This window comes from Alosa pseudoharengus, unplaced genomic scaffold, assembly GCF_046254945.1.
Source record: "Alosa pseudoharengus isolate Yale_2024_CS ecotype anadromous, Long Island Sound unplaced genomic scaffold, YU_APseudo_1.1 YU_APseudo_1.1_scf_6, whole genome shotgun sequence".
NCBI classification, from domain to species: Eukaryota; Metazoa; Chordata; class Actinopteri; order Clupeiformes; family Clupeidae; genus Alosa; species Alosa pseudoharengus.
The window spans coordinates 17,832,005-17,976,183 of record NW_027468848.1 but is presented as its reverse complement, the minus strand read 5'-3'; the positions used below and the strand labels follow the sequence as shown (position 1 = coordinate 17,976,183).

Sequence of the window (144,179 nt, the reverse complement as noted above, 5' to 3'; positions counted from 1 at the left end):
GAGGTTGACGGGAGAAAACTTTCATGATAGGCTATAGGTAAACCCAAGTTTTTGAAGATATTTTGAAGGTATTTTTTATGGCCTAGCGCACTTATGATTTGATTTGCGTATAGAGCCTTGCTATAGAATGCTACATGGCCATGAATTTGGCTATGAAAACAATGCCCAAACTATTTTACCACAGAACAAACTCAGAGAATTCGGAGAACAAAGTACGTCACAGGACTCAAGGCATACAGATTAACCTTAAAAAATAGTTTTGTTCGGCAGATCGCTCACTATGCATTTGTCTAAGTCTGCTACATGTTCCCCTTAATTAAGTCGACACATGTCGCCCTTCCTGCAGTTATGCTGGCATGGCTTTGTTGACCTGTTCAATAATTGAAAGGAAACTGGAGAATGGACCACCAGACTATGTTAAGCAACCGGTTGTTCCTCCTGAAAGTATGTCCTCATGGATTTCAAGTCGGTTTTCTAAATAACAGGCCTCTTTGATTTCCTTTCTCTGTCACAATCAGACTCGGTTTTCACTCTACAAGCGTAGAAGCGGTCGGCGCGGCGCGTAAAAGCGCACCTGGAATGTCGACCCACGTTTTTCCAAGGATGCGACGTCTGTTAGTTGGACGCGCAGATAAAAATGAAATGTTCAAAGTAAGCCAAAATCCACTGGTTTGCTTAATTATCTAGTCTTTGTAGTTTAAGGACATTTACATGTAGATTAAGTTTCTGTTACTTGCAATTAAGAAATTAATAAAATAAAGTGAACTGAAAATGCGTCTTCAGCGTAGTGACGTTTGATGTAACTGTGGTTAACAGCTTTAAATAAATAATGTGTGTAGTATAGTCAGCATAACATGTGTCTGTAATTGAGATCTACAGGGCCCACTATAGGATATTGTGAAAACGCCATGGTCTTGTTTTCGTTTGTTTGTTTTACAGTGTATTACTGATGTCTACAGACTATTAATTCGATCTAGAGAGTGGGGGGGGGTTTACCGTTTTTGCAGTTAGGTCTTACAAATCAAGAAAAAGCTCAGTGTTGTGATATACAGTACAACTCAGTTGTTTATCAAATTAAGGACTTCCTATCAAAGGGTCTCAAATTACTTGAATAAATTCTTAATGATAAGCTGGTCATTAATTTTGTATTAGCATTGAAATGTTAATGAAACTGATGTGCCAACTCTGTAATGAAAAAATGTTAGGGTGGCATGAAATTGAATTCTCGGACTCAGATAATGACTGATCATTCTGTATGTGAAAGGACTGTTCCATCTCTTCATCAGGGCTAAAGTAAAACAGACCATCCAGAATTGCCCTGTATAGGGTAGGGTCGCCAGGAAATGTTCCTATGCATTTACCACAAACAGGGTAGGATTCTAATCCTTCCATCAGTGAAGCGAAAACAAGGAGCTGCTGCCAAATCTGTTTGCTTGGGAAGAGAATCCAATCTGGAGACACCCGACACCCACTTGGGCCAGAGTAAATTTGAGAATACTTTGCATTGAGATGACAGTCACCTTACACTCACTCACCTCATGTGCATGGATTTGGTAATAAAGTGGAGTGTGAAACTGAGAGGTGGTCGCACGTTGAGCCAGGAAATCAAGCTCATGCCCACTCTGATTTCATTTGTTGTTATAAGAGTCTCAGCTTTGTCTTAAACATGGAATGTACATTTCAGGGGAAATGGTCTATTTAGTCTATGCTATTAAACTAAATGATTGTGTGGTATTCTTCTATATGAAAAATACACAATTATAAGAGTGATTGCCTCATTTCTTTGTCATTATCAACACAGCCTTGACTATGTTTACCTTGCAGCAAAATAAATGCAGTGCAAGACAATTCAGACAGATGTGTCTATTTATACCCTTTTAGCCTTATGCTAACCTGAAGAGTAATTTCCCCCAGTGATGCAGTAATAGCCGTGGACTAAGCTAGAGTTACTTATTTGCGATCTACTGATGTCGTTTGTTTGGGTTTGTCGCTGGGACTTGTGGTGCACCAGACCATGATGATAAAGAGATAAGAAAGAGTTTAAAGGACTTCATATAGCTCTATGAAAGTCACATTGGGCCATTTGGTCCAAGTGCATGTAACAGGACCATCTATTTTCCCTGCCAAAGATAGTAAGCCAGACATTTCCATTCCTCTGGGCCAACTTGTGTGTCTATCAGCTTTTGGCCACAGTCTCTGCTTCAAATGGCACTTCAGCCCAAAGAACATCCAGCCCAGCAGTTGCATTGCACATTTGGTTGCAAAAACAACAAAATCAAGTCCACTTCTCCTTCACCCTTATTATCCATAAACAAAAACAGAATTTATAAACAGAGATTCTTTAACATCCATTATATCCATTTCCTGCTTGCTCTTGTCGGTCAGTGTTGTAAATGAGTGTGTCTTGGTCATTAGGGTGCTGGTCGATGTGGGAGGCCTGGTAGGTACCCAGGCATACCAGGTCCTCTTGGGACTGAAGGTCTGTCCATGCATCTATGGGGATAAGGAGGTCTACAATGGTTCTTTGTGGTGTGTCCGTTCTCTATCTGGTTAGTTGTACCATTACTGTCGTTCAGTCTTCTGTCACCTGAGAGAACATTCCAGAGTAGAAGGAAGGGAGTGTGAGAAATTGTTTTACTTCACTTTTCTTGATTCCTGCTTGAACATGTGTCAAGAGTTGGCAAATATTTTGAATTTCTATATCTATCTAAAATGATTGCATGATTATGTCATTTTTGTACATTCTTTTTGTATAAAAAATGTACAATCAACTATATTTATTATGTAATTTTAAACATGCCTTCGCTAATACTTCACTACATGACTCCTAGGTTGTTTGAGTGGGATCCTGTCCTACACAGTTTAGTGTAGATGGTAGATCCATAGGCTACTGTACCTCGGTTTGAAGCGTTGTTGTTGCTTTGTGACTGCTGTTCTTGTAGAGTATTTCTGGCCTCCTCCAGGTCAGTCGCTGCCTTTAGAGCAGCCCTCTTATTCTTCTTTTTATTTTCTTCATTTTGCTTTGTTAAAATAAACAAACACATGCACACACACACACACACACACACACACACACACACACACACACACACACACACACACACACACACACAAATACACACTTTGAATATTTATACCTATTATTTATACTGTTTCACACTATGTTTCTTCTGAGTGTGTGTTGTTGAGAGCGATTTTCTTAAATAAATTGCAGTAATGTGATCATGAAATGTTACTGTAACATTCAGCTTTTTATCATGATATTGCATGGCCTTACTGCCACCTAGAGGACAATATTAGTTACTACATGTAATGTAAATATGACATTAGAGCTATAATCTGGTTACAGTATATGTCTCAAGATGTTAAAAAATAGAAAGGGTGCATATATCGAAAAGAACTTACTGTTTGAAGTTTCTTTTTAAGATCCAGGTTGGATTGTTTGTATGTCTTTGATATGGAGTGAAGATAGTATATTGCTAATCTAAAGAAAATAAAGAGTTATTTATTTAACACTTCACACTTTTGCATGCCTACTGAAAGTTTCCTAGTCCATAACAACATAAGACATGCATGGCTGTCTCTTGTTATGACAATGTTAGAAGTTTCATATAGTATAGTAACTGCACATATACTAAAGTTAAAGTTTTAAAGTTTTTTAGTAAAGTTTAAGACAGTCTAATGCCCCAAGGCAATGTCCACTTACATCATAAGCAGAAGGAATGGAAGGACTAGGCCAGGATTGGACACATAGCTGAATACCATCCCAAACCATGCTGGAAAATCATTCTCCAGGGTCTCCTGGATTACGTCAAACATTCGACTTTTCCCACTGCAATGCCCATGCGGGAACAGGAAGTATATATGCTCACTTTAACACCCATGTAAACTCATTTTGGGCAGAGTAGAATTTGTTTTGCATTTTATTTGGATAGGACTGTGAAGCATGACAGGAAGCAAGTGGGAGAGAGAGATGGGGTGGGATCGGGAAATGACCGCAGGTCGGACTCCAACCTGGGTCCCCGTGGGCATTTGGATGCAAGAATTGTACAGACACTGTGGCCAATGTGTCCTCTTAATCAGTAGTTTTAGATGTTCTGGACTAAAAATATTTGCTGAAAATTAGGTGTTATGTAACATCTACACCGCTTTCACAGGTTCTTCAGATATTCTCATTCTAAAGATAGAAATACTCAGAGGATTCAGAGGGAAGAGGAGGGGGAGAGGGGAGTCTATCTGAATAGGTATATTTAGACACACACACACACACACACACACACACACACACACACACAAGCACACACATACACACACACACACAAAATATATATATATATGGTTATGGTTATGGTTATGGATTTGGCAGACGCCTTTGTCCAAAGCGAGATATAAAAATAGACATAGACACATTTAACCAGCAGAGATAATACAGTATGAGTATATCTCTCACACACACACACAGATACCCACACACACACATACACAGTATATATATAAACAGCATCTCCCGTCTCCTTCACCTGAAGGGTCCACAGTCGAAAGAGGGGGGTATGGAGACGATGGTGTAGATGGCGGGCAGGGTGGAGAGGAAGAGGATGACCAGCAGCATGGCCATGTAGAAGTTGTTGGAGCCCGAGGCCTTGAAGACGCGCTCCTGGGGGACGTTGCAGCACATGACTGCCCAGCACTGCAGGTACATGGAGACGTGCAGGCGCAGCACGTTCATCGCTGGCAGACAGGGGGCGTAAAATGCTCCCATCCTTAGAAGCAAAGGACACACAGGGTTTGGGAGAGGGAGAGAGAGAGAGAGAGAGAGAGAGAGAGAGAGCGAGAGAGAGAGAGATTGGGGAGTACAATATAGAAAGAGGGAAAGGGAAACCGAGAGATTATAAGGGACTCTGTAGCCGTGTATACACAACAAATACCAAATGCTCTATCATCTTTACAAATGACAATAAAACAACTTTTATTTTATATTTATTCTTATAAAACGTATACACAAGAAAGCACACACACTTTCAAACATTCTTATTTCAGAAGCCAGCGCCTTACCAGATCATTCCCTGATTAAAGATTAACCCCAGGACATTTCCGCTGACATCAAACTCTGAATAGGAGGGCTTAACATGGGAGGAAAGGAGTGCCAAAAAAACATTTACTCAGTGTTGGCCTGATGCATTGTTTCACACAGTCAAATATCACAAGAACGCCGTGGCGTGATCCCCATGGTGGGGTGAGGGAACTCACAAAGCCATACTCCAGGTCCCAGCACCAGCAGTAGTTGAGGAAGCGCACGATAAACGCCCTGAGGAAATCCCCGATCAGCAGGGTCACGTACGTCGTCATGGTGTCAGAAATGATGAGGCGTACAAACTCCTGGCCAGAAAGCAGAGGAGGCCAGCATTACTCATAACCAAGCTCACGCCAAGCCGCCGTCTTAAAGGGGAACCACTACTGGCTCACTTCTGCTACATGTACCAACCCTACAGAGGATGGGGACAATGGCCTAAAATAGCACAATCGTACGTCATGCGTAGGGTGGCCTCATATCCTTCTTTTGGTTGAAATAAGCTTACTTCAAGTTCTTCTATGTGTGAGTTTGTGTGAGTGAGTGTGTGTGTGTGTGTGTGTGTGTGTGTGTGTGTGTGTGTGTGTGTGTGTGTGTGTGTGTGTGTGTGTGTGTGTGTGTAAAGTTGTGGGTTCAATTGCGGCCTACCACCGTTTTGCCCTCGAGCAAGGCACTTCACCCTGAGTTGCTCTGGGGACAATAATAATAAGTGGGATAAGGGTCCTTGTAATATAAATGACATACATTAGTCGCTTGGGATAAAAGCATCTGCTAAATAAAAAAATGTAAATGTGAAAAGTAATATATGTCAACGTGTGTAGACCCACTGAAGATCACTATGACATGATTAACTATGATTACCATATACAGAGCCGGACAGTAACGGAGTACATTTACTTGAGTACAGTACTTGAGTACAATTTTGATGGATCTGTACTTTACCCGAGTATCATTTTTGGGGAGTACTCATGACTTTACTCAAGTACATTTGAGAGGCAAATATTGTACTCTTTACTCCACTACATTTCTATCCATAACCGTGAGTACCCGTTACTTCTTCTAAAAAAAAAATAATAAAAAAAAAAATTAAAAAAAATCTCGGAAACCCTCAATTTGTTGTTTCCCTCTCAAACGTGATTAGATTGTACAGGCACCACTGATTGGGACAGCCTATCAGCAATCGCCTTCAGCTTTCCGCCAAAGTCAACTCCATGGTCAGATTTAGATAAGAGATGAAACAATGGATTAAGACGCAGCAGGTCCATCCCGGGAATAGGCCAACCTGTGGCCCCACCTCGCCAGACTATTTCAATTTTCTGAACAAGTTAATGATAGTGTTCGTATTAGTATTTTGTATTTGAAATACGTATTTTATATACATGTATTAGAAATACTGCCCGTCCCTGGCAAGTGGCAACATGGTAAAAAGATGAAAATGACTTGATTTTACTTTCAATTCCTCTCCAAGGTATTAACATTAAAATTTTTCATAACTCCATGTAGGACCTTTCTGTACATAAATGTAAGCACTGTGGCAGTAGTAATCCAATATTTAGAAAATGTACTCTTGTACTCTTGATACTCAAGTATTTTTAAAAACAAGTACTTCAGTACTTTTACTTAAGTAGACATCTGACTGTCGGACTTTTACTTGTACTTGAGTAACATTTAGCAAAGGGTATCTGTACTTTTACTCAAGTAATGAAGTTGTGTACTCTGTCCACCTCTGACCATATATGACTAGACATCCTTACCTGTCCCACCATAGTCTCCCAACAAGGTCCTCTGGGGACATCAGCTGGGTCAACAGTGATAACAGGAGTGGTGTTGTTCTCTCCCAGGGTCCCGTTGTACAGGCTGGCCTGCCACAACGTCATGTTGGCTATTATGACCTCCTCCTCTTTCCTCTAATAATGAAATCCCATCATGGAAAAAACAAAACACTTTATTTGTGTCATTGGTGTCAATGTTGATGTGTTCGATGTGCTTCTCTTCAAAATGTGGACTTTTCCAGATTGTTTTCATTATGAGATTAAGATAAAGCGTCATAAGATTACTTTTTTTATACTCGGCACGTTTCCAAGGTTGCCAATTAATGTGGAAGGTGCTATATACTGTATGTACCACATTCAGATTTGAATAGAGGTAACTATTACCATCCTTTAGTGTGCTTATGAAGACAAATCCACCCATGGTCCAGCATTCAGGGGCACCATAAGGCAGGGGAAAGCTAAGGCCATTCCATGCTATGCTTACTGTATGTTTCAGGAACATTCGAGTGACCTGTTTGGATTGCCCCTCAAAGATATGATATGCTAAGTAATATGTGTCCTCCTTCATAGCAACAACAAAGACTGTTTTATTGTCGAATTGTGTTTTCATTTCATCTATGAATGCTCTTACACATATAAGGATGAAAAGCAGAAGTGTCAGTAGATTTGTGGGTAACAAACACGTCTTTTCAGTAATAAAGCACATGGGCTGTTCTATTCCTGGCGTGTAGCCTGACTCACTTTGAGGTTGATCTCATCCATGAGGGCGATGATGAAGGTGTAGAGGTTGCCCAGGAACAGGGCGAAGATGCGCCCCAGCTGCCACTGGAGGGCGATGCGGGGGTGGTAATTCTCCAGAGAGCTGATCACGTCGAACAGCATGGGACAGAACATCCCCAGCAGAGACATCACCATGTTCACCTGAACCATGAGGACACACACACACACACACAGACACACACACACACACACACACACACACACACACACACACACACACACACACACACACACACACACACACACACACACACACACACACACACACACACACACATTCTAGTTTAGGTGTAGGTTTAGTGTAAGTTGAGGTTTTATATATACACATGTACATATGAAATACATTTATTTAAAGGTATTTCTTAGTTAAAATGACATATATCTATGAATCTTTTTACATTTCATACAGTGTCCATCAGTCTGTTTTCATGTTATTTGTTGATCTTGTTATCTACTAAATATTAAATATTATTTTGTTCTACTTACACTAGAACAGTTTTCCTTCTTGCCTGACCCTCTCCAAATCATTACACTGGCACCAGCCTACTCTTCACTGACAAATAAACCGTTAATGATAGAATACCCAGACCAATCATTGTCAGATTTCTACGACTAAAGGACAAGATGGCTGTTCTGGACAAAACCAAACATCTAAAGGGAACAGGCATCTACATCAATGAGGATTTTACTGAGGCCATCCGACTAAAGAGGAAAGAACTTCTCCCAGCCATGAGGGCAGCAAGGGAGAGGGGGGATATTACATATCTGAGATATGACAAACTGATTGTCCATCCACCTTCACAAAAACAACAAGGACAGTCAAGCAGCCAGTGTCCGGTTCATTAGTTTCCACTATATGTCTTCTCACACTTTCTATGGACAATAACAAATCTGAATTTGTTGATCCTTTTGAATCAGTTACAGTTGACTGTTATTGTTCGGATGTTGATCCGGACACTCACTTTTTTTCTTCTTTTGATATATCTAAACTATGTAGCTTTTTAAGTGAAGCAGAATTTAACAGCATATGTGACTCTGCTACTTCTGATACATTCTCTACTTTTCATTTGAATATAAGAAGTCTTTCTAGGAATTATGATAAATTCATTCATTATTTGTCACAAATCAAACATGAATTCTCTGTGATTGCGTTATCAGAAACCTGGCTTACAGAGGATTCAAAGGAAATATTCAAATTGCCAAATTACAACTCGTAGGTTACCTACAGAGTTTCATGATAGTGATAGGTCTCTCAAGAATCCTTTGGATATAGCTGAAAAATGTAATATTTCACTTTTTGTCAATATTGGGCAGGAATTGGCAAATAAAATCTCTGATTGCAACGGGAGTCCCTTGGACTTTATTAAAAAGATATATCAAAGGATTTCTTCTTTTAAGCCTCCTGACCTTGAGGAAATAAGTGAAATAATTGATTAGCTAACAACTTCATCAGCGGGTTGGTATTCCAACTTTTCTTGTCAAGGAGGTGAAACAAATAATATTACAACCACTTGTCCACATTTTCTCTTTGTCCCTGAAAACAGGCATTGTGCCTCAGGACTTAAAGATTGCCAAGGTTATTCCTTTGTATAAAACAGATGATCCATGTTGCTTTAATAACTATAGACCAATATCAATTTTGCCTTGTTTCTCAAAAGTACTGGAAAAACTGATTTACAGGAGGATTATCCTACATTTAGATTCTAATGAAATTCTGTATAAACACCAATATGGTTTTCGCAAAAATCATTCAACTTATATGGCACTTCTTCACTTGATAGACAAGGTTACCTTGGCTCAAACGAAAAATGAATACATTTGTAGTATTTTTTATAGACTTTTCAAAGGCATTTCATACTGTTAATCATTCTATTTTATTTTATTGGAAAAACTGCATAAACATGGCTTTCATGATCTTACATATAAGTGGCTAATTAATTATTTATCTGATCGAAAACAGTTTGTCTGTGTAAAGGGTTGCAATTCCAACATGGCTGGATTACCCTGTGGTGTTCCACAGGGTTCTATCCTGGGACCTTGATTATTTCTTATTTATATTAATGATTTGGCCAATGTTTCTAACCTTTTTTTCTCCTATTATGTTTGCAGATGACACTACCTTGATTCTTTCACATTCAAATTTCAATGTTCTAATGAAAGAGGCAAATGCTGGCTTATCTGCATATGCCACTTGGTTCAAATTAAATAAACTATCTTTAAATATTAAAACATCTAATTTCATTATTTTTGGAGGTAAAAAACTATACCCTAATGACATATTTAAGATTAAAATTGAGTCTACAGAGATACCGTAAGTTTCATCAACCAGATTCTTAGGTGTTATTGTTAATGAAACCTTAAAATGGAAGGATCAAGTAGACTGGGTTAGCAAAAAAGTAAATAAATCAATTGGGATAATTATGAGGGTTAGTCATCTTGTCTCCAGAAATTGCCTCCTCACTCTTTATTATAGTTTAATTTACCCATACCTTTCATACTGTAATTTAGTGTGGGCAAGTACTTTTCCTTCCACCATTCACAAATTACTGGTCCTTCAAAAAAACTGTTCTGAATGGAGTACTGCATCTACTCCTTTATTTAAAGAACTGACAATCCTTACTGTTAATGATATTAATGTACTTCAAACCTGTGTTTTTATTTATGAAATATATAATGGAAAGATTCCTGAGCAATTTAAGTGCTATTTTAAAACTAATTCACAGGTTCACTCATATGTAACGAGGCAAGCTAATGATTTTCACCCCCCTCAACTTAGAACATGTCAAGCTCAATTTTCCATACGTTATAGGGGTGCTAAAATATGGACTGGCCTGGAATTATTTTACTACTAATCATTTTAAAAGATGCCTAAAGGCTAACTTAATCGCTGGTCTATAGCTGGTTCTCCTGAAGATTTCTGTCATAGTAGTTTGTTCTACTGTAGTGCTTACACTGTTTGTTCATTTTTTTATTTATTATTTTTTTCCCTTTTTCTTTTATATTTCTTTAAATTTATATTGTTTTAATACTTTTGTTGTGGCTCTTGTTGTTATGTTACTTTTTTAGGTGGAGGCCTCATATAAGCCAGTCTGGGCTTACTGCCTCTTCCTGCACTGATTTCTTTTCTTTGTTTCTTCTTTGACTCTGTCTTTTTAGAAGTGCTAAATACATAAATAAAAAAATAAAAAATAATACATCCTACTTCATTTCTTTCCCACCAGCCGTAGTTCTCCAGCCCTGCAAAGGCAAACTTCTGAGACCTCCTGACCACAAAGAAGATCAGATATCCACTTCCTGCCAAGCAGCAGAGCACCAGGAAGTTGGCCAAGACCCTGAGGAAGCGGGTGAGGTGGATGTTGTCATCTTTCCTGTTCTCTTGCTCCTCCACAATGGCTTCCTGAGAACACAAGAACATGTAGTGGAGCAGACTCACTCGCTCACTCATGGCAACACACAGACACGAGACAGACAACACCCACTCTACAGTCTCTGTCTCATACTGCTCGATAGCTCCACATCAAGGGTTATGGTGCTGTGGGACTTCTCTGGTTGTTTGGAATAACACTCACCTTGAAGCTGGTTGTGATGGAGGCAAACTTGTTGTCTGCGGTTTCAGGGTTCCCAATGAGGTAGTCCCAGCTGGTGAACATCTTCCAGCTGAAGTTGAAACTGGTGTCATCTCCGCCTCCTTGCTCATTGGCGTTGCGGGCCATCCTGGTGGAGTCGAGTAAGGAGTGCAGAGGACAGTGCTTGACGAGGCCCATTCCCAATTGGATTGAGAGGGGCCTTACTTACGTAAATGACGTAGACAGTCCAAAACTGCCTCATGTGCAGGTTATTTTTTGGCATAAAGGAATTTAATGTTAATGACTTGACAACATTTCTCAATGGGTTGTTTTAGTGGGTAACAAATAAGCAATGAAAGAACATATAGCGTTAAGCCGTTAGCGTTAAGCCGGTCACACCCCTGGGTGCACAAGTTCATTTACTATTTAGACAACGTGGACAACACTGGATGGGAATATGAAAACTGTGTTGGTCACTAGCAAAGACACGTTGCATTTCGCCTAGCGTTGCAATGCAGCGGGCATAAGATAGGGGCCTATGTGTCTCATGTCAGCAGAGCAGCCACTCACTTCCGAATGACCACCATGTAGCTGTAGGCCACTGTGCCGACCCCAACCAGGAAGTAAGAGAGAGGCATGCGGAACTTCAGCCAGCCAACAGTCCGCTGGTTGTTGTAGTAGCCATAGAAAAGCACTGAGTACTTAGCAAACCCCTGAAGGACAGGAAAGGACCATTTCAAAAACATTATGTGTGTGTGTGTGTGTGTGTGTGTGGCCACATGCATACACACATCTGTGTCTGTTTATAAATGCATGTATGACTTTGTTTGTGTGTGTGTGTGTGTGTGTGTGTGTGTGTGTGTGTGTGTGTGTGTGTGTCAGCAGCAGAATACACAAACCCCAAAATCCCACAAGATGGCAAAGTCCATGGCACTTGTTTCATCCGCTCTGGGAACAGTCTTCCTCGGAATGCTCCCATAAGGCCTCCCCATCAGTGCCTGGACATGGAGAACGTAGTGATTTTTCATTTTCATTTAATCATCATCAACCGTTTTTTTTATTCAGGGAGAAATTGACTGAGCATCCATCGCTTTTACAGCAATGCCCTGAGTTACAAAACATACAACAACAATAATCAAAATAACAAAACAAGAACAATAAAAAGATACAAAAGGCAAATAATAATAATAGCAATAATAATAATAATAATCATAATAATAGAATAACATAATAATAATAATGATAATAATAATAATAATAATAATAATAATAATAAATAGAAAGAAAAGAAGAAGGGGAGTATGCATAAATAGTAATAATAATGATATAAAAGCAGTATATTAATGGCAACTGGACACAAATTACGGTGTCTGCAGTCGTACCTCTGGAACCATGACCAGGCCGAACGTGAGTCCAAAGAGAATCATGTTGATCCCATACATCCACCTGAGAAAGATGAAGTAGCTCGCAACAGAGGACCCAAAATGACCTGTAGCAAAACCAGAGCATTAAGATGCAAGTATCACAGGGACACATTGCATCCTCATTTTCAAATGATCTAATTTAGTCACTGGCACAAAAAGTGAATGAATGCTGTCAAGCAATCATTAGCATCATGTAAGCCTGAGGTGAACTCTTACTTTCTATGTCTTTGATCTTCATTTCCCATGGGATGCACGCTGTCTTGAAGTTCTCAAAGTCGCGCAGGAACTTCATCCATTTCTGACATGCAAAAGAGAGAGAATACATGCTGGAACTACAAACACAAATGGTATTCTGACACGTAGATAATAATGAATTGGAGTAATACGTTTGGCTTTGTTTCTCGTTACTAACATGGGTGTTGTCTCTGCTTGCCGTATTGCTCACATTGCTTATACATCACCTTTTGCATCATGACTTTGTAGGCATACAGCTTTCTACCCCTTCCTCTCCCAAGAGCACCCTCATATTTCTCCACAAACTCCTGAGATTCTCTAAAAAACAAACATACACATACACATACACATACAAGTACAAGTACACACAGAAGCACACACACACACACAGATAGGGACAGAGAGAGAGAGAAGAGAGAATGAAAGATAGAGAGAGAGAGAGAGATCTCTAAAATATTAATAATATGTGACAAGGATGGCAAGGTCACACAAGGTCAGTACCACGCCCTGTCAGCATTTTCTGCTGGAAAACACTATTAAGCTTGATGACTACTCACTACTCATTCAAGTGCAGGTATTTCTAAAGCATTTATTTTGATCAGTACATGAGTGGCCTCAGTACTTGAGTGTTTGTAGTTTCTTCATCATGGGCCAGGGCTTTCCTCTGAGCGTGGTGATGAGCTTCTTCCTCTCATCCACCGCCTCTTTCAGCTTCTCCAGCTCCTCAGGAGTCAGCACCCCCACCACCATTTTCTCTTCCTCCTCCTCCTCCCCAGCTAGTTCCTCCACCTCAGAGGATTCAGAACTGTTGTATAAAAATGGATGTGTAAAAAACAACGCATGGCATCATTGGAATTTATTTGATTGTTATACGTATTTTCAAAACACACACAATTAACACAACACCATTCTCAAGTAGCGTAGCACAGCACCTCGGATCTTTTGTAACACAACACAATTCAGTCAAAATTATACATGGCTGAAGTCCTCACAGACTAGCCTCTACTCTTCTTCATATTGTGTCCTGAACTGAAATCTTGACACTGTGTTACTAGAGTGGTATTTATTGTTGACTGTTGAAGGGCTTGCGTTTTGTGTAGGAATCTTCTCAGTAGAAGTTCAAATAACACTCATGTTCTATTTTCAACTGTCGATAAGTTAACAACCCCCCCCCCCCCTCACAATTAGCGCCAGAACTTCTCTCAACTAATAAATGCAATGAGTTCTCATCTTTATTTAAAGGTAAAATTGACAAAATCAGACTCAACATATCTGCTCAATTACTAATTCAACATCCGGAACTTCCAGCTACAGGGAAACTTGATGTCAGAGTTCAGCTTGATAGACCACGACACACTTGACAAAACCATGATGGGGTTGATTGTCACATTGTGTCAGAGTGTCTTTGATGGTTAATTGCTCCCTGTTACAATACATTCTAAAAGTAAAAATTAGACACATTTAAAGCCAAGACCCCAAGCTTTCATTTCATGTAGGAATTACTGCTAAAAGAGGTCTCCCCTAGTCTTTAATCAACTAACCACCTTCCTAACATCAAATGGGTATTTTGATTACTTTCAGTCGGGTTTTCGGGCAAATCACAGCACTGAAACAGCTCTCATCAAGGTTTTCAATGACATACGCCTCAATACAGATTCAGGTAAAACATCAGTCCTTACACTGGACCTTAGTGCAGCATTTGACACAATATTTTATTACACAGACTAGAACACTGAGTTGGATTTACAGGCATAGTTATCAACTGGCTGAAATCATGTCTACAAGAAAGGAGTTTCTTTGTTGCCATTGGAAACTGTACATCAACACCAATGTCTTTGACCTGTGGTGTTCCCCAGGGGTCGATCTTGGGACCACTATTATTCAACCACTATATGTTCCCACTTGGACAAATCATCCAAAATAATTTGATTTCATATCATAGCTATGCAGATGACACACAAATTTACTTAGCTCTGTCACCAAACGACTATGGTCCCCTTAAGTCTCTGTGTCAGTGTATAGAACAAATCAACACCTGGATGTCTCAACATTTTCTTCAGCTGAACAAAGAAAAAACTGAAGTAATTATATTTGGTAAAAAGGAGGAAAGACTTAGGGTTGCCACTGTCCTTGACACTAAAGGGTTGAAAGCAAAGGATACTGTTAAAAATCTTGGTGTATTAATTGACAGTGATCTAAATTTCAACAGCCACATGAAAGTGATAACTAAATCAGCTTTTTACCACCTCAAAAATATTGCCAAACTTTGAGGGCTGATGTCAAAAGATGATTTAGAAAAACTCATTCATGCATTTATCTCCAGCAGGGTTGATTACTGCAATGGAGTTTTCACAGGCCTTCCTAAAAAGACTATCAAACAGCTTCAGGTGATACAAAATGCAGCAGCTAGGGTTCTTACAAAAACTAAAAGAACTGACCACATTACTCCAAGTCCCTGCACTGGCTTCCAGTAAGTCACAGAATTGACTTTAAAGCACTACTGCTTGTTTATAAATCACTAAATGGAGCAGGACCTAAATACCTCTCAGACATGCTTCAGCAGTACACACCCTCCAGACCTCTCAGGTCTCAGGAGAATAACCTGTTATTAGACCTGCTGTTAGAACCAAACATGGTGAAGCAGCTTTTAGCTGCTATGCGGCTTAGCTCTGGAACCAACTTTCGGATGACATTAAAAAGGCCCCAAACGTAGTGAGAGTATTGGATTCAGAACTTATTATTTTGATATATATGTGATTTAGGTCCTGATGCCTCTAAATCGGTTGATAATCTGAAAAGGTGGTACCCCAATGGAATTATCCCAACCTGAAATTATATAGACGAGTTTCTGGATAGTTAACGGGATGGACCAAATATATTCTTTTTCATTTACTGTATTTGTTATTGTACACCAATCATGTGTACCTATTTTTCATGATTTATGAAGAAATCAGTTAAATCATATAGTCATGTATCTGCTTATTTGGATCTGACTAACTTTGATGAAACAATTGTTTCAAAAATATAATCATTTAGTGGCACTATTTGATGAAATGTTTCAGCCATAAAGGCTGAAAAAGGAGGACTGAGAGAAAGTGGATTAGAACATTATGTCCAATATTCCAATATGTGGTTTAATATTCTGCATTTCTCATTAGTAGGTCACTTTGATACTAAAAGTATGATTCAATGTAATGACTGTATGATATCTGTACTGTCCCTGTGTATATCTCTGTGTGACTGTATTTAGAGATCAGCAGGAATATTATGACTTTGCAGTGTTTCACTGTTCTGCATGGCTGCGTCAGTAGCTATCTGTTCCGGATTGCCAGGTTGCCACTAATCAGAGTCTGATTCAGTGTAGTCCACGTGAGATGGGATGACCAACGCCATCTCCCGTCAGCCTGGAAGGATACTTAAACTCTAACGATTTCTTTGTCTAGTTAGAGCAGCTGATGGATCTTTAGGTGAAGTCATGCTGTCTATCCCTTGATGCACATCATTGTAAATAAACTCTGTTCCTAATTTTTCATACTATTGGTCTGACTGGGTCTCTATTAAATCTATGGTATCAAAATTACCATCAGTAGCCAGTTTTAAATCTAGACTTAAGACCAAACTGTTCTCAGATGCTTTCTGCTAACTGCACTGAGTTATAATTTCTGAATCTGTCTTGAAAATTATTCTACCTTGTGTCTTTTATTTTGTCTTTTTAATAATTCTCTATTTTTAAATGATTTTACACCGTGTGTTTTCTGGTTTCTTTTTATTATGATCTTTACCTTTTGAATTATTCTTTGACTATATTGCCCTTCTATGCTTTTATTTGTTATTATTGTTTGGTTTTGTTTATGTAAAGCACATTGAATGACCTCTGTGTATGAAATGTGCTATTTAAATAAACTTCCTAGTAAGACTTGACTAGGAAGGTCTTTATGGATGCCAGGTACAACATGTGACACGTTTGTGACTGCTGCCATGCCAACTGTGCCTTATTGTGTCTTGCATCATATTGTGTGATGTTAAATAGGCTTGGTTATCACCTAACACAAGGACTTCTCTCCAGTGAATATCTGGGAGGAAAAACTAGTCATTGGGTATAGGTGAAACTAAAATACTGAGAGATTGAGCCTGAACTGCAAGCAACTAATATAGGCATATGTTTGTGTCATAGTGGAGGCATATTTTTAAATGTGTGTTATGACCTAAACCTATTCACCCATACCTGGTTTCTACTTTCTTTCTTTTTTTCTTCCCTTTGTCTGTCTTTTGTGGTTCGTCTTCCTGTTTCTTCTTACTGGCAGTTATTTCTTCGTCTGTTTTAGACGGTCTTTGTCTCTTGTGATTCTTGTTCTCCTCCTCTTTCTCTTCTTTAAGCTTTTTTGCTTTTCCATTCCTCCCATTCTTTCTTTGTCTTGGGATATCGTTGTCCACCTCTTCGCCGTCTTCCTCTATTCCCGTCTTTTCTTCCTCTTTATCTTTATGTCGCCTGGCCTTCCTTCTCCGGCGCTCTTTCTCAGATTGCTCCTGAGTGTAAATCCTTGATGTGCCTGTACTCCCTCCTTTCTTTGGTTTTCTTTTGTTTTCTCTTTCTCCCTTCTCCCTTTTCCCTCTCTTTCTCTTTGCCTGTCGGTCTGTGTCCTCATTGTAGTCTGTATTGTAGTCTTCATTCTCTATACCCCCCAAAAAATGCGAACAACAGATAAAACTGAAGTAATTATATTTGGTAAAAAGGAGGAAAGACTTAGGGTTGCCACTGTCCTTGACACTAAAGGGTTGAAAGCAAAGGATACTGTTAAAAATCAAGGTGTATTAATTGACAGTGATCTAAATTTCAACAGCCACATGAAAGTGATAACTAAATCAGCTTTTTACCACCTCAAAAATATTGCCAAACTTTGAGGGCTGATGTCAAAAGATGATTTAGAAAAACTCATTCATGCATTTATCTCCAGCAGGGTTGATTACTGCATTACTGCATAGTCTTCATTCTCTATACCCCCCAAAAAATGCATTACTCATAGATTTTCACATAATAACATCCATACATTTTTATGCACTGCTATATGTTTATTAGAAAAAGGATAATCTCCTTGGAAATAACATTTATGTCACGTTGAATTGACAGTCCATATTTCTCTGTCTTTCTCTTTTTTGAGCGTTAGTCTTTATCTTTACTTCCTATCATTAGATCCCCTAATTGAACATATTTCTTTCCAAATTTCTTGCTTTCAACTCTACCTTCTTCAGCGGTTACTGTGTGGGTGTGACTATCATGAGAGACATATTACAATGGTAGTCATTTAGCCAGTTGGTACAACATGAAGGACATCCCAAGCATGACCAGAGTCTTACCTGCATGCACCTCAATGCTGACTGCAATTGCACAGAAAAAAAAAAGACTGATACGTGAAAAAAATACAAATATCACAATCTTCTTTTGGTTTGCTTTGGCCACCATGCGTAAATGACTCAGCCCGTGTCATTCTGCTGCATTTGTAACCGAATCTGTATGTGATACATGGGCCATTACACATGCAATAATGTTTTCACAAAGGGCACAAAGGAAGCTTTGATGAGATATCGCCCCATGTAAGGCCACACAAAGACGTTTGGGGGAGGGAGGGTAAAAGGCCAGAGGTCAAGACAGTATTAATGGCCTTTTAACGCACAACGTAAACGTTCTACAAGTGGTGCATATGTCAGTGAATGTCAACTATGGTCCCCAAGTGTTTGTACAAATGTACCTGTAAACATGTTAATATGAGTGTTATAACTGATTATTAAATATTAAACCTGTTACAATTTCATCACTCTTATTGACTCACAAACCCTCCATCAGTCTCTTGACATGAGAAAAACACAGACACATCAGCCAATTACCTCTAGTAGTTAAACCACCATTAAGTAACATAAACATCACTAACAACAACACAGAAACAACTCAGAAAGTGATGGAAGATCTAGTTGTTGCCTCACCATCACTCTCGGAGGCGACGAGCTTGTCCCGAGGCATCCTCCTGCAGTCCAGCGGCTCTGTGGGTCACGTCGCCAGCACCAACCCTGGACTGACCCGTGCCTGCCCAGTGATGAGCCTCGCGCATGAGGAGTTCACTTTTTAAGCTGCCATTCAGCAACAGCCCACAGGAACAATAACGGCCCCGAAACTCTAGAACCACTCAATTTCTCTACCTTTAATTATTCAGCACAGTTATGACTCTCTCCCCCCTATTTTAAGGAGAGGGGGGGTCAACAGGGACTTGGCCCAAAAAAAAGGGGGGGGGGGGGGTTGATGATGTACTTGGATGAGAGGTGCTATGATATTAATCAAGCAATCGAACAAAGTTTGCCATACGCTCCTTTAATTTCCCAGTATACCACACTCATCATGCTACCAGAAACCTTTCAGTGCAATTAGTAGTAATCTAATGTTGCAGTGGTGGCTGGAGTGTTGCTAATGGTGGCACATTGGTATCAAGCATGCTTTAGTTCAGTCATGAGACATGATAATAAGTCATGATAATAAGTAGGGATGAGGTTTTTGGGAAATCACGAGTGAATAACCAGATCTAGCTTCAGCCATCACAATAAAAAATGTAATACATGGCATATAACATGGGATCACATTAATGGAACTCTTTTCAAATTCTCTTCAAATAGAGTTGCTGCTTCTTGGTCCGTCTAAACAATGTGAATACAGTTCAGGTAAATGCATATAAATAAACTTAACTTGATAACAACAATATATTTATATAATATGGTGGAAACTGATAAATGAATGCCAAATGAAACAGGGGTTAGATTGAGATGAGATAGACGATTTATTACAGTAAACCATTTCTTGTCAACAACTCACAGGGCAGTTTAAGTAACACGTCTGGTAAGCTAACTTTTGACCACCAGGGGGCGACATGTCCAATGGATTATGTGCTTGGCAGCCAGCAGGCAGGGAGGAGACCCTCAGTGGCCAAACGAAAGCCCACTAGAGGCCCTGAGCTGTCAGGCCAGAGGATTTACACGCTGTGATCTCTCAGCAATCAGGAGGACCTGAGTCCATTAGTCCTCTGGGCTGAAACGTGCTGACGTTGGATCAGTGCGGCCCGCAGTCTGTGTGTGTGTGTGTGTGTGTGTGAGAGAGAGAGAATATATGCAGTGTGTGGGCCTGCTTGAAAGGCAAGCATGCACTTGCACATGCTTGTGTGTGTGTGGCCACATGCATACATGTGCACACATCTGTGTCTGTTTATAAATGCACGTATGTGTTTTTCTATATGTCTACGTAGGTGTATGTGTGTGTATGTGTGTAGCTATGGATTGTTCTCCTTTTCTAAAGTTAGCCAAAGCGTTTGGGGATTCCATCTGCAGAGAGGTGAGAGAGGCCATCAATGCAACCTGAAACCATCCAGTGCCCCCAGTTCCTGCAACCACTCCTTATACACGCACAACACACACACACACACACGTGCGCGCACACACACACACACACACACTTGGCAAAATACACTGCAGTGCTCAATATAGTCATGTGGACAAGGCAGCATAATGTTTTGCACGTCTTTCAGTCTGCAGGTAGCAACATACAGGACTAACCTAAAAGACCTGCCATACTGTCTATTACACAAGATGAAAAGAAAAATTAGGAGACGGTTTTAAACAGGATAATTTATTTAAAATGGTTGATCTGGTGTAAATAAAAAATATCTTCAAAATATCAACTGATTAGGCACCATTACAACATGCATGCAATAATAATGCTCTTTGAATATCGCACTTAGATGACTGCATTGAAAAAAAAATTCCCATACATAAATACTAAAAAAACTAAATCACGCCTACTAGTTGTCATCTTTTCACCTTTTCTCCGTGCAGCTACAGCCGTCCACAAACAAGCAATGGCCTCTTGTTCTTTCACACTATGATTCCCACTGACACAGCATTGAGTCACCAAGCTATTGTCTGTGCTGCTATAGTCTGTCTACCTCCAATGGCTGCCAACCCCAAGAGCGACATTCATGGAGAAAAATAACATGAAATCCTACTGTGTTACTCCTCAGCACACCTGGGCACAGATGAACAGAGGCCTTGCAGATGAGGTGTGTGTGTGTATCCTCCCCCACCCCACCCCACCCCCAACCATGTAACACTCCACACAATCTGTGCCGACTCCTCAGGCGCCTGGGACTTGCAGTACATGTTTGTCCTGTGGGCAATGAGGTAAGTGTATGTTTACAGTCTGTTTACAGTCAGAGATTGATGATCTAGGGCTCTCATGTGTCACCTTCATGTGAGCGGCTTGTCAGCTCAACCAAAAAGTGTGCTTTACTACGGGGAGCACAGCTGACTTGGTGGAACTATACATGTGTGAACATGACCAAAGGCACACAGGCGGGCTCTCCGAGTATTGGAAACATTGTTGAAATTATTCAACGAGCTAACTACAGAAAAAGAGAGAGAGAGTTCCAGTTACAATTTACCTACTTGAGCAGTGCATGGTCTGTAAATCATGCAAATTACGGAGTCTCGAAGGTCAATTGATATCCCTGGTCATAGTGTTTGTTCTTCTTTCTGTCTTGCTCTGATTATAAGTGGGTAAATGGGTCACATAAGCTATATTTACCGGCTTCTTTATATTTGAGGTCACGAGATCACCGTATACACAACAACAGATACTTGGCCAGCCTCAGCAAGAACAACTGCTTCCGAAAGAGCCTGAAGAAATGATCCATGTTTGATCAAAACACATCCAAGTGGGAAGGGTTTGTCTTATCTGAATGAGAGATTGAGAAAGAGACCATGTGTTTGTTGTGAGGATGTCTCTACTGGTCAACAGTTTTGCCAACTGTCATTTGAGTCAGGTGATTCCCGTAACTGCACAATACACACAGGAGCGTTCCTTTTCTGAAGTGCAACCATCTTCACCAAACAGGTAAATAGCCAGGGGGCATGCCAGCCATTTCACATGGGTAGGTCAAATGAAACAGGAGACAGGAGAGGAGAGAAAGAAGGGACAAGGCTCAGATAGCTCCATATGACACAAGGTTTTCATGAACCACTCATGAAAATCAAGACTTTTTTGTCATGGTCATATAGGGAACTAAAGGTCTACTGCTGAATCGAAACAATTTGAATTAGCAAAATTGTTTCAGGTCCTTTTTGGGTGTGTCCCATACTTGTGTAGATCTTAGTATTTACAGACATTAACATAAAGGAGCCATTGTATCTCTTCACACAGGTATCAATGGGGTATGTGTTTTGACCACACATAACAGCAGGAGAACTGTAAGCCTAGAGAGCAGGCTGAAACTAGTTCAAATAGGTCTGTTTTTCACCCTTTTCCACCCCCCCCCCCTTTCCGTACAATAACGACACAGCTTCCCTGCGTTCTCCAAGGAGCGCTTTGGGGCTCCGCACTCATGTTACAGCATCTCTGTGGAATCCCATAGCACGGTGGTGCCTCCATGAGGAGGAGCAGCTCTGGAGCAACATTGTGCGGCACAGCGGCACATGCATGGCCCACCTTGGTGGAAAACAAGGGGAATTCCACAAGGCACAAATAAATGCAGTTCAGCACCATCCAAACATACCAGACCTAAAACTGTTTCAAATTGTAACTGCATTTATAAACTACAAATAACTTTGGCTTGTTGTTGTTGCTTTGTTTGGTTTCAGAAGATCACATACAAATTAGCTCCACTGTCCACAAAAAAATACTTATCAAGAATAAAGTAGTATCAGTCAGGGCTATGGATAGTCAAGCCAAATCAACATGCATACTCACAAACTACCGTGAATGTCCAGAAACTAGTCATGAAGACTGAAAGAGGCTGAAGATTGAAAGAGATTTACACTATGTGAGTTTCACCCTGTTTGACCTGAAAACCTGTGTTGACTGCAACAGATGTGCTCAACGAAATTATAAAACAAATTCAGATATTGTCGAGTAGAGGTAGCCTATACAAAATTCAAACAAAGAGGTATAAGGTCTCTGTTATGACTGTCACAGGTCGTGAATTACAACAGTGTATGTTTCTCCCAAAGAAAGCCTTTGGCTACTTGACCACTCCACCCCCAACAACTACATGGTAACCAATCAGGACACGTGTACTGAGCAGTGGCGTTCTCGACCACGCCTCTTACTAAAGAAGGAAACAAACAGTGAGACTGAAGATAGGACAGGGAGAAAGGGTTCATGCGAATAAATCCTCGTCGCCCAGGACCGAGAGAACAAGGAGAGGAGAATCCCTATTTACAAGCAAATTTCCTCGCATTTGAAAAAGCCTAATTCCAGCTTTTGTATATATAGTTGAAATTGACGGGTGAGTTCACATATCAGTGTTTTTTCTCTCTCTCGATGAAATGGCTAGCTTGTTTTTGTCATAATAATACATTCTATTGACGTCTATGGAAGAGGAGAACCGAGACAGATTAATTCAGTTAACGTTAGCTGACTGAGGATATTGTTATCGAGAAGCGACGATTGCCTGCTAGGTCATGTCTGTAAAGAAACATAAATGTAGTCTCTAGCTGTAAATAATGTTAAATTGGTGTGTTTTGTCAATTGTTCGTGTTTGTGACTAACGTTAGCTCGATAATATTAATAGCTCGCGACCTTTTGTTGAATGCAGCATCTGCCTAGCCAAGTCATCAGGCGGACGGGTGGGTCCTGGTAAACAAAGTCTCTCAAGTTGTCACCACCTCTAGAAAGATCACAAGCCCTCGAACGTGACTAGCCACGGGAAGCGCAAAGCACGGGACGTACCCAAGCGGTCGCGTGTTTAGTAAGTTGGATTGCCGTGAAAGGCAAATCTGCTGTTCTTAAAACACTCAGTAATTTACCAGGTCTGTCTTATTATGTAACGTTAACCCAAGCTCTGTATTTAACGTCACCATTGCGTTCAACAAGCAACAATCAAAGCACAATTTCAATAAATCCTCGGTAAAATAAGGACAAATGTTCCCAAACGTAACTAATCTAGCAGACTGAAATAAAATGAATGTGTAACGTTACGGTAACGTTATGGCGTTAACGTTACAGAGGTTTGCTGTCGCAAGAAGCTAACGTTAACCATTTAACCTTTGGCGAGGTAGCTTTGCTAACGTTGTCCAGCGAAATGAGAGACTAATGTGTAATGTTGGTATCGAGCTAAGTGAGTTGGCAAAACATCCCCCAGTGTAACGCCTTTCAAGAGTTTGCTCTTGCTAGGTAGCCTACCTAACCATTCTGGACAGACCCTTTCAAGAGAGTTCCATTCTCAGTATCATAGTTGGCCCCACAAGACTTCCTTTTTAACATTCCATATGTTATCTTAATGCAGAGGAAGTAGATTGGGGCCCAAATAGAACGTTCAAGCATTGTTTTTGTTTTTATTGTTGAAAGGGTCTATAGCTAACGGTAGTTAGCATTCTTAGCAGATGGATGGATCACGTCAGTCCACCCTTAGGTTTAACCAGCTAACTTAGCCAGCTTTACCTGACACAGCCTACATAGCATAGTGTTACACCCACCTATTAACGTCGATGCATTTTAACGAAATGTTTCAGACAGCAAAACACTTGCTCTCTAGCTATAACGTTACTATCAGGATTATTTGGCTAAAGTTAGCTATCAAATGTTACCCGCATTAACTTTAGCTTGCAAGGTTCTCCCATCCATTCTACTTGAAGAGAAATAAATCTGTTGTCTGCACTATTGTCAATACAACCACGACGAGACGTTCAGAAAAAGGACAATTATTGAAAAACATGTTTGAACAGCTCCTCGCGTTCACCGCTAAATAACGTTATGTCAACATTTACATGCACTTGCCATGCCATGTAGCCTGTATTTCCATCGAGTCCACGTTAACTGGAAATATCGCAGTTTGTTTGTGGCTGGACGTAGAACCTATATTGCTAGGCCCAAGCGGTGCTTGCCTTGGCCATCAACGTTAAATGGGTAGGAGAGAGTCAGAATCTTGTGTTTGTACTCCACGGACCATGTCACACTGCCTGAGTCACCAATGCAGCTGTTGTTGACTGGGCCTTGTTTCCCCCCCCCAGATCGACGTAGTTCTATTTACCTCAGCGATGGCTCAAGAGACGAATCAGAGTCCCATACTGTGTACCACCGGCTGTGGTTTCTACGGCAACCCTAGGACCAATGGCATGTGCTCGGTTTGTTACAAGGAGAACATAAACCGACAGCAAAACAGCGACCGCATGAGCCCCATGAGTCCCTTAGGTAAGTACCTTTCTTGCTGCAGAATCAATGCAGTCGTTCATTCTGTCTGTCTCTAGCTTTCCCAAAGCCATGTCACTTGCGTTAATCTGGCTTGAGGAAATCAGAAAATGTTTACCCTTGAAAGACCTCTTACTTCATTAGGCTATATTTCTTTTGTAGAATGAATGAGTTTCTGCATGAAAGTCCTGATCGGTTTATTTATCTCTGTGATTAAATCAGGTCATTCATCTCAGGGTCGTTATCAGGTCCCAGTGATTGTGTGTGATGTGTGTCTGTGTGTGTGTGAGAGTGTGAGAGAGAGAAAGAGAGCGAGAGTGAGAGAGGAGGTGTTTGTGTGAGCGAGAGAGAAAGAGAGAGAGAGTGTGAGGAGAGTGAGAAAGTGTGTGTGAGAGAGATATGCCTCCTTCCTTTACATCCTTCCATCTCAACTTGTGCTGTGCTAACAAGGGAATCAGTGGCTGACAATCTCTTTGCTTCATCTCAGGTGCTGCTGGTAGCCCGGCAGCAGAGGCCATCCAGAGACTAGAAGCCAGCTTAAGCAAAGCCGCTGAACCTCCAGCCGTGCCCAACACAGACACCACCAGAGAGTAAGAGCACCCCCACCCAGCCACTGTCTGTACATTAACTAGTTGAATTACCTGTGCAAAGCACAGATTAGTTTAAGTTAACCTGTCATTTTGTGATATGACTGCATTAAGTTGAATATTTATGGTTTTCAGAGATGACGGTGGAACAGGGTATCAGAATTGGCCCACTGTTCTAATATGGAGTCCTGCTGTGCCTGATCTAGTTTTCTCTGTCCCTCCCTCTCCCCCGTCTCTCCATCTCTGTGTCCTGCTCTGCCCTATTTTGGTCTGTGTAGAACCGTCCCAGCAGCCTCTTTGCCTGTGACACAGCAGATGACTGAAATGAGCATCTCCAGAGAAGAGAAGGTCACGTCGCCAAAATCGGAAGTTGCAGAGCCAGGTAATTTGAGTCTTTTCCACATGTACAGAAATCAATTTGATCAGGCGTGGTCACCAGGAGGTGACTGCTCCTGTGTAGATCAATTTTTATGTATTAATGATTGCTTAATAAAGATAATGGACACATGGCTTTACCACGGCTCTACTCTGTGTTCAGTTTAATAAAACCAAATGCTACGTTTCTAAATAATGATCCAGATATTGACAAACACCCTGTGAAGTAATTCTGCATTGTATATAATGTAAAAAGGTGGTTAGTGAGTGTGTACTTACACAACCTGAACCCTGGTCTGGGCCAATGAAAGGGCTGTATTGTTATACTGTACATTGCCAAATCTATGTGCTATTCAAAGAACGGAGCTAATCTACCGGTTCTAGGCTATGGCAGGTAGGCCTTATCATCTATTCTCAAAAGTGTTTCCTTCCAAACACACCATCCCCATTTGCATATAACCTAGCTGTTCATGTGAAGTGACATAACCTCTGTGACCATCCACCACCAACAACCACAGTTCTTAAGTGTATGTACAATATGTGTATACTAAAATAATATTTTTATATTCATATATGACAAGAACAAGATTGCCCTGCCCTTGTAGGCCAGACACTTTTGAGGTTTGTTGTTATTTTGGGACCTCTCTGTTTCCTCTCTCTGCCCTGTCTGTCTGTGTATGTTTTGTCTCCGGCATTAGGCAGACATTAAGATTAAGCTCCTCTAAAATAGGCCGCTTTTAAATCACATCAAGGTGCACGTTGTCAGTGTGGGTCCTGGCCAAAACAGCTCGGCTTCAGGCTACTGCACTCTTAAATCCCCGCCACTGACCGAGCGTCCAGCGAACCTGGACACCTCCAGTGGCCTTGGCTCATCCCTCAAAGCAACGGGCTCTACTCTGGCTTCTCACTCCCAGTTTCATAACACATGGCCACACACACACACCACACCACCCCACCCCACCCCACACAGACAAGGGCTAGAGAGTGCATTTCATTTGCTTAGTCGGTGTGACAGTTATTTTTTTTTCTCTTTAACAAATGCAAATGTGCCCCCCTCCCTCTCCCTTTCTCACTGCAGTTGTCACCCAGCCGAGCTCCTCCTCCAGCCTTGCCCTTGCCCAGGCCTGTGACGAGACCAAGGCCCCTGAGCTGCCCAAGCCCAAGAAGAACAGATGCTTCATGTGTCGCAAGCGGGTGGGACTAACAGGTGAGCCCTGGATGGTTTGTCTGGATGATTGGTTGGCCCCAGACATTTTTCTTTCTGTCTATCCCTGTCCTCATACCACATGCCTCATTGTTTTTGCTCTGCTGCCTTAAGGTTTTGACTGCCGGTGTGGGAACCTGTTTTGCGGGCTCCATCGATACTCCGACATCCACAACTGCACATATGACTACAAGGCGGAGGCTGCTGCCAAGATCCGCAAGGAGAACCCCGTGGTCGTGGCAGACAAGATCCAGAGAATATAAGCTCTCCCCCGCCTGGGAGAATGTTGGGAACTTTGATCTGAACACTGGCGCTGGAGTGGCTAATAGACAATTCGTTTTTTTTCTGAGAGCGAAAGAAAACTTTTTTTTTGTTTTGAGAGAATGGTGCACGTGCAGCGATCTTAATTGTCTCTTGTTTGTTTTTTTGTTTATGTTTGTTGTTGTTGTTTTCTGAAGGGGGGGAGGGTGTTTCCTTTTTTTTTGTTTCATCCTCTTCCTCTCCTCCCTTTATGTGTTTGTTTGAATAGGTTGTTGCTTTTTTCTCCCTTTTAAACCATAGTCATTATTTCTGTACGTCTTGCATATCTGGCCAGGACACTTTTCAGGGAAGATGGAAAAAGTGTTGCCCCTTCTCGACGATCCCCATCTCGATTGACAGGTTCGAAGGAGTCTGAGAATGCTGTGTGCCAAAAATGTAGACATTTACTGGGTGGACCAGGATGCAGCCTCGCCCCAGCACCTCTCCTCCGATCCTCCGTTATTTTAGCCTGAGTGCTCCGGGGCAGCATCCTCTGTGCCGAGTTTCAGTCCATTGGTTAGACGAGCGTCATTTGATTATGAAAGCCAGTGAGAGGCCATCTTGTATCGCCGAGCGAGCGAGGTGTGAAAAACGCCTGAATGTGAACCTGTTCTCTCCTTTTCTCCAGGAAAACACATCTCTCTCTTTCCCCTGTCAGGCAGGTCAGTGGACAAAAGCTCCCGTGTCTGCCAGTTAAGTGCTTAGTGGCGCCTGTCCATATTTAATCAAGCTATCGCCGGTTGGCTTTCCTGATGAGCTCCCGCCTCAACCTCGTCTGCCTGTTGGAGAGCGAGTCGAGGCTCTGTATAGACTAATGATCGAAACTGTCACCTGAAGGGCCATGCTATTGAATTGAGGAACATGCTGTCAGAAAAAAAGAGCAGATTTTTCTGTGAAGATGCTGATCTAGGACCCATCTTATTTGAGAAATGTTCAGTTGAAGCCCAGGAATGTGTGAAGAACTGGGGGTCATTGACAATAATCTTCATCTTAATTGTGAGTAAATGTATTTGTCATAGTTTTTTTTCTTTCTTTGAGAGTGAGTATTACACATATTTTGAATATGTGAGCAGGTACGGTATGTAACCATGGTGTGCGTGTGTATGAGTGTTCGTTTTTTATAAAACTCTTCTCCATATCTTGACTCAAGCTGAATTAACCTGGAATAGGCTTGCCATTTTGGTTTGTTTGTTTGTTCACTAAGAAACACAATAGAAAAAGAATTGTATCGCTACAGTAGTTCTTCCACTATGGACTTTTGGGCTGTTTCTTGGTCTCTTTGTGTTCCACCATCCCTTACCATACCTCTGGTAGATTTGTGTGCGTAATGTACATAAACAAACCTCACTGTTGGTTTTCTTTTACTTATTTAGGACTGGCTTCAAAAGAAAAGAATTGTATGTATCCGTTTTGAGTTTTACTTTCACCTGTTAGGTATATGCAAATTTGTACAAAGGAAAAAAAAACAACTTACCATGTTCATATTTATGTAATACATATAATCGTGTTATCTGGCATTAAGGTAAACATAGTATCCTGTAAATAAACTGATGTACAGAGATGTCACAGAGTCTGACCTGGTGGTATTATTGTGCGCAGGAGGCGAGACGTATTCCAAGTGCATGGGTTAGTGGCAAACCTGAGTAAGGTAACTCGGTGGTAAGCCTCCTAAAAAAGGTGAGCCCTATGGCTTCATTCTCCTAGAAAAACAAAGCTATAGAGCTCTTCTTTTAGGAGATTTACGGCTTACTTTAGGGTAATGCACCGAGGTTTGTAAACTAAACCATGCAGTGGAAATGCCCTTCTCTGGTGTGAGTCCTGAGTGACTTTAGATGCAGAGAGTGCTGCTGTCCCACCTGTCACTTGCATCAGCACGTGTGTGTGTGTGTGATGAAGAGTGCTGGTGACCCACCTGTCATGCGTATCAGACGCTTGTGTGTGTGAGACAGACTGTGTTGCTGTGGCAGCTGCTCTTGATGTCGCTAGCTGCGACCCTCAGAATGGATTAAGGGGGTGTGAACCAACCTTCCTACACCACCACCCCCACCTAACACACACACACACACCTCTCTTTGTGTGTAAGCGTGGAGAAGGGAGCAACAGGGACAAAGTGACGCTGACCTGGGAACAGCTGTAGAGGTGTCTGCGTCGGCCGGCCCCTGAGGAGTGAGGACAGGTGCTGCTGCCGCTGCAGTCTGACAGACCCAGAGCCTTCCCTTCCCCTCTACCCACCCTCAACTCTCCCAACACTTCCTGCCCAGCTCACGCATGCAGACAGCGGCCACTGAGCCATGGAGCTGCTGCTACTGCTGTGGCTATTCTTCCCCAGCCTCGCCGGCCAGCCGTCGGCTCTGAGGCCGTCTGTGTCTGGGCTCGATCATCCGCAGCGTGTTTTTCTCTCTCTCTCTCTCTCTCTCTCTCTCTCTCTCTCTCTCTCTCTCTCTCTCTCTCTCTCTCTCTCTCTCTCTCTCTCTCTCTCAGTTGAGTGCTTAGAGGCAGGGGATAGAGTGTTAGTGCATGTGCTTGTGTGTGTTGGAGGGGGGGCTAACGCCAGGCTCTGCCTATGACATCACAGTGACGGCCTATGACAGATGTTGTGGGCAGATGAATGGGCCTCAGTCCGCTCAGGGAGGGGACGAGGGAGGTCACGAACGAACAGTGGGGAGGTAAGCTTAGGGGAAAGCCAGATGCAGTTATCACATGATTTCATATGGCTGAAGACTGGCAAGCAGGTCTTTTAATTGGTTCTTCTGCCATAACCACAGCCTCAGAAAATGAATTATGGGGGACATGTGCAATTATAAAGATGTAGGAATGGAAAACAGAGAGGCTAAAGGACACCAAGACAGTTGAGTGCAGACTGCCAGTTTAAGTGAAGCACAGAGTGCAAAGTAATATCAGTTTAGAGACACTTAAAAATGGCTGCTGGTTTTAAGTGTAAAATTCAGATCAATATTTAGTGTAGTGGTTCGTGCATGGGTTTTGGGTACACTGTGAAAGCCTTACAGTATCCACTTATATTTGTGTTGGATTTACGTATATATTTAACTCCTATTTTCTTTGATTTGTATGTATATCTATAGCTGTCTACACTCACCTTTAAGGCAAGGGCTGAGGAGGGATTCCTGCGTGAGTGTGTGGTGCAGAGCATGTCTGGGGAAAGGGAGAATGAGAGACCGGGAGAGCAGAGAGTTCATGCAGTAGTCTGGGTTAATGGTGGTGATGGTGGAGGGCCAACCCTGAGCACCAGATGACGTGTTTGTTGGTCTCCACCTGAATGACACAGTGCGTGCACACACACACACACACACACACACACACACACACACTTAAGTGTAACTTACTCATTCTGCACTCTCATGTTTTACAGAGGGAGAGCCAACAACACACACCCACCCACACTCACGCTTACTCACCCCTCTTCCTGGACTCTCTAACACACACACACATACACACACACACACATACACTGTCTCTCCCTCTCCCTCCCTCTCTCTGACTGTTGTATACCTGAAACTACGATAAGCTGTAGCTTTCACAGCAGGTGTATTTAAAGGTCCTGTGTCACTGAGAGAAGATGAGCTGGAGTTGGAAGAGTAAGACTCTGTTAGGCGACGTGTTTGAGTTCAGTGGAGGAGGAGGAGGAGGAGGAGGTTGCTATCGGCGGGCGATATGAGCTCAGAGGCATTTGAGGAGAGGGTGAGGTGGTGACGCCAGTGGGTGGCAGTGTGCACAGTGGAGGCCATTGAGCCCTCCAGATTAGATGAGGACAGGATTACAGGAGATTTGGGTAGTTCATTGAGTAGTTGACGCATACGCAGAGAGAGGGAGAAAGAGAGAGAGATAGAGAGAGCTGTCTGCTCTTTGGGCTGTCCTGGATTAAGAAGTCTCCTCCCACATTCATCTGTTTTAACACTACTTGTTTTGAGAGGCACAGGCATTTTCCTCTGGTTGCTTTCTGCTGCCTCATGTTGGCCTGTAACCTATTTAATGAACTCTATATTTGTCATTTGCCAATCCAATATGGGAGTATAATGAAGCTGTGATGTTTGTGTGTGAGAATGTTTCTGAGAATGCTTGGTGAAGTCTAGTCAAGGACCCTTCAGCCAGACTAATCTCGCTTGGGCTGAGTCAGCGCTTCAGTGACTCAAACGTGCGAGGAAAAAAAAAAAACTCACACACACACACACACACACGGAAGGGGAGGGGAGGAAAGAGGCAGAAAGAAGGAGAAAGGTCCGTGTGACGCCACCGTCTGCTCCATGCCGGCCCCGCCTGGTTCACACACTGTCTCCACCCCCCTGCCCGCCCACTCACATGGTCTCAACTCATGCCCTGTTCTGTGGTGTCTCATTCTTTCGTCCTCTCTCTCACCCCCCCCCCCCCCGCCCCGCCCCCCGGCTTCCCAGTGCACCCCTCCCCACGCTATCTAGCTGTTGCACACTCCTCTGCTTATTTTGACACATTGTGTCTCCCGTACGGAAATTATGAATACACAGGCATTTTGCAATAAGGTATGTGCAAGAGGGCGAGCAACTCTTTGACAGATGGTGAAGTGACGTGTGTGTGGGATGTTATCTATTCAGTGACACCTACGACACCTCTTGAACAACCTCACAAGAATGTAAAGTAGACTGATGAAATCTGAGGTGGAAAAACAGCAAGACATTCTTTTTTTTCTATTTTTCCTGGAAACATGGTTGTAAATATTTCTGAACGGTTTACTAGTGTCAAAACTGGATGTTTTCTATGGTTTGAGAGAGAGAGAGAATTGCAGAGAGAGAGAGAGTTGGGGTAAGAGGGGGGATAGAGAAAGAGAGAGAGAGAATGGGTGAGGTTGTGTGGTTTAGCGTGAGTGTCTAATGTTCAGCTGGTAATTGCAGCAGATCATGCTTGGATGAAGAGAATTGTTTGTTTCTTCGTCAAAGCCACTCAGCAGGCCATCTTGGCCATGAGCACAGTCCCCGATTATTCCAACTGGACAAGGGTGAGGGCAACCAATCTGCACAAACAACAGCTCTCACACCAAAGCATTCACACATGTCACAAGATGCCACAACAAAAACAGAGAAAAACTACAATGAAATAAGATGAGGGAAAATCCATTGCTTCATCTGGATAGTTTTTGTCAAGGGTGAACTTTAACATACTTGCACCATCCATGTTTCATCAGTTGTCTTTCTTCCCAGTGTGGTTTATTTGAGGGATCATTAATGAATGTATGTTCATATCAGTTACTAATGTCCTAATTTACCCTTATTTATTATTTTCATGATGGATTCTTACTGCGTCAAACAACAGTGTACAGTTTGACAATGCACTACCTCCCTCTTGTGGTTATTATAGCTTATTACACTACATGAGGTCACTCCTTAAAAAAAAAAAAAAAAAAGGTTTCTTTCTGAGTCATTCTTACTTTGTTGGCCATGCTTCCACATTTTGCATTTGTGTAATGATTACAGAGCCAGACTGGGTGCCAGATGGCTGTGGCCGGGCAGAGAGGGCCAGTCTTAGGCATGTCACCCACAGATGGGGCAGGTGAGACAGACAGCACTCAAGCGTGGAGAATTGGGTCAGAAATAAACACTGAGAAAGGGGTCCACATGCTGGGGGATTGGCAGACTGGTTTTATAATGTGCAGTCACATTCATTATCTCGCAATGCCCACATAAGTGTCACCCACTCTGGATCTTTATAGACTACATTATCTTTTTGTTTCAGCCCCATGGCCTTCTTAAGAATAATTTTGTATTCTTTCTTTTTTTTATCTGAAGGCCGCAGAAACATCATTAATAAAATTAAATAGTCTACTATATAGTCTACATAAGGAGCCAGGAAGTGCTTTTCTATTATTTCCTTCACCGGTGACAGGCATGTTGCGGACAGTTATTGATGTGAGTTCCTCTTTGTTTATACAGCATCACAAAAACAACAATAAAATGAGTTTACACTTCTGTTTAATTGAAAGGTACTGGTGCATTGTCCCAACACTGACACAGTAAAACAGTTTTAAGGTAACAGAAGTAGTATTAGCCTATTTGGTTTTCCATTTTCAGTCATATCAAATAAAAAATATGTGTTTTAAAGCTATTATTTATAAAGCAATTAATTAAAATATTAAACACATGGAAACAAAACACATTAAAAAATAAGAATGCCACATAGAAAAATATTGCATTATAACGATACAGCAAAAAGCACAATTTCTGAAAATGTGACATGTTATTTAAAACATGTGCACCATATCGGCATGAAATAATTTATGATCTTTTTAAATCAACCTGAGTACACAAAAGATAAAGGGTGAGCATCAACATGACTTATAAAGGGAACTGGAGATGTCCAGCTCTTGTTTGTCTCTATTCAGATATTGCAGTACCGTACTTTCCTAACTATTTCCCAACATACTTTCAACTTACAACTACTTTCCCAAATTTCCCAACTACAGTATTAGCCAAGGTTTATAGATTGATGTTGCAAAATATCTTCAGTTATGAGGTTAACACATGGAGGCCATTAATATGGTATTAATATGGTTTCGTTACGGCATGCTTCCCTTCACATTAATAATGTTAACAGCTGTAGGTAATGTTTCTTTAATATGAACCACTCAAAGTACAAGACCTTACAGTCACCGCTTGGAGTGTTACAAGATCTTTACTGGCTTCACTCTGAACATTTTCAAAATATTTCCTGTAATTGATTTCCTGTTTGATGTAACAAAACAGACACAGCTAAGGCCACTTCCGAAAACAGATAAAGTGCAGCTCCATTATTATGAAGCTTTGTCTGCAAATGGAACAACCCTCCTGCCAGCCACATACACTTCACGAATGTTGCGATCGTCACCTGTCAGTGTTAAAAAAACACTTAGTTTTAGCATTAACAAAAGGACAAAGAGAGATAATAATAAGTGGTCAAGGAGACCTCAAAAGGAGCACAAAGAGCAGATTATTACACTTCATTATACAACAGTTAGGTCCGGTCGAGATATTTATTAATTTTTGATTGGACTTTTTACTGCTAGCAGAGCCTGTCTACTTATTAGACATTCTCTACTGCTAGTAATCACTTCGCGAATGATACATTGTAACTGTTAAAACTACACCAACATTCCATTCATTTATAAAAAGTGTCAGCTCCTGATGCAAAGGCCATATCTACGTACCTACGGCCGAATTACAGCCGTGGCAATATTGTTGCACATTCCCACTCGTGTCATATTGCTTAATTAACAGTTTTATTTGATTTGATTTGATTTGAATTTATTTCAAATGTGCCAGATGGAAACATATGTGCCATCAATTGGCAGAAAAAATAAATAAATAAAATGATCTATTTTTAAACACATTTGAAAGTGAGTAGGAAGAAGTGAACACCTATTTACTCCCCCCCCCATCATTAAATCCTACATCTAAAAAGTACCTGTTTCCTTTCGTTAAATTAAACATGAATTAAGACAATTTATACCTATATAAATAATATGATCAAAGTTGTCCACTTGGAAGCACAAAACATATTTCCTAACGAAGTACATATATACAGTACATAAAATATATTGTATACCTACATAATGACGTAAGTACATACGTCCAAATACACATGCATTCATATGTACATTATACACGTATACACAGCCACATCACCACCACCATTTATCATGGGAGTGGCATCATGCCACTGTAGCAACACCACTACCCCAGATTATCAGCCACAAAATGTGAGGTGCACAGATATGACTGGAGAGTTAGTATATCTGGGCACTAGCTGACTTGAAGTCGGCAAACCAGTTTCCTGTTCATTGCCATCGCTGTCAACAAGCACCTGAAGAGGAGTAAATGTGTGCTCACTGAAAATCCATCTCTCCTTATTTTGTGCAGCCTCTGCATGTAGGCTGGCATTTTTAGGAAAAAGTGGAAGCTAAAATAGTGAACTATAATAACGACTGAACAGAGTGGCACAGCAGTGTCCTTTAGAGCCACCCACAGACATTAAGACTCGTGTACATTGTATTTCTTACGTTTTGGTATAACTAAAGCACTCATCTTCAGGTGCTTGTTGACAGCCATGTCAACTACCAGGAAACTGGTTTGCTAACTTCAAGTAAGCTAGTGCACAGAGCCCTTATAGGGCAGGTGGGAGGTTTAATAATAATAAATACACTCACCTAGATTCAGGAACTTCTCCAGAAGGACCTTTTGAAATCACAAAGATTGCAAACATTACTCACAAATACAACAAAAACACACGAAGCACTGATTTCATGTCAAATGTTGAAAGTTGGTTTGTAAGCACATGTATGTAAATTTCAGTACAGAGACATATAAGGGCCTGTATAGTTGCAGAAACACCAAAATATGTAGCCTAGGTTACAAACTTAGCATGCCTCTGCATTGATATTCCTGAGCTGTCAAAGAGACTACAGAACCATCACCACACGTTTCCGCTAATTAAGCTACTATGACAGGTAAGGAGGTAGCCTGTTAGTGCTTAGTTGCTGTTCAAATGCCTACTAGCGCTGTGAATCAAAACACTCCAAGAAAAGGCATAGCCTATGTAACATGTTTAAATTGGTTTGGTCATTTTGTTTTAAAATCAAAGCATTGGTTGTCACCAGTTTAGCACATATCGGATCAAACTCAACCTAACCCTACATGTGAGAAGCATCTCCGCACTTAAACTCATTAAGTCATACTTGAGAGCAATGATGGATGACAGGTTGAACAGCTTGGGAGTTCTAAGTGTGGAAGATAAATAAACACGCTTTTTCACCTCAAACGCAAGTAGGGTAATATGGGGACTCAGGTCCTGTCTATGATGACACTCACAGACACTTGGTCTGGTTTTGGTCAAAAAGTCAACTGAAATTGAACACCTGAAAGTGAAAATAGTGTCTAAGGTATTATCCGGATCTTACCTTAGTAGGCTCTGGACCACAGATGTCCATTGGCCCCTCAGGCACACATACATTCACCAACAGGGCGTCAAAGTCCTTCCCCACCTCAAAGTTCCCCGTCTCAGAGTCCAGTGACAGGGCTGGAGACAAAAAGAGAAAAGGTCAGACTGTGAGGTCCTTATCTCTCTTATTCCTTGACTTGAGGACATTTGTGGATGGAAAACATAATCGCACCAAAGTTAACTCAGTTAATGGCTAAGCCATCACTCAAATGACTCCGCTGGTGAAATCAATTGGAAAATCTATGGAGTTTTCAAACAGGGTAGCTTGCTACAGTGCTGCTAATGTACAGCTAACAACATTATGTTTAACAGCAACTGCAGATACTCATGTAGAAAAGGTCTGTAAAATAGCCCTGCTTGCAGTTTAGGCCATCATTTCATTTCAGTATTATGCAAGCTCTTTTCCACAGATCAATCGTCTGTTATCGATCTGCAAGTAGTATTATACCCTGAACAAGGAACGCATGCCACTACATGTGGCCATTTTTAAGCTGTCCATTTAGGACACTTTAATTGAAGGAGTGCCTTGGAGTGGAGACTTTTCTTCTGTCCTTTTTTCTTTTGACTGTTTTAGCTTGACACCAAAGAGCACAAAACTAAAACAAACAGTTCAGACTAAAATGTTTTAGGGTTGAGCACGCTGACAACTTATCATCTCAAACAGATTTGCAAGCATTGCGCATGAAAGCTGCGACTGCAATGCCCTTAACAGAGCTTTTCCATATGGGCAAGATCGCTACAAATATCTTCAGTCAACTGATTTTTAGACAGTCCGGACAGAGTGTTTTTGAGGTCATGAGTGCAATAAAAAAGGATCAATGCACACTGACAGGAGCACCTGAAGGTTTCTCATCTCAGTTGCAGAATAAACAGACATAACACCATGGTGTATGCTTACACTGTAGTCATTAGCCACATTCTCTAACAAGAAATACTTATCTTGCTGTACCAGTTTACTGAGACCAATGAGACTAACCACTGAGAATTCATCTGTAGATCACACCACTGTGCTTTCTGTTTTATTTCCACAAATCATCATAATGAATAAAGAGAAAAACAGTGTCCGAATACTGTAGCTGCCTTACCTTGGCTTCCTCCTAGCGTGGCCAGTCTGAAGACCTCCTCGAAGGTCAAGGTCTGGTGGCTGGGATTTTGGATGGTGAGAGCTTTAGATGTCATCAGCGTTCTCCGAATAGCATTAAGAATAGAGGGTGAGTAGCCCCCACCCACATCTGTACAGATTTAAATATGCAGTGCTGCTTATTTGAATTATAATCACTGGGCTATAAAAACGGCGATGATGTTGCTGAAATAGCCCCTCCCAATTTGAATGTTGTGTGCTTGGTTTTGACTATGGGACTTCCCCTGAATGGTAGGACAGGCAGGGATACGAGTATCTTTAATTTCCATAAATGTTGAACACTGGTTAATCAAGTAAGTCTTCAACCAAGATTGCACATGGTAAAACAAAGGTAATACATTAGTTTATACGGAACTTGAGTAGTATTACAACAGGTAAACATAATCGTTACGAAAAAATAGAGAACTTGAAATTTTACACTTTAAAAAATCTTACTCTACCTGTGCCCAGTCCGACTTTTACTTTATGGTTAAGAGCATTGCGAACATCCAGCATACCACTGCAGAGCCTATGAGACAGAAAGACAAAGAAAGAAAACAAAAGCTTAACTCAAGACACGTTCAATGTTATTATGATTATTAAAGACAAAGCGATGGACCACCATGGCAAAAGAGAGAGAAGCAATTGAGAAAGAGGACACTCACGAGATGTTGCTGTTGGGACAGTGGGAGATGGAGGCTCCAGTGTCATGGAACACCTGAAGCTCTGCATCGGACAGGTAGCAGCCATGAGCCATCACAGTCTTTAAAACAAACAAACAAACATCAGTGGTGAACTGTACAGGCAAGGCAAATTACGGGTTTGGGCATCACTAACAAATACCGATGCACTGGCCATTCCCTCACAATAACAGACACTCAACTACAGTAACAGACACTTCATTATCTTCCCTTTGTAAAGGAACATTATGGAGTTTTGGTCTGAACATAGTAAGCTGTCTAAAAGCACACAATACTAAACAGTGCATAGCCTGGACGGCTAGTGGGAATAACAGGTGTGTGATACGATGTCCTTCACATGGCAAAACGTGTTACTTTACTGAATGAATGATGAAATAATTTCCTCATTTCATTAAATGTCACCATTCTGAGGAAAGATCTAGATGTTCCACTTTATTGATTACTTAAGTCACTAACTGAGCTCTCACAACCTTGCAGTCATGACATTTTGAATCTTCAGCTATCCTTGCAGGCAAGACATTTTGAATCTTCAGCTATCCTTATTCTTCTTTAACAACAGCAACAACTAGAAAAGCAATTCCAAGGAATTACACAAGGGGATGCAATTTGCTGGCTAGGGTGTTGGTGGGGCTATTGAGCTTGCTTCTAGCTGGTTGGTAGGGTAATTGTGATACCTGCAAAGGTGCTTTTGGAGTAACCAAATTTGAATCTTGTGTGACAAGGCGTTCTTGACATATCACACTCAAGGTGTTTTTAAACTTGACATTTGACCTTCAACCTCCAACATCAACTAACGTAATCTTTGAGTCCATACAAACACTCGTACCAAGTTTGAAGCATGTACGTCAAGCCATTCTGGAGCTACAATGCTGAATGCATGAGATATGGCTGGGACTTTTGACACACAGGAAACACTTCCGGATGTGTAGTTCAGGGAGAGCCAGATTGTATGCTTAGAAGCTGAGACTAGGGTTGGGTATCGTTTGGGTTTTATTATTTAAATTTTCTGAACAAGTTAATGATAGTTTTCATTTCAAGTGTTTCAATTACAAAATAGTATTTTGTATTTGAAATATGTATTTTAAATACATGTATTAGAATTACTGCCCATCCCTGGCAACATGGTAAAAAGATGAAAATGACTTGATTTTACTTCCAATTCATTTTACATTCTCCAAGGTATTAACATTAACATTTTTCATAACTCCATGTAGGACGTTTCTGTACATAAATGTAAGCACTGTGGCAGTAGTAATGTAATATTTAGAACATGTAGGCTACTCTTGTACTCTTGATACTTTTAAATTACATTCTTGATTTTAAAAACAAGTACTTCAGTACTTTTACTTAAGTAGACATCTGACTGTTGTACTTTTACTTGTAGCCTACTTGAGTAAAATTTAGCAAAGGGTATCTGTACTTTTACTCAAGTAATGAAACTGTGTACTCTGTCCGCCTCTGCCCACTGCTAGATTTTGACAGGAGCTCGCGATATCGCTTTAAAGTAAGCTACTTGGGCTCACGCAAGCTGTCAAACACTGTCCACTCGCCTATGTGGTGCACCCCTCTGATTTATACATCCAGTGTTATCATAGCTAACTGTATCTGGATGTGTTGCTATCAGAGCAAGACGTTAGAGATGGCGCATGACATGCAGTGATGTCTCGTATAAAAAAATAAAATAAAAAAACGCTATTTAAGCACCGAAATGAGGCACCGAAATCCACGTTGTTATTCTATGCAGTTACTACCGTTTGCGTCGGCACCGGTGCCATATTAGAACCGTGTTTCGGTGCCCAACCCTAGCTGAGACAGACATCCCTCACAGGTGACACCTGTGCCAGTGTTCTGATAAGCCTGGGAACTGCTCTGAAAACTACTTAACGAGCGCAGCTGGCTCTATTATGACATCACAGGCCTCCATTCAAGTCTATGGGAGAAAAATACACGTTTAATTACAAATATCTCAAAAAGTATAAACTTCTCAAAAATGAAAAATAGGATAGGACGGTAAAGCCTGGGAAGATCTACGGAACGGTGTTTCAACCAAGTTTGTACGTTAAGCAGTTCAGGCTGAATAGCGCACGCAAAAAGTAAAAAGAAGAAGAAGAAGAAGAAGAAGAAGAAGCCACCAGATTTCAATAGAGGGGATGCATCCCCTCTAACAACAACAACAAAGCAACAATCACATCAGCTTTTTCACATCGGCTGAGTATCAGCTGTAATAAATCATTAACTAGTGTAAAAAGTGTTCAAAAACTCAGCTATGATTTCACTTCATCACAAAATGGTCAACGCTGATATCTCCAAGTCCGAAGAGGTGTATAAATGATCAACCTGTACTAAAGTAAACATATGATCTGGAAAGGGGCTAGAGCAGTGTTTCTCAAACTTTTTCAGACCAAGGACCACTTAACCAATAAATAGAAACTTCATGGACTACCTAGCTAAAAAATAAAAAAAACAGTAGACCTACTTCAACAGTATATTACACAATAGACATACTCACTGAACAACCTTGCTTATTATCTTGGCACCTTGCTTATTGTGTCAGGACTCATATGATTTAAACTGGCATAGCTTACACAGTGTTGCAGAACTGTTTGGATTTACATACAAGTTGGTTCAATATTGCAAACAACTCATCTATATTATATTTTACCACGTCTGCCCGCGGACCACTTGGTATAGCTTGCGGACCACCAGTGGTCCCCGGACCACACTTTGAGAAACACTGGGCTAGAGTAAACCTACAGTCGGGCTAGCTCACATGCCTCACAACCTAGAACAACAAACCAAGCATAAGGTAGTTACACTGACATCACCAGCAGACTTCAAACCTTGGACTTAATGCACTATGGTCATGTTAAACCAACAGAAATGTTTTAACAGCAAAAATTCAGTTTCACTAGGTCTGAGTTGTACTCTATCTAGGATCTAGGATAAAATGACCATTCTTTGCCCACTACATTGAGCCTTTATACCCACATTGTATCGGCTTCAATAGAATATGATCCACTAAAGCCACCTACACACATACCCTGTAATCACTAAGGTCAGTTTACAGAGCGATGAATGGGACGTAGATTTCAGGTGACACTGAGGCCCTGATCTTATGTACACAGAAATATCTGTGTAAACAGTGTGTAAACAGAACAATGTAAAACAGAAACTCTGTGCCTTGCTGCATATTCCGTGGAATGTAATGGTATCTTCTGTTATAATAATATAATACATGGTAATAAGATATCAACAAACAGCGACATAATGCAGAGCAGTAGTTCTACTCCACTTTGAAAAAATACTCTTGTGCACGTAGCAGGTTGGGAAGTGGCTAACATCAACGTGAAAGTAATACATTACAAAGGCAAACAAAAAGGGAAGATTGCTTTTGACATGAAGTATAATGAAGAAAGCTGGTGCTCTGAAAACTGATTCTGTTCTATCTGAAAGTTTCTCTTATTGACACATTTAACTGCAATTTGGATACGGCTACTTTTAAATGACGGACATTTTTCACCACAAAACAAACGTGCTGTTTCCATACATATGCCGGAATACTTAATCAATTGCTATTAACAGTCCTCCCGCACTTTTCCCTTGACCTTCCCATAAATGCATATGCATGCTTTCATCCATGCCTGTTTGTACATAGAATGCCATGTTTTAATGTGCAAATAATGTCAGAAAAATGTCTTTGTACATGAGGGCCTAAAAGTCTTAAAGCTGGGACTGAGCGCTGACACACTGCGACAGTTAGGCCGTCTAATTGCGAGACGTGGCGTAATAAACGATTACGAACGAGAACGAAAGAGTGGACCACACCTTCGCTCCCCAAACCTACCTTATCAGTGAGAAGGTTGTGTTTTAGGTAAACATCAGTGTAGGACTTCAAATCTGGGAACAGCTTCTTCACCATCTCACACTCCTCCTTGTTCTCACTGATGTGGCTCTGTGAAGAGCAGCTTAATTCAGTAAATGTGCATATATCTTCCTGACGTTACAGAATTTATGGTGTTCTTGCCAGTATTAAGCACCTCCTGATCCATGCATACATGAGGACTACAAAAAGTCAATTGATGTCAAAATAAAAGTAAAGATACATTCAGGCTCAGATTGATTTATAGTAAATGAAAGGCTACGCATTTCAGTATAAGTATAAGTATATATACTCTTTTGATCCCGTGAGGGAAATTTGGTTTCTGTATTTATCCCAATCCGTGAATTAGTGAAACACACACAGCACACAGTGAGGTGAAGCACACACTAATACCGGCACAGTGAGCTGCCTGCTTCAACAGCGGCACTCGGGGAGCAGTGAGGGGTTCGGTGCCTTGCTCAAGGGCACTTCAGCCTTGGCCCACTGGTCGGGGCTCGAACCGGCAACCCTCCGGTTACAAGTCCAGAGTGCTAACCAGTGGGCCACGGATCTGTGCCAAAACGTAATGGGTTTGTCTTCCTGGTCCATGATACAATTGTAATAGCAACAGAAAGAGTACAAGACATTTGACTGTGACTATTTGCTGTCTTTTTCTTTCATTGATGATACAGGCTTAGATGCACTTCATTCTCTTGGGCTTGGAATGGTATATGTGAGAGTCTGGGACTATCTGCCCCTCACCTGGATGTGAAGGTCGTTGTTCTTAGCGATGTCCCCCAATTCACGAAGAAGACCAGAAGAGCAGGATATGGCAAAGCGAGGGGTCACAATAGGTCTAACATGGGGATACTGTAAAAAAAAAAAAAAACAATTATGTGTGTCCGTGCTGAACAAAATGTACCCCATTCTTCCATATATTGATTCTCAAGCACTAAGAGAAAGTGGAATAGATCATTAGGTCCAATATTCCAATATGTGGTTTAATATTCTGCATTTCTCATTAGTAGGTCACTTTGACAATAAAAGTATGCTCCTACTTCATGACCCTGTGATATCTGTCCCAACCATGGATAATGTTTTAAAATGTTGCCAAATTTAAGCCTATGTTAGGCTATTTAAGGCAGCCTACACATCTATTCATTTTAATGCAGATGATTATAATCTTGGACTTTACCTTCTTTTCCATGAGCTTCTGGATGAAACTGAAAAAAGAAAACTGATTATCATATAGCATACAGTTCACTTTAGTAATTATTACCTTCACCAAGGAATATTTTCCAACAGATTTTGTAGATTATTGAGGAGACGTTACAGCATTTATGGTAGTATTAAGCACCTCCTGATCCATGCATACATGAGGACTACAAAAAGTCAATTGATGTTAAAATAAAAGTAAAGATACGTTCAGGCTCAGATTGAATTATAGTAAATGAAAGGCTACGCATTTCAGTATAAGTATAAGTATATATACTCTTTTGATCCCGTGAGGGAAAGTTGGTCTCTATATTTATCCCAATCCGTGAATTAGTAAAACACACAGTGAGGTGAAGCACACACTAATACCGGCACAGTGAGCTGCCTGCTTCAACAGCGGCACTCGGGGAGCAGTGAGGGGTTCGGTGCCTTGCTCAAGGGCACTTCAGCCTTGAACCGGCAACCTCCGGTTACAAGTCCAGAGTGCTAACCAGTGGGCCACGGCTGCCCCACGTGTGGGATCTGTGCCAAAATGTAATGGGTTTGTCTTTGGCCCATGTCACACGTTTCTAGCAATTAAAAAAAAAAAAGGTAAAATCTACTCATGAACATTTGGCCAATAGTTGTTCCGTAATCCTACTAACAAACAAAACAAATAACCAACCGACAAACAGACGGGTGAAAACATAACTGTGTTTACTGTTAATTAACTATGACTGTGACTTGGATCGTAATAAAACGATTATATTTTCATGACTACATCAGAATATGAATATGTAATTGCATTGAATACATATTTCTTATTACATTTTGAACATCATGTAGGCTAAGACACCACTTAGAGTCATTTAGGCGTCCTGCGTGTTGAATCAGTACCACGATTTAATGGTATGGTCCTTGACCTATATACTGCTAAAAAAAACAACCAAGCACCAAAGAGACAGGGTTGAAGTGTGCTTTTCTGGTTTAGCCTGTCACTCTGAGTCTGCAAGTGAGTCTGAAGACAGGAAAAACATAACGTGCTGTCAGAACCAGAGGTCCAATTACTATAGCAACGTTTAAGAATATAGACAGATTCTTTATGACTGCTTTAACTGCATTTGATCACTGATTGACTTTTACTGTAAAGTTCACAACGACAAATGCCTTTGAGTAACAATTTAAAATAAACTTGGGCAGTTCTCTCTGAATTAATTACCGTTTTGTCTCCCCACTGGACTCCTCTGTTTTCTCCTTGTAATCATTAACGGCATCGTTACGGTCCATACACACCTTGCCAACCAGTGCTCTCTGCCCAAGTTTATCTTAGAACACACACACACACACACACACACACAGAGAGAGAAAGAGAGAGAGAGAGAGAGAGACTCAGTAATGTTACTGAAGCTGCCAATTCTTATTCAAGTCATCAGTCAATTTTTAGCCTGTTGTGAAAATGGTATATTACCACACACACAGCCCAGCCCATGCCCTCATTCTGTCACGGAACCTGAGAACTTTAAGCCCTGATGAATGCATATGTCATCAGTGTACAGACTTGGTGACCGGATGGACCGGAATAGGACTGGTGTGAGTTGAGAACATTTTTACCAGATCACTAATTAAAGCTCTAGAGTTGGTTCTGACCAACACATTTGATTTAAGCACAAGTGTGTGTGTGTGTGTGTGTGTGTGTGTGTGTGTGTGTGTGTGTGTGTGTGTGTGTGTGTGTGTGTGTGTGTGTGTGTATGAACACATTGTAACTGCACAAGTGTTTGGGTGATTGAGTGTGGGTGCGGCTGTATTCTTTAACACATCATGTCCATGCATTGTGTGGACTCCCTTCTATAACTCACTTGCAATTTCACCGAGCAGTAGAGATGCATCGGTGTGTATGGTGGCAAAGTAGCAGGCTGTTGTGGTACCATTTCTGAGAGTTCTTCTCTAGGAACCAAATACACAAAACAAATGTAAATAGCAATAACCGAAAGAAAGAAATGTATGCAAGCTACCCAAAAAGGCTAGAACAAAGAGCAACTATACATAACCTTTAAGGCCAGTTCATTTGGAAGTAGATTTATGAGGGTGGAAGTTCAGATTGCATCATCCATACTGACACTGTTCCAAGAATGAAGGACTACTGATACTATTGACTACTAGATTCTGAACAAATGCCATTGGAAAGTCAATGTTCAGGCTTGACATTTTAAAAAAAAAAGAACATGCTGCATCTTTAAACTACACAGTCAATCTAAAAGAAGCCAAAACAGTTTCTGCCGTCACCCCCTATATAACCTACCACAACTTTGTTGTAGACCTTGTCTGCAAACTTCAGGTCTTTATACTGGGACTCCACAGGGAATGTGTATGTATTGAGCCATTGCAGAAGAGGCAGGTCCAGAGCAGTGCCTGAGTAGCTGTACTGTGATGCATGGATGTGTGAATCCACCAGTCCTGGCATGATGAACTCACTATCCAAAGAAATGGTCACAATAAATCATCAGGCAGTGATATTACAAGAAATTACTTATTAGTTCATATAGGGAAACTCTGAGTGACGCTGCTAATTGGTCGTGACGTTAACCAATCAGTCTCTCGTTTCTATTGCCGGGGTATTTTATATATCCACGGTCCTATGTCACCGGTCCGAGGCTCACGGCAGCGCTAAATTGATCCTTCCTCCTCCCCAGCTCCACCTGTCTCCCCCGCTCCACCTGATCTGCGGATAGGGGGGTCTTTTTGATTCCGATCTGTACTTGCTATAGCTATGTTCTCACGCAGTAGCATTCTTCACCGAAATTTTTATTACTCATGCAGCTTCGTTTATGCAGCACTGCAGTAGCGTCTTGAGCAGATATAGGCCTCCGTGACTAAGCATAGGCTGCTACTTTGTACTCAATACATGCATCCTCTGTGAGTTTCTCGTATGAAATAAATAAGATATCAAACATGACATCTTCTACCAGAAAACACGTTAGAAGAACAATTGGACTTACTGCGGCTCCAGCTGTCTAACATCTTTGTCTAGAAATCCCCATTTGTCTGAAAGGCTTTTCACATCTTCACCCTTTTCAATGAAGACAATCTGATAGAAAGGGAAAACAATGCGTAGTAGTTCAAGTTTAACTGAAAAAGTGCTACATATAGTGAAAAACGGAATTATTTGTATTATTAAGTGTAAACAGATTTAAGTCACATGCATTGTTTAAGTTTTAGTCGAATGGTTAACAGACGGGTTTCCTTTAAGTGTACCAGAATGATATATTATCTCACAAAATTAGGCTATATTTAATTTGTGACATCGTTATGTTGTTAAAGCTCTGAGAATATTCGATGAGTGAATAAAAGCATGTTTCAAACATATTTTCTCGAAATTGCAAACCTTTCCCTTCTTGTCCACTCCTAAAACAGTATTATCCAGTACTTCAAGAGGATCTTCGAGGGTTGAGTGCACAAATGTTCCTCTGAAGACGTGCGCAACGCACACGGTGGTTTCCTTAGATGGCTCCATAACTGTAAAGTGATGCACTTTTCTATGCGCAGTGAGTTGCCGACTTTATACCTGACGGTCTTATGACTCTTCCGGTGGGCGGTGTGGATTACGCAATTATTACCGCGCATAAACACAGACTGCACCTGCTGATTCTAACGGGATTTGAGAAGTGGTAGTGTGTCCCAGGAGAGAATTGGCGAGCTTCACATCATGGTTCGTCATGGAGACGCTCGTTGACTACAGCAGGCGCTACCAGAGAGGTATTACGCAGTCCTCGAAAACTTGGCTAGCCTGCTTACTGCTGAGAGAAAAAGCCAGAGAAAATATAAGCCTTCACCAAATTCAGAGTTGTGCTTCTGGAGCTGATTGTGATCTTCACGCGATGTTTTTTTTTCTGTGATAGGCTATATGCCAATTCAGTGCTACAGCCTACTTTTCAGAGTTGTTTGGTTTGAGTAGAATAATAGGCTCCAAGTTAAACGAGTTAAGTGTTTTCAAAAGTTTTCCTGTATTCTTGTTTTGCACCGTAAAGAAAATGACTTGGAGCCCTGGAGGCGTCATTGCAGGATTATTTTTTTCTATATCGTGAGACTCTGCGCTGTACTGAGGTGTAGCCCAACCCAACCCCCCCCCCCCACACACACACACACACACACACACACATTCACACCCCACCCTAGTCATGAGAAAGATGCAATAGTCCATTGTGTAGCCTACACATAGCAAACGTTAGTACATCTAAATTGATGATAAACTTTCGGTTTTAGTGTCATCCACATCCACTTGCAGAAAATAATACACGTATACAATCAATTTTATTTATAAAGTGACACATAACTGAATTACTTGATTTTATCATGTACATTGGTTGCACATGAATTACATGTCCGTTTACAAAATTGATTCATGCTGTGATAACCCAATTTGATCAAGTAATTTCAGTGAAATTGATTAAGTTAAGTTTATGAAGTATTTATGTAATTTCAACGTCATTGTGTTATACAGGTGGCATTGAAAGTAAGCATTCAGATGTAGCCTACTTTGCAACATCAATGTAAAAGGTAGATAGAGTTTGAATTAGTGTTGACGATGTGTCGGTTAATTAACCCGGTTCGTGTCACTGAGCCGGGAGAATCGAGTGCCAAACGTCAATAAACCGACTCAGTGTTCCTAACATCATTCGTTTTCAGCGAAACACTGGCTTGATTGGCTGTGCTCAGTGTTCTCATCTTCTGCTACTCTTTCGTCTTATTGCACATTAGAGCCTCTACTGGAGTGGTAGTATAATCAATCAAACTATGATGAGCCTGTACAGCTCTGGGCCTCGTAACCGTGGCTGCCAAACGAGTCAAACAGTTCGCTAGGTTCTCCGGGCTTCGTAACCGTGGCTGCCACACGAGTCAAACAGTTAGCGGCAAGTTCCAGTAGGTCTAATCAACTGATCACATAGGCCTTTCTAGTGCATAAACTAGATGATTATGTTCATGGAAATTTATATTGATGGGAAAGTATTACATCACATACAAATACACATAGGCCTAATGTTATCTTGGTAGTTACGTTAAATAAAGGCTTAGAAGTGAATGACTGTAGGCTGCAGGCTGTCACAAGGAGACTGAGACCGAATGTAACCGTACAACCGCTCTGTAGGCCTACCCTTTATCATGTCTTGGTTCTCGGCAAGTTTGATTCATTAACCAGCCTTGTTAGTGCATCGTAGATGATTCATGGCAATTCACCGATTATCGATTATGGGGAAGTACATCTCATACTGTTATCTTAAAGTTATAAAGTTAAATGTTAGAGAAGTGAATGTTGCTGGCTTCATAGTAGCCTAGTCATGAAGAGACCATGCCACGCTACTGAACGAGACCGTAACCGAGGGTGAGTCTAATGTTATCAAACGGTCTAGGTTCTCGGCACGTTTTAGTAGGTTCTCGGCAAGTTTTAGGTATTAATCAAGCCTTATTCTATTACATCATAGATGATTGTGTTCATGGCAATTCTCACATTATCGATGGGGAAGTACATCACAAAGCCCACAAATACACTCCATGTTATCTTTGTACTTATAAAGTTAAATGTTAGAGAAGTGAATGTTGCAGGCGTAGGTTCACGAAGCGACCGCGCGCCAGGCTACTGAACGAGACCTTAAAGGAACCGTATGTAGGATTTTGGCCAAAACTGGTACTACAATCACTTTCAAAATACTGTAGAGCGGTGTACACCGCAGATGTGGTATCTAGAGCAGAGCTGGCAACCCAGATGCCGAAACATTACTGACTTTGTGATTACTAGATAGGTGGAAGGTGACGGATCAGGCTAAAACACAAATATGTATCAGTTGAGGGCTGCAACTTTTTTAAATACGATATCCTGGCCGGACTACTGTTGTCAGTGATATAAGTATTTGAAATTAGCATGATTTCCTAATGTCTAGTGACAAATCAGGGCCATTTTATGATTAATTGAATTACAATATCTTACATACGGTTCCTTTAACCTGAGTCTCAAACGAGTGTCTAGGTTATCGCAAGTTTGAGTTATCAACCGATCGCAGAAATCTTTATTTTTAGTGCATCTTAGATGATTGTGTAGCATACATAGAAATTCATAGGCTACATTACCGATGGATATCACATACAAATAAACGTCATGTTATCTTGGTAGTTATGTGAAGTGAAATGTTTGTTAGGTAGACTGTCAATAGGGGGTCATCCTTCCCCAGGTCCTATGTTCCCCGGGTCCTATGTTCCCCACTCAGGGTTAGGGTTAGGGTTATGGTTAGGGTTTTAAAAAAGGGTCCTATGTTCCCCGGTCTCATACAAAGCGGGGAACATAGGACCCAGGGAACATAGGTACGCTCCCCTAGGTTCTCGGTAAGTTGAGTTATCAACTGATCCCAAAAGCCTTTATGTTTCGTGCATCTTAGAATTGTTCATGGAAATTCATAGGCTACATTACAAAGGGGTAAGTATTATGCTATATCACATAGGCTACTGTTATCTTGGTCTTAAATGCGCTATACAAATAAAACTGACTTGACTTGGCTACTGAACAAGACCAAATGTAACCGTGCCCACTGCAGTGCCAAAGTCAAAGTCAGCTTTATTGTCAATTTCTTCACATGTTCCAGACATACAATGAGTCTAGTGTCGGTCAATATGAGTGTAGGCCTATGTCAGCTAATTTCAGAGACACGGAGAGCAGGACATTTGTAGCTCGAGGCTACATGTCTTGGAGCGACTATGGCGGGGGAAGTAACGCGTGATATATATACCCCCCCCCCCTCCCACCGGGTGCGCGAACCGGTGACCGAATCTATTAACTCGGTAGGCCAACCAACGACCGTCCGGTTGAACCGACTTGCGTTAAAGGGTCGGTTGTCCCAACACTACTTTAAATGTGTTGTGACAGTATTAAGAAACATTTTTTGAAGTTGAAACCAGCTGTGATGAAACCACTGCAGTTTGTGCATGCTCGATATCTAACACATTCAGTGGGAACAAAGCATGGTTCATCTCAAAGTAGCCTATAACATAAGATACAATTCGGCTCCAAATTCTACTGGTCTCTAAGCATAACTCTCTTTAAGAAACTCATGTGAAAACGTTTGGCAACACTGTTAGCTGCATGAATATCAGTGTTTTTGCAAAGGCTCGTGGGAACACAATGAAATGGTGACACCAAGGCATCCCATGTGTTCATTTGCCTAACTTGTTAGGTGCTTCACGTTGATCTGACATGACTCTGTTGGATGAATTCATTGCTGTAGCAAAATATGTCAGTTTAACGTAATAACATTGTGTTCGAACGAAAAGCACAAGTTATTTTCCCCCCAGTATATATGCCTACCTTACTTGATTCAATTAGAAAGAGTGGATTACTCAATCGGAATGACTATTTGAACACAATAAGGATGTATATATGTAATATGGCTTGATAAATTGGGAAGCCCTAACTTTTCATTTTTTACAGTGTGACAGACCATAAAGCAAAACCCAAGGCCATAGGGAAAAGGGGAAAAAAAACTCTTTAACAGTAAGAAACAAAGCTGAGCTGTATGGAGTGGAGGGGGATCTCACAGCCCTCGTCTTGTAAAATGCGCTACTACATGCTAAACAAACATAATTTTTAAAAGTGATAGTTCGGAGTGAATTTCATCCTAGGGTCATTTGTACGATGACCGCGAGCCAAACACACCTCCAGAAGCTTTTTTCCCTTGGTCGAGTTAGCGCTATCAGTCTATAGGGAAAAATGCTTCTAGGGGTGTGTCGTCATCATGCAAATGACCCTAGGGTGAAATTCACTCCAAACCATCACTTTAAGTGACTCACTTTTACTTCCCCTTGCCATAACTAGTTATGGGAAGTGAAGGTGAGTCACTTGTAAAAAAGAGACCAGTGGTGAGATGCCCTCACTGGGTGGCCATAAAATGAAGTGAAAAAAAAAAAAACGTAACAAGGCCAGCATTTATTAATTTTAACAATGATAAAAAGTATTACAAATTACGCACGTAGGAATATAAGATGATTTTTTGCCATGCGCTCCTCTTCTACTAAACCTTGCGCCCAGGGTGTGTGGTAATTAGCAAAGCATCACTGTAAAAAAGAATAAGTCAGGGGTGTCCAATTTATCAAACCATATTATGTTACACTTACTTAAAACAGTCTAGTTTTGAATGAAACACAACCATATTGTGTTCAAATAGTCATTCCAATTGAGTAATCAATTTGTCTAATTGAATCACGTAAGGTTAGCATATATACTGGAGGAAAAATGAAAAGAGGGTTCGTCACAGTTATTAAACCCTAAAACATGAAATTAAGCAAACTCGTGTTATTCTTTCAAACACAATGATATTACATTGAACTGACATTTTGCCACAGCAATGAATTTATCCAACAGAATCATGTGAGATCAATGTGAAGCACCTACGTACTGAACCAGTATGGCAAATTAACTCAGAGGATGCCTTGGTGTCACCGTTTCATTGTGTTCCCATGAGCCTTTGCACAAACACTGAGATAATCACGCAGCTAACAGTGTTGGCAAGTTTTCACACAAGTTTTCTTAAAGAAGATTATGCTTATAGACCAGTACAATTTGGTGCAGAGTTGTATCTTATATTATGCGTTGAGATGAAACATGCTTTGTTCCAACCATGAGTGCGTTAAATATTGAGCATGCATAAAGTAGTGCTGTCATGATGATACAAGCTTTTGATCTTAATTAATGTTTCTGAATACCGGCACAACATAATTAGCATGTTTCATTTTAAGACTTCATCTTGAAGTCTTGAACATCAAAGTTATCTTCCCTCAACATGGATGTTGCAATATTAAGTGCATTTGAATGCCTACTCTTAGTACATGCCACCTAGCACAATCACTTTGAAATAACATATTTGATGTATTGCCAAATATTCTCCGCACTCAGTCTAAGCAATCTAATGGGCGAACTAGTGAAAAAGAAATTGGATGCAAACCAAGTTTCAAAAGATTACAGTGCAGAAAGATTCCCAAATAGCATTGCACAACTACTTATTACCGAATAGCACTTTTCTTTCTATGGGGGAATTTCCATAAAGGGAATTTTGGCCTTTATCATGGAACTATCTTAATCATTTGCCCTAATCCAGAAATTTGTATTCGCTGTTGGCAGATTGGTACAACAGTACAATTCTGATCAAGAGGGGGGGATAAGGGTGTAGTATATAGGGGTAACCTCCAACAGAAACATGCGTTTCCTCCATTCATTTTGCTTTGGTAATCCCACTTCCTCTGGCTGAGTTCCTCTCAGGATCACAAGAAAGGGTATTCCTGGCTGGGCATTTAGACTGAAATAGCTGAATGACCTCATTGCTTGCGTCTGTAGACTACCATCATATGCTAGTGCATAGTGTTTAAGAGCTTATAGGCAACTGTTGGCTAATGGAGAGAAAAATGACAGAAGTCAAACAAACATCAGGTGCCAAGTTGTTAAGGAGGAAACCCGGAGATTTGGTCCTCACGCCCACACATGGAGAGCTTGGCCGACCATAGAGGGATACTGCACATCACTCTGCATCAAAGATTCTAGAACAGAGCTCTGTTCTAGAATCTTTGCTCTGCATGTTACTTGACAATCCTCATGACTTTGGTGGTGAATGCATCACAGGTCAAGAAGCACATGTGCAATGTGATATGCGAGATGTGCAAAATAACACATGCAAATTTGGAAACTTTAGAGAAGTCTTTTTTGATAGATACTTTATTCATGATTCATGACCATGATAAAGTGCTGTGGTAAAGTGTGTGCAATGGTTGTAGTGCAAAAGTGGACAGTGCAGGGATTGAACAGTGCAATAACTTTGCTTGTTATTACATATTAACTATGACTTTGAAAATGCAAAAATGTAAACATAATAGAATTGCTTAACAAACAAGAAACAGAATATACTTTAAGAACAATACAGTATATAACAGGGAATAAGTTATAAGGTGTAGATGTTATGACCCCAGTCTAGATTGTGTAGAAGGGATAATATAGCCTGTAAAACAGTCAGGTAGACTGCAGACAAAGTGATATGATGGTAGGGGCTGAGAGAGACAGGCTCATACTAAAAAGTCCATTTCTCCCTTCCCCTTTTGGGGCTTTGAAAAGTTGGATGGCCCTGGGGACAAAGAACCTCCTCAACCTGTCTGTTGAGCATGACAGTGACAGAAGTCTGCCACTGAGCATGCTCCTTTGTTTATTGAGCGTGCTGTGTAAAGGGTGGCGGTCATGTATGATCGCCAGCATCCTGCTCACAGTCCGTTTCTCTGCAGTTGTTGTGAGTGACTCCAGCTCAATGCCAACAACAAAGTCAGCTTTCCTTATCAGCCTGTTCAGTCGCCCAGCGTCCCTCTTCTTAATGCTGCCTTCCCAGCACACCACACAATAAAAGAGGACACTGGCCATGACAGACTGGTAAAAAAGAGGAGCTTACTGCGGCCATTGAATGACCGCAGCCTCCTCAGGAAGTAAAGCTGACTACCCTTTCCGATACAGTGCATCTGTGTTGGCCAGCAGTTATTTGTCCATGTGTATCCTCAGGTACTTATATGTGCTAACCACCTCCACATTGACCCCTTCAATGGAGACTGACAGCATAGGTAGCTTAGATCTCCTGAAATCCACCACCATTAGCAACATAAGGTGTGGTCTGGTGCATGATCCAAAAATCGCTACACCCTCTAAAAATCATTACGCACTGACCAAGAGAAACCTGGTCTATAGCGAAAGGCGCATATAAAGCACACCTGAAGATGCACTGTCACGAGATGTAAGCAGCAACTCAAAAGATTCCAGTTTCAAAAGATTACAGTGCAGAAAGATTCCCAAATAGCATTCCACAACTACTTATCACCGAATAGCACTTTTCTTTCTATGGGGGAATTTCCATAAAGGGAATTTTAACCTTTATCATGGAACTATCTTAATCATTTGCCCTAATCCAGAAATTTGTATTCGCTGTTGGCAGATTGGTACAACAGTACAATTCTGATCAAGGGGGGGGGGGGGGTAAGGGTGTAGTATATAGGGGTAACCTTTATACATTTAGTGATTCCAACAGAAACATGCGTTTCCTCTATTCATTTTGCTTTGGTAATCCCACTTCCTCTCAGGATCACAAGAAAGGGTATATTCCTGGCTGGCATTTAGACTGAAATAGCTGAATGACCTCATTGCTTGCGTCTGTAGACTACCATCATATGATAGTGCATGCATAGTGATTGAGAGCTTATAGGCAACTGTTGACTAATGGAGAGAAAAACTAGATGTACCGCAGAGCGGTACAAAATATGACCGCCGCCCAGTCCAGCACATTTTTTCCACAAAAATAAATCACGCTGAAAAGCCTATATGATTCTAACTGTCTCACTAAATTGCATTATCCACACTCAATTCTCACTGGTATCTGCTAGACAACAAGTACCAAAACATGATTAGTTCATAGATTTCACATGTAAAATTCATTTTATACAACCCCACCCCCATCTTGCCTGTTCATAATTCTGAGAAATTCTTGAATTGTGTGCATGTGTGCGTGTACACGTTTATGTTTATGTGTGTGTGTGTGTGTGTGTGTGTGTGTGTGTGTGTGTGTTTGTGTGTTTGCCTGCGTATGTGTGTTTGTGCATGTGCATGCATGCATACATATGTCTACCGTGTGAGTATGTGTCATACGTATGATTACTGTGAATGTATGTGTGTGCGTGTGTATCTGTTTATGCACATGTGTGCACATGGAATGGGTTAACATGACCCAAGGAGGCAAACATACGGAAAAAATTGGTCATCCTAGGCCCCTACGGTTCTCAAGATATTCACAGAAAACTGTGTCTGCCCTACCCTCCTTTCAGGGGGTCCAGTACAGCGGGGGGGCTACAGATCAAAGCGAAAAACGATGGTTCCATGCTATCCATGTGGGGTTACATGCCCACCAAGTTTCATGTACCCCGGTCTTTCAGTGTCCCGGGAACTTGGCATGCATTCAGAGGGTGTCATAATGATCCTACACTTTCAATTTCGTGCAGTTTTGACCATGTCAGCCAGAGATATTGTGATGAAAACACCTAATTTTTGGCTTTTTAATTTTTAACTAGGTGGCGCTATACATGAAATAAGTGGTAATGGGATGGGTTGACATGCCCCCTTAAGACCAACATACAAAAAAAGGTGGACCTCCTAGGCCCTACGGTTCTCGAGATATTCACAGAAAACTGTCTCCGGCCACCTACAGGCCAGTTGGTGTATACTAACATAAATTAATTTATTTTGTGGCGCCCCATGAATGGAATTCCATGAAACTTGGCGTGCATTCAGAGGATGTCATAATGATCCTACACTTCCAATTTCGTGCAGTTTTGACTATGTTAGGTCACAGATACCTGCGATTACAACACCTCATTTTTACTTTTTTGTGTTTAACTAGGTGGCGCTATACATGAAATGAGTGGTTATGGAATGGGTTGACATGGCCCCTTGAGATCAACATACAAAAAAAAAAGGTCCTCCTAAACCTTACGGTTCTCGAGATATTCACAGAAAACTGTGTCTGCCCTACCCTCCTTTCGGGGGTGCAGTCCAGCGGGGGGGCTACAGATCAAAACGAAAAACGATGGTTCCATGCTATCCATATGGGGTTACATGCCCACCAAGTTTCGTCTACCCCGGTCTTTCAGTGTCAGCTTCGCTGCGCTTCGCTGCGCGGCGGTCATAATGACAGAAGTCAAACAAACATCAGGTGCCAAGTTGTTAAGGAGGAGATTTGGTCCTCACGCCCACACATTGGCCGACCATAGAGGGATACTGCACATCACTCTGCATGTTACTTCTTACACCACTGACAATCCTCATGACTTTGGTGGTGATGAGTTGTTGTGAGTGACTCCATCCTAATGCCAACAACAAAGCCAGCTTTCTTTACCAGCCTGTTCAGTCGCCCAGCGTCCCTCTTCTTAATGCTGCCTCCCCAGCACACCACAGCATAAAAGAGGACACTGGCCATGACAGACTGGTAAAACAGAGGAGCTTACTGCAGACATTGAATGACCGCAGCCTCCTCAGGAAGTAAAGCCGACCCTTTCCAATACAGTATATCTGTGTTGGCTGACCAGTCCAGTTTTTTGTCCATGTGTATCCCCAGGTACTTACATGTGGTGACCACCTTTACATTGACCCCTTCAATGGAGACTAGCAGCATAGGTGGCTTAGATCTCCTGAAATCCACCACCATCTCCTTGGTCTTTGTTGCATTTAACTGCAGATGGTTGTTTCATATTTCATTTCAGTAGGGAGTTCATTCCAGAGTAGGACTGCCCTGTTGCTAAAAGCTGTGTCACCACGTTTTATTCAGACCAGGAGTTTATTTAACAAGTGCCTCTCCTGTGATCTAAGAGGTCTCGGTGGTACATAGGGTTGTAGCATGTCAAGTAAGTATTTTGGTCCCAAACCATTCAGAGATTTATAAAAAGTAGCAGAACTTTAAAATCAATTCTATACATAACAGGGAGCAAGTGCCGGGATTTAAGTATAAGGGTAATGTGATCTGTTCTACTGGTTTTGGTCAGAACCCTTGCAGCAGCATTTTGTACCACCTCTAGCTGCTTAATTGTCTTCTTGGGAAGGCCAGTGAACAGGTCATTGAAATAGTCGACTGGAGATGAAGGCATGAATAAGTTTTTTTTAAATAATGTTGTGTCTGAGCTTGAATTTTTTTTTCAGATGGTAGAAAGCTGATTTAGTTATTGCCTTCATGTGGCTATTGAAGTTAAGATCACAGTCAATTACTTGATATTATATCTATGGAACTCTCAACAGCCCGTATACATGGGGCCAGATCACAAACTCTAATGAGGTGGAACCATGCTTTTGAGGAAGTCAAAACCTTCTTTAAAATAATTTTTTTTTTTTACTGGAAAATATGTTATTTTCTGTCTTTATAATTGTATATCAATGTACTTTAAATGTTTCATAACATGTAATATTGCAGATGCTCACCATTGGGTGGGGGTGGAGGGTGGGGGGAGGGCGGTTGGGAAGTGTTATACCTCTGTATTTGTTATTGATTGTGAATATGTGCATCATAATAAAATAAAAAACAATTGATCAAAATTGATCAAAAAATAATGACAAATAATGACACCAAGATTTTTGACAGTATCCCTTGCTTTGAGGCCTTTGGTATCCAGAACAGTGGCAACCCTAGGCCTTTCCTCCTTTTTTCCAAATACAAGTTCAGTTTTATCCTTGTTGAGCTGAAGAAAGTTTAGGGACATCCATTTATTAACTTGATCAATGCATTGACAGAGAGTCAAAGGGACCATAATCATTAGGCTATAATGCAAGGTAGATCTGTTTGTTCTTTATAATGCGTCTGAGTAGAAGCATATAAAGATTGAATAAAAGCAGCCCCAGAATCGATCCCTGGGGGGCATCGCAGGTTACGGGTGTATGGGTGAAGGTACAGTCGGTAATGGCAACAAAGAAGCTCCTCTAAATGTGACTAGCCACTTGATGACTGTACCAGAGAACCCAACCCAAAGTTCTATCAAATAAAATGTTGTGGTCAACAGTATCGAAAGCTGCACTAAGGTCCAATAGTATCAGTACTGATGTTTTCCCTACATCAATGTTTAAATGTATGTTGTTTAAGACATTGATAAGAGCTGTTTCCGTGCTATGATTAGCACAGAAACCAGACTGGAAGTGATCTAAACAGCAATTAGATGTTAAAATGGTAGTTACTTGATTAAAAATATTTTTGGATTTTGCCAATGAATGGTAAGTTAGATATGGGCCTATAGTTATAGGAGATATTCAGGGTTTTCCTTTTGAGTAATGGCTTTACAACAGCTGTTTTTAAGGACTTAGGAAAAGTGGCAGACTGTAGTGATCCACTTACAATTCGTAGCATGTTGGCAGCCAGTTCATAAAAAACAGAAACAGAAAAAACAGAAGAAATGTGTGGGTAGAATGTCCAAGCTACATGATGAATTGAGACTGTACTGTTTTTGCCAGGGTTTCACTGTCTACCTCCCTTTATAAACAGTGCTTCTATTTTCCAAAGAATATGAGCAAATGACCACAGCACCCCCAAAATCTCGTTTTCTGACAGAAGCTTTACAAAGTTGGTTGCAATTCCAATTCCACCCACCAGTAAACATTTTATAAGAAATACTGTGGTTAAATTGTAACATTCTGCTGGATGGAATTCCAATGTTTTGGGAACAAATGTTTGATAGAGGGATTATATTTGTGAAAGACATAAAAGGAAATATTATGTCATATACACAGTTAAGACAAACTTATGGACTAGTGTGTACACGGCAATACTATAATCAACTAATTTGATTAGAAGATGGCAAATAGTTTTGGATCCTTTTTAGTGTGCAGATTGTACCAATACCATGGAAGTCTACACATGTATACAAAACAACGCTTGTATTTATCAAATATTTGGGGAATAGCCCCAACCTCAAATTGCCGATTCTGCCAAGAGGAGGTAGAAACAGTGTAGCATTTGTTTTGGTATTGTTCCCCAGTTGCCTTATTTTGGATAAACATTAAAAAGTGGTTAGCTGTACATGTGTCGAACTCCCGTTAGAGCTGTTTACAGTACTGATAATATATTTGAACATGGCCATGCTCTTTAAAACATAATTAATCTGCTGGGAAAAGATTTTATTTTTAGACTGGTGTCAATTTACCAACTAGATATAGAGAGATTCAAAACCTATGTAAGGTTTTATTGTAAAACAAAATGTCTCATGGCAAAGGAAACTGCATCAGCTTATGATGAAAGATGAGTCAAACGGAAAGCAGAAGAATGGGATAACTAACGGTCAAATTAAAGTTTTAGGAAGCTATACTCCCTAAGAAGGAGGGGGGGTGGTTATTTACTACCACTACTACTACTACTATACTATTATTATTATTAATAATAATAATAATAATATTAATATTATTATAGGTTGTTGTTGTTTTGTTGTATTTTGCTGTTGACTATTGTTAAAACCAAACAGAACAATAAAGAAGTCTTCAAGAAAACACCAGACGCATTCACTGTATGCCCAATACAACATTTCTTCCGGTAATACTGCCCATGGTCGGTGCCAGAAAAGACTTGCCCAGTGTTTCATCAGCCTGAGAGCAGTGTTTCTCCTGTGTTAATTTTACAAAAAAAAATTATGGAAATTAATTGCATTTGGAAGTTGAGAAAACCTCAGACATTTGTAAAGGGAGGATGGTTAGTTTCTCAAAGTGGAAAATAGGACATGAACATTGTTTATGTTTTTGCTGATGTTATTGGAGAGGACGACCTGTCTAGCTTCACAAACTTCTTCACAAATTGTACGGAGCGTATCTTGATAGTGGATCTGAAGTTTGTGTTTTCTCTGTTGTCTTCCTGCATTGTCTTTTTTGGTGTTTAACTGTGGGGTTATGCTTCCATGGGGCTTTCTGTTTGCCGGTGACTGTCTTAAATTGTAAGGAAGCAATGTCATCCATGATGCTTGTCAGTTTTTAAGTTGAAGTGATCTAGTAGATCATCCTGATAGTAGACTGGAGGACTGCAATTGTGTCTGCTCAAAGAGAGCATTTGTGTGATCAGTAATGTTTTGTTTACTAACTACTATGTTTCTGTTTTGAGGCGTGCCATGAATACATGTGCATGTTATTTCTTACACCACTGACAATCCTCATGACTTCAGTGGCAAATGAATCACAGGTCAAGAAGCACATGTGCAATGTGGTTAAAAGGTGGAGACCACTTAGAAAAACTATGATATGTACAAAATGACGCATGCACATTGGGAAACTTTAGAGAAGTAGGTAGTCCCCTTTTTTTGTTTAGTTCGTTTTTTCTAAGGATATGGTATCTTAGCAATTCGCAAAATGATACCTTATTATCTATATCTGTAGCTTAGATATCAAGCATAAAACTACTTTACAAAGCAACAGCTCTATTTGGAAATACAGCATAACAATAGCCTGGGTGAACCCAGATGAACATGTTAGCAATGTTTCTGAATTGCATAAAAAAGCCAGGGGAATGTGGGAATGTGTATTTTCTTTATGATTGAGTAAACAACTGCATTTGCACTTTTTTTAAACTGCTTACACACCAAGGGCCCTTTCATGACAGTCTAAAATGTATGGTCACTGGTGAATAGTTTTAACAAATGTCGGGGTTTGTCCAGTCCATTGGGTGTGGTTTAGTTATGAAACGTTATGAAACATCCAGCGCATGGCGCAAGAGGTGGGCCTTATGTTTCTTAATCATTCATGGGTGTGTTTTGGGCGTAACATCATTTAAACCAATGAGAATGAGATCTGTCATCCCCTGTAACAACACAGCGCAACTTCAAATCAATCTTCAAAGTGCATCGGTATTTTGATAGTCAGCGGCGCATTTGAAGGAATCAGCTTGCACACGAGACCGTATGTAACAGTTATTCCACTAAACCATGCTTTACTAAAACCTAGCAGAGTATAGCCTACACACATTTGCACTCGTCTATTATTTGAACTCATTGGCAAAGTGAAACTAACTTCACCGTGGTCTCATAGTCAACGACAAAGTACAGTAGTTATACACAGTTACTTTCACTATTGACTGAAAATAGGTTACCATCGAAAACATAGCTTAAAAAAAGCAACACTTACCCCAATAATGTTGGAATGACTGAATAAAAAACCTAAGGACATTATCCTGCAGAGGAGTTGCTGCTTACATCTCATGACAGTGTGTCTTCAGCTGTGCTTCATATTTGCCTCAATTTCCAAATGATGGTGAATAACTACTCATTGTGAGATGTATTTCGTAAAATATCTTTATTCTAATTATGTTTCCCATTGTAATCGTGTAATTTGTAATATTTTGCATGGATGTGTGCTGATGCACGTTCGTGGACGAAAGAAGCATGGTGCATTGTGCACCCGCCCATATCACTGTTGATAATGTGCCCTTAAAATAACATTTTTACAACTCGCCATGAACTTCTGACAAGGTAATGCATTTTAGGTAGTGTACGATAGCGATTTTTGGATAAAACACCAAACCCCTCCTTAGGTCGTTAATTGCCACACCCCTTGGCACCAAACCCCTCCTTAGGTGATTAATTGCCACACCCCTTGGCACCAAACCCCTCCTTAGGTCGTTAATTGCCACACCCCTTGGCACCAAACCCCTCCTTAGGTGATTAATTGCCACACCCCTTGGCGCATTGCTCAAAAAAAGACATGTGCAAGATAAGAATAAGCGTTGCGCTGGGATAATAATCTGCTTCCCGTCATATGCCAGGTGGGAAAATGGGGCCCCAAATCTTTGAGCTTGATGTCATCATACTCAAATTCTAGTCAGAATAAGGCCCAGCTGTGGCGCAGCTGGCTGGGGCACCTGCACCGTACGCCGGCGACCCGGGTTCGATTCCCGCCCCGTGGTCCTTTACGGATCCCACCCCTGCTCTCTCTCCCATTCGCTTCCTATCACTCTCCACTTTCACTATCATTAAAGGCATAAAAAGGCCAAAATTATATACTTTAAAAAAAAAAAAAAAAAATATTATTGTAATTAAACGTAATTTATGAAGACATTGTACCATACTGAAAGCTAATATTTTGTCACTTGCAACTTACATCTGTCCTCTGTCAAACACAGTTGCATTTTCAGCTCTGAACGAAACCGTTCAGGAGTTATTCTGGTCCGAACTGCTCTGGTTCGGCTAAGTTCGGCTGGCATCCAGGCTACAAATCTTTGCTTATCATACAATTTTCTAAACATGTCTTTCAAACACCATCACCCCACACCAAATCTGCAAAACCATACACTATTTCTCACGGTTTGACAGAGTTTTTTTAAATTTACATTTTGCAAAACACCACACACAATTTTCTACTTAACACACAAAAATCTGGAAGTAACTTGATTTTGTTTTTCAAACCCAACCTATCAAAATGCCACATTTACTCGCCACTTATTCACACTCAGTCCTCAATGTCCAAACAAATTACTTCCACAACATACGATCATTGCCTTAGTATAGGCCTATATAGATATCCTTTAAATCTGTTCCTAGAGGATTTCCGATTTAAATGTTCAGAACCAATGCAGATACTTTTAAATAAAGTACCTTAACGGACCTTAGTGTAATGTTCTACAAAAAGTCAACTTCTCATAATTTTGTTTTGTTTTGTTTGTTTGTCCCAAGGTTACCATTTGCTCAATATTTTTTTGCTGTGCGCCCCAAAATACCTTAGGAACGCACGGAATGCCTTTTTCTTGTTGTTTGTAAAGCAGGCTACTGTATTTACAACAGCAAATCATTTGGGGGAAAAATCACTATTTTTGGTTTCAATATTGCTTACATGTTTACTGTGTATTTCAACTTCTCTCTGTCGATTACTTTATCTCCTATATGGAAATATACATAGAAGCCTATGATACACAGAAGAGCTTTAGGTTTTGAGCAACAGTGTATATAACATATTATGACAAAAGTGTTTATAATGTGAGGCGAATGTTTGCTTTAGAGATGTGTTTATGACATTTCTAATGTTGTATATCATTTTGCTGGAGATCTGAGATATTTTGCATTATGTGTGAGCCAATAGTGGGTTTTGTGTATTGAGCTTTGTGTGTAAACCCCTGATTTCCATGAAACTGCACTTCAACTGCATTTCTAATATATTTTTGTGGGGATTTGGAAATGTTAAAGAAAAGCCTTTACATTTATGCCATGAGACCAGTTTTAATCATTTGGCCATTCACTCAACTAATAAATGTAGTAAGAGAATGCAAATACTCAAATACAATTTCGTCTGTGAGAAAACAATGGAAAAGTAGTTTCACACATAAAAATAAACTGGTAAATTTTACAGAACACAGGAAATTTCATCAGCAACATGTAGAGAATGAACATGATCAGTTGTCATGTTACGTACGCCTTACTTTCTCTGAAGTCATAAACCCCTGCGGCTTTTCAGTGGAAGGATCCCAGGCACTGGGCCTGACCTCTGTATGAGTCCTGTGTGTTCAAACACTGTGTGCTTGTGATTGGTTCTTGCTCTGCACCTTTTGCCTCTAGTCTAGACCGTCCTCTGAGAGGTCACAATTACTGTCAAGGTCATCAAAGTCTTCAGCATCCTTGTCTCCTTTAGGCTTCATATGGCCCCCTTTACTTGCTTGGTCAGTGGCGTCAGTCTCCTCTTGTGGTGTCGCTAACCTGTGGAGTTAATAAACCAAAATATAATTTTACAGTATGAAGTCAGATATTGAGATTCTGACTGAGTTATGTCTTTACAGTATTATAAGTGCATGTGGACGCAGTGATTCCCACAGAATTGGATTCAATTTGTATTAAAATGAGCCCTTCAACGAAATTGACAAGCAGCTGTAAGTAGGCTAAGCATGCTAAATTCGACATCCAAACAGTATTTTAATGTTAGCTTTGAGATACTGCTTGATTTCATAACTTAACTTAGTTTAGTCTCTTCAATGTAGCCTACTATGTTGTGATAAGACATTAGCAGAGTTCACCTCAATGCAGCAGTTTTGAACAGCATGGTCACGATGCTAAGCGGATTTAATAGCAATTTAGCCAGACGTCTTCTATGCAATGCTTCTATGTTGCAACAACAATCCTTCAACAATTGTGAATATTTTGTTAATGCACATACAGAGGAGTGGCAGCCAGCTACAAGAGAGAGCGGGGCGGGGCAAGGAAAGGCTGCGTGCGTAAAAAGCGCAGCTCAATGGCAATGCAAGGATTTGACCTTATATTTAGGTCACGTTCTCCCACGCAGGGCATGCTGGGATACGGGAGCGAACATTTGGGGGTTTATGTCTGTATTTCTCCTTAGTTATAAGTGTAAAGTTAGCGTCTTTATTGTAACATGTTTCCCTTTTAGTTCTCCCTCGTGTGTGATCCTTTTTGTGTGGGGGGCTGCGTCCTCCCCTGTATGTGTAGTGTGTGTGTGTACTTGACCTGCTCCGTGTGCATTGTGTTCTGTGTTTGTGTCCCTGCTTTCGTTTTCAGCTAATAAACCTTTTGATTGGACAACTGTGTGTGTCACTATCAAATCGTTACAATAGAATATTAATCTGTGGTGGCCGATTTTTATTTCGTGGCGCCCCGCCACAGATTAGTCAATGTATGGGAAACACTGTGGACGTATATTTTGGACTCCATAAGGTATTCCAGTTATCGTACAAGTACACACTTTTCTTACATGCTTATTAAAATGAAACCCCATGGTAATTCAGGCTTTTCTCATTTGAATTCCTTCAAAGGTGAAATGAGTTATCAATCGCTACCAGTCGTCTCTTGAAGATCAAACTCTTCAGAGAGCACCTATCCTAACTTCTAGTGCAGTCATTCCCAAACTGTGGTCCGTGAGGGTACTGCAGGTGGTCCGTGGAAAAGCAAAATAAAATATAAAATAATATTTTTTTTAAACCTTCATTTTACCAGGAAATTCTAACATATATTCTAAGAATATGTATATTCATATGACATTTAAATTTAAATTAAATAGTCAAGTTATTGTGTGATTATTGTGTGACTAAAAGGCTAGTGGCACTAGGCTGTGACGTTCAAGTGCAGTGCCGCTAACGGTTAGAACTGGTTAGAACCACAACATGGATCGGTGGATGGCAACTGAAGAAAAAACTGAAGAAAAAAGAGGCAGATGTTAACTTTAGTTCTACTAATAATGAGGAGATTGACAGTGAGTCAGGCCAGATTACTCATAAAGAGCTACTCTCTTTCTCTGTCTCTCTCCCCCTTCTCTATCTCTCTCTCTCGCTCTCAGACAGACAGATGATCTTCTTATTACTGTAACGTTATACATTTAATAATATATTGTTAAGGAAGTACGTTGTTGAAATGAACTTGATTATGCCATCGGGAGCTTGAGTAAATAAATTAATTAAATAGGCTACGTGGCAGCCGTTGTGTGCAGTAAACTTTCTTTTAACAAGCCTGTTGTATCCGCCCTTTTACGAGTATGCGTCAATTAATATTCATTTATATACAAACCAAGACGGCAGATTCCTAAAGAAACGCAAACACCCACCCCATATATGTATTTAAATTAGCTATGTACAGTGACTCGAAGAGCTGTGTGTTGTAAGACTGCGTGTACAAAACCGCTTGGAGCTACAGTGGAATTTTTATTTCACGACGAGAATTCAAACTCCGAGCACGGTTCCAATTTCTTGGGCAGTAAAAGCTCACGCTAAGAACCAACCCAGATTTTTTAGACATATTGGTGCTTTTACGATAGCCTACTGATGTGATGCCCAGTTATAGGCCTAGTTTTAGTGCTAGTAGGCCTATTAAGAGGTGCAGATTAATTCAGGTAGGACTGTGTATAGACATTTTATTAAGGGTATGAGGTGGTCCGCGAAAATTCTTCATTACAAATAGTGGTCCACACACACACAAAGTTTGAAAACCCCTGTTCTAGTGAATCCACACCCACACTTATTCTGCACTTCCTTCTCACTACTATCTATCCTGATTACTTCCTCTGGTTGTCACTTAAACTACTGCATTATCATCCTCTGGTTATTTTGCACTGTATGTAATGGTAGTATTGAAAAGGTAGTATTACTGGAAGAAAAAAAACTCCTCTTCGTGCTAGAGATGCGGCGGTCATATAGGATCAGCCAGATTTTTTTTCTTCCAGATTTTTTTTTTCTTTATAATAAATTTGTGTCAATGACTGAAAGACCAGGCTGCACAAAACTTGGTGAGCATGTAGCCCCACAAGGATAACACACAACCATTGTTTTTCGTTTTGATTAGAGATGCACCGATTGCAATTTTTGGGCCGGTTCCGATTTCCGATTTTTCATAGAGTTTCACCTGCCGATACCGATTTTAGCCGATTCCGATTTTATTTCTTCTAACCATTTTACAGCACACACAAATAGTTATTTTCTATCTTCTCTTTAATAGAACATGTTAATATACAAATGTAACCAACTTATCAATAATGAAATGGCTGTTAAAAAAAATGGAACCGGTGATTAGACAGATTCTTCAGAAGTCTAACTTCAGCTGCAGTATCAAACTATAATGCCAGTGTAATTATAATGCCATATGCTATAATGCTAACTACAGTGTGGGACATTAATTTCACAGACAACTAATATAAATGCACTGTTATGGAACATCCATTTTTTTCTTCTCACATCCAATATCCAACTAAAGATATAAGAACAATTTTCATGATACATTTGAACATGCTACCATGCAACATATTTTCATATGCATTGATGAATTTATGGGAAAGGTAGGAGTAGGCCATCACGCAAACACAGGGGAGGAGAAGTGCTAATAGCGATTAGGTGTTCCACCATATATGAAAACAGTGCACGTCTGTTTTGCGGTGAAAAACTTAAATCCAAATTCCAAATATTATTTTGTAAACAATGACCCCACACAGGCTTTTTTGCCTTTTAGAATGAAGTAAGTGAAGTGAAGATGAGGTCTTAGTGTGTTGTGATGGTTGTTTTACCACCAGGTGGCGTACTGTGCTCAGTTATTATATGATGTCCTTCGTAGGGGGCTGTCAATCAATTCATCAATTGCAGAGGATTTCCAGTACCATGCAAACAACTTCAGCATTTCTTCATCTTCAAAACTATCTTGAGATAGTGGATGGACGTTTTTACCCAAAGGTTTAGGCTTATTGTAAGTTTTATATTTCGGATTAAATGTCACTGACAAGAAAAAGATTTCATAACCCGTCCCAAAAAAAAAAGCATACCGGATTGATGATATGCATGCAAATAACCAGACAGAATTCAGGAAAGTCAGTCACAGATTTTGCTCAAAGTTTCTCTATGCATTGTTGAGTAGCAGCAGACACTTTTGTCCAAAGCAACGTACAATTACTGCATTCGGTGTCCTATAGCAGCCACAATTCAATTTAAATCCCTCACTCTGGCCTAATAGGACACTTACTGGATCTGCTCCCTTCTATTTCAATTCCATGATCCAGCTCTATGCCCAGTCGCCCACTGTGGTCTTCTAATGAGAGTCTGTTGTGTCGACCAGCCATACACGCTAGAAGGTCAAATTTAAGACTTTTTCCCTCATTGGTGAATGAGTTGCCTAGTGTTCTATGTTCCTGCAACAACTTTGGGTCTTTCAAGAAGGGTTTAACGACTTATCAGTTCATCTTACACTTAATTCATTCATTCATTATTAAAGTTATGGTTTGTATATTCATGGTATTCGTTTATTGTAATTATATAATATAGTACTGATGTACTGTTCTTATTACTATTTTGCTTAATGGTGGCTTACCATCTTTTAACTGTTTACTAGTAATTTTAAGTATTATAAGGTTCTTATTCTGTAAGTCACTTTGGACAAAAGTGTCTGCCAAATTCTACAATCATAACCATAACAATGACCTCAATAAGCATTACATTAAACATTTGATGTAACAGTTATATAAAATGTATATTATAAAATAACAGTTTTAAGTACTGCCATATAGCCTATGCTATCAGTATGAAAAATTGAGGACATTATAAACATGTCTTTTGCACACACATAGTATCAATTAATATTGTGTTACATACATTGTTACATTGTGTTAAATACAATCCTATATTAATGCTGTGACAAATATGTTAGATCTCTACAGCAAATGGACATGAAGTTATTATAGGAGATAGAGAGTGATTGTAATTATGAATGTACAACATTGTCACATTGTACACTAAATACATTTAGCTACTTCCGCACAGATTGTCATGCTCCTATTTGCTACCTCACATACCATTTTAGTCTTAAAATTACCAAAAATGGTATGTGAGGTAGCAAATAGGAGCATGACAATCTGTGCGGAAGTAGCTAAATGTATTTAGTGTACAATGTGACAATGTTGTACATTCATAATTACACACAGCTCATTACATTGCTATACTTATGTACTATATAACACATATCTATGGTACGACATTGAAACTTTGTATGTTGGCTGTTATTCATCATGTCTAGTACACATGTATGACTGAAATAACAGTGGACCCACCTAACTATGGTATACCCGGATGTCTTTCAGTGGACAATATCAAGGTAAGATGTTTATAATCATTAAGTTATGTTTGGTTCAGGTGGCAACGTGAGCAGCATGCTAATTTTGTTGAGCGCATGTCATAAGTTAGTGTTGGGTTATTTCATTGCTAGGCTTCTAACATAAGATGTCTGTGGCTAACATGACACAAGAGACGGTTGATAAACTGAGACTATTCATGACATGGCCATTTCCTGTACGTATTGGGAGACTGGTAGTAGGTCTTAACTCCAAAGTTGAATTATTTATCCCGGTCACAAGAGTGATTCATCACACACACGCAATGACAATAAAACAAAACACAAAGTATATTTATCTTCTCTTATTGCTTATTCAGAGAAAAGTTTAAGTAGTGACATTAAGGACCGCTAAACTGAAATTGTTCTTATAGGTCAGTGTTTTGGACCTATTTAAGAGACCGGAACTATGTACCATTTCGCTCCACTGGCAAGCCTGACATGCTTTATCTTGGTAAACTAAAGTATCTTTGATGATGCATACATGTGCAATACTTTAAAGTGACCAGTCACTAGTGTTAGTGACTAGAGCTATAAGCCATATAGCCTTCTATATTGATGGCCCCTTCATTTTCTAATGCTGCTGCTCATCCTTGTCATGGCTATATAATGCTAGAGCTCTGACGACCAAGCCTTTGAGAGAGCAGGTAAACAAGCTGGACTATACATTATAGATTAGAGTAAGCACAACAGTGAATAAGGTCACCAATTCCTGACCTGCATGTCCTCAAAGCTGGCCTTGGCCTTGTACTGGCTCGCTATTACTATCCAGCGATCCATATGATTAAGTGTTTGACAAGACATTTACAGCGAGAGAGAGAGAGAGAAGAGAGAGAGAGAGAGAGAGAGAGAGAGAGAGAGAGAGAGAGAGAGAGAGAGAGAGAGAGAGAGAGAGAGAGAGAGAGAGAGAGAGAGAGAGAGAGAGAGAGAGAGAGAGAGAGAGAGAGAGAGAGAGAGAGAGAGAGAAGAGAGAGAGAGAGAGAGAGAGAGAGAGAGAGAGAGAGAGAGAAAAGAGAGAGAGAGAGAGAGAGAAGAGAGAGAGAGAGAGAGAGAGAGAGAGAGAGAGAGAGAGAGAGAGAGAGAGAGAGAGAAAAGACACTTACGGAATTACGATCTCTTCTTTCTTTCCACACTTGGCACACAGTTCCAACTTCAGAGAACAGGGCTTACATATGATGTGGTAAGCATCCTTCACAGTCTTCTGCAAGCACTTCACACTATCAATAGAAGAGTAAGCATACAGGACAAGAGTTGGGGGGGGGGGCATCATGAAGATGAGCCTGTCCTGTACACTGATATAAGTGGACGAAAATATTACCATATTTAGGATGGGCACTCACCACTTGCGCTGTTGTGTTAGAGGCTTGTATTTATTGTACTTCACTTTCCATTCCAAGACTTCTTTGCAGTGCTGACATACACCATCATGGACCTTTTCATTCGCTTTCTGCACAAGTGATGGGTTAAGAAGACATGAAGTTATGGGTTAAGAAGACATCACAGTATGCAATTGAAATCAAATCAAAGTGAATAAAGAATCTAAATGCATTAAGCTAATAACAATGAACGTTATGCAAGAATTGGCTGAAACGGATGTCCTGAATATCAAAAACTTTTCAGGGGACTGTGAATCCCACTGGCCAAGACTCGCTTCTTACACAGAAGTTATTCAGATCATGAATAGCATTGGCACTTTTATGAAATAGGTCGAAGTCTGCCTTACTGCATTAGTTTCTACATTTACAGAATCACCATACATCTGATGTTTGTACAAAACACCTCATTAAAGTATTCCTTGAATACCTAAACGCTACTGTATAACTCCACACAGGGTTGAGTTGAGTTTGCCACTGCATTTGTTATCACATTTGTTTGGCAAGCGGCTAACAAGGCTAGCGTACAGTAAATTAATATGTAGGATTCGTGCTAGACAGCCCACGTGATAGACTGAACAATATCTAGCCTAACTAAGCCCCCTCAAGACTTAAAGTGGCTGTCCTCGGGAAAAAACGCAGATTTATTCTTAGGATGATGGCTTTCATACATAGCAAACAAAAGTCGTTGGTTGCTTCAGATTAACGTTACCTTCTGTTGCGCGGTGGCTCCGTATTTATCATTTTTAAAGGCAGTCGTGTTCTTGTGCTTTTGAGCACGTGTTCGAGATACATTGCCTTTCTGAGAACTCATTTCTATTTCGTAAAATAAAAAGTATGTCACATAACACTCGCGAAAACGTGTAAACACATGGCTCCTACGTAAAACGCGCTCAATCATGTGCGACAACCGGAAAAGGGACCAACAAATTGTAGAGGCATGTTCAAGCGTGTCAGAATTGCGCAGTGCTACTACACAGCAGGGGGATCTGTGGCTTAGACTACTTAATTTTAGTATTCCATTGAACCCATTCATTTTTTTTTTACATCTAATAACTTTACATTCATTTTCACATGTCCGTTGAGATTTTCCAGAGAAACACCACACTATTTCCCGGGAAATGAGCAATGATGCACGTTACTTTTACCATAGATATTAGAAAGCTAGATACCGCATTGACTGTCGAGTTCTATTAGGTGGCATCGTAATATTGGTGGTGGCAGCAAGTACCTTTATTGTCTATGGGCAACATTTGCAGGCAATCACAGACACCTGTCTGATTTCCAGTCAGAGTCACATGCTCCTCCATTGGCCTCCAGTGATTGCTGTCCCCAACAAGGTGGCTATTTACGTACGTTCTGGAGCCCAATGCAGTATCTAGCTTTCTAATATCTATGACTTTTACCCCTTGCATCCCGGGGAACCAATCAAATCGGCGTATCTGATATAGGCGGGCCAGAGGCGAGCTAAACTGATGAGGACTGCGCTGCAACGTTGGAGGTCAGTAAACATTGGTCGTAGTGTTATCCAATTGCGTCAAAGTCCAGAATCATTCAGAGTAAACATTGGTCTAGTGTTATCCAATTGCGTGCAGTGAGAAAATTGCGTGAGTCAGAAAAGTCGAGACAGGACCAATCGTCAAAAATTTGGTGTCCACCACTCTAGTTCATCCAAAACAAACCAGAAAAGGGACTCAAAGTGCTAAAATACCGGAATTATCCTTTAAGACATCATGGGAGCAAGGCACCTGCAGTCAGCCTGTGCAGTTGCTCACCATAAGCTGCACTAACGAGAACCCACCCGCATCATGTCAAAGTATCACCTTGACACCCTCAATGGCTTCAATCTCCCATGACAAAAATTACATATGTTTCCAATGGTGCTTTCTTGAGCTAGAATTCTCAAATATCTTCACAAATATATCTTCTTGTATGTGATTTTTGCAACAGTGGTACTGAAAACTTATATTATATTCTATGTAGTGTAGTTTGAATACAGAAAATACCTAAAACTGCCAGCCATAGAGGAACGTGCAGAAAAAAAGCTATTCAGTGATGTTTGCACAATGGCCTAACAGAATGCCTAAAGCTGCACCTGAACTTAAGGCACTCTCTGCCAGTTCTGTCTGTTATAGTTTTCTGGATGTGCTAAATTAACAAAAATCAATGGGATACCCTCTTATGTGATTTCTGCAACAGTGGTACAGAAAACATTTTGATATTCTGTTATTTTATGCTGTTGGTTAAATAGATGACACACATACAGTATACAGAAAACACTTAAAGGTGCTCTAAGCGGTCCCTATGCTAAAACATTTGGTAACACTTTACTTGACAGTATCGACATAAGAGTGATATGACACTGTCATTAACACATGCCACTGTCATGACACATGAACCCTAACCCTAATACTAACCTCTAACCCTAATCCTAACCTTAATTTGTTCAAAAACCAAATGTCACTTAATAACAGAAGCGTTATGTCATGAATGTTTATGACTTGTTTATGACACGTTCATGGCAGTGTCATGTCACTCATTTTGATACTGTCAAGTAAAGTGTAACCAAACATACAGCAAACATCACCTGACCATCCGCTAGTTGCCTGTGCCCTGACACTGTACACTGGGTGGTGGTGTATAGGGCCCCAATGGAGGAGAGGGGCCCTTGAAAAGTGGAATATGGGGGGCACAACATTTTCACCAGGCATTAGTAATAACTCATAAATCCACACATAAAAAAATCCAAACAAGTCTATAAGTAGAGTCATGTGTAATGAAGTGGAATAACACAGGGAAAAAGTATTGAACACGCTAAGAAAAAGCACAAAGGCAAGGAAAGGGAAGTAACGAGCTGGAATCTGTAAGTAGTTAAGAGAGTAGTTATCCTTTCTATCTGTGCAAATTAATATACGCTTGGTTAGTAGGCTACATATTGATGGTCTATAAAAAGGTTTTTCATTACCAAGGTGTCACAAATAAAACATTTCATGATGGATAAAAGCAAAAAGCTCTCCCAAGACCTTTGCAACCTTATTGTTGCAAAACATATCAATGAAACTGGTTACAGATGCATTTCAAAACTTCAGAATCTTCCAGTAAGCAGCATGGGAGCCATTATCTGCAAGTGGAAGGAACATCACTGCATCATCAACCGGCCATGCACAGGATCTCCTTGCAATATTTCTGACCAGGAAGTCAGACCACTCAGAGAAAGCTCCAAAAAGACTTGAAGGCAGCTGTTCTGGAAGTAACTAAAGATCAGGATTCACAAGAGGGACCCCTGGAATCTGTTTAGAACAATGGGCCAAAATCACACCTGATAGGCCTACTGCGACTAATAAGTTTTGTCATACAGGAAATGTCTTGAAGCTGTCATTACAAACAAAGGCTTTCCCACAAAGTATTGAAGAAATTTCAGTATAGGCACGTTCAATACTTTTTTCCTGTGTCATTCCACTTTATTACACATAACTCTTATGTTTGGATTTTTTGATGTGTGGTAAACATTTCGAATAGACTCACTGGAAGTTTAGGCTAATTACTGGGGGGAAAATGTAAGCATTCAATACTTATTTCCACCGTATATTTATTTTACCTGAATATTTTAACTTCCAAATTAAATGTCAAAATGAATGTCAGACGAAATTTAAAGTTTGACTGACTGGATTTTGTATACAAAACATAGTTAAAAAAAACTGTCTAAGGTCACTCACTCTCCCTTGCTAAATAGCTAAAAGGTTTAGTCCGCCTGCGCGATTCATAAGGTAGCCTAGTCTTATCTTTTGTTTATTTAGTTGAGCGTTGCTAGTAGTGGACCGCTAATTGTGTGCTGCTGGTGCAATGTCTTTCTCCAAGAAAGCCAAGTCAGGTTACCAAAAATAAAGGCCAAAACAGGAAAAAGAGAGACATCAAAATGAGGGGAAACAACTCCGTGCCGCAATCATTAGTGCAAAAACAAACTGAGACAACCCATTGAAATAGCGGAAAATACACTTTCATAGGTTAGGCTACTGTACACATAATCTGATGCATCTCGTGATCCAGCTCCATCTCCATCCCTTTCAGAAAGACTGCATGGCGCCAGCTTGATTCAGTCCTGTTGTAGCCTAGGCTACATGCTGATCTTTATCACTAGGATAGTGGTTTAGGGCGCGATTTTTTTTCTCTCCCTTTCTGTTTTCGTTAGTCTTAACTTTTTTTTACTCAAGTAATGGATGGGATTTTTGATGTAGCAAAGTACAATAGGCTACTTCACTCAAAATGTAATCAAGTAAAATTTAAAATACTGATTTTATAAACTACTTAAAAAATACAAAATACACAGAAAAACTACTCAATACAGTAACATGAGTAAATGTATTTCGTTACTTTCCACCTCTGGGTGTACTGACATGGTAACATCCTGGTGACATCCTGCCACACCGGGGAAGATTGGACAACAATTTTAACCAGCATGAATTGTGCTAACTCTCCTATTGTGTTCTTTTATGTTTTATTTTTGTGTTCCCGCATTATAACTTGTTATAAATCCATAACACACACATCTAATGTTGTGATAGACCTTTGTATCAACTTGTGTTCTGATATACCCAGTTTTGCACTTCCATTTGCTATTATGGCCTGCAGGCCTCACTGACCTGAACTCATGCAAGTCAGAAAGGGGAAGATTCTATTGGGGAAAGGTTCCAGTGGGGACTGGCAAGCAAAGAGGGAGAGTGAGGGAGTGAGAGAAAATAATTATCAATCGGTCACTTGACCGCGAACACAACAGGAGGGTTAAGTCCAGAATGCATCACGTTCAGTCAGATCTGTGCAGTGCTGCATGAAGTCAAATGGCCTGCATGGCCTAGCAAATCACTCAAAACCTCTAGGTCAAGTTGTTCTTATAAAGAATAGAAAATTCAGAATGAATAAAACATTTTGAGCCTTCTCTATTTTGTGATATACATTTTTTTTTATTTCCAATTTTGGTTTCAGAATAGAAATCGACTGGCACGAAAGTACATGGATTCTAGCAATTCCCATACTGCACATTCCATCCATCAGCCTTAAGTGGTTCCAAGATAAAATGCAGATTAAAGGAGAATTCCGGTGTGAAATTGACCTTAGCTGCACTGAAAGATGTTGCCGAGTACTTACATGTGTCCAATAGGCACCTTCGGTCATCCCCTAGTATTCCGAATTGCGCCGATTTTCGCCGAACTTGCATAAGGTTTTCAGCTAGCTGTGGGGGCATAGCGTAACCTATGCAGCTAAATCACTATTTTTACACCATTAAAAATGTTCCAAGTAACTCCACACTGCATTGGTAGACTTCTGAGGGTCCTGACATTTAAAACGAGATACTGAGAACTTTGGAAGTGCACAGGAAGTTTATTAAAAAAGACTGTTTATACAAGCAGTACCTTCAGAGAATCTCTCCGCTGGCCGCCATCTTGTAATGAAGTCGCGATCAGTCGACTGCTGAGCACGAACGAACAGGAAGGACAAGGGAACAGATTGCAAAAGTAATTACAAAATTACAAAATTACTAATTACAAAAGTAAATAGGAAATATATAGTTACTGTCTACATGAGCATAATGACTACACGGTATCAACGAAGCTCAAAAGGTTTTACATCAATGATGGGAATCTCCCGTAATGTTGTTTACAGAAGACGTGCTGCACACGTGAAGGAAACAGCTGATCAGTTACGTGATTATTTACATTACTTGTGGACTGGACTTGGAAGTTTGCAAATCTTGAGAAGATGGCAGAATACGAAGAAGACACAGAGTTATACGAGGAATTTGAAATCATCGGATCTGCAAAATATAAATGACTATTACTGCACACGTGAGGAGTGACCGGCCGGCATGTGTGCAGGCTACATGTATACCTGACATTACGGAGGAAGACGAGGCGAAGAGCAGGAAGGATGGTTCGCGTATGTGCAATACCAGGTTGTGGCAAGAGGATGAGGAGCTACAATCCAGAAACGTTTCACAGGCTACATTTCCAGGAGCCCACTTTGAAACAGTGGCTTGTTGTTTTGCAACTCGATGTCGAGACACCTGTCAATATTCTAAAACAGAAGGATAACCGTGTATGTAGTCGACATTTTGATGCAGACGAGTTTGCTATCCCTACAAGAGGATCAAACCCCCCAAGACGGGTACATCTAAAGAAAAATGCCATCCCGAAAGCGACGGTAATTGCTCCGGAGGTATGAACTTGTTTGACTATTTGCATGTAAAGCACACCGTTTTGGAATCGTGTAACGTTACATGACCAAACTTTGCTTGCTAACAAGCCACTTAGCTTTGTATTCCGGAGAGCAGTTTATGCTGACGTTACTTTTCCTAGCCCACCATCAGAAATATAAATAAATGTAGTTTGGGAGGGAGGAAGGGGTGGGCGTTGTTTCAGTGTGTATTTTGATAAATGGAATAGATGCATGCGTGGGGGACCGAACGCTTTCCAGGTAACCTAACCTGGCCGAACGTGACTCAGTGTCCGCCGAGGTGAGTGGGGGATGGTTGCACCCATTGCATTGGGAATGGTGTCCAAGCCAGTCACTAGTATCCGGAAATTTTGAATAGCGTAATAGTCATTTATATTTTGCAGATCCGATTATTTCAAATTCCTCGTATAACTTTGTGTCTTCTTCGATTTCTGCCATCTTCTCAAGATTTGCAAACTTCCAAGTCCAGTCCACAAGTAATGTAAATAATCACGTAACTGATCAGCTGTTTCCTTCACGTGTGCAGCATGTCTTCCGTCAACAACATTGCAAGATTCCCATCACTGATGTAAAACCTTTTGAGCTTCGTTGATACTTTGTACTCATGCTCATGTAGACAGTAACTATATATTTCCTATTTACTTTTGTAATTAGTAATTTTGTAATTTTGTTATTACTTTTGCAATCTGTTCCCCTGTCCTTCCTGTTCGTTCGTGCTCGGCAGTCGACTGATCGCGACTTCATTACAAGATGGCGGCCAGCGGCGAGATTCTCTGAAGGTACTGCTTGTATAAACAGTCTTTTTAAATAAACTTCCTGTGCACTTCCAAAGTTCTCAGTATCTCGTTTTAAATGTCAGGACCCTCAGAAGTCTACCAATGCAGTGTGGAGTTACTTGGAACATTTTTAATGGTGTAAAAATAGCGATTTAGCTGCATAGGCTACGCTATGCCCCCACAGCTAGCTGAAAACCTTATGCAAGTTCGGCGAAAATCGGCGCAATTCGGAATACTAGGGGGTGACCGAAGGTGCCTATTGGACACATGTAAGTATTCGGCAACATCTTTCAGTGCAGCTAAGGTCAATTTCACACCGGAATTCTCCTTTAAGGTTCTCAGTGGACATTTTTTTTTTAGAAATGTCACATTTTAATGAATAACAAAGACAAAACAGATTGGTCTCCATAAACTCAAAAAAACATTGCCTTTGAAATTACATTCATCATTAAATTCTAAATCTAGACATATCACGCACAGCCTAACTTTTCAGCTCTTTTATGCTGAGCCACTCACGGTCCATCAGATTACTGATACTGACATACGGGTTTAGATAAAGTTCAGACCATCGAATAAACAAAATCCTCATTTCCATCATGCCAAACACCATGCAGACATTGATAAGCAACAATTAAATTTTGCTGTGGTGTGCTGGGGCAGCTGACAGCCAGGGAGGGGAACCGACTTGACAAACTGGTCAGGAAGTGTGTGTCAGTGTTGGGGAGGAGGGTGGACTCTGTAGGAGATTTGGTGGATGAAAGGATGAGAAGCATGATGAAATCCATCCTCAGTAAGAGGAGCCACCCGCTGGTTGCCCAGCAGAGCTCCTCTCCATGAGCTGCAGGACTGAGAGGTTCAGGAAGTAATTTGTTCCGGCCGCCATAACACTACGGACCTGTTTGAAGTGCATTAATTATTTACTACTAATGAACATAGCTTGTTTTGGGACTCTTTTGTTTGCTTGTTGGTAGACAACACACAGCTGCTGGACATCTGAATTTCACATCTGAATGAGATGAATAAAAGTATCTATCTATCTATCTATCTATCTATCTAAATAATTTATGACAGCATCATAATACGTCTGATATAAAACTAAGATGCATTCCATTGTCAGATGCTTTCTGCTAACTGATCACTTGATTTACATTTCTAAATCTAGGAAAGTCTTTCAGCTAAAATTGTAATAGTTTCTATGTTTTTTTTTTTTTTAATTATTACTTTTTAAACACTTTTAAATTATTGCCCTTTTATGTTTTTATGTACTATCACCTTGTGTGTTTTATGTTTTCTTATTCTTATTCTTATTATTTTATTCTTATTCTTTACTTTTTAAATTATTCTTTGACTATTGCCATTCTATGCTTTTATTAACTATTCCTGTTTGCTTTTATTTATGTAAAGCACATTGAATGACCTCTGTGTATGGAATGCGCTATATAAATAAAGTTGACTTGACTTGAGTTGTAATTTAATTCGACCTCTGAGAGGTGAAGCCTACACAAGTTGCTAAATCACTACGTTAGAGAACATGCCCAATTTTTGCTATTTCTGACAGGTGGTCTTTACGTTCAAGCACAACCCCGCCTTGTAGAGAGGATGTTCATTTTTCATTGGTGCTTGGTCACATAGCAGTTGAGTGTAATTGGTTGCAGTGCCTTTCAGTTGTCTAACCTAACCTGGTGTATCCCTTATATCCGGTTCTGCGGAAGAAAACAGAAGGCAGCTAACGCAAGCTAATCAGAAACTGCAATTAGAAGCTTATCAGCACAGGGGAATATAACAGCACCTAGTAACTTACATCATTAAGAAACACAGTTATATTTCAGTACAGTTCGCCTTCTGATTAAGTATAATTGTCATTTAGACCACATGTTGACAAGACCAATTGACATTGATCAGCAGTTGAAGCAAGGTTTGGGCAGAAACTGGAAGCGACGGGCTTCACTGCTCATACGAAAGAGAGAGCAACTAGTAACGTTAGCTGAAACACAGATCAAAGACTAACGTTACGTTTTTGGTCATATCACGACTCTACGGTAGAGTAATTGTAATTAATCATATTCCTTGTGGGTGCTAGAGACGCTTTTCGAGAAATACTCTCCTCTTGTCTTGGAATAGATCAACGTTCATATAGGTAAGTGACCCAGGACACCGAGCTGCTTGCTAGCTAGCTGTTTCCCCCTCAATAACGTTAACGTAAAACGTTAGGTGTGAAGTCGCTAATGTCATTTTATTGTTAAACTGTTTAGCGAGAGGCACTGTAAGTAAGCTAGCTGCTGTGTGTGTCTGGTAAGAAGCTCTTAGTCCAGTGCTAAATTAATCGTCGCTTCTGTTTCTCTGCCTGCTTGAATAAACATACATATTATTTTACACCAAGTTAACGTTAACATCAACCTAGTAACGTTAACGTTAGCACTTTCACTCTACTACTACATCAAGTCCATTGTCAAACTGAATCCTTTTGATGTAGCACCAACACTTGTGTGCGACTTATTACAGTCTGCTTACAACATCATAAGGGTAGGTTAAATGTAAACTGACTGAGCCTATTTTGTTCCTGTTATTTAACTTATGTTCAAGTCATATTACATGCAGTTAGTGCAGCCAACGGGATTGTGCCTGTGTTTCCATAACAGAGGAATTGTGGTAGTGTGGGAATGATTCAGGCCGTGTTCAGTTGGCCAGAGAGAAAACTGCAGCACAGGGAAATTAAGTGTTCACGGCTGAAATGAAAATGTCTTTTGGGTTGGGAAGTTGTGTTGGCTGCATTTCAGGCAGGTCGAAAGTCCCAATGCTTTTAAATCCCCAAAATTTGAAGATTATGAGATTCATCATATCCACTAAGAAATATTTTTCCATTATGAGTAAGGCCTGGCTATTTTGCCCAGCTGCTTAGCCTATATTTGATAATTGAACTCACTTTGTCTTTTATATAAAACAATGTACTCATGAGAATTATTGCTCTTGTATATTGTTAGAAGCTTGACTGTGCATGCCTATCATCTTTTTTATGAAACGGTAAGCCTAATGTTTAAGCACTATCAAGACGTCACACTTTTTTTTTTAAACATGTTTAAGGCCAGGGCTTTTGTGATGTGTCCTACATATCATAAGACAAGTGTAATTGAATACCCCTGGTACCTAATACCCCTGGCCTTATTTTTGTCACCATTTATAGGTTCCTTGTATTAAAATCCTACAACTGTCTTTAACTGGACATTGACAGATGTCACTGAATTGGAAATGCACTACCCCAGTGTTGGAACAGTGGTGCTGCAGCAGTGTTGGTTACAAGTTCAGGTTGCTTAGTAGACTACCCAGGACAGAACTGTATCACAGTGTCATGTGTGATAATGAAAAGATCTCTTTGGAGAGATGATGCCATTCATGAGAGAGAGAGATGGGAGTGAACAATGTTTTCACAAGATAAACGTGGACATATTGCTTGAGTATTTTAGACATGCTGTGTGTTTTTTTTTTTTTTTTTTTGGTTCTTATTTCAGCGTTACAATGTTTCAAGTCATCTGTTTCTTTCATCTGCTAAATCCTAATTATCTCAATATCCTAATCCTCATATCACAGATTTCAGCCTGAGTGTGTTTTTATCTGTATGTCTATGTCTTTTGTGTGTGTGTGTGTGAGTGTGTGGCTGGCTGGCCGATTGGCAGGCTGGCTGAGGATGAACTGTGCATACTGGCTGTGGCCACCCCATCAAAGCCTTCTTCACCCCTATTTTTTCTGATCCTTATCCTCCCATTATTTTTTTTTGTGTGTGTGCTGTGTCCGTTGTGTCCTGGTGTCCCCTCGCACCCTGCTGCGGGAGTGTTGTCTGCAGACGATAGTCCAGCTGTCTCCATCTGAGCATGCAGATCCCTGAGCTCCATTTTTTTTTTTTAGTTTTTGTAGTTCAGGCTGGTTGTTTTTTTTCCCCTTCTCTAGAATGTTTCCCCATAGGCTGTATGATTATCTTTGTACTTTCTTTTATGTAGTTATTTTACCTTAAAACGAATAATTTTAATGAGACACTTATAGTAGGAATAGTGTCATCACCATCATCGTCAGTGTGCACCCAGAACGTCTGGTGTTGCACTGGTGTCTGGTGTAACTTTGTTGCACCACGCAGGAACATTACCATTACGTTTTGTAGGTTGTTGGTACGTTGCAAATTGACGACGAGGGGGAAATACTTTAATACTTGTTCTGTGCTACTTCATTATGACCCGTTTCTCCTCTGTTTTTCTCAGTTCTCCTTCACATGTTTATCCTTGTACTTTCAAACGTATTTTGAATCCTCTCTCCCGTCCTGCCGGTGTGTCCTCAGAGGATGAACCACCTGTCCCTCAGTGAGCTCTGCTGCCTGTTCTGCTGCCCGCCGTGCCCTGGCAAGATCGCCTCCAAGCTGGCCTTCCTGCCGCCGGAGCCCACCTACTCGCTGATGTGCGACGAGAGCGGCAGCCGCTGGACGCTGCACCTGTCGGAGCGCGCCGACTGGCAGTACTCGGCGCGCGAGAAGGATGCCATCGAGTGCTTCATGACACGCACGTCACGCGGCAACCGCATCGCCTGCATGTTTGTGCGTTGCTCGCCAAGCGCGCGCTACACGTTGCTCTTCTCGCACGGCAACGCCGTGGACCTGGGCCAGATGAGCAGCTTCTATATCGGCCTGGGCTCGCGCATCAACTGCAACGTCTTCTCCTACGACTACTCGGGCTACGGCGCCAGCTCGGGCAAGCCCTCCGAGAAGAACCTGTACGCAGACGTGGACGCTGCTTGGCACGCACTTCGAACAAGGTGAGAGAGACATGCCTGGGCTGTGCACAAAGATTAACACACAAAACAAAAAAAGGTATGAATTACATTTACCTTTACAAAGCACTGAAATGCCGCTGGATGTTGAAGTTCTGTGGCAGGCAATGAGAAGGAGGTTAGACACAAAAAAAAGAGATTGTGTATATAGGAAGATGCGGTGTGACTGTGGATAAGGATGAGGTTCATACACTCGGACAGGTACTTCAGCTTAGGCATGGGGCTTGTGAACACACACACACACATACACTCCTAAAAGAACCTGTATGTCAACATGGATTCGTTTTTTTGTTTGTGTAGGCAGATGTACACAGCAACTGGTTTGGCTCAATCCCTTGCCAGTCCAGTCCCTCCTCCCTTCACAAAGTGGTTGGCTCAACCCTCCATCTCCTATAGTCTGTCCCCTACAGTATACCTGTTATTCATTCTCCATCTTCTGACCCTGGACCCTGTCTGTGTGTAGCTTCTATGTCTCCTGCATTCACATTCACCCAGTTATGGCAGCAGCACCAGGCAGCATTCTGGCACAGATTCACAGATTGGGTTTATTTCACTTCACCCTTTCCTGCTCCCCTCCTGCAGTCCTTCAGCCCTGAGTGCTATTGATTACATTGAGTGGATGGCTGCGGGTACGTGCAGTCGCTGCACAGAGCAAATCATGGAAACCGTGGCTCCTGTGGAGGCTTTCTGGAGGCTCTTTGTCCCTCTGTGCCTGTGCAGTGCTTGTGGTTGAATTTGGAGTAAAAAAGCTTGTGGGAAAGGCTGTAAGGGATGGAGGGAGGGAGTTTTCCAGTGTCATTTCTTGCAAGTACAGCAGAATGGCTCCGGCATCAGCATACCAGCTCCTCTGGGTCACACCGGCCGTGCGTGTCCGTGTGCGTGTGCGTGTGTGTGCGTGTGTGTGCGTGTGTGTGCGTGTGCGTGTGCGTGTGTGTGTGTGTGTGTGTGTGTGTGTGTGTGTGTGTGTGTGTGTGTGTGTGTGTGTGTGTGTGTGTGTGTGTGTGTGTGTGTGTGTGTGTGTGTGTGTGTGTGTGTGTGAGACCTCTCACACAAATGGCCTTTCAGAACCAGTTACAATCACATGAACACTGACACTAAGGTGTGTCCGTGTTTGTGTGTGTGTTTATGACAGCTTTGTGCATCATCAGGTGTAGTGTGAATCATGAGGTGGACGTGGGCTTGTTGGCTCCTGTGTGGCGCTGATTGTGGTGGAGCATAGTGTGACCTCCAAGTGAAAGAGACGCTCTGTCTGAGAACGTGTGACTGCAAGGGTGTGCAAAATGCAGGGCAGCATACCACTGAGGGGCTTACACACACACACACACACACACAGCATAGTAGATGGAAATCTTAACCAAAGGAAAAATACTTTGTGCTGGTGCGTCACCTCTCTCTCTCTCTCTCTCTCTCTCTCTCTTTCTTGAACACACTCACACACACTGCTAAATGCGTTTGGAAGGGCCGATGCTCCACTTAGCGTGCGAGTGAGATGTGCGGTACTCCACTGCTGTAGCACTGCTACGCTGCCTCTGATGTGAGAAGTGAGCCTTCCTCTGCTCTTGCTCTTCCAACTAGACCTACATTTCCCCCAGTCCCAGAACTGAAGTGGAAACTGTCAAGACTACTGTTACTGCTACTGCCACTGCTGCTGTTGCTACAGCTGGTGGCTCAGACACACAGACCGCTGTTCTCATAACTGATAATCTCCTACTGTACGTTGCGTGTGTGTGTGTGTGTGTGTGGGTCAGCAGCAGGAGCATGTTAAGCAGCTCTCTCTCTCTCTCTCTCTCTCTCTTTCTCTCTTTCTCTCTTTCTGTCTCTGTCTGTGAGGCCTCCCACCTTCATTTGTAGGCCGAATGTAATAAGGCATTTCTGGATCCCGCTGCGCTGTGCATCTCGTCTGATTCAGTTTAAGCACATTTCGTGTTTTGCACGAAGGCGACTTAAGCGGGTTTTTAAGAGCGCGTCGGCGGACTTGTCACAAGTTTGGCAGGCGGGCAGGCTGGTACCAGTGAGTAGCCGGTGAGTGATATTCAACCGCTCACCCGCAGTCCATGTCAGCAGCAAGGAATTGGCAATTTAATCTCATTCAGTCAGTGTAGAACGAAGTCAGGGTTTATCTAATTACGCTCATAACGAGATTGCAGGCCTGGATCAGTTTGTGTGTGTGTGTGTGTGGGTGGGTGCGAGAGAGAAATTGATGGAAAGAGATTGAAAAACAGTGAGGAACAGATAAATGGAAAGAATGGGGGGGTATGAGAAGGAAGGAAAAGAAAGGAGGGAAAAATGGAATTTGCATTAAATATGAAATCCCTTGAATCCTGTTATATTCAGGTGGTGGTGTGTGTGTGTGTGTGTGAGAGACAGTGTTTGCGGACTGACTGCTGAGGCCAACTTAAACCTTCCACCGCTGCACACCCATCACAACACTCCTATGACTGTACATCTCTCTCTCCTTCTCTGTCTATTTCTCTCTCTTCTCTCTCTCTCTCTCTCGCTCTCTCTCTCTCTTTCTCTCTTTCTCTGACTGCCTTCAATGGAAATGGCCCAGTTGTGTGCAGCTTACTTTGTTGTGGGTCACTGGTTGGATCACACACTTAAGCAAGCTGTAGTATTTGGAACTGGAATGGGCCTTGGTGTTAAAGACCAGCAGCGCGTCTCGCTCGCGATTCTCAGCCGAAACTGCTCAGTCATCATTGTCATGGCAGCGCTCACATTACTGCATTACTGTACTCGCCCGGTTGACAGCTTTGTGCTCAGCTTGAGACAGCTCGTGCCTGCGCCTGCGCGCTTGCCTGGCTGCTAAACACCGAATTAATGGTGCTGTTTCTTCAGCATCACTTCTCACACACTCACTCACACACATACACACACACACCCCCACACACACCCACACACCCACATACACACACACACCCACACACACACACACACACACACAGCAAACAGCAAACAGGATTCCAATTGTTGACATCTAGAAGAACACTTACTCAATACTATGCCGTGCGTGATAGACTTCCACTGTCCCCAGGGTTGCTACATGCACCCAAGCAAGTGTTACTAGTTCTTAAGCCAAAGTAAATTTCAGGTAACTTCTTCCTCCTACACTGTGGAATCAGTCACCTGGTCTTCTCTCAGTTTACATATATTTACATATAGTGGCTATAAACTAGCACTTTAATTTGATTGGCATGCTGTATATTTACATATAGTAGCTATGAACTACCATTTTCAGTGTTTCCCACATCATTTAATTGTATTTGTGGTGGTAGGTTTGCAATTAACTTGAATGCAAAAGTTTTTAACAAATTAGCGCAGAGGGGTTATGGGGTAATTTAGCCTTCTATCGGAACTCCCCCTATTACAGTCGGTCCCGTATTTCCACCGTCTTGCGTGTATGTGTCACTTAATATCCATTTCTATACAAACCAAGACAGTGTACTCCTAAAGAAACGCAACCACCCACACCATAGGTGTATCTAAATTAGCTATGTACCAAAAATGACATTTTACCGTGACTCAAAGAGCTGTAAACAGTGTTGTAAGGCTGCGTGTACACAACCGCTTGGAGCTCCAGTGGAATTTTAATTTCACGACGACAATTCTCGGTCTAACCGTTCATGTGCCGTTGAAACGGTGTAAATAGGCGACCCATCAGGCCAGCACTATAACTCCGAGCGTGGTAAACAAAATAGGATATTTCAGGTAGTAAATGCTCCCGTTAACAACCAAACCAGATTTTGTTCAAATCTACACACCTATGGCTACTGAAAAATGTAAGGTTAATTTAGCAAATGTTATTTTGAAGTGTTAAAAAACATCGTTGTTTTAGAATTTCTGAACAAAAGTGGTGATAATTGGGGGTGTTACGATAGTCGTCTTCTATGCCTTGCAGGATTGTTAATGTTGTCTTTAAACATGCATGTAGGTTCGTTGAGAGACAGAAACAAGGAGAGGCTTTACAAAGGTGCACATAGCTCTACAATGAAAAAATTCCATCCAATTGAAATAGTACAACATGGAAAATCATTGTGTGGTGGTCAATGTTGATATTGTGGTGGGCCGCCACAAATAAGTCAATGTATGGGAAACACTGACTTTTTTGCATACCAAAGAATATGACCGCTACACAGGCATACCCAGGAACTAGAGCAAAAAATTCAGGGCATCATTAATGTTTTGCATATATTTCAAGTCAAGTACATGGATAAGCACAGTATGTAGTTGTATGTTTATCTTCAAGTTTGCTGTTGAGCAGCTAGGGAACTCTATCTAGACAGAAACCCTCCGAAGATCCAAAATCACTGGGTCTGAGCCAAGTAAAAAAGGTAGATTCCTGTGGCCATGACCCAAGTTGCCATCCTAAAAGAGCCCTCTGGAGTTGTCAGAGGCACGCTTATCTGTTCTAGCTGGAGGGTGGTATCTTCCTGTGTTGCTCAAGGTGCCAAAGTCTGCGCCGGAGTTGGAACATGTCTGGGGTGGCGCGAGTTTAACTTGTTGCCCCAGAGCAGTGTTACCTGTGCCGTCTGACTCACGGTGTTACCTGTGCCGTCTGACTCACGGTGGGGGCGTGGCTGATTGCTGTAAGCGGCCAGCAGCCACTCCTGTGTTTGGGTACAGTTATGTCATAGTAACAGCACAGCGAGTACAGAAGGGGGAGTGTTGCTATGGTGCTGGAGGACGCTGCGTCTGTGTGCCCAGATCAACTCATATAGGCCCATCACATACAGTAGCCTATATTTCATGGCACTTCAAAAAGCCCAGCTTGCATCTGGTTCCCTTAGCACTAAGCACTAGGGTGACAAAAGGCAAAGGGTGACAGTAATATAAAAACTGGTTTCAGGGTTCTGATGACCACTTTAAATAGGTGTTTGTGTGTGTTATGGTGACGTATACCCTTCTGCTCTGCATTAGGTTCAAAGGTTTAAATATATGTATGTTGTGACTTGGGGGGTGGGTGTGGGGGTGGGGGTGGTGTTCTATCAGCCAATCTTGCCAAGTCAAATATTGACTGGTTGCTTAGCAACTGATATCCTTAGAGGACAGGACCAGCTGCAGCCATGGCGACCTTCTCTGTTCAGGAAGTGTATGTGTGTGTGTGTGTGTGTGTGTGGGGGGGTATTCCTTGTAAAATCAGATGCTTGATCATTGAATATACAGGGTTTGCTCTTCTGACCTCTTCCTCACACACTCACTCTCTCTCTCGCTCACACACACACACACACACACACACACACACACACACACACACACACACACACACACACACATAGAGTATGACAAGAGAGCACTGAGAGACAACTAAGCACTGAGGTCAAGGATGGGTCTCAGGCTCAGTAAGGGGTTAATTGGCTCACGTGAGTTCATGCCATCATTTGATCAATGCTTGTGGACACAGACCTATTTCTTCAGTGGTCTACTCATACAGTCAACCAATCTCACTATGTTTGGATGTAGAGTTTGAATGAATTTGACTCACATTAAGTTTGTTTGGGGATACAGAAGTTACTGTTATACTCTGACGAGTACTTAAGCACATATTAATGAGAAAAGGATATGGGTATATATTTGAAAACGCTATATCCACCATTGTAATGAATTTTCATGAATAATTTTTTTCCATTTTCCCATCATTTTTCCAAAAACGGAGATATAGAATTTTGGAACCAAACTCTTAATTTGGACCAACTCACTCACTGTTGTTATTTATTTATTTACTTTTGCATTTGGATTTCATTTGCAGCGCATCAGTGCATTATATTGGTTGATGGAAGCCTATTATCCGGTAGTCGGAGATGGAGATGAGGTAATAAACGGTCTCTATGATGTACCATGGCCTCCACACCTAGGGCAAGTCAGACCATTTTAAATGTTAATCAGTCCAGTAATTGCGCTCCATTACTTTCTTTTTATACTGGCATGTTTCCTCTTCCCTCATTGCTAGTCCACACTGGCATATGATGTCGCTGAACAGTAGGCCTACATGTTGCGTCACATGTAATTCTTATGTGCGTCACATTGCGTCACATGTAATTCATATGTGCACATTTAAGCCATGAAACAAGTAGGCTACAGTTGAATATCCATAAAGCCTTGAATCTATTATCAGACAAGTCATACGTACTATACTCAAGCCCAGGGCTGTTTCTGAAATTAAGTGTCATTGAATCGGGATCTAGAAAATGTGGCCTGCCTTCATAAGTCCCCATGGCATGCTTGATCCCTTAGCTTTGCACCTCAACATCAAAACACACACACACACACACACACACACACACACACACACACATACACACACACACACACGTCATCCATCTGGGTGTAAATAAAGTGTTTATGACATGTCTCTGCAGACACAGCAGAGGCAGGAGGTGAATGAGACGGGGAGGGGGAAATGTAGCGATGCATTATTGAGTGGCTATGCATGCGTGTATGGGCGCGCCTGTGTCTGTGCATAGTTTGTCCCTCAGGACTAAATAGATGAAGGCGTTTTTGGAGGGCTTGCGTAATCGGTGGAATTGAGTGCAGGAAGAGTAGGGTGAGTTCATCCAGCCAGGGAAACCATGAGGAAATAAAGCCAGACTAGCGCCCTCGCCTGCCCTGTCCTGCCCACCATCCCCTGCCCTGTCCTGCCCACCATCCCCTGCCCTGTCCTGCCCACCATCCCCTGCCCTGTCCTGCCCACCATCCCCTGCCCTGCCCTGATCTAAGGCTCCTCACGGGCAAAATGAAAGCAGAACGGTTCAGTTTGTTTTGAGAATGCCTGCGGCCCTCCATGATCTTGTTGCTTGATGTGGGACAACCAGTAGTTCTGACCCTCGTAACATCACTATTTGTGTGTAAAACAAGGTCAATGTGTCCCATACACCCCCCCCCAACACACACACACACACACACACACACACACACACACACACACACACACACGTACACAAAGGAATATGTGAAATGGTTGTGGAAAGGCGTTGTTACGTCCTTTGCTTCTGGTTTCTCTTGGCTAGGGATGGGGTGGTGGGGGTGGTGGTGGTGGTGGTGGTGGTGGTGGTTGGTTGTGGTGGTGGTGGTGGTGGTAGGTGGTGACCATCTCTTACTAAATGCCTGTATCTGTGCTCCTGCTACATTACATGGAAGACTGATCTCCATCTCTACCCAGACAGCCTGCAGCTTTGAGTTTCTTTTTTTTTTTCCATCCCTTGTTTTTTTTTCTGGGGTCGTCAGCTGAGCCGGTCACGTTCTCCTTAATCAGTGCTGGAATGTGCTCCCTAGCGCCCCCTAGGTCACAAGACCAGGCCACCACCCCATCCTAGGAGAGCGAGTGGGAGAGGGATAACTTGGCTGTAGTTGTAGTGCAGCACATCTCATCTCAAGTCCTTCCCTCTGTTTAACTAAGCGTATTGACCTTCACCTATTTACTGCACTTGAGGGGACACACATTGTTTATAAGTCCTGTTTTGCTAGTAACTGCAGTCTGTAAGCTGATTTAACCGGAATATGCAATTCAGCTTGATAAGGATAATGCCCCCCAAGGCCCCTTCTACTCACATTATTCACTCTATGTAAGTTAATTGTCACTGATCTCAGATTATGCCATGAGTGATAGCTTTTTTTCTCCAAATTTGTTTGTGTGTTGGTCTGTTTATGTCCGTGTATGTTACGACTGTAATTTCAGTAAAAATAAAATTGTGCGGAAAGACACAGAAAATTTGTAAGGGAGCGAAAGCACTAGGCTAAAGCTGATGCATACTTAAGAGACCTATTACCCAGTAGTTATGTACATTTTCTGTGTGTTAGTGTCTGTGTGTTTTGGTGTGGTGGTGGGTGCTTGATGTGCTGTCATGCTGTTGATGTGCAGTTGGTAACTGCTCTGGTTTTTGTGCCTTTGTGTCACAGGTACGGTGTCCGACCGGAGAATGTTATTGTGTACGGCCAGAGCATCGGCACGGTGCCGTCGGTGGACCTGGCGTCTCGGTACGAGAGCGCTGCTGTCATCCTCCACTCCCCCCTCACCTCTGGCATGCGTGTGGCCTTCCCCGACACCAAGAAGACCTACTGCTTCGACGCCTTCCCCAAGTGAGTGTCTCGGTGTCTCTCTCTCCCTCTCTTTCTTTCTTTCTTTCTTTCTTTCTCTCTCTTCCTCTTTCCTTTATTTTTCTCTGTTTTTTCTCTGTGCTACACCTCTGCCTGCCTTCCATTTAGTGAGCACATAATGCCATGGCTATGTTGAAAAAGGAGGGTGAGTGAAGTACAGTGCGGCTCCTACTCTCACAGATGCAGCGTTAATCCCCTGGCTGCTGTATGATTAATTTGCCCTGGCTGGAAACATTTCCTCCCCTGCCTCTTTGCTGATTTCCCAGGGAGAGAACGTCTGTTGTGCTGCTTTGATGCCATTAGAATGCTGATAGGATAGGATCGAGCGCCCTCTAGTGGTCACCTGATCAAATAATCAATTTGCAAAGCAGATATGCTTCATGTTGTCAACAACTTGGATTTCTTTTAATTGTATCTATGATTATGAGAATGTGGTGGATTTCAAGTACAAGCTCAATCCTTGGGTAAAAGTGTAACTTCCCTAATTTTTGCCCCAGCATTGACAAGATCTCCAAGGTGACGTCTCCAGTCCTGGTGATCCACGGTACGGAGGACGAAGTGATTGACTTCTCCCACGGCCTGGCCCTGTACGAGCGCTGCCAGCGGCCGGTCGAGCCCCTGTGGGTGGAGGGTGCCGGCCACAACGACGTGGAGCTTTACGGACAGTACCTGGAGCGCTTGAAACAGTTTGTGGCCCATGAGCTGGTGAACTTGTAGAAGGACTCCATAACGCCGCAAGCACCCTGTGGGCTCAACTTAAGCAACTGTGAACTTCAGAAAGCATTTTTTCCTCTTGTTTTTCTTTGAATTTTTTTTTATGATTTGTACCTTTTCTATTGTTGTACGTTGCGATGCACAGTGGTTGTTGGAGACAACATTTCATTCAAGATGTGTGTTTTTTTCTTTCTTTCTTTCTTTCTTTTTTTTGCAAGTGGCCTTCTTGCTGCCTTTCAGAGGACTCGTTGATCCACGGTAACAACCCTTGACCTCTTCTTGGGATGGCATGTGCAGGTCGACTATGCTGGAACTAGCACCAGTCAGTATCCTGTGATCCCAATGACGATGGAACCAGAAACCATTCTGTCGCAGTCACTGGTTCTTCTTGCAGTTCTGTTTTGTTCTTCTTATATGCTTTTTGGTGTTCTAAATGACTGAGTACTGTACGAAAGTCAAAACAAAACGAAATGAAATGAAAAAAAACAAACGAAAACCCTGACATACATGGTTGCTGTGCCAGTGTTGCCAAATCCTCTGCATATCAAAGCAACGATATGTGAATTCAGATGTCTCATTTTGTATGAACATGTTTATAGAAATAGCCATCTAGAAATATTTTTTCTTTCTCTTAAAATGGTATTTTTTCCCCTTAGTTTGTACATGAAAGAAAAAAAACTACAGCTCCAAAACTAGATGACTGTCCTGTCTTAGAGATTTGAGAAATGCTGGACATTAAAAACAACAGCTATTCCATGTTATGCAATCGTACGTCCTGCCCATCCTGTGATCGCCTGCAGACACCAAGAGTAGAAGTTCACAGAACGATGTCCCAGTGTGGCTGCTCCAGAAGCTTTGTTGCACGTCTCACACACAACAACAGATGACATCACAGTATGTGCTATCACTAAAGTAGCTTCGTAGGAAAACAGAGTGAGAATGAGAGTGTGCCAAGGTGTAGCCTTTTGTCTGTAACGTCATTTCAGCTTGTTGGTTTTAGACAGCGAGGGTGCTGTAAACCTGTACCTCTATGTTAAAAATCACTTGACGTCAAAGCATCAAGATAATATTAACTACTCAGAGTTGATCAATAATACTGCACTAGATGCTCAGAGAACCCATATGTTATTATTATTATTATTATTATTATTATTAGGCAGTTGTCTTTGCCAATGTCGCTGTCTAAAAAGTATAGATGGGCATGTTGTATTGTTAATAGATGAGTAGCTGAGATGAGGTATGGGGGATTTTTAGACAGAAATGTTTGAAGCCTCATAAAAACATTACTTTCTTGACAAACTTGACATGAAATTGCTTGTTATCTATCCATTTCCATTTTACAAGTGATGCATTTTTTTAACTATTATTTCATCTTTAACTGTATTATCGAGTAGTAATAATGATAAAGGCAGTTGTTATTACTGTTTATCATCCTCATTACTATTGTTACTGATATAGCTGTTAATTGAATATTCTTTAAAATATAATTGGACTAATGTTGAACTACACACTTCAAACTTTCATCCTGTGTATTTTTTTTTTTTTTTGTAAGCTGCGTTTCATTATTGAAGGAACTTATAATATGAAATAATATTGACTATAGTTACTACAGATGGATACAGGAAATAAAAAAACAGTTTAAACAAATTTGTTTCTTGTCCAAATTAGGCCACTGTTAGATCTTCTGTGGTGTGTGCTATGCAATTCAACATGATCTGTCATTTTCTGCAGAAGGGTCCAGATTCAAAGAACAATGCTGTAAGTAAGAACATCTAAAAAAATAAACACACTGGGGAAGCACTTTTTCCACACAGCTGGTATTTGATATAGGCTTTACTTTGGCTTTTGATGTTGCCGGGTATGTTTTTCAGGAGTAAACAGAGAACATTGTGGAATTAGTTCAACTACAATGTTTACAACCATATTGCCTCTACTGAAGAAAGGTGAAGAATAACTCCATTTGTTGCTGTTTCTAAAGTCTTTATTGCCTCATAAGGACAGCAACAGCTGCAAGTTACTTGTCTTTGCACTTGAACCCCATTGTTTGGGCAGAGCATATATCAGGGTCGGTGCCAGAGAGCAAGGGGACCATGAGCATTGACAGGAGGGGCACCTCACTTTTATTAGCTATTTTTCCAAAATTGCCATATAATATTGGTCGAGCCTTTTGGATAGCCTAACTGAAACAATATGATCATGTAAATAGTGTAAGAACATAGCGGCTTAGCATACAGCGTTTAATATACTAATAGAATATTGCATAGGCTACAACAGGGGCTCTCAAACTTTTGTGGGCCGGGGACCCCTCATGGAGTGTAAAATTCTCCAAGGACCCCTCATAATCGCAACAGATAAAACTTAAGTTAATCATGTAGCTGTATAGCCTTTTTTTCTGTTAGATGTTATGTTATATGTATTAAAAATGTAGAGTGCTAATACCACAATAGTCATGTTAGCAAACTTTGACACTATGTAGGATTTTTTAAAAGGATTGTTGTTTCTTTGTCAAATGTAGGCCTATTGTGTTGAACACATAGTGTTTGCTTTACATAACTTTCATTTTGTTGGTGGTTAATTAATAGTAAAGTATTTTGACTGATTGATGTAATGTATCAGCAGATCAATTGGGCAAATACTGATACTGTAGCATCGTACCTCACCACCATCTCACCTCACTTACCACCTTGCCATATAAGACAATTTCATATTTTGTAGCAAACTTTGTCAGGGACCCCCTGACAATGTGCTGCGGACCCCTGGGGGTCCCTGGACCCCACTTTGAGAACCAATGGGCTACAATACAAGTAAATAGGCTATAACAGACTCAGCAGGCCTAGGCTACAGCTGAGTGCAAAATCTCATCATCACTGTGTCTTTCCATTCATTTGGAAATGTTCTTGTAAGATCCTGCTCAAAAGCAAATTGCACATAGACCTAGGCCTACTGATAATATCGCAACATTGATAGGCTACTGGTGCAAATGTATTTATCTCGTGCAAATGCTGCCAGCATGAAAGACAATAGGAAGTAGCTTAGGCCTAGGCGCATGCAGGTGAAAAAAAGGAATAGACCATTAATCTAAATTGGATGTTAATATGCTGCAATGTTAATATGACCTGCCGTGCACTGTGGTGGCTGAACCCAATTAGATGAGTCGTCTGAATACACCATAACGCCATTTTTTGCGATTATGATATAGGGCCTAGGCAATCGAATCGGGGAACACCAACAATAGGCTTGCTCATGGTTTTGCGTGTGCCAACCTTACTGCTCAGTCCCCACTAGCGACAGAAAGTGGGAACAGCGGTACGTAGCCTGCCCTACGACGTGTGAACAGCGGTCGAGCCGAGGCCCCTCCTCGTCAGCTCTCAGGTCCAATGCTTGCCTCCCATCTCACTTCCTCTCGGAGCCTTGCCTGAGACGGGGGCTGGCCGACCATAGCCCCGAAAGAAGACACCATGTGAAAAAGTATAAAAATACACTAAAACGTATCCGTTAGTTGTCATTTCTCGCGACTACACACCTGTGTTTAGGTTTCAAACAACGCCGACTGGATGTGAGCGAACGAATGGCAAGGGAAGGGACAGCATAATCTTGCGAAAGGTAAGGTCGATCACTCAGCACTACTACTAGTTTGTTGACCGTTTAGCAAGTGAATGAGATTCCACGGAGCGAGCCAACACTGGTTCGCTGAATACCGCCAGTTGTTTCATGACTTTGACTGCTGTTCAGAGGTAAACAACAAGCTTGTCAAACCCTCAGTCCAGACCATGTGAATTGAACATTTCACGAAATGGTGCAACACTAGGCTACTATGGGATTGCGATGCGCTCTGTCAAAGGGGCATAGCTACATTGTCACCATATCCTTCAAGCTGCAACAGGAATAGAAGCAACTTTTAGCTCTGATCATTTGACGTGTCTGTCCATTTTATGAAACCGCTTGCAGGTAGATTGTATATGGATTGCACAATGAATGCATGTTTTGTCGACATTCATGAACTTCACAGTCACATTTTAAGACATTTCTTGACTTACACTAAACAAATGCTGAAGCTGCCTTGCTGATTGAATTATTGTATCTTCAATTTGTTGAGGGTGAGATGTGTGCATTCCAGTCAGTCAATTATAGGCTATTCCCACAACTCTTCATTCAACTAACAGACTAGAGCCCATTACAACTTAATTGAAATGTGCCATCATCATTATATTGAGAGATGCACTTGAAGCCATTGTGGGGGTGCCCTTGATGTATACAGGGTGTTTACAAGCCCCAGACCAGTCACTTGTTTGACTGTATAAATTCTTTGGAGCCACAGTAGTCTCAGTGGTCCTGCTGTTTCTCTCTCAGCTCTTTAGTAAGGAAGACCCTGAGGCCACAGTCACTTCTCCAGTGTCTTATTAGCTGAACCTCCAAATGACCAAACTCAACTCTTCTGACTGGCTCTTTTTTATTTTCACATTCTCCCCACTGATTATCCGTTATGGTGCCCTATATATGCTTTTGGGGGTTTGGCGGGTCACAGCATATCATCAAGTCTTGTCATAAGTTGTTTTATGTGGGCAGCACTAACATCTGGTTTTGAACAGGAGACGAGTTGGTTAATCTGGAGTTTCTCTAATAGAGCGCTGAAGTGGTCTTTCCCTGGAAGCTGAAAGAGAGGAAACTTTCTGTTAACGAGGTCTGGTATTAGTGCTCAGGAAAAGACTGAGTTATCCCATTTCCTATTTCACCTTATTCCCAGTAGAAAAGCCATTTTTGCTCATGCAGCCAAAACGATTGCACAATCTTGAACACCTTCAACAACAATTCTGAGAAGCACAAATCATGAAATGACTTCTGGATTCACTGAACCTAGTGCAATGTTATTAAGCAATAGGTACAGTGATATTAAGCAATAGGTACATATTAAAACAATATAGAAAGTAAATGGGAAGCAATTATATTTACCACAATGGAAGCTGAAGACTTGGTATTCAAGTCAAAGAAAAATGGCATGGAGTCAAAACAGAGACAACCATCCTTATTTACACACAGTGTTGACAGTGAACACAACACATTGTTTAAAAGCTCCATAGTATGAAGGCCAGTTGTAACATACTCTAAACTTTTTAGATGTAACATTTTATGAGGTTTTTGGGACATTTTGTGCCAGTATTGAATTGGATATACTGTAGGTTGCCTCTCTTCTCAATCCTATCGTTTCATTTGGATGGAGTAGCCTAATGATGTAGCATTGTATTTCATTGAAGAGCACCTTTGACATGACATACAGGGTTTGCCAAACAATGGTTAAGATTGTCTGGTCTGATATTGCAAACCACATTTAGTCATATGAAGTTATTGCACTGCGTTCAAGGTTTCACAGATGTGAAAAATCTTCCTTGGATGTTTTCTTTTTCTGTTCTTCCTTTCTGTTTTGAATCTATCCTGAAAAAAAATCTAAGTACTCATCCCATGTGGACTATAGCGTAATGCCATAATGAATTAAAACTGGAAACCATTATGGATCAGCAAATTATCACAGGATTGTCCCAGACTCAAGCAAACAGTGTGTGTAAACAGCTGAGGAGATTGGTTAGAGGGCACATTCTACAGGGAACTACAGCTACCCCTGGCACAGTGGGGGTGTTGCAGATTTGTGGCTCCTAATTGGTTCCACGTCCCTTTTTTGAAGCAGGACATGGCAGGCACCCACATACAAATACTTAAGCTACAACTCTCTAACATCCACAAACACGCTGCGCTGCGCTGTGTCACACAGACGCTGCAGAGCGACCATCAAAACAAGCCTGGTGGAAAGCCACTGAGGCAGAGCTGCCTTGCAAACCCTCTTTCTCAGGGCAAAATTGGGCTCGTTTTAACAAGGGGGTTTACATAACACTTTTATTGTAAAATAAAATGTGTTCTTGTGAAGTGAATGCGGGTGCACTCATTATTTTCAGGTTTTAAAAGAACACTTAGCAGTGTGCCTGTGGTCAGCAAAAACAAAAAACAAAAAAAAACAAGAGATGGTTAATGAAGACTGTTACACTGGTGTCTGTATTTAAAATGTTCAACTAATTGATGTATATATTAGTATTTTGACATTTATTTGATGATGGATACAATACATAAACCGTGTCAAAAGCCGTGACAAGTCCTGATCTACCCATTCTCTCTCTCTCTCTCTCTCTTCCTCTCTCTGCAGGAAGTGGCAAGACAGATATATCATGCAGGTGAGTGATGGCCCTAGTCATATCCCCATGTTTGTGCCTCCGCCCAATGGAAACAGCCACCGGTCACCCGGATACGTGCCTGGCAGGATCGTGCCCATGCGGTCCCCTCCCCCTCCCAAGGCCCCACCCCCTCCTCCGCACAAGCCCCCTGCCCCACCGCCTGTGCGGCCTTTGACCTTTAACCTCTCGGATGGGGGTCAGGGGAGGGACTCCATGCAGACCCAGCAGAGCAACAAGAATGCCCTGATCTTCACGGCCATCTCCACCAGTGCCCTCTTCCTCTGCCTCATCCTGGTCCTCACGCTTACCTACAGAGACGTCATTGACGGTGAGTGGAGTGTGTGTGTGTGTGTGTGTGTGTCTCAAAAAGACAGTGGCATGTGTGAGGGACAGGGCGTTTGTGTGTATATGTACTGTGTACATGTGCATCTGTGTGGGAAAGGAAGTGTGTGTGTGTGTGTGTGTGTGTGTGTGTGTGTGTGTGTGTGTGTGTGTGTGTGTGTGTGTGTGTGTGTGTGTGTGTGTGTGTGTGTGTGTGTGTGTGTGTGTGTGTGTGTGTGTGTTTAAAGGGGAGAGAGTGAAAGTTCACTGACAGGGGGTTCTGACTTATCCATTTCATTAGTTCCTTAATCCCTCTGTGATCCCAAGGAGTCCTTGCCAAGCTCCATGAGAACCTTGAATGTAACATACACAGACTCCTGGAGTCGTTTTGAATGTCAGTGAAGCGAAACGAAGACTTCTAAATTCATTTGTCTCATGCTGGAAGCTTAAAGGAAAATTTCGGTATTTAGCACTTTGAGTCCCTTTTCTGGTTTGTTTGGATGAACTAGAGTGGTGGACACCACAATTTTGACGATTGGTCCTGTCTCGACTTTTCTGACTCGTTTTGAATCGCCTTTGACTTCTCAGTGTGGCTGCAAACAGGCATACTGTAGGCTTCTCAAACATGTCCTAAAACAACCCTTAATGTTCGTTTTCAAAACTGTGCAACTCACTGAGTGGTTAGTGGTGTTCGTTGATTATTAAAAGCAAAAATATCGGCGCAATGTATGATTTTCAACCGTCTTATTTGCTATTGTGGAACCATTCACAACCGCTCAATATTTGAACCTGAAGCATAGACGGTGGCGCAGTATATCAACAATAACGTGCAATGAGTCTTCCAACAGAAATCAATGGGATTTTACAAAATGGCAAATAAAACACGACAGAAACTGTATTTCGCTACGCTACTTGTTTTGGAACATCAACGAACACCACTAACCACTCGGTGAGTTGCACAGTTTTGAAAACGAACGTTAAGGGTTGTTTTAGGACATGTTTGAGTAGCCTACAGTATGCCTGCTGGCAGCCACTCTGACTAGTCAAAGGCATTCAAAACGAGTCAGAAAGGTCGAGACAGGACCAATCGTCAAAAATTTGGTGTCCACCACTCTAGTTCATCCAAAACAAACCAGAAAAGGGACTCAAAGTGCTAAATACCGGAATTTTCCTTTAATAGACTATAATTGACATATGGCCTTCCTGACATATGGCCTTGTCAGTGGATTACTAATAACATAATAATAATAATGATTCTGGTTGCTGCATCTGGCATTGTACAGAGAACTGCCCCGACCACAACCCGTCTCTGACCAGCTGGAGTCCAGGTCACGACCCTCAGAAGGTGGTGGTGGTGCAGCAAGGTCAGAAGTTTCGTCTGGACTCCTCCGCTACACTTTTCTCATTGACCATCAAATCAGGAGGTGAGTGCGTCACATGAGCTGAAGTCCTTCTCTCGTGTCATGGGGTCATCAAAAGGAATGTCTGATGTGTCACGGTGAATGATGGAGTAGTAAAAGAAAATATGGAAAGCATTTCAAATTGTTGTTGCCGGAGGGGACAGTAAATAGATTTATTAGGTCATGCAACAGATTAATATTTAATATTAGATTTCATGGGTGAAATCTTCCTCCTCTTAAGCAAATAATGTGGCTATCTCTCTGTGTACCTCCATGAACAACATCAGCCAGTCACAAAATCTAATCAAAGTCAATTCTAATTTTTTGTTTGTCTTTTTTTTTTGAAGGGCTGGTTGTCTTTGCGGACAATTCTGCCGGATCCAAGAACATCACCCTCCGACTGCGGCACATCCTGATCCAGGACGGCGGTGCTCTGCACATCGGAGGCCCCAAATGCCGCTACCGTTCCAACGCCACCATCACTCTGGTGGGCCGCTCCGATGAGAGCGCCGTGCTGGAGGTCCCTGGCTTCGGGCGCAAGTTTGTGGGCGTGGCCGCTGGGGGTACCCTGGAGCTCCACGGCACCGAGCGGCTCTCCTGGACGCTGCTGACCCGCACGATTCACGCCTCCGGGCTGGAGCGCACACACTTGTTCCAGCGGAACTTCAGCCGTGGCATCAACCTGCGCGTGGTGGACCAGGACACCGCCGCCGTCATCCACTCGGAGCGCTTCGACACGTACGACTCGCGCAACGACAGCCGGCGCCTGAGCGAGCTGCTCCGGAGCCTTCCGCGGGGACGCATCGTCACCCTGGCCGTGGGCGACTCCGCCTCCAAGAGCCTGCTGGAGGAAACGAAGAAAACCATCCAGAATCTTCTGGGGAGCAGCTACGTCAATGACCTCAGATACAGGTGATCCGCAACCACACACTAACACCAGTTTACACTGAACGGAAAGAGTTAAAACACTAAGGGTCCAAACGGCAGGCCAGCCAGCCTATTCTCCCACATTATAGGTACCGTCCACAACTCTGGTGAAAACTTGTCGATAGTTGAGCTCAACGATCAATCAACCCCTCCTGAAGTTATGTGTTTGGATGGAAGTGTCTGAGCCACTATTTTTGTTCCCACATTTACAGAGCCATGAATTTTTGGGAGTGTACACATATAATGAACTACTGGAGAATCACGAGAAGTAATAGGCTGAATTTACCATAAAAAATGTGCAGATTGCGCATTTAATTAATTATTTTGATCCTAGCACTGCCAGACATCAACCAAGCTCAGGGCAGTAGTCAGGGGCAAAGTTACCTCAGAACATGACCAGTTTAATTTTGAGATGAAAACAGTGTAAAACATTTATTAGATAGATATGGTTTCAAGGCCAGTTACTCTGACATCACAGCCAGAATTGCTGCCAGTATAATATTTAAGAGAGAACTAATGTTAAGACGCTAAAATACACTTTATGGCTGTTTTGTCATCTATTTGGGTTTTTGAAGCCGCATGTTTTGCACTTGAGTGCAGTGGAGAAGTGGTACTATGAATTATCTGTGGGCGTGGTGAGGAGACCTCGCTGTCTTTGTGCCAGATCTGAGTTCACACTTCTCCCTGATGCCAAACAGACCAGTGAAGTCCAACATAAACTGTGGTATCAGACCACAAAGTGCTCGAAGCTGGTGCTAAAACACTAAAACTTACCACCAAGTTGCTGAGTACAACACTAAACTTGCCACCAAGTTGCTGAGTACACAAAGTACGTTGCCATGTAAGTAACTAAACACACTTCTGTATGCCCATTGTATTTCAACAGGCCTAATCTCTCTATCTCTCTCTTTCACTCTCCCACTCCCTTAAACACACACACACACACACACACACACACACACACACACACACACACACACACACACACACACACACACACAGAAATACACACAGTTCTTGCAGGGCCAATAGATTACATGTCTACAGGGAAGAAATATGTTTAAAACTCACATTGCACAATGGAAGCCCTAGCCCTAGTCTATCAACATAACAACCATCAGCATAGCTGTGTTATCTGCCCTGTGCACTCATTCCAGCAGTAAAGGATGATGAGAGAGAGAGACAGAGAGAGAAAGAGAGAGACATAGAGAGAGAGACATAGAGAGAGAGACATACAGAGAGAGACAGAGAGAGAGACATACAGAGAGAGACAGAGAGAGAGACAGAGAGAGAGACAGAGAGAGAGAGACAGAGAGAGAGAGACAGAGAGAGAGAGACAGAGAGAGAGAGACAGAGAGAGAGAGACAGAGAGAGAGACAGAGAGAGAGACAGAGCGAGAGAGACAGAGCGAGAGACAGAGAGAGAGACAGAGAGAGAGACAGAGCGAGAGAGACAGAGCGAGAGAGACAGAGAGAGAGAACTGGACAGGAACCCTCCCCATGTTTCCGATGGTCCCAGTCCAGCAGGAAAGCCTCCTCTGGAAGGTTACACAGGCCCGCTTCCAGGATTTGTGTCAAAAAAGCTGACTTTGTGTTTATACGGTTCTCCCGTAACCTCTTCCAACTGGGCAAAACATATGCTCCTCATTCGAACAGCGACATAAGCAGTTTGACTGGGCTCTCTTTTTCTCCTTCAGCAGAGCTTGGTACTGCAGGAGTTGCTCACGTGCAGTTTTGTTTGAGATCACTGTCCAAAATGTCACAAATGCTTAGACGTGTGGCAGAAAGCCATTGCGAGTTTATAGACCCAGAAATGTATGAAATGTAATGCATGGCTGACTGGGTACAGTTGAGTAGCCAGTGGAAGTCACTTATTTGGTTTGAACATAAAGCCTATATTTAACTTAGTGAAGCCCCTTGTGAAAAGGTGAACATAAAGACTCTCTTCTCTCCTTCAGCCGAATGGAAAGTCTGGGTATTTATTTAAAATGAGCTGCTACTCACAGCATCTGTCTTTTGCTGACACACTTGGAAAGGGGGTGCATTTATTTCAGATCAGAAAAGGGCTTGGAGGTATGAACTCCAGCCCATTCCCATGTGAAGCTAAAGTTAAGTTGACTGTCTTTTCCTGTATCATCGCTCAAAAGCAACACACTCATGCAATTCAAGCTGAAGGCTTTAAGTAATCAAAGTAATCCTTGTCTTGTGCTGAACGTGTTTGCGAAGGTTTTCATGAGTGAAGTTGAGGTGAAAAATATCCTTCCTGCCATATTCATCTCTAAAGCTCCAGTACTCATTAGCCTGCTCTTTATGAAACCTATCCTTTAAGCAACAACAGCTTCAGTACAAATGCTCCTAAACTTCAGACGTACCCTTCCAGACTATTTTCTGAGTAAACAGAGCAGGATGATGTTAAGTAAATACAGACAAAGGCAGAGTAGGCTGGAGAGAAGAATACAGCCTCTCAACACACACACACACACACACACACGTACACACACGTACACACACGTACACACACGTACAAACACACACACACACACACACACACATACACACACACACACACACGCATACAGTTATATTTTCAGTATCTTTTGTGGAAATGTATGTTTTTATATCATGTTTTGCAACCACCATCTGTGTTTTCTCAGTCTTACCTAACAATTTCCCTTTTTGTAAGTGTTAATTAGGCATTAGGCCAGGCATACTGGTATGACTTTCCGTTAACGAGCCATGTTAATGACCAGTCTCAAGCGTCACTTTGTGTCTTCATTGCACAGGTATCACACCAACACACATAACGGCTTTATATGCCCAAAATATTACCCAGCATGCACCATCTGCTTATAAAAAACTACCGCATTCATGTGCAGGACTGTAATTGTGATGATTAACAGTGGTTTTGAAAAGAGACAACCCATGACCCCGCCATCACACATGGTCCTTTAATGTGTGACCAGGATGGGCCCACAGATGGTTGCCTTTTCCCTAATGGCACTAGGAAGTGCCTGTGTGGGTTTCTTTTGATGTGGAAAAGGCCTGGTGTGAATTTGTCCCGAAAGAGCACGTTTCAACATTCTCGAGGTCCGAAAGCATAAACCGACCTTGTGACGTCACGGTGTGGGCGACCTTTTCCAATATGGAATGAGGTTCACCAACTGTTTACTGTTATGGCGTTGTTGAAAGCTTTTGTGTCTGAAATTAATGGCTGCGGAAGGTTGTGAAATTATTTGCCCTTTTGGGCTTTTCCACTACTTGGAACAGGATGTGGGTAATGGTCAAATATTATCAAAGGGCCCATCTTTTGTTTGAATCTCATGTTTTGTTCTGAAGGTGATAATTAACACTTCAAACAATTTTATTGTAGTTGTAATTTCAAAAGGGAAACTTGTAGAATGTGAAGGTCTCTTGGTTTTTTCCATTATTTAGAGAAGGTGAGATGACGTGTGTGCATTCTGTTCATTTAGCAGACACATTTACTAATAAAGAGACTTGCACAACAGCAAGCTGTGCAATTGGTGATATTTTTGTCTGTGTGCTACTTTGAGAATTTTGGGTAGATTTCCCCTTTACTAATGAGGAAATTACATTATGTAGCACGTGTTTCCTCACAGACTCATACACCCACCACTGCTGTCACAGTCTCTGGCTACACACACACATATCACAAGGATGCAGTCTGCGATTCTGGGAAGAGATACTTAACTGAACTGGAAAAGTGTAAAACTTGATACAAGCCGCTGAGGTTTACACTTTTTACACACACACACACACACACACACACACACACACACACACACACACACACACACACACAGTGGACAGCAAGAGGACCCTGAGCAACAATTAGCTGGACTTGAGAGACTACCTTCAGTGTAGCATTCTGTGCTTATCAAGCTGATTGTTGCATGAGTGAATCCTGAATGCAGTTCCAGCAGTCCAAAGCATTATCAGTGCAATACGATAAAGCCACAGTGTAATATTTGTGAAAACGGCATATGTTGCAAACCAGTGGCATTAGTGCCCCACTGCCGCATCAGTAGCAGTTGCAACAGTTTTAAAACCAAGGCGAGACTATTAAAAAAATCTGACATCAGTGTTGCTTCTCTGGGGAGAAACGACTTGCTGGAAAGTGTTGAGTCATCGCTCAGTTTTGATCATGCCTCTGCCTCAAGGACCTCATGTTGTAGAGGAAATGGGCAGATGAAGAAAGGGAGAGGGAAAAGAAGAGTAAGAAAACATGTCTGTAGCCTTCTGCAGAACTGGAGGACAGAAGAACGTACATGAATGTCAGAGAGAACCTGTGCTGCTGAGAGCTTACTGAGATCGACATAAACAAGTGTAGAGAATGTGCTTCATATGAACTTCAGTTGAACTTGCAACATGTAAAACTGTGGAATTCAGAGCAGTTAACTTTTATAAGGTAATTTTATGTGGGCTTTGCCCTTTTAGAAACTCCATTAATATCATATAATTCGTTTTGTTAGTTTTTTTTTCTTGTTCTGGCATAGTTCCATGGTTGTCTGGCATTTCTGTATTTGCTACTGGTCATACTTAAGTTTGGTGACATTTTGGCTAAGGAACTTCTGTCAGTTTTTTTGTCACATTCTGTGGTATTTAATGCCATGTAACCAAGGAAAAAGAGGAACACTGTGTCTTTCTTCTAGAGATGGCATATCTTTAACAGTCTTTATAAACACACAACAATATCTATACCTAAGTTGTATGCAAGGAAAAATGTTTCAAGTCTTCGAACTTGTACTGTGATATAGGTGCTTGATAACCATGATAACCATAACTGCTTGATGACTATGGCAGTGTATAACCATCTCTGTGTCTGTCTGTGCTGTGCTTCCTCAGGCAGGCGTGGGCCCTGGTTTCAGTGGTGGGCGGCGGCAACACGTCGTGCACAGAGGACGTTCGGGAGCACGAGAACCATGACACGAGTGGGAAGGCGCTGGCTCGCCGAGACTTTGTCACCGTGGATGGCGTGCGCTTCTCCGTCACCGCCTACAGCGAGTGGCGAAACGGTATAAACGCTCTCACCGAACATGGACCTGTTAAGCTGAGCGCTGCCGTTAGGCTTAGGGTTAAACGCCTGATGATATACTGTACTTCCTTGCATTAAACTGCGGACTGTTTTGGGCACAAGATTTTAATTTAATCATAAATTTAGTCATAGCTATGTGGTTACGCCCTACAAAACCACAACAGGTTTTCTAGTTATGACCACCTTTATCCTGTACCCTAGATAAGAGCTTAGGGCCTCATTTGTCTACCTAGGCCGTCCTTGTGCTTACTCTCCTTGGCACTAATTGAAGACCTGTGGACTCAAGACATGTGGACTGTGAACTGTGAATATCACGTATATCTACTATTTTTTTATTTTGCAAATGAAGACAAAAGCAAATAATGAATCAGAGAAAGTGTTTAGGTGACACTGTATGAGGGCCTTCAGCAGTCCACTATGGCACTATCGCTCCTTCTCCTGAAACTCTGTTTGCTCATTCAGCTTTATTCTGCTCATTAAATTAAGGGCTCTCCAAAACCTTCTCAGCTCAAATATTTATGCACACTGTGGGAGTGCCAGGGGCCTCGGAAAAAACCACAAGCCACCATCCGTAATCTAGAGCTTCCTGCTCAATATATTCATATGCTTTACCTGTCAAGAGTGACACTCAAAACATGTCACTCTCCCTTCACAGACTCGTGTCTGTCAAAGATTTCCATGCAGGCAGAGAGAAGCAATGACGTTTATGTTCTCCACTTTCAGAGTGCCATATTGGTCCAGAGGGGGAAATTATACTTAATGTTTTACGCAGTGAAGCACTTAATAGCCTTGAAGATGGTTTAGTGAAAGTAAACCATTATAGGCTTTAAAGGCATTGGGAGTCCCAAGCTGCCTAACAGGATGCAGACACTATCAGGGGTCTCATCTTTATGGAGCTTCAAAGACATTCCCAGGCCTGTGTGCCAGACAGTAAATAGGGCCTTCAGGGTCAGAGAAAATGACTGAGAACATTTCGGCGTTTGGTGTCTGCTGTACCTCCCTGTTGATGAGTATTTGATGAGTGTTTATCTCGGTGCAAATTCCAGAAACTTCCACGCCCTTCTTTGCTCAGGTTTCAGCAGTGTGATTCACTGGAATTGGTTTTGTTCTTGACATTGTCATGGTGATTTGTGACAGGATTTCAAAGGTCACATTGAGTCAATGGGACACATCTGCTCAATACCAGAATTCGTTTTTTTATGTTACATGTGTGATGATGTGATTAGATAAAAGTTTTTGGAAATGACAGAGGCTGCTGAGCACTGATGGCTGATGGACTCTTTGTAAAATTACTTATAGCATCCTTACAAATCAACGCCAATGTGTCTAAACCTTACCTTTCTCTCTCTCTCTCTCTCTCTCTCTCTCTCTCTCTCTCTCTCTCTCTCTCTCTCTCTCTCTCTCTCTCTCTCTCTCTCTCTATTTCTCTCTCTCTCTCTCTCTCTCTATCTCCAGGGTTTCCCCAAACTGGGTTCCAGGTGGATGCAGTGGACCAGGTGGTACTGAACCTGCAGGACGACGTGAGCAGCTGGAAGCCGGGCGACCGTGTGGTGGTGTCCAGCACCGACTACTCCATGCACCAGGCCGAGGAGTTCACCCTGCTCCCCTGCCCATACTGCTCCAGGAAGCAGGTCCGGGTGCAAGGTGAGTGCGCGGTGCTCTGGGGCTGCCACAGAGACCGCATGACTAATGAGAAATGTCCTGAGCTTCCTGTCCATCTGTTTGACCTCGTGCCCAGGCTGCCGGTCACTTTGGAACAGACGGGACCTGAGTACGGCAAATGTCTTAGTCATCTTTAGCGGAAGTGCGTCAGTTTTGCTGCAGTGTGTGACTGCAAAGAAATTGATATTCTCAGTTTTATTGTGAGGGTTCTTACTTGACCAGCTCCGGACATATAAATCATTGGTACATTTTTGTCACAGCTAATTATGACCTGTATTTAGTAGTGAACTACCCTATAAATTACCTTATTTCTGTAGCTGGCAAGTCTGAATAAATAAAATACTATGTGGGAAAACTGGATGTCCAGTCAGTCAGATGAAAAGAATGGACTTCTTTGTCCACTTGTCTGTGAGGGTGGATCATCTCAGTATCAGGGCCCTCTTCTGCTTGGCACTCCTTTATTACTCTTCATCTTTTACTTTCCCCCCTTCTTCTCTATCCCTCGCTTTTCTACTGGCACAGGACTGCGTGCAAACCAGTGCCAGTAGAAAAGCGAGGGATAGAGAAGAAGGGGGGTAAAGTGAAAGATCAAAGTGAGCCCAAACCCAATACAGATTGTGTGTGTTTGAACAATCCTCTGTGGGGGACAGCAGAGATGTCTGTTAATAATGGGCCCAGCGGGCATGGTGGAGGGGAGAGAGCAAGAGAAAGAGAGGGAGAGAGCTAATCGGGCTGTTTGTCCCTTACACCTTCCCAGGGAAGCCCCAATTCATGCACGTCGGGGAGGTGCTGGACGGGGTGGACATGCGAGCGGAGGTGGCCCTCCTCTCCAGGAATATCCTCATCCATGGAGAGATGGAAAATTCCTGCTATGGAAAGAACTGGTGCCAGTTCTTCAACCACGACACTTTCGGGGGGCACATCAAGGTGTGTGTGTGTGTGTGTGTGTGTGTGTGTGTGTGTGTGTGTGTGTGTGTGTGTGTGTGTCTGCCTGTGCCTCTGTGTGAGTAAGTGTGTGTGTGTGAAAGAGTGTTTCAGTGTGTGTGTGTTTGTTTATTTATCTAATATACACATCTGTTTTGAGCGATCACGCTGAGATCTCTCACATTGCTTGTCTTCACGTCTAGCACCCCATGAGGTAGCTAGCTACTCTAAGGGCCTATTTACACATTTCAAAACAGCACCCAGTAGTGCACTCTCTATATGCTCTAGAATCAACCCCAAATCCCACTTCATCTTCTTCTCCTGCACCAGTAAACCCTGGTCATATTTTGACCACATGCAGTGAATGGGGGTACTAATGAAATCCATTAACAGGGCTTTCAGGCATCCAGTCTGAAGCTGAACTCTCTCTGCACATGTTTTTGCAGGGTTTATCAAGCAATATTGGTAAATACTGCTTGTAAATAATAGGAAGCAGACACTGATTAAAGGCAGTGGTACTAGGATCAGTCCAGTTATTGGTCATGTTTGTGCATGTTTTTGTTTGTGCATGACTTCAGTTCATATTGAATAAGATTTGTATTATATTTTGTGCTTCTCTCTCACTTTCTCTCTTTTCTTTTTCCCTCCATCTCATTCTTTCTGTCTTCTTGTTGCTTTTATTCTATTGTTCTTTATCTCTTTCTGTTTTGCACTGCATGTCTCTGTGACTCTCTCTATCTATTGTTTCTTTCCCTCTCTCTGATTCTCTCCATCTCTCTTGCTTTTCTGCCTTGCTCTGTATCTCTCTTCTTCTTCTCTCTCTCCAGATCCAGGGCAACTTCTCGTCGGTGCACGTGTCCCAGGTGGAGCTCAAGCACATGGGCCAGCAGAAGCAGCAGGGCAGCTACCCGCTACACTTCCACCGCTGCGGAGACGTGGACCAGCGCGGGGGCTACTCCTCCCCCACCTACGTGGACGCCGTGTCCATCCACCACTCCTTCTCTCGCTGCGTCACCGTCCATGCCACCAACGGCCTCCTAGTAAGGGCTGGTTTAGTGCGCTCCCACGTTATATTACGTGTGCCGTACAGGCATGCTTTGCCCGTGTGATATTCGTGGTATAATATAGGCATGCAGGTGATTAGGCTGCATTTGCTTCTTCATATAAGGAGGACATATTATTGCATGTAACGTATCCTAACTTTAAACTGTATCCTCATTACAATCCCCCAAACCTCTATCTTGTAATTAAAGTTTCTACAAGCTGAAAGTCATTGAGCTCCATTGATTAAAGAACATTATACAGAAGCATGATTAAATGGAGCTGGGGGGTTGTTGTGGGAAACATGCTGACTAATCAGTGATATTCCACATTCCTCCGATTAGCCCTGTTCCGTTTCCCATCACATGGCTGAGCTGAATCAAACCGGAACGATTCACATTTCCTTCCCCAGATAAAGGACACGGTCGGCTACGACATGCTCGGACACTGTTTTTTCCTGGAGGATGGAATCGAGCAGCGGAACACCTTCTTCCACAACCTGGGCCTGGTGACCCGGCCGGGCACCATTCTGCCCACTGACCGGAACGACACCATGTGCCAGAACATCCTGGACAAAGTCTACAAGAACTACACCCCTACGCCAGCCACAGATTGCAAGTAAGGATCACACCACAAATGTTGCACAATCAGCCGGATGTGCCAGCGAGGCTAGAAGTGCTGTTCCAAAAAAGCAGTTCTCACTGTAGTTATCTACAGTCTCATCTGTATGAAGTGAGAGGAGTCATAGAGTAAGAGAGAGGAACATGGCAAGTTTGACGAGTTTTACAGTAAAAACTCAGTCGCTTGTGTGTCTGCATACATCTATCCCTCTGTTTCCACACAGAGAGCAAACACTATTTAAATCTCTTCAGCTCACTGTGTGTGCTCATATCATAACCCTTCTGTGTGTGCATGCAAAGCAGCATACTCGGCTGTCTCTTGTCCTCTCCTGGCTGTTCCCTGACCCACCCCCTCCCTCTCGCCACTGGAGAGATTACATGACATAAGACAGATGCCTCATTTCCTCTGATACGACTAGAAGGGTCCCTCCACTTAGCCTTGGAATAACACCCCCCATCCACACACACACACACACACACACACACAGACCAGACCCTGCCACCCCCTCTCTCTGAGCTGAATGTGCTGTGTGTGTGGGGAGGTTCTGTTTTTATTTTGGGAGGGGGATTAGGAGGGTTTTTTTGTAGGGGCCCCCTTGTGCTGCTGTGCTGATCTGTGCTCTCCTGCAACAGGGATCAGTGGGGCTTGACAGGGAATCAGAGGAGAACATGTGATTTGTCACAGTCACTTTGTCTTTACTACATACACGCAAGAGCTGCAGCGGAGTGGTGACCTCCCAGCTCTGAGTCTCTCTCTCTGCAGCTCCCTCTCTCTCCCCCATCTCTCTCTCTCTCTCTCTCTCTCCCATCTCTGTCTCTCTCTCTCTCTTTCTCTCTCTCTCCCCCATCTCTCTCTCGCTCTCTCTCTCTCTCTCTCTCCCTCTGTCTCTCCCCCATCTCTTTCTCTCTCTCTCTCCCCCATCTCTCTCTCACTCTCTCCCCCCATCTCTCTCTCTATCTCCCCCTACCTCCCCCCCCATCTCTCTCTCCCCATCTCTATCTCTTTGCATCTGTCTGTTTGTCTGTCTGATAATGAAGTTATTTAGTGGCTCATACAGGCCTGGGAGTTGTGAGTAGTGAGTGCAGGCCTCATTGTGTGTACTATTCATTGTCGTGCAATATGTGTATTTCGTTACAATTGTGTGTATGTGTGTGCATGGATATGGACGTGTCCATAACTGTGTCTGTGTCTGGTGTGTTTGCTTAAAGGGCAGTGTCGACGTTCTGGATTGCCAACCCCAACAATAACCTCATAAGCAATGCTGCTGCTGGCTCTCAGGTAGAACCCAACTTAAGTGTCTCTCTCACTTTATGAAATTAAAACTTTTATTAAAATTGATCTTGTTAAGTGTAGTTTAATGATGCCAATGAACCCAAAGATTATACTGAAGTGAAATATGCAGTCAGGTGTGTTTGCTTAAATGAAGTCTGGGTAATATTCTGTAATAATTCTGGGTAATATACCCTGATAAGGGATTTTCAAATTATTTGAAGTAATTTTTGGATAACACAGAAGATGATTGCCTCTTAGTTCTACATTTATTTCATTAAATTGTGTGTTAAATTATATAACAAATATTTGTGGTGTAGCAATGTTTAATAAAAAGATAATTTTTGAAATTAAGTGGGTCAGTTCCTGATCCTGTGTGTTTTGCAAACAGTAGAGCCTGCCAGTATTTCATCCAGTCTTTATTAAACTCTGAGGAGATTGACCCTCAGCAGTGGCATTGGAGCCAAGTCTTGTGTGGCTTACCCATAACCCATATTGCATTGAGTTGTACATTTTAGTGTATGACTGTAGCTAAGATGGTGTAAGGCAGGTGGGAGATATGGAGTGTTTCAGCATTTCTGCTAAGAACCTGTAAAATGACTCTCTTTCTGTCCCTCTTTCTAACATCTGTGTGTGTGTGTGTGTGTGTGTGTGTGTGTGTGTGTGTGTGTGTGTGTGTGTGTGTGTGTGTGTGTGTGTGTGTGTGTGTGTGTGTGTGTGTTTGGGGGTGTGTTTGGGTGTGTGTGTGTGTCAGGATGCAGGGATCTGGTATATATTTCACAGCATGTCCACGGGCGACTCCCACGGCCTGGTACCAGAAACGAGGGCTGAGCTCACTCCTCTGGGAATCTTCTATAACAACCGCGTCCACTCCAACTTTAAGGTCTGTCTGCATCTACCAGCCTGCTGCACACTGCCCTTCATTCAGTTGACAGTAGTTTTAAATGTATAGATGCATAGTGTAATGCACTAAGCTATTCTGTGGAATTTCGAGTCCTGTGGGAAGATGGCTGTGTTCTGTGTCATGTGGCTATATAGCTGTGTTAGATATCCTGTTCTTTAAATCATAATATGGTAATATATTGACACAATACATTCTCAAGTAATAAGAATTCTGAGATTGGACATATACACACACACACAGACACACAGTAACATTAAACACACACACACACACACACACACACACACACACACACACACACACACACACACACAAACTTACTGTATTCACTTGCACAATGCTAAATAACCTTGACAATTCTGTTTTTGTTGCTGCTACTCCACAGCTCAGACAGATTGATTAAGAGAGGCCTGAAAGAGTATTGTCTTATAGTCTGAATAGCAGTGAGAAGAGAGTGGCACACAATGCATTAGTGTTCTCCTCCTCTCTCTCTCTCTCTCTCTCTGCTCTCTCTATAGGGTATATTTTGTTCCACGAGATGTAGATTAGTTTCTTACATTGCTATGTTCTCTTTCTCTCTCTCTCTCTCACTCTTTCTCTCTCTTGCGTTCTCTCTCTCTCCCTCCTTTGTTCTAGGCTGGACTATTTATTGATAAGGGGGTGAAGACCACCAACGCGAGTAAGGTTGACCCCAGGGAATACCTGTGCCTGGACAACAACGTCAGGTGAGTGGCAGGATCCTCATGTCTGACACTATCGCTGGACTAGTCCATGTTGACTCAGCCCGATCTGACCACTCCCTCAGCTCTGTCCGTGACAGATTTATGTTGTAATGGGATTTCTTATCAGGCTCTTTTCTCTGGGCTGAAATACCAGGATGCTGGGATCGTTTAGGCGCTAACGTATATATTTCACACGAGCTGGAATGTAGCGCTCAAGAGCATAAAACAAGAGCCTCTGGGAATGACTGACACAGATTTTCAGTGCTGGGTCGTACAGGGCCTGTGTATTTTTAAACAGCTCTCCCTTACACGCGGCAGACAAGAGTTAGAGGGCTTGTGTCCACAACTGGGTTTCATTTACGTCTCGTCACCTGCCAGAAGGAGCCGGTGGTGGCTGCAGTGGTGGCTGCAGTGGTGGCGTCAAGCAGCCCTCAATCCCCCCCAGATACACACACACACACACACACACACACACACACACACACACACACACACACACACACACACACACACACACACACACACATTATGTCTGTGTGCACGTAGATCTGACGTGGCTTCTGGCCACGTGTGTTGCTGCCGGTCTATTAGCCCCCCTATTTGTAACTCTATCCAGCCCCCGCTTCGAGAGGGGGAGCTGCTCAACAGGCTGCACACACACACACACACACACACACACACACACACACACACACACACACAGAGACACAGACTCACAGGAGGTCTCCTCGTGCCGCGTGTCTGCTATGAAAACGGGCCAAGATAAGTTTGAGTTTCAGATGCAGGGCTTCTAGGCAGAGAACATGAAACATTGCCACAGCTGGAGAAGAGCTCAGGCCTCCCGCTGTGTGTGTGTGTGTGTGTGTGTGTGTGTGTGTGTGTGTGTGTGTGTGTGTGTGTGTGTGTGTGTGTGTGTGTGTGTGTGTGTGTGTGTGTGTGTGTGTGTGTGTGTGTGTGTGTGTGTGTGTGTGTGTGTGTGTGTGTGTGTGTGTGTGTGTGTGTGTGTGTGTGTGTGTGTGTGTGTGTGTGTGTGTGTGTGTGTGTGTGTGTGTGTGTGTGTGTGTGTGTGTGTGTGTGTGTGTGTGTGTGTGTGTGTGTGTGTGTGTGTGTGTGTGTGTGTGTGTGTGTGTGTGTGTGTGTGTGTGTGTGTGTGTGTGTGTGTGTGTGTGATGAAGAGAAAGAAAAAAGCGAAATAGAGGAGGGGAGAGATTTAAAGAACAAGATTAAATAGTACATCAGTGTTGTATTTATGTGGGTTATGTGAGCCCCAATTTTCCAATGTTAAACATCTGTTCCCAAGTATGAACGTACATGCACATGTAGGCAGTGTGTGTGTGTCTGTCTTACGTACATCGTATCTTTCCCACCCTCATGACAAATACCTTAAGGGAGTTGTTCGTTACGTTTCACACCTTTCGTCATTTTCATTTCGACATTGCCGCCCAAGGTTCCGCCCGCATGAGGACGCAGACCCGAACCGGCCACGCGTAGCAGCCCTCATTGACACCCTCATCTCCTACAAGAACAACGATCTCGGGGCATGGATCCGGGGAGGTGACATCATCATTCAGAACTCCTGGTGAGTCACCAGTGAATCAACTTCCCTGAATAATCATCAGCCAGACTTTGGATCATGACTTCCATGTGCGCTTTACTGTATTCCTCTTATATGTGCCAGTTACTGTCTTACAGGACAAAATGCTGCAGGATTTCATTACTTTCCTTACTTTCTTACATTACTTGTGGTATTCAGATATGTTTACAGGCACAGACAGCAGATGACTCAGATGTATTGCTCAGATGTGCTAATCATGCTAAGTGCTGATCATGTGTTGTTCCTCATTGAGTAAACTGCTGGGTTGCTTTCTTTTCTTCCCTTTTCAGTTTTGCTGACAATGGAGTGGGGTTGTCATTTGCCAGGTAAGAGTTGGTCAGTGTTGGTCAGTGACAATAGTTTCAGCTCTGCCTCTCCGGTACATGTAAAGCCACCTTTGTGCTCCGATCACGTCGTGACAATGGGGGTTAGCGGTCAGACAGAGCGCGAGTCATTGAGAGCAGGACTCTGAGAGTGTGCGGCCGCGGGTCAGCAGAGAGATGACTCCGATCTCACTGTTGTCTGGCCAACGTCTCACTCAGACTCACACTGCTGGAATGTTTGGCAAGGGGGAAAGAAAGAAAGAAATGGGCCATTATTTTGTATTGTTCCCTGGAAATGTAGGCCTGCTTTTGCAGTGCATTTGTGATTCAACAGTGACATACAGTACAGTTCACTCGATCGGTCACCATCAAGAATTAGATCACTGTTTTAATGGATGGATGCATGGAAGGATTTATAAACTGGTTGAATAGTTGGTGGATGGATAAATGGATTGATTTATTACAGAATAAATCAATCATCAAATATATCCCCTGGGGATCAATAAAGTATCTATCTATCTATCTATCTATCTATCTATCTAGAATTTATTAGAGTTCTTGTTCTAAGGGATTCAGGCCTTTGGCTGTGTAAATGGCTGCTATGAGGCAGTGTCAGTTGTATATATATATATATATTATAAACTAGTTGAATAGTTGGTGGATGGATAAATGGATTGATTTATTACAGAATAAATCAATCATTGAATATATGCGCTTAATAAATATTCCATCTTTCCCATGTGTTCCACAGTGATGGCAGTTACCCTAAAGACGAGGGTTCCAGTCAGGAGGTCTCCCAGACGCTGTTTGTCGGGGAGAGCCGGAACCGTGGTTCTAACGGAGGCCAGAACAAATACTGGGGAGTCGGTGGGGTGGATGGAAAGAACAGGACACTACCCAGATTCAAGTGAGAAAAGAAAAGAAAAGAGTAAAAACAACAAACACAACACAAAAAAACAAAAAGTGGAGGACACTTGAGTGACAGGAAGTTTCAGCAAAAGCTTGCCAGACCATTGGTGTAAGGGAGGTCCTTTCCTGGCAGATGCAGCCAGTAGGCAGGAAACGGCTTGAAGCCCCTCGAGGTCCCATAAATAAGAAGTGATCACAGCGACTTTCTGGAAAGACTCAGTCAGCCAGTCGATTGTCAGCCTCGCCCTTCAGTTTCCTGTTTATATCTTCAGTACTGTACGCCCCCCTGGGATCAGATCTCAGTCCTGGCAACATGTCAGTCCTTCCCAACTCAAACAACCTCAGCGTTGATGACGGTAAACCTCAGGGTTTCGCTTTAAGCAAAGTAAGTCTCTATTGACATGCTCATTTGCTCCACTGGGTGTAGGGGGGGAGACGCATGTTCCTCCATAAAGTCCTCCATCATGAGCTTGGAGCCGGAGCGCTCTCTAAATCATGACATGTCTGACCACAGCTCCGCTGGGAGTCTTCAGCGTGGTCACATAAATTTGACATGTTTAACTCTGACTGGTGACAAGGTGGCGCACAACACTGAGATACGAGACTGTGCATCATTTCGTCATCAGACTAGTGAGATTCTGGGTGGAGAGATAGACAGGGTCAGGCATCTCAGTTCATCACCCGATGCACAGGGTCAGGCATCTCAGTTCATCACCCGATGCACAGGGTCAGGCATCTCAGTTCATCACCCAATGCATGCTGAATTGGAAAATTGGCTATAGGGAAAGTAGTAAGACACTGCTATTCCAAGGTCTTACTGGAAGCTCTTAATCAATCTACTCTGCTGTTTGCTGTCACTGTGAGGGGCTATCGGTAGGTGTAGTGGCTGAACACAAATTCTGTTTGCTTCTAGAACATTCCCCATCCGAGGCTTTCAGATTTACGACGGGCCCGTGCGGCTGACGGAGAGCACGTTCCGGAGCTACACCCCGACAGCGGATCGCTTCACCAGCGCTGTGGGCTTCAACCTGAAGAACACCTGGCAGCTCACGCCTCGCAACAACCTCTCCTCTCTCAGCTTCTCCCCCTCTGTAAGCAGCAGCAATGTGTGTGTGTGTGTGTGTGATGGAGAGAAAGAGCCATGGAAAGAAAGGAGAGAAATAGACAGATAAAAGGAGGAGGGGAGTTATATGGCAAATAAGTGGAGTTGATGTCAATGTGAAGACGTTTATTGTGATTAAAGAACCAAGTAATGTCCGCTGTGGAGATGAACTAGTGGATGAGTTGCTAGTGGTTTAGTTCCCAAGGAAGCTCTAGTTCCCTAGAGCTAGTAGTACTCCCTTAGACAGTGTTTGGAGGAGCAGTTGTTTATCTTACACACTTCCTCAGCGCTGCAACATGGCGTCTCAATCTGAGATGATTGTATGCCCTCTGGTAGAGGTCTAACAAAGGCAAGAGTCATGTAGGAATTTAAAGAATGGCTGAACAAATGGCTCTCTGGAACTGTTTTGTGCTTAATATGAGCGTCTACCAGTAGATGAATCCTGTACGTTCCCCCTTTTTTGATGTTAGCAAAGCTTTAAATGAACGCTTCCTAGTGCGAGACCATGTCCAGCTCGCGCTCTCCTGCTCGGGGGTGCTAATGGCTCGCTAACCTACGCTGTAGTGCTGCCGGGCTCTCTGGGAAGGAGAGCCTTTTGTCAGGGGAGGTCATCCTGGCTTTCATTAGTCACTATGACACTATGCATAAAGAAGCCTTTGTGAGCTGGGCAGATACTGTAACCATGGCTCAGGGGGAGCTCCCAGGGAGGCGGCCCTCAATCGGCTCTCCTCACCAGGGGTGGTGCTAGAGATATTGGTCCCTATGGAATAATGGATACCAAGAGATGATAATGTTGGTCATTATGCTGCTCTATGAGGACCCTATGTCAGTGCAGAGCCCTTGAAATGGCAACTCCACTCCACCATCAGCCCTTTAAAAGCAGCCCTGCTCCATTTTGAAATGTTGTGACTCCACAACTTGTGACTCCAGTCATATGATTCTCTGGCGTACTGTACTGTTTGCATTCTTTGCACTGGCCCACTCCCTCGGCTCCCGATGGCATCTTGACATCTCCCCCATGGGTGCTTAATGTGCTCTCATTTTCTGACATTTTGATCTAAAAGATTGTTTACAGTGATGACAGGAAGCTACGTCTTCAGCCCCCCCCCCCCCCCCCCCAGACAGTTTGTCTGCATTTGCTCATTTGAAAATCTGAAGACAATGAGATCCCAAGGCTAACTCTGGTGCAATACATCAAATGGTTACATTTATGTTTTAATTGCACACTGTCCCACACAAATAAAATTGAATTGAATTGAATCATCACCTAGCTGTTGCAAAAGAGAATGGGTCCATACAGTCACAGTGTCACTGCTAGGAATTCAGGCTCTCACTGAGTGCCTTGTGCTGTCTGGTGAACAGACAGACACCACGATTTACACAATGTTAATGACATGACAGGGCTCCAACAAAATACCTCTGTGACTAGTAAAACAGCACACATTTGACAGAACGAGGGCCTGTCTCCACAGGTAAAGCTCCCGGTGTTCTTTGGGAAGCCGGGCCCGTGGTTCGACGAGAACGACCTGGACGGGGACAAGAACTCCATGTTCCATGACCTAGATGGCACCGTGAGTGGCTACCCCAACACGTATGTGGGGCGGGTGGACAACTTCCTCATCCAGCACCCCGGCTGTGTGAACATCAGCGAGTGGAACGGCGTGGCCTGCAGTGGACGCTACTCCCAGGTAAACTGCCCGTGCCCATCCTCGACCATGGCATTTGGATGTTGTTTGAAATGTGGACAAAAGGGAGGGGTGTCATTTGATTGGCTGTTGAGCTCATATATCTACGACCTTACGCCAGAACCATGGAGTGCATCTCTACTCTAACAGTGTGGCAGACCCGTCAGTTATCTTAAAGTGCTCGTAATGCCAGTCATGTCAAGAGCTAGGACACTTGCACTAACCAAATGGCCATCTTTCTGTGCTGTGTAAGTCATTGCTTGTTGAGGAAGCCAGATAAATGACTAAACGTAAACATAAAAACATCACACAGGTTTATGTGAAGACTCAGGGAGCCTCTAACCTCATGCTCTCCATCCGCCGAGATGAGTACCCCGATCGACCCATGGTGCTGCGGGGCATCAACAGCCAAGGGGCGTCCTCCCAGCAGTACCAGCCCATCCTCATGATGGCCAAGAGCTACACCTTCCATTGGGATGGAGTTGCCCCCAAAGAGATTGTCCTGTCCCTCATTAACTTTGACAAGTAAGTCTGAGAGACAGGCCGCTGGTGAGTTTTAGTGGCTGAAGTAATAACACAACAATAAACTATGCACAATACAATCACTAGCATTAATATATTGTACACAATGTAACTGCTTTGCATTAGTACAGCAATATTAATGCTAGTGATTGTAGGAGCACTAGTTGTATTTTGAGGTCAACATTTTAGAAGAAGGAGGAACAAATTGGCCAAACTGGTCAAGTAAATAGTGCTATTGATGCTGCTGTTGATAAGTGAATAAAAGCTGTTTTTGTGTGAATGATGCTGCTTAAGATGCTGGATCCAACAGGAAAGATCCCCATGTATAAATGGAATCAGACAGCACCTGTACTGTACAAGCATTCATTTAGGCAACACGGGGCATCTTTCAGCACTTCAGCTATAGACCCTTTCAAGAGAGTTCAATTATCAGCATCATAGTTGGCCCCACAAGGCTTCCGTTTTAACATTCCATATGTTATCTTAATGCAGAGGAAGTAGTTTGGGAACCAAATAGAACGTTCAAGCATTGTTTTTGTTTTTATTGTTGAAAGGGTCTATAGGTCAATTGCGTGTAGCTTTGCAAATAAGAAGCAACAAATAGAAACTGACACCCCCCTCCACATTTCCCAAGGGACGATTGGGCACTTGTGGGTCTCTGCTACCCGACTGACACCACCTTCCAGGTCAGGTCCGACATCAATGACCGCCAGAGCAACACCTTCAGTGAAACGGAGGACTACGGGCCTGTGAGTTCCCTAGCCGAGCTGCAGAAACGGACGCAGGAGAGGAAGTACTTTTTCGACCGCTCTGTGGGGTGAGTAACAGAAACAGAATGCACTCTTGCATGTTTGCTTTAGGATGCATCCCATCCGTGCAGCTAATATACATCAGTACATACTGCAATACATACATACTGCTGTAAGCTCAATAAACCAAATCCATGTCAACCATGTCGATATGGCAATAAACTATTGAATTAGTGACTCACTCTTTGCGCATCCACACTGCATCTGACTAACTGAGTGTGACTGACGCCTGGCCTCGTCTCCGCTCCCCAGGCTGCTGTGGCTGTACCTGCGGGCAAGGCACGGGCGCGAGGGTCACAGCTACTGCTCGACCCTGGGCTGTGAGAGGGTGATCATCACGGCCTACACCGCCTCCAAGCAGACGTGCGACTGCACGGCCAAAGCCTACCCCACGTACCGCCAGACACCCACAGCCGTGGTGCCCATGCCAGCGCCCAACGCCAAGCCCTGCGAGCAGTGCGGAGCCTCAAAAGTAAACAAACAAACAAACAAGCAACGGCATGTCTTTAGGCTTATGGCTCTGACTAGATGTAGTCTGATATAGGCATATTGCTTGTCAACATAGGAAGTGACAAATATCTGCAAGCTGTTTCATACTTGTGAAAGCTTAGTTTGTTTGACAGATAGTATTTAGAAAATCTAACTGAGATGAAATTGATTTAGTGATGAACTTTGGTGAATATTTTCTCAGCTGATCTTCTCTAGCGACCCGTGGAACTCCTACCTCCAGACAGAGATCAAGTCCCTGAGCAGCAAAGAGGAGCAGAGCGGTGACTTGCAATCCTACATCACTGTGAGTTTAGCATCAAGTTATCATACAGTACATGACATTATTAAGCTGATACCTTTATCTAAGGTGAGAGTTCAAAGATGCTGGAGTTGTAGTGTTAGTTTGTGTGTTGTAGATGTGTCAGGGCTACATTCTTGTGAGACTACAGGCATTGCTGGTAGTATATGAATTTAAGAACACTAAGCAGATATAGCCTTGACATTTTTTGAAGTCTATACAAACACAATATTTTTTACAATTATTGTCTAATTGCTTTTTTGATTAAATAAATATTATATAGTGGTACTACACTGGCCCAAACAATGTAGCCATTAGTGTGTCTTCTACACATTTGTGGGAAAATGTGTTTTGACATTCAGAGAGGCTAGTTTGAAATCCACAGCATGTGCTCATTCTCCTTGCTGTCTTCCTCCCTGTAGGTGAACGGGAAAAGATTTCCTCTCGCTCAGTCAGGCTTCCTTCTGGTCACTGTGGATGCTTGCTCTGGCCAAGTCACAAAGAGTCCATTGTTTCCCAACCTGGACTCCAAAATGGAGCAGTATTTGAAAACTGGAATTCCAGCGAGGTGAGGAGGCTTGGGGTTTTGGGGAGGCTTGAGGAGGTGAGCAGAGCATGGACGGGAGTGAAAAAAGTCAATAAAGGAGTTAAAAACCAAAGAGTTTAATCTCTGTGTTGCCAAATGGGTTGACAGAGAGCCATGGAATGCCCGTTTGGAACTTACTATACGCTGCTGAATGCAGCCAAACTCCTGTTGTGTTTTTAAATTTGGGACTCTTCATTTGTAATCGTGAGATCGGTTGATCTGGAGTTGAAGTTGGATAATGACTATGAAAATGTCTGCTACAAAAACATGTTCTGCTGGTTGTCTGTGAATTTGTGTGCTGGTGCATTCTTTTCAGACTACATACTGTGTTGAAGTGCATGTCAGGCTCAGTTGTCTGATATATCCATGTATTTAGGTAGCCTGGAAAACCCTGATAATCTAGAAAGATTAAGGGTCTGGCAAAGAACAATGTAATGGCCCAACTCGAGGGGCGCCAACAAGCATGCATTTAAAAATCTCACTGCACGCAATTGGATAACACTAGACCATGTTTACTCTGAATGATTTCGGACTTCGACGCAATCTGATAACACTACGACCAATGTGTACTGTCCTCCAGCATTGCAGCGCTGTCTTCATCAATTTAGCTGGTTTCCCGGAATGTTGGGGTAAAAGTAACGTGCATCATTGCTCTTTGCCAGAGTGTCTCGCAGAGACAATTCCATTGTGCTCTCGCGAGAACTCTGGATTTCCAGGGTAGTATTTAGGTACTTTCAGCTAAATATGAAATCAAGATACACCCAAAAATGCTAATATTGGTTGAATAATGCATAAATCTATTTGGACAGGCCTCAAGGAGAAATCATCAAAGTCCTTTCTGTTGAGAGGTTCTTTGTTATAATGCATCCAGTTATACCCACCACTGTTGCTAATTATTTTAATGCATTAATTTGTGAAACATTTACTCCAGAATTCCTTTCCTTTCATTTAATCTATTGTGGGTCCAAGACTTTTCAATAGTTCAATAGAAGGGGTTATAATTACATTTTTAATTTAATTTTGATTTAATTTTCTCCCAATAGAATTATATTCACATAAAGGGGTAAAATGTTGATTGAACCATACATTATAAGAACTATAACTATGAGCTTTTGAGGCTGTGTTGGTGCTTGATTGGATTGTGTAATAGATTTCCTTGCTTTGCCTCAGGTCAATAGTCCTCATTGGAACAAGAGGCTCACCTAGTGGAATCGCTACCATCGCACAATATCTGGTTCCCCTTGGAGCGGCCAAGGTAGCGGACCTTCAAAAGAAAGGTCAGTCTTTTACTTCCTTGCCCTATGTGTAATGAATGCAGGCCCTCTTTCTTTGTGTGATGGTAACAGAGATCTCGACGTTAACAACGTCTCTGCTCTCTCCACAGTGAGCCTGGCGTTCTTTGGGCTCCGCAGTGGGAGCTCCTACCCTCCCTGGATCACTCTCCTGTCCGCCCAGGGTGAGGAGGGCCTGGGGGTCCAGGAGCGCTACCTCCCCCTGGCTCTGGAAGAGTACGGGTGCCCACAGGCAGGGCCACCCAAACGCAAAGACCTGGACCTCCTGAGAAAAGCTCTGAACCAAAAGTGAACCGTCTCTAAATGTGAACAAACATGCAGAAAACAAAACCCAGACTGGATGAACGAACAAACAGACAAACGAATGAATGTGAACTCGTGAGCTTAATTTATTTATGTCAGAAAGAGCTAATTGTTTACCACATTTCAAGGGTATTTTTTAACTGTGTGTTTTTGATAATGGGAGTGGGTGGCGTATGTTTGTTTGTGTGTGTGTGTGTGTGTGTGTGTGTGTGTGTGTGTGTGGCCGTGAGCTTCACGGTACAGAGCAATGCACTTTTTCTCTACTTCTTTTGAAAAACAAACAGCCGATACCTTAAAACAGTAACACCAAGAGCCAAAAAAAAACACTCAGATTGGAATGTTGAAAGGACACCCAAAAGCCAAACACAAAGACTGAAATTGCTTTCATCTGTATGCATCAGCCAAAGCTAACGGGAAGGCCTCTGAAGAGTCTCTCTCTTTCTTTCTCCCTCTTCCTCTCTCTATCATCCTCCCTCCTCCTCTTTAAAGTCATCACTGGTGATGGTATCTTTGCATCTGATCCATATTTAATCATATCTGAACACAATTATGTATATTTTTTATCTCACTGGGTGTAGGACAGCACATGAAGCATAATCTGTATCATCACTGTGTATGTTTGTGTGCATATTTATTACCGGTCTCTCTTTTACCCCCCTACATCTCTCCCCTCACCTCTCACTTCCTCCCCCTCTCTCTCTCTCTCCCTCTCTCCCTCTCTCTTAGCTCGGTGTTTGCTTTAAGGAAATGTTTTTGTTTCCATAATTTCAGTGCTGCTGATCTGTCCCGGGGGAGAGAGCTGCATAGTCATGTGCCAGCTCTCCTTCAGCGCTCCCAATGGGTTCTGATCCGAATCGCCTTTTTGTTTTTGTACAAGACGTTTGTAAATGTTTGTAAGATACAGATTCTATATGTTCACAGTGGAAGATTGTTCCTTTTTTTTTCGTGGCAGGCTGGCTTTGTGTGCAATGCAGGTGTGTCTACACCATCCCCACCTTAACACATACTTTCACTCAGGTGGATGCAAGTCGTCAGGGCGGAAGAAACCAGTTGCGTCTTCATTTGGAAGTTGAGCGCGCGTTGCCAGGTTGGACTGGTTTCCATCGACTGCATGCCCTCAATTGAGCTGTTACTGTCACACACTGATACAAACCCAAAGCTCTGTGCTATGAAGTTTGATGAAAAGCAACCAACGTGGAGGCTCTGCCTCATACCGTGTAAGAAGATTGTGCTTGTTTGCTTAGGCAAAGAGAGGGAGAAGTGACAGACCTGCTTCTTAACCACTGCACTGTAGTTTCAGAGGACCTGCATGTGATTGATTTTGTTAAGTAAAGGTTTGGAGATGTCATTGTGCTAGTTGATAGTAAATCTGTAAGTATGTTTTTGTAACTGGTAGGGTTCTATAAGTGCCTTTTATTTCAGACGTTTTTTTATACTGGCAAAGTGTTGAATCACTTATGGTATGTCTGTCATAACCAGCTTTTTTCAACCTCCGTGTTTCTCTTCAATGGCTTCAAAGCTGAAGCTGAATAAACATTTATACTTTTTCTGTAATAAAAGAATTGTCTTCTTTTTTGCAATATGAGCTGCAAGTGTTATGTGCAGTGTTCATGTTGGTCCACTTCCTCATCTCAACCCATCCAATTTAAGTTCAACTTATGATCTAAAAATAATTCTCAGTGAACTGATTCTTGCTAGTCTGAAATCCGTTTTGAGATAACAGAACAAAAGAGTTTCTCTCACAGATAAAGGAGCCTGCACTAGTCCTGACATTGGGCTTGGGATCATGTTAAGCCCTGTAAGCACAGCAAAGGAGCTGTTTTTCCTCTGTTTCTCCTGAACAGGATTGATTTCTTACATTCTTCTTCTTATTATTTCTCCTAAAGGGTTTTTTTTTAAATAAAAAAAAAGAAAGAAAAATGGGTTAATTCCTCAATGAGAGTTGATTTATTTCTGTGAGACAGAGAAAAGACAGCAGTTCTCCTTTGGGAAGTATTGTGTGAAACGGTGTGCAACAATCACCACCAGATGGCAGAGTGGGCCTTTACTGACAACAAGGGCAAGTCCAAAATCAAAACATTTTACACCATTTTGCTACAGTTTCCTGATCGAACAACATGTTTGGGGGCAATGGTGTGAAACAATATGCAACAGGCTTTTGAGGTAGTTTTGAGCCATACAGATCAGGGAGCTTTTTTACGACCATGGTGTCAAACCTGGGTAAATTAACCTAGAGGAAGTGTATAATCTCCTAGTAGTCCCCTAGAGTAGAGCCCTTATGGTTTCATTCTCCTGACTAAAAAAAGCCAATAAGCCCTTTTAGAATGTTTACCATATACTGTGAGTTAACTCAGGGTTAGAACCACCTACTTGAAATGACTGTCACACCAAGGAACTGCTAGAACCTTGGTCTTCATTCCTAAGGAACAGCGTATGCATTAGCCGGGTGGGTACACAGTGGCAGCGTTCCGTAACTCACTTTAGGTAAATCCACAGGGAGAAATTATAAAATGTCACTGTGCTGCGCAACTTTGTGAGTTAAATAACATTTGCTGTTGTAGAGTGAGACTTTAGACGTCTAGTCGCAAAACCATTAAAACCCAGACACTCACTTAAATACTACTGTATATCTAATCCACTGTGAAAGGCAGACTTCTAGAGGACGTACATACATCTTATATGAATCAACTCCAGAGTTGACAAGTGGAAATGTATAGAACTATATACTATGCTAAAAATTGTAAGATCATGATTATCAGAAGTAAAGAAGACAGACAGTCAACCTTCCCTGACTTCTATCTCTCTGGCACTGCACTCAGTGTGCAGTGAGATTACATATTTGGGCCATATTATTGCAAATGACCCGTTTGATGACAAAGACATCTAGGCAGCAAACATGTTGGGTCGTAAGTTTAGCATGTGCTCCGTATCTGTGAAGATCTCACTCTTCAGAGCGTACTGTACACCTTTGTATACTGCCCACCTATGGTGTAATTATAAACAAGGCAGCATTAGAAAACTCAGTGGCGTATAATGACAGCACGAGGCTGCTGCTGAGAGCTCCAAGAAGCTCCAGTGCAAGCCAGTTATTTGTCAGTGTTGGGGTACCTACCTGCTCTGCTGTTTTACGTAATCTGATGTATAGATTTATGTGTAGGGTATCTATGTCAGAAAATGACTTAATTGCTGTGTTGGCTAATCCTGTACGCAGTTCTGTCAGATTTTCTTCTAGACTGTGGAACCATTGGCGAAAATGTTTGTATGCTAGACATTGAATATTGTGGGAGGCTTCTTTATATTTTTACCCTGTGTGTTTTTCTACTGGTTTTTTTTACTGTGATATATATATTTTTTACTGTGATATATATATTAATGAAAACTGACTTTAGGCAGGAAATAAGATTGAAAAGATGTGGGATGTGAACTGATGGGACATTTACTTTTCATATTGATTTATATATCGCCATTTATGGTATGGACACTTTCAAATGCTCCATAGAGTCCAGCAAGAACAAGGCTTTGATGATTAGGGGATAGCAGAACCAGTGGACAGGCAGGACTGAAGGGGCTCACTCAGACCTCTCCCCTATCGCCTCCGGCAACTCAAATGTGCCTCAGGCGTGGCAGCACTGAAGATTTCAAACATGCCCGTAAGCCTGTAAGGACAGACACCCTCAAAATTTCCATTATACCCCTCCTACAACCCAAATCCACACTCCTACCACATTATCCCAAACACCAGCAAGCATGTTAATTGTCACATAGCAGAACAATTTCACACTAACATCCTTATCACCATGTATCACACATATCTATGATTGTAATACCATATGTATACATAATATGTTATATAATATATTATACAGTGTATCACACAGTTTATGCTTACACGTGTCTTTGGATTGTATCCTCTAGGAACTTCTTGGGAAAGTGATTTACATCTCAAATGTTTGTATGTTATTTAGACATCTCTGTGTAGAACTGATGTTATTTAGACAGCTTTGTGTAGAACTGATACTTAGACATCTCTGTGTAGAACTGAGTGTCTGTAGGCTCTGTATGTAGCTGGCATTTTGTCAGTCAGCATTTGGTAGAAGTTGGACTGAGATGTTACATTTTAAGAAAAAAAGCCTTTTTGCAATCTTTTGGCATCTGAAAACTGGTGGCAATCATCTGATGCCTGGCATCTGATGAATTATTCATCTCAGGTGTTGATGACAGGGTAATGGGGGATTTCCTTCCCTTTTTTCTTAAACAGGAGTAGGAGCCAGTGAATTTTGATCACAGTGATATTGAGATCACAGGCACAATGAACAAACAAACCATTGCCTGCTGTTTCCCGTACCGGTGAGAAAACAGAATTGCCCAACTTCACAGTTTGCTGTAATAATACATGTTATCCCTGGCTCATTTCTGTAAACACTTCAGAAAGTGGGTATTTCAGGAAACTGTATATTTCACATATCAACAGAGTTGACTTTCATTTGATCAAAAAGTAAAGAAATATGACAGCCCTCAGAGAGTCTTTGCTCATTGCCAGTTGTTTAGTCAGGTAGGCTACTCATTAAAACCTTACAAAGCGAGAAAAAGACTTTCAGACTCGGCACCAACAATAAAGCTTTTTTGGACCCTAAATGGTTTACTGAAGCATAGCTGAATCACCTTTTCTCCTGGGGCCTATTGCACAAAAGCAGAATTAAGACATCCGGGATAAGTTACTGAGCTGCGCTCAATGAATCCAAAACAAGAGCGTACAGGCTTAATTGGTTGCACAGAGACCAAGCCAGGATGAGCAGACAGGGATTCATCAAGCCTGGTGGGTATTCCATCAACCTCGCTAAAGGCCAAACCTGGCTTATTTCGATAAGTCTCGCTAATTTTAGTGAGAATTCCGTTCCATTAATGAGGTTAACGTGAATCCCAGCTTGGTAACCATGGGAATTTATGCCACAGAACTAACCTGCTCCGTAGCAGGTTAACTTTCAAGCTAAATTAAGCTGTGTTGCAAAAAAAACAATCAGTCGGAAAACGAGTCCAAAAAGATGGTTCCGTCAACCTGTGCTCTCCTCACCTGTAGCCTACAACTTCAAAAATAGAAGTAGGCCTATAGAAATGTTTTTTCCGACGGTGCACCAAGCATGGATTTACACATTCACTAGCTCCAAAGAATGTATGAAGATTATACAATTAACTTCACATGCATGTGGTTCTAGGAATCGTGCTACATGCGTCACTTATGTTCGGTGGTGGTGTAACGTGCAGCGAGACTGCATAGAAAAGACATTACATTCTTGCGTGTTCGCAGGTTCGCTTCCCAAACGAAGTATTAAGGCTACATTGTTTATCACCTTGATAATGGCATTTTTTGTTATAATCTTTGATGAAAGACATATGTCTACTGCTGATAAAGGGTCATGCACATTTGGTAGGCTGTTCAGTGACAGCTTTGCCAGTGGGCTATATTATATCTGATGCAAGCTAAAGTATAATTATTCTGTAGCCTAGGCAGCTAATAATTAAAACTGCTTCATGTGTCGACGATTGTTCATGAAGTTCAAATCAACTGTGTGCTACACAGATTAAATACTAGGCATAAATTGAATTGAAAGCCATTGCATTTCAGATAATTTTATTTGAAACACTTTGGGACTTATGGGAGACAATAGGCTATTATGTTGATACTAATTTATTTTATGACCACCTACACCTAGACAATAATTTGGAGTGAATGAACTCTTTTTATCTAAGAACATAAGCTAGGCTATATATGCATATCCATAAGTTGTTTTTGAGTTTATACTATTTATTCAGCACTCGTTTTGTTCAAGCAGACTGTAGACCTATGTGTTCAAGAGTGAAGCCAATCAAACTTGCAATTGATTTCAAAACCATTAGCATTGTTGTTTTAAATGTATGCTTTCATTTTTCTCCCATTTCTGTAGGCAATCTATTTTTTTCTCTCGATGTTAAATTTGATGACTTTCGATGAAAAGCCGCTCCATTAACTCAAGTTAGCGGCATCTTGGTCTCGTTTATTCAAGCGTTAAAGTCAGCTTCATCTCTGCTCGTGCACGAGGTAGAACAGTAGACCAAAACAGTAGATTGACGAAAAGAGGATATATGTCGTAAAATTAAGACAATACTAGACGATTTTTGTTCGATTTGGCAAGCGCCATCTACAGGATTTTCATTGAAAGTCATCAAATTTAACATCGAGAGAAAAAATAGATTACCTAGGCTACTGTAGAAATGGGAGAATAATGAAAGCATACATTTAAAACAACAATGTTAATGGTTTGAATCAATTGCAATTTGATTGGCTTCACTCTTGAACACATAGGTCTATACAGTCTATGCTTGAACAAAACGAGTGAATGAATAAATAGTTCAAAAACAACTTTGGCATAATTCAAAACTATAGCCTACGTTCTTATATTACAAGAGTTCACTCCAAATTGTTGTCTAGGTGTAGGTGGTCATAAAATAAATTAGTATCAACATAGCCTATTGTCTCCCATAAGTAGCCTATAAAAGTGTTTGAAATAAAATTATCTGAAATGGCTGCAATGGCTTTCAATTCAATTTATGCCTAGTATTTAATCTGTGTAGCACACAGTTGATTTGACATTCATGAACAATCGTCGACACATGAAGCAGTTTTAATTATTAGCTGCCTATGCTACAGAATAATTATCCTTTGGCTTGCATCAGATATAATATAGCCCACTGGCAAAGCTGTCACTGAACAGCCTACCAAATGTGCATGACCCTTTATCAGCAGTAGACATATGTCTTTCATCAAAGATTATAACAAAAAATGCCATTATCAAGGTGATAAACTATGTAGCCTTAATACTTCGTTTGGGAAGCGAACCTGCGAACACGCAGGAATGTAATTCCTTTCCTATGCAGTCTCGCTGCACGTTACACCACCACCGAACGTGAGTGACGCAGAGTAGCACGATTCCTAGAACCACATGCATGTGAAGTTAAAACATTTTTAATTGTATAATCTTCATACATTCTTTGGAGCTAGTGAATGTGTAAATCCGTGCTTGGTGCACCGTCGGAAAAAACATTTCTATAGGCCTACTTCTATTTTTGAAGTTGTAGGCTACAGGTGACGAGAGCACAGGTTGACGGAACCATCTTTTTGGACTCGTTTTCCGACTGATTGTTTTTTTTTGCAACACAGCTTAGTTTAGCTTGAAAGTTAACCTGCTACGGAGCAGGTTAGTTCTGTAGCATAAATTCCCATGGTTACCAAGCTGGGATTCACGTTAACCTCCTTAATGGAACGGAATTCTCACTAAAATTAGCGAGACTTATCGAAATAAGCCAGGTTTGACCTTTAGCGAGGTTGATGGAATATCCCCCTAGTTTTGTGCAATAGGCCCCTGCTCCATTTCACTTCTGAAGTATAATAATATTGATAACTAGATGTACCGCAGAGCGGTACAAAATATGACCGCCGCCCAGTCCAGCACATTTTTTCCACAAAAATAAATCACGCTGAAAGGCCTATATGATTCTAACTGTCTCACTAAATTGCATTAGCCACACTCAATTCTCACTGGTATCTGCTAGACAACAAGTACCAAAACATGATTAGTTCATAGATTTCACATGTAAAATTCATTTTATACAACCCCACCCCCACCTTGCCTGTTCATAATTCTGAGAAATTCTTGAATTGTGTGCATGTGTGCGTGTACACGTTTATGTTTATGTGTGTGGGTGTGTGTGTGTGTGCGTGCTTGTGTGTTTGCCTGCGTATGTGTGTTTGAGCATGTGCATCTTGCCTGTTCATAATTCTGAGAAATTCTTGAATTGTGTGCGTGTACACGTTTATGTTTATGTGTGTGTGTGTGTGTGTGTGTGTGTGCGTGCTTGTGTGTTTGCCTGCGTATGTGTGTTTGTGCATGTGCATGCATGCGTACATATGTCTACTGTGTGAGTATGTGTCATACGTAGGATTACTGTGAATGTATGTGTGTGCGTGTGTATCTGTTTATGCACATGTGTGCATATGGAATGGGTTTACATGACCCCTGGAGGCAAACATACGCAAAAAATTGGTCATCCTAGGCCCTACGGTTCTCAAGATATTCACAGAAAACTGTGTCTGCCCTACCCTCCTTTCGGGGGTCCAGTCCAGCGGGGTGGCTACAGATCAAAACGAAAAGCGATGGTTCCATGCTGTCCATGTGGGGTTACATGCCCACCAAGTTTCGTGTACCCCGGTCTTTCAGTGTCCCGGGAATCCTTGTTGGTGTACGGTCACTAAATGTACACATAAATTATTTTATTGTAAGGCCCCCCATGAACGAAAGTCCACGAAACTTGGCATGCATTTGGAGGGTGTCATAATGATCCTACACTTTCAATTTCATGCAGTTTTGACCATGTCAGCCAGAGATATTGTGATGAAAACACCTAATGTTTTGCTTTTTAATTTTTAACTAGGTGGCGCTATACATGAAATAAGTGGTAATGGGATAGGTTGACATGCCCCCTTAAGACCAACATACAAAAAAAAGGTGGACCTCCTAGGCCCTACGGTTCCAAATGATGGTTCCATGCTATCCATATGGGGTTAGATGCCCACCAATTTTCGTCTACCCCGGTCTTTCAGTGTCCCGGGAATCATTGACGGAAATTTGGAAATGCGAAAAAAAAAAAAAAAAAACTGACTGACTAAACCTATATGACCGCCGCTTCGCTGCGCGGCGATCATAATAATAACAACAACAACAACAATTTTCTTTCCTGTGTTCTCCTGTAATATTTACTGAGGCAGTAAAAGTAGCCTCATAACACGTCAACAAATATGTTATTGATTACATCATTCAACAATAACAGTGTTGCTTCTTTTGAAACCGCACACTCAGCCACAGGTGATGCAACCACCATCTCAGTGCTGTGCAGTGTATTATATCTGGTCTTAGGTGTGGCGCGGTCCCTTCCTGTTCTGCGTACACAAATTAACTATGATGCTGGTATGACCACGCTACCAGTGACAGTTCTGCTGGGAGAGGTTAGGGGCTTCTGAATAATTCAATGAATAGGAAAACAACAGGGGTGCGTTGCCATGGTGGCCACCTCCCATGGAGGGGCACTTGGTGGGGTAATGTAAATGTCGCCCCAGTCGAATGTCAGGCTGGCTTTTCTGCACTGTTTCCCTTAAGTGAACCCCTTTAAACATACGTCTCTAACACATGATTTTTTGGTTACACTTTACTTGAAGGTATCTACATAAGAGTGAAATAATACGGTCATGAACGTGTTATAAACATTATAAACAAGTCATAAACGTTTATGAGATAACGTTTCTGTCACTCGCTCCTGTTAAGTGTCATTCGTTTTTTGTCATGACAACTTAGGGTTAGGGTTAGAGTTAGTGTCATTAGGTTTTTGTCATGACAAGTTAGGGTTAGGGTTAGGAGTTATGACAGTGTCATATCACTCTTATGTATATACCATCAAGTAAAGTGTTACCGTTTTTTTTTCAGTTGTGTTTCTGCATGACATATGCAGGTCACCTTAACATATTAAAGCTACAGTCCATGGCTGATCCTCTAAACTTGCTGTACCTTTACAGGTCTGCTCCACGATTCTAGCAAAAAGGTTGTTGATATTTAAGCTCAACAGCCAATGAAATCACAGCCCTCCCATCCATGCTCCTGAAGCAACCTGTTAATCACACTATTTCAATCCAAGACACGTTATTTATCTTTTAGAGAGCCAGCACTGCTCAGGCCTACAAATACCAGAGGTTATTGACAGCACACATAAAACTGACATTAAGATGAACACAAGGGATAATTGGCAAAATCTGACAAAAAAAGTCAGAGGAAGCCCTGCTATTTCTCATCCAGTAAACGCCCAGAGATCCACAGCATGAGGGGTTTCTGCCCTTTTTTGTGGAGTCTCCAACTCCTTGCTGACAGCTCGGGCGACACTTGAGAAACAGATATTACACATACATTTTCTGTGTTGTAACACTGAAAGGAAATTCTTTTTATCTTTTTAGTCAGCAATTGCATGATATTTTACATGTTTTGACTTTGAACTTTGAAATGGGTGGTAGACACTGAGACAGTTTTATCAAAATAAGGCTGAAGGGTTTTTACATTTGACAATGACATGAAATTCTTAAGTAAACAACCAAATAAAATTCATAACAGTAAATAAGAAAAAAAGCATGATTCAATGCAAACACAATTATGTTGTGTTTATACTGTCTGTCAGACTTGTGAGTTTTGATCAAATGACACAGTATGGAGTATGGAGGATTATATTTAGACTGTTGTACAAAACCTGTGACATGCAGCATAATTGTGTTTTATAGATTCTAGTCTATAATTTTTTTTTCCTTTACACATGCACACACACACACACACACACACACACACACACATACAAACACACACCGCACACACACACACACACACACACACACACACACACATATTCACAGAGAGGGAGAGAGAGATGGGGACAGGCAGGAACAAATGCACACTCAATTACCCTTTAACATCAAATACCCCTCCACTATCCTCTCCCCATTAGCTGCAACATTAACCTTATCTACCTGATGTTGCTGTGTGTGTGTGTGTGCGTGTGTGTGTGTGTGTGTGTCAATGTGTAAACACTTGTGCACATGCATACATTTAGGGAATCCAGATATTATAATGTAAAATATTCTGGTACATACCATAGAGTGTATCAAAATGTATATACCGGTAGTCTATGGGTCCAACATGAAGTAAAGGTCTTAGATTAGTTGTGAAGATGTAAAAAACAATCTGACAATTTTCAGTAACACAGTTCTAGACTTCCATTACATGCACAATAACAGAGAAAAACACTGCTGCCACAGTTTCAGAATTTGATGTCTAACAAACAATGAAATTAAATAAAAAGCATGATTTCAAAAGCAAACAAAAGCACACTTCACACAGGCATGTGATTTCAAATGTTTGTGCATGTTGTTTGTGCACCAAGTTCTTGATATCAGTCTCATATGACAACTGGACAAGTGGATTTTCGGGCTGCCACCAGCATCACGTTGAAGAGGACCTCCAGTCCTCCATGGCCCCTCTGACTAATGGTATTTCAAAAGTGATCCATCACCAAGCCTGTCGATTAGACCAAACAGTTATTTCAGAAGACATTTAATGGCCTCATCTGTGCAGCCATCAAACCGTGTAGGTCCTCATCATTGACTGCACAGTGATAGGATTTAACTGATGGGCTCGGGTAAGGGCTCCCTGTTGCCATGGTGCTGCGAGGGTGTTGTGAGCTTCAGTGGTGGTCACCTCTGCTGGTTGGCCTATTTAGTCCACATTGAGCTTTCCCATCTTCATAGAGATTGCTGATGGATTAAAGATTTTTCTTGATGGGACAACAAATACCTTCAATTGGTGTTGATTTGTAGCTCTCAGCGTTTGGCAAGAGAGGTTAGAGTTGTTTGTGCAATGAGAATCGGTTTGGTCTCCCTCAGTAGGCTTCTTAGTGAGTGAAGATCAAACGTGTCTTTTCTCAAGGCCGTAGCAAGTCGTTTTAACATTTAAACTATCCATGATATATGATAGAATAATAATAATAATAATAATAATAATAATAATCTTTATTTACTGTATATAGCACTTTTTAAAACAAAGTTACAAAGTGCTGTACAATATCAACATAAATGAAAATGCAAATAAGACATAATAATATAACAATCAAATAATATATACTAATTCAATTAAAACTAAACATAAATTTGAAAAAGGAAAATAAACTTAAACTGAAATAAAACTTACTGAAATAAAACTTGACACTGAAATAAAACTTAGGATACTGAAATAAAACTTGACACTGAAATAAAACTTACTGAAATAAAACTTGACACTGAAATAAAACTTAACACTGAAATAAAACTTAATAAACTTAACACAAAATGAAGTATATTACTTAAACAAAACTAAGGAAGGCTTGCTTGTAAAGATGAGTTTTAAGGAGGGATTTAAAAGAGCATACTGACTTGGCTGACCTGATTTCATCAGGCAGGTCATTCCAGAGCCTAGGTGCCCTGACACTAAATGCTCTCCCCTTTAGTTTTGAGATTGACCTTAGGAATAGTTAGGAAACCACTACCAGATTATCTTAAAGTACGCACAGGTGTATAAGGTACTAGGAGATCAGATATGTAGTTGGGAGACAGGCCATGTAGAGCTTTAAAAGTAATCAGAAGAATCTTAAAATCAATTCTAAAGCTTACTGGGAGCCAGTGCAGTGAGGCTAAAACAGGAGTAATGTGATTACAGTACTTTGTCTTAGTAAGAAGCCAGGCAGCTGAATTCTGAACAGTTTGAAGTCTCTTTATAAATTTTTGGTTCAGACAAGAAAAAAGACTATTGCAGTAATCCAGGCGTGAAGAAATAAATGCATAATGGTCTCAGTGTCTTTAAAAGTTAAGATGGAACTAATCTTGGAAATATTTCTGAGGTGATAGAAACAAGACTGTATGAGCTTTGTGATGTGACGTTCAAAGCTTAAATTACTGTCAAACCAGACACCAAGATTCTTTGCAACAGGTTTTACACAGTCTAAAAATTGAAAGGGACCTAAGGATGGTATCATTTGTTTCACTATGTGCTGGGATCCAATGATGAGGACTTCTGTTTTGTCAGAATTCAACTGGAGGAAATTGTTTGACATCCAGTTTTTTATGTCACAAAGACATTCATTTAAGGAATTCAGCATACTAGGATCAGAGGAACTAATGGGCAGGTACAGCTGTGTATCATCAGCATAGAAGTGGAAGGAGACACAGTGTTTCTGGATAATGTGCCCAAGAGGAAGCATGTATAAACAAAATAAGATTGGTCCTAAAACTGACCCTTGAGGTACCCCATACTTGACAGGAGAAAATGAAGATGTGTAACTGTTTGCAGAAACACAAAACTTCCTATTTGACAAGTAAGATGAAAACCATTGTAAGGCTGTACCAGAAATTCCCACCCAATTGTTCAGTCTATGCAGCAGTATGCTCTGATCAATAGTGTCAATGGCTGCGCTAAGATCAAGAAGTACAACACATGCCATCATCAGCTGTTCTTAAAAGGTCATTTGTAACTTTCAGCAGTGCTGTCTCAGTGCTATGATACTTTCGGAAACCAGATTGTAGCTTTTCAAAAAGATTATTATTTTCCAGTGCAGAGACAAGCTGCTTGGACACTAATCTTTCAAGATTCTTTGATACAAATGGTAACTTGGAAATAGGTCTGTAGTTTTGAGGTAGAGATGGATCAAGCCCTGATTTCTTTAGCAATGGGCTCACACTTGCAGTTTTAAAGTAATCAGGGACAATGCCATTTAAAAGTGAACTATTAAAAATAGAAAGCAAACAGGACCCAACAGATTCAATTACTTCTAATAGGAACTTTGTTGGTACTACATCAAGAGGACTGGAAGATACTGTCATGTGACACTGTCTCTAGAAGTTCAGATGGAGTAACTGTATTGAAGTGGTTTAAAGTATGTCTATCGTGTAAGAAAGAGACTTCAGAGTGCATAGTATATTAGGAGTGATAGAGGTTCTAATTGACTCTACTTTCTCAGTAAAAAAGGACAAAAACTTTTCACAATCAGCATCACTTTCCACTGGGACACAGGGAGTAGATGGCTTTACCAGCTGCTCTACTGTTTTAAATAGAAATCTAATGTACAAACATGCATTAGCAATCAAAAGGCATTTCATCAAGCAGGAAGACACGCAAATGTTAACTTCAGCTGATTTTTCTTTGTTAAAGTAGGTTGTCAAATCAGTCGAAGGCCTTAGGGGTATCCAGTTTACTTATTTTTATCTGATGACACTCATACCTGTCAACACTCCCGTTTTTCTGGTTTCTCCCGCATTTCAAGGTCATCTCCCAGCACACTCCCGTTTTGTTATTTCTCCCGGAAAACTCGCGTAATTTGCATGGCCATCAAACTTCATTTTAAAATCATTGATCCATTCAGGTTGCCAGATTGTGTATGAAATACACCCTACACATACACGATCACTCAACCGTTTTGTCATAGGCTAAAACCTGGCAACCCAAAACCCAAATAAGGAAGCGGGTGCCAACTGCGCAGCCTGAGTCTCGTCGTAAGCAAGCGGGCTAGTTGAATGGCCTACTCCAGTACTAGCTGTTGTGAAATTGTTTGGAATTTAATTGATTAACACATCACATAAACTGTTATTGAGTGTTGTTGATACACTGAACTTGTTCCCTCGGAACCAAATCTGACAGCAAGCAGTTTTGGAAGTAGGCTGCAGGCAGGCAACTGGTGGATAAATAACTGGCATGCGTAAGGTAAATGGTAAGGTAAAAGCAACGACCGAAATGCAGTGTTGAAACACGTGTATGAAACGTATTAAATATGCAAACACAGATCCGGTATAAACACTAACCCCCCCCCCGAAAAAAAATCTCCCGTTTTTGGAAAGCTAAATGTTGACAGATATGACTCACACACACACACTCAAATCTGTGCAAGATTAGTATAACGCAAGAACTTTTTCAGGGCATCAAAAACTTGCGTATCAAAAGAAATGTGTATAGATTTGAGTGTGTGGATGCTTTTTGCCTCGTCAGTTTGATCTCTTTCAGCTCCAGCACCTCAGCCGAGTCTGGTACTGGATGAACAATATGTTATTACTCATTTCCTTTCGTCCCCATAAAGATGTGTCTCCCCTTCTCCAACACTGAGGTATATTTTATTAACGTTTAGAAAAACTTCAGGTGTGGTGTTTTTTTCAAGGATTATGCAATGTTTGTTTGTTTCATATTTTTAATTTTTGACAGAGAACCGTAACACACAGCATGTCTCATTCTAGCGAAGTCCTCTACCTTTTGGCAGCTTCATAAATCATCTGATTTGGCACACTGCCCCTCATAGGGATGACAGACAAGCCATGAAACCGCAGAGGACTGAGGGAGGCAGAAGGGAAGAGATAGTTAGTAGAAACGACACATTCACAGCCCAGTTACTGAGAAACAGAGAGAGAAAGAGCGATAGAGCAAGAGAGAGAGAGAGAGATTAAATGTTAAAGAATACATTTCTCCCCTTTCTATAATCACCTGAAGACCATTGGATTTCTGTCTCCATGCTGTAGCATTCCTGGTCTAACACATTATGGCCTGACACCCTGTGCTGTCCCCACCTGAGACATACCTAGCTCCTTCCCTGCCCCCGAGCACCCCCGCCCCTCTTCCTCACCGCGACCCTCCATGGGTGCCTGTCATTTATTCATAAGAGAGAGAGCACTCTAAATTAGCCCTCGTTAGTTACCTACTGTTTGCTTTATTTTATTTGACATCATTAGTGCCCCACCACCCCCTGCCCTCCCCAATAAGGGACGCTTTTTTATAGCCTCCTCACCTAGCAACGTGCATCACAGAGGTGCTCATTGCTTACCGACTTACCCTCTCTCTCTCTCTTGCTCTCTATTTCTCTCCTTCCATCTCTTCACTCTCCCTCTCTCTCTCTCTCTCTCTCTCTCTCTCTCTGCCAGGCCCCCCTTGGCCTCACCACCACCTCCTAGCACCCTTGCCTTGCTTAGAGAGAGTCAAACGGTTGCCGGTGATCCAGGTGTCTCCCGTGATAACCGTGATAGCCACACTTCCCGTGATGGAACAGGGAGACACACTAATGTGTCTTCTCTCTCGTCCTCTTCCTCCCTCACTTTACTGACTTTTCTCCGACAACTTTCCCACCGTTTACAGCGCTAAGCCAAGATGATGGGAAAGGAGAACCTTCTTTAATGACTCTAAGTTATTCAGTGTCTCCAGCTGTGGAGTGGTTTGAGTGAGATATAAAAAGCCTTTTGTGGAACAGGGAAAGTGGCGCTTTGGCATTTCACTGCCCACCTCTGGGAACTCCTGGATGTCTTGACAGTGGGGGACTCTCTGCAAGGAAGACACTGATGTCAAACTAGTAAGCTAGGTGCCCGCAGTTTTGGTTCGAAAGGCTTTACACCTAAGCTGTCACCGTCAAGCAAGCCACTTTCAGTACTTTAAGGGATTTCTTGTTGCCTTTTTTGAGACTGGATTGGCATTTATATCTTCAGCAACAAACGTTAAGAAGCTGTCCCAGAGGAGAGGAAACCAGAGGAACATTTTGAAGGACCATCAAACCAGTAAGTGATTTATCAATCTGATTTGCTCCTCAGAGCTCCCTCTTCTGTTATCAAGCTGTGTCCAGCCACTGCTTTAAACAACACTTTCACCACTGTTTGGTGAAGTGCTAGTTGGTGTTAATGGAATATATTCCCACCACTCATGTTTTTGCTTAAATGTAACATTTGCTCCCAGTCCTAAAAGTCCCAGGGGATTAATATGAAGCCTAATTGGTCACCGTGGTGTGTTTGTGATTGGTGGCATGGTAAATAAATGATAGCTGTTGCTCACTCACCATCTGTCGGCGACTGAGCCGGCTGCACTGAATGAGACCATATGCTCTCGGAGGATGAAGCGCTTGCCATCGTCACCATCCTCTCTCCTAACGCCGTCTTGCAAGATTGTCTGAACATGCCTCTTTCCATCCCATTTTTGTCTTTCTTTGGATCTGTTTTCCTTCTCTCTTTCTGTAATGCACGACAAAACAAAAACGTTACAATGTTCATTAGGACTGTTTAACAACAACTATGAACATCATTACAATGGTTGCAGTTGTCATCATCATTGTGGAAAAGTCTTCCCTGCTTTCTTCGCTTTAATGTGGTACAATTATACTCATTTGCAGCTCAAAGCAAGTGCTAATTTCTTTTTCTTTGCCTCATCATCATTATTTTCACCCCACATAGCTGGTTGCACAGACTTGTGATGCATGAGAGATCCATAGTGGGGGTGATGCTGTAGCAGGGCCTTTGGCTCTGTCTGTCCCTCATGATCGCTTGACCCTCATTAGACAGCATCCCTCTTCACATGGTACATCTTGTTCTTCAGCAGCCAGGCACACATCAGAAAGCTCCTTACCGTCAGCCAGGCAAACGTGATCTTTAAAACACAAGGTACTCTCTCTCTTTTATGTATTTGATCAGGATTGCACAAGGTTAGGTCAGAAGTTGGAGTCCTCAATACAGGAGTCCTCTGTACATCTGAGGATCTACAGTATCATGTGCAAATACGGGGGATGAGAGAGAGAGAGAGAACGAAAGAGAGAGGGAGAGGTTTGTCGATGTGTGAATTATTGATGGCATCAAACTGCTAAAAATGCACCCACAACCTTTTTAGCATTCAACGAAAGGAAGTATCAATTAGGCCGGCTAGATGAACCGGGTCTCAAGCAAATAAATCTGATTTCAACCTGGCCTCAAAGGACAGCCACCTTTTTTAGACCACATGTCAAAACCAAAAAGGTCATTTTTTTAATTTCCATCCATTTCTCCATTGCCCCCCCCCCTCCCCCACCACCAAGTCTTCCTGTTGGTGAGGGATGAATGACACTTCTACCAACACACCAGTCATCACTCCATTAGCACTGATGATACTGAATCAATGGCACATAATGTGTTGTTTGGCTCTCTAAGTGGAAAAGTGCAACAGGCATCAAACAGCAGCTTAGAGCTCAAAGAGGCAGAGAGCTGAGAATAGACAAGTCAGTGCCGTTTCTTTCCAAACATCTCACCTGAGATGAGCATGGTACTGAGCATGAAGCCAACCTTCAGTCCATAGGAGCATAAGAGACAGGTGTGATCACTCACTGCCTGTACGAGGATGCTTTTTCAGATGCAACTATTTTGTGATTTTGTGATAATGAGAAGACGCCTTCCTTATTGAAATTCTTCATCTGAATCGCGGATATGACAAATTCTGACAGTCTCATGGCTCATGGGTTCCTGCATATACAGTACAGTCAGGTGTATGGGTCCTGTGGGCACATTTATTCTCAACATGTTTAAGCTTTGAATATACATGAAGAAATATTCCAATCACACACGCAGACACAGAGATACTCACACACACACGGCCTATCAAAGTTGTGTTTTAAAAACCACCTTACCCCTTATTACTACTGTACCCGCATCTCTCATAATGACTTGTGCTAAAGTGTAATATGCACTTCATGGGCCCAAAGCTCCATTTCCTCCATCCGCTTATGGATGAGTTAGCTATGAGTCACTTCTTCATCAGCACAGTCATTTGGGCATTAGTGTCAAAAATATTACCCCAGTACTTTACGCCGTGGCTAGCCACTGTGTGCCTCGTGCCTGGAGACTGCCCGTAATCTGATAATGAAGTCACATTATCTGAAACGTAAACAAATGAAAAGGCTCTGGATACCCTGGGATTTATCACCCACTGTGTTCATTCTCATTTTCAGTCATAGCTGTTCATCTCTCTTCTTGGAAGTTATACGCATGCCAATGTAGGGTCACAGACATCAAATCTCCAGTCTCATTACCATCATTGTGTTTGGTACAGTTGTGCTTCATAAGCACACCAACATTCAAATCTTTTGGTGAAAAGGTTAAAGGCTAACAGTGTTGGCTTCTCACTGCCATATCTTTATGGCAACTTTGACGGCAGGTTATGAGGGAACGTCTGTGATTATAAACAGCCCTAGCTGTGGACAGATAAGCTCATCGTTCAACACTGAATGCTCTGTTTAATGTCACTCATATTAATACCCCTCCCCATGCTTACATCTCGCTCTGTGATGCAGGGATGACATTTTGATAGAGTTTGCGCATACAGTACATTACATTCGACTAAAATAAGATTTTTTTTTTTTATTTTTTTTTTTTATTATTATCATCTCTCTGCGTTGAGACACACAAGGTTAACACCAGCCACTGAACCGAGATAATGGTCCACCAGAGCTGAAATTCAATTCTAAGACACATTTCTACTCTTAAAAGAGGCATGAGGCAAACATAACGTAACATTGTCTAATGACCTTGCCCTTCATAAAGGTACACACTTTTCTGAGCATTATAAGTATTTCTATCTGAAATACTAAAGCAATACAGAGTAAGCGTTAATAAATTCACAAATAAAGCATTATAAACATAATTATAGATTGTTTTAAAGTATTCATAGTGCTCTATAGTGACTGTGTATAATACACTATGAATAGATGTGACAGCACGACATGAATTTCCTTTTTAAGGTTATGGTGTCACATATAGATTCATTGTGGTTCAGGTTTTAGAATAGTCTGGGTGATATGTGGAAAAAATGCAAAAAATCGTGAAACCTGGTACACTACACTAAGTTTCTGATCTGATTCTGATTCTGATTTTCAAAAATGGAATTATCGCAAAAATATTCTATGATGTCATATCACTGTAATTCTTGACCATCAAAGTATTGAGGTAGATATGACCATGTTTTGTCTAGGACAGTGTTTCTTAACTGGTGGGTCGGGACCCAAAATAGGTTGCGGAACCGTTCTGGGTGGGGCGCGGACCTGGTGGTAAAACCTGAAATGCTACCGTATTAGATCTAATATTGGAACTTTATTTTGATGGACTTTATTTGTATGTCAGTCATTGCCATGGACATAGACAATGTTTATGTGACAGGTCATGTTAGACATAATTTTAGTGGCAGCCTAAACGCAAATAGGCTACGACCCTGAATATTTGAAGTAGGATATGGATTCAAACTATGGACAAAATGGGACAGAAACCCCTGTGTGTGGTGTGAAGTGAATTGCTGGCACATGAGAGCATGAAACCATTAAAACTAAAATGCTAGGCCTAGAGGAAACAAAGCACCCCTGTCAAAGACAAACTTGTAGAGTCGACTTTGAAAGGTGACATCAGGAGTTGAAGACTTCACAAATGCCAAACATCAGCATGTTCCAAACAAATAGGCATATATAGGCACTTTGCGTGTCTTATCATGTAGCTCACCAAACCCATTGGCTTGAGCGCAAAAAAATATATGGGTTGCAACTTAATGAACATGGGAAAATGTGGGTCCCAAAGCTAGACCAGTTAAGAACCACTGGTCTAGGAGATAGCCTATGATACAAAATGCATAATTCGTCAAGGCAGAGAGGAACAATGGTTACCACAGCAACCATTAGCCATTTATGGTGTCCTAAATTATATTGTAATCCTTGATCATCAAAACAAAGGGGTTTATATCACCTTTTCTGTGTTAACTTTTCTGGCATATAATTCTATTATGGCAGAAAGTAAAATGCTCGCCACAATGGCCACAAGGCACTTTGAGGTGCATTACCACCTCAAACGTGCATTAATACCTAAACGCTGTCTCATCCATTTATTTAACAGTTATCAGTATGTCAATTATTATGTGGCATTATAAATACATCATAACCCTTTCAATCTTTTTACAATGCTTTCATAAGCATATTGGCGTGAATGTAATTATAAAATACGTTTTGAAAACTGAGTTTTCAAGAAGGTAGGCTACCTTATTATTATGAAGTCTTTTTTAATTTAGCATTTAGCTGTCAAAAGTCTATAATTAGTAATGATTTGCAAAGATATTCCTGATAATCTTACCATCCATTTAATAGAGTACTATGATGCTTTCATACGCTAGTACGCTACTATTGGTAACACCAATGTCATGCAACAAAAGGGCACAATATGCCAGGTTATTATACGGCTCTTCACAATGCTAGTAGAACGCTCCATTGACTTGAATGGGATTTCCCAAAAATATAATTATTTGTTTCTTAGCAAATGCCACGATAAACGGTAACAAATAGGCTAGGTTATGTAGGCCAAGGCTAAAGTCATATTGTGGGGAGTTTATTATTTCGTTTTGGCAAGTAGCCGTATAATAAGCGGGATAATGTATAGAACGCCGGTCATTACTGTGAAAACTAGATGTACCGCAGAGCGGTACAAAATATGACCGCCGCCCAGTCCAGCACATGTTTCCACAAAAATAAGTCACGCTGAAAGGCCTATATGATTCTAACTGTCTCACTGAATTGCATTATGCACACTCAATTCTCACTGGTATCTGCTAGACAACAAGTACCAAAACATGATTAGTTCATAGATTTCACATGTAATATACATTTTATGCAAATGTATACATTTGTTTTGTATACATTTGCTTCGCTGCGCGGCGGTCATAATAAGTCCCTTCAGGGCGGAACAAGACCCCTCCGCTGCGCGTCGGGGTCCGGTTCGCCCTGTTGGGACTTATTTTCCCAGTAATGACCGGCGTTCTATACATTATCCCTTACTTATTATAGGGCTCTTCACAATGCTAGTAGAACGCTCCATTGACTTGAATGGGATTTCCCAAAGTTCTACGGTAAAATATATTCATGTAATTACCACTGCAAACATATAATTACCGCTGTCAATGGCAATGGGTTTTGTGCTTCTGATACGTCTTTCATATCACTACGCAAGGACTGGAACTTCATTCAAACGTGAAACCAGACGGTTGATCAGCTGTGTTCTAAAGAATGTTCACTGTGATATATAAATAGAATCAAATGAATGGCAGCATTCTAAGTAGTGTGTTTCCAGTCTCAATGTCACAGCAAAAGTGAGAACATTCTGAATGCAATGTGGTTAACTCAAGTCAGTTTTGACATGTTACCATGCTGAAATCTCCTCCTCTACATGTGGTTGATCAAAATAGAGAAGATAGAGCTAATTATTTACCATATACATCTGAGATGTTTGGTCTTATTTCACTTACTGTATTGTGCAAGTTATAAGCAGTACACTCATTGGTTGACCTGGAAAGGCTGTCTTCTCACTTAGAATGTTTGTAATCTAATAAAAAAAAATGCAGCAGAGCAAGGTTCCAAGGATACAGATGAATGAATGAATGAATGAATGTGTTACCTATTGCTTTAAATAAAACCTGCCCTGACTGAACGCTGGCGAATCTGCAATCAAAGTTGAATTTCATCTGCAGATCCATCTGGCAATTCTTCAATTCACAGTGACTTTTAAAATCACTGAAACCGCAGGAACCAATCACCACCCCTTATGTGGCAGGCTTTATGCAATGACAGACAGGGGAGTATGGTTAGTGTTGTACACAATCTGCCCTGATGGTGTCAGTGTTAAAGGTATGGAAGATTTTCACCTTAATACAACCTTTACAAATCGTTCACCTAACTATACAGCCAGGGGCGCAGGAGATATTTTGAAAGTGAGGGGGACCAAATTGTAAACACAAACCCATAGTGAGATCAGATTTCCAGATATCGGATCGCCACCTCTGGCCCACTTTCGACCATCATATTTTAAACTTGCCAGAATATTAAGATAATACCATTGATTGTTTTCAAAATATTTTTTGATTAAAATTGTCAAAACTGTGAGATGAGCACAACGCCAGATCTGCCCTCAGACCAGCTTCTTGCTATGTGCAATTCTACTTTTATTTAATTTTTTTAGATTTATTATACACTACTTGGGCCAATGGTAGAATACTCTAAAAGCAACATGATGTTGATATTTTATGAACAACACTGTTTACAGCTCTTCGAGTCACAGTAAAATGTCATTTTTGGTACATAGCTCATTTAGATACACTTATGGGGTGGGAGCTTGCGTTTCTTTAGAGATCGCCGTCTTGGTTGAAATGAAATAGTCATAAAAGGGCGGAAATAGGTGACGTTCCATAGCATTTATCAGCGGTCTGCAGAAGCAGCAATGGCATCGAGCGATTTTTGCAGGTTGTGCAAAAAACCATGAAAGTGAATGGTATTTACACCCACTCGATC

The 144,179-nt window shown here is 41.7% G+C and overlaps 6 protein-coding genes across 7 annotated transcripts; 3 read left to right on the top strand and 3 right to left on the bottom strand.

The window, feature by feature from the left end:
* Positions 1–1,898: 1,898 nt before the first annotated feature.
* On the bottom strand, positions 1,899–13,609 carry tmc1 (transmembrane channel-like 1). The gene is made up of 17 exons (XM_076269775.1): positions 13,467–13,609; positions 13,072–13,162; positions 12,827–12,908; positions 12,569–12,675; positions 12,086–12,184; positions 11,757–11,899; positions 11,190–11,334; positions 10,823–11,017; positions 7,582–7,761; positions 6,823–6,975; positions 5,248–5,376; positions 5,053–5,120; positions 4,521–4,760; positions 3,707–3,832; positions 3,406–3,484; positions 2,897–3,020; positions 1,899–2,587 (listed from the first exon to the last, which is right to left on the bottom strand). The coding sequence occupies exons 1-17, from the start codon at positions 13,592–13,594 to the stop codon at positions 2,412–2,414; spliced, it is 2,265 nt and encodes a 754-aa protein (XP_076125890.1). The 5' UTR covers positions 13,595–13,609; the 3' UTR covers positions 1,899–2,411.
* Positions 13,610–23,005: 9,396 nt separating this feature from the next.
* On the top strand, positions 23,006–29,093 carry zfand5a (zinc finger, AN1-type domain 5a). The gene is made up of 6 exons (XM_076270094.1): positions 23,006–23,160; positions 24,884–25,064; positions 25,549–25,651; positions 25,927–26,030; positions 27,102–27,230; positions 27,342–29,093. The coding sequence occupies exons 2-6, from the start codon at positions 24,911–24,913 to the stop codon at positions 27,488–27,490; spliced, it is 639 nt and encodes a 212-aa protein (XP_076126209.1). The 5' UTR covers positions 23,006–23,160; positions 24,884–24,910; the 3' UTR covers positions 27,491–29,093.
* Positions 29,094–33,467: 4,374 nt separating this feature from the next.
* Positions 33,468–46,946, bottom strand: gda (guanine deaminase). The gene is made up of 14 exons (XM_076270510.1): positions 46,742–46,946; positions 46,356–46,444; positions 45,659–45,830; positions 45,216–45,303; positions 44,579–44,684; positions 43,361–43,388; positions 42,928–43,035; positions 42,151–42,258; positions 38,271–38,368; positions 38,067–38,134; positions 37,571–37,717; positions 36,445–36,563; positions 35,695–35,722; positions 33,468–34,376 (listed from the first exon to the last, which is right to left on the bottom strand). The coding sequence occupies exons 1-14, from the start codon at positions 46,868–46,870 to the stop codon at positions 34,303–34,305; spliced, it is 1,362 nt and encodes a 453-aa protein (XP_076126625.1). The 5' UTR covers positions 46,871–46,946; the 3' UTR covers positions 33,468–34,302.
* Positions 46,947–63,109: 16,163 nt separating this feature from the next.
* Positions 63,110–70,776, bottom strand: cunh9orf85 (chromosome unknown C9orf85 homolog). Its single transcript, XM_076269806.1, has 4 exons — positions 70,579–70,776; positions 69,834–69,940; positions 69,597–69,710; positions 63,110–63,603 (listed from the first exon to the last, which is right to left on the bottom strand). Exons 1-4 carry the CDS (start codon positions 70,765–70,767, stop codon positions 63,462–63,464), a joined length of 552 nt encoding a protein of 183 aa, XP_076125921.1. The 5' UTR covers positions 70,768–70,776; the 3' UTR covers positions 63,110–63,461.
* Positions 70,777–78,581: 7,805 nt separating this feature from the next.
* Positions 78,582–92,245, top strand: abhd17b (abhydrolase domain containing 17B, depalmitoylase). The gene is made up of 4 exons (XM_076270383.1): positions 78,582–79,007; positions 81,195–81,664; positions 89,570–89,749; positions 90,265–92,245. Exons 2-4 carry the CDS (start codon positions 81,198–81,200, stop codon positions 90,482–90,484), a joined length of 867 nt encoding a protein of 288 aa, XP_076126498.1. The 5' UTR covers positions 78,582–79,007; positions 81,195–81,197; the 3' UTR covers positions 90,485–92,245.
* Positions 92,246–93,899: 1,654 nt separating this feature from the next.
* cemip2 (cell migration inducing hyaluronidase 2) lies at positions 93,900–123,010 on the top strand. 2 transcript variants are annotated; one of them, XM_076271450.1, is made up of 24 exons: positions 93,900–94,084; positions 96,672–97,027; positions 98,304–98,444; positions 98,768–99,332; positions 104,210–104,379; positions 105,855–106,043; positions 106,819–106,988; positions 107,813–108,025; positions 108,439–108,644; positions 109,856–109,925; positions 110,671–110,799; positions 111,457–111,545; positions 112,990–113,121; positions 113,427–113,462; positions 114,211–114,366; positions 115,282–115,459; positions 116,943–117,158; positions 117,469–117,680; positions 118,312–118,494; positions 118,739–118,958; positions 119,178–119,279; positions 119,696–119,841; positions 121,030–121,136; positions 121,244–123,010. In XM_076271450.1, exons 2-24 carry the CDS (start codon positions 96,694–96,696, stop codon positions 121,441–121,443), a joined length of 4,164 nt encoding a protein of 1,387 aa, XP_076127565.1. In that variant the 5' UTR covers positions 93,900–94,084; positions 96,672–96,693; the 3' UTR covers positions 121,444–123,010. The 2 variants fall into 2 exon arrangements, with proteins under 2 accessions (XP_076127565.1, XP_076127566.1); XM_076271451.1 differs by lacking the exon at positions 93,900–94,084 and adding an exon at positions 95,080–95,162.
* Positions 123,011–144,179: the final 21,169 nt, after the last annotated feature.

Excerpts from the sequence above, each read along its gene's own strand:
- tmc1 (XM_076269775.1), bottom strand. The coding sequence starts at position 13,594 with ATGGTGGTGGGGGTGCTGACTCCTGAGGAGCTGGAGAAGCTGAAAGAG. Across the intron at positions 12,185-12,568 it reads GCCTGGTCATGGTTCCAGAG|GCACTGATGGGGAGGCCTTA; the intron begins GTACGACTGCAG and ends CTCCATGTCCAG. Across the intron at positions 3,021-3,405 it reads TTAAAAAGAAACTTCAAACA|CAAAATGAAGAAAATAAAAA; the intron begins GTAAGTTCTTTT and ends ATTTTAACAAAG.
- zfand5a (XM_076270094.1), top strand. The coding sequence starts at position 24,911 with ATGGCTCAAGAGACGAATCAGAGTCCCATACTGTGTACCACCGGCTGT. Across the intron at positions 26,031-27,101 it reads ATCGGAAGTTGCAGAGCCAG|TTGTCACCCAGCCGAGCTCC; the intron begins GTAATTTGAGTC and ends TTCTCACTGCAG. Across the intron at positions 27,231-27,341 it reads CAAGCGGGTGGGACTAACAG|GTTTTGACTGCCGGTGTGGG; the intron begins GTGAGCCCTGGA and ends TGCTGCCTTAAG.
- gda (XM_076270510.1), bottom strand. The coding sequence starts at position 46,870 with ATGGAGCCATCTAAGGAAACCACCGTGTGCGTTGCGCACGTCTTCAGA. Across the intron at positions 45,304-45,658 it reads AGGTCTACAACAAAGTTGTG|AGAAGAACTCTCAGAAATGG; the intron begins GTAGGTTATATA and ends TTTGGTTCCTAG. Across the intron at positions 43,389-44,578 it reads TCCAGTGGGGAGACAAAACG|TTTCATCCAGAAGCTCATGG; the intron begins GTAATTAATTCA and ends TTCTTTTTTCAG.
- cunh9orf85 (XM_076269806.1), bottom strand. The coding sequence starts at position 70,767 with ATGATTGAGCGCGTTTTACGTAGGAGCCATGTGTTTACACGTTTTCGC. Across the intron at positions 69,941-70,578 it reads GAGCCACCGCGCAACAGAAG|AAAGCGAATGAAAAGGTCCA; the intron begins GTAACGTTAATC and ends TCACTTGTGCAG. Across the intron at positions 63,604-69,596 it reads AAAGAAGAGATCGTAATTCC|GTTAGCGACACCACAAGAGG; the intron begins GTAAGTGTCTTT and ends TTAACTCCACAG.
- abhd17b (XM_076270383.1), top strand. The coding sequence starts at position 81,198 with ATGAACCACCTGTCCCTCAGTGAGCTCTGCTGCCTGTTCTGCTGCCCG. Across the intron at positions 81,665-89,569 it reads TGGCACGCACTTCGAACAAG|GTACGGTGTCCGACCGGAGA; the intron begins GTGAGAGAGACA and ends TTTGTGTCACAG. Across the intron at positions 89,750-90,264 it reads TGCTTCGACGCCTTCCCCAA|CATTGACAAGATCTCCAAGG; the intron begins GTGAGTGTCTCG and ends TTTTTGCCCCAG.
- cemip2 (XM_076271450.1), top strand. The coding sequence starts at position 96,694 with ATGCAGGTGAGTGATGGCCCTAGTCATATCCCCATGTTTGTGCCTCCG. Across the intron at positions 115,460-116,942 it reads CTCTCAGCTTCTCCCCCTCT|GTAAAGCTCCCGGTGTTCTT; the intron begins GTAAGCAGCAGC and ends CTGTCTCCACAG. Across the intron at positions 119,842-121,029 it reads AAAACTGGAATTCCAGCGAG|GTCAATAGTCCTCATTGGAA; the intron begins GTGAGGAGGCTT and ends GCTTTGCCTCAG.